The sequence below is a fragment of the Pinus tabuliformis genome, chromosome 1_1, assembly GCF_031772625.1.
Source record: "Pinus tabuliformis cultivar Carrire ecotype Pingquan chromosome 1_1, CPIR1, whole genome shotgun sequence".
NCBI lineage: Eukaryota > Viridiplantae > Streptophyta > Pinopsida > Pinales > Pinaceae > Pinus > Pinus tabuliformis.
In genome coordinates this window covers 486,880,377-487,024,555 of record NC_142297.1, presented here as the reverse complement: position 1 = coordinate 487,024,555, position 144,179 = coordinate 486,880,377, and the positions used below count along the sequence as shown (strand labels likewise).

At 38.8% G+C, this 144,179-nt stretch overlaps 1 protein-coding gene and 1 pseudogene across 2 annotated transcripts; one reads left to right on the top strand and one right to left on the bottom strand.

Annotated features, from left to right (window-relative positions):
* Nucleotides 1-43,049: 43,049 nt before the first annotated feature.
* On the top strand, nucleotides 43,050-111,021 carry LOC149213904 (protein SHOU4-like). Of its 2 annotated transcripts, none has more exons than XM_089392127.1 (4): nucleotides 43,050-44,215; nucleotides 47,199-47,354; nucleotides 109,667-109,852; nucleotides 110,445-110,579. In XM_089392127.1, the coding sequence occupies exons 1-4, from the start codon at nucleotides 43,592-43,594 to the stop codon at nucleotides 110,451-110,453; spliced, it is 975 nt and encodes a 324-aa protein (XP_089248253.1). In that variant the 5' UTR covers nucleotides 43,050-43,591; the 3' UTR covers nucleotides 110,454-110,579. The 2 variants fall into 2 exon arrangements, with proteins under 2 accessions (XP_089248253.1, XP_089248252.1); XM_089392126.1 differs by having other exon boundaries at nucleotides 43,053-44,215; nucleotides 109,667-109,878; nucleotides 110,445-111,021.
* A 5,178-nt stretch (nucleotides 111,022-116,199) lies between these two features.
* Nucleotides 116,200-119,977, bottom strand: LOC149213903 (inositol hexakisphosphate and diphosphoinositol-pentakisphosphate kinase VIP2 pseudogene; annotated as a pseudogene).
* Between the last annotated feature and the right edge of the window lie 24,202 nt (nucleotides 119,978-144,179).

Here is a 144,179-nt window from a genome sequence, read left to right as displayed (position 1 = left end):
AAAACATAACAAGAATAGGAGCAGGACAGAATGATTGGAAACTCAGAGGGTCAAAGGAGGAAATCCACAGATGGATTCAAAACCAAAAGAGTTTCACGCTCTTCTTCGACGGGGCTTCGAAAAATAACCCAGGCAGAGCTGGAGCTGGGGGAATAATAAAAGACCCTCAAGGGAAAACAATAGTTATTTACGAGTGGGGTTTAGGCAGCATGACGAATAATAAGGCTGAGGCCTATAGCCTCCTGTTGGGGACCTCCATCGCCCTGAAGTTAGGCATTCAAAACCTCTTAGTCGTGGGAGACTCAGCGATCATCATAGCAGCAATGAACTCTGGAAAAGACTTCAGTCAAATTGCCTTAAACAGAATCAGAGGCAGAATAATGGATCAACTCAAGGGCATCAGCAAAGTGACTTACAAACATGTTTTAAGAAACAGCAATGGGGAAGCTGACGAGCAGGCAAACAAAGCCACGGGAAGACTCACGGGCCAGGTTAAAGAAAATAATGAAATATATGATAGGGATATTCCATAGTAAAGACGCCCTCCCTTTGCACCGGACAACAGGTCACCTCAGGCATTCGTATCAAAGCCGCTGGATCGAGATCACCCTATCTTCATCATTCCATATCCTCCTCGACTGTCAAAACAGGCGATTTGGGACAATGCATCAGTCATCGAACTCGAGGAAGGCAGGCACGACGGGGATCCTTACAAAAACCAATCCAGACAAGATCTCAGGGAATGATCTCGCCCATGCTGGAGACAGGCCTCAAGGACAGCAAAAAAGCAATCACAAAGATCTCTCGGACTTCAAAAACAGATTCACCACTGCTCGACTCAAGCATGAGCGAGCCCTCCTCGTCCCTATAAAAGACAGCGACTCGTTCAGGACTCTCACAACTCATGGTAAACTGAGACAGAGGCGAAGGGTTTTCTACAGGCGGGTGCTTCAGCTAGAAGGATCACCTCAGGAACAAAAGGGCAGTTCCTTGCTCAAAGACAACACCGAGCTCCTCTCGGTTAGCAATCACGATTTCCAGTTTCTCAGAGATTCCAGCGCTCCTCTAAATCTCAGGAAACGCTTGAAGAAGCTCGACTTGACTTGGAACGCAGCTACTCAACCACTACCCAGGGTAAACGCTTCTTCCCATTACAGTGCTTTTATATATGCTAACAGTCTGGTGTTTGTCTCCAGTTTTGTTCTGAGGCCCTCGGCAAATAATCCAGTGAGCAAGCAGACCAGTGGGATCGCCCTCACGCCCACTGTCATTCCAGAAGTTCCTTGGGATACAGCTGATTTAGATTTCCACTTTAGAATGGCGGACCAGCACAACCAACCTGCTAATCAGCCTCAGGCCAGGAATACAATGGGAAGCATCTTCAACAATAAGGATTGCCACATGTGCAAAGCGCATGTAATCATGATAAATGCACTGAACAAGCAGGTTAAGGAGCTAACCGAGGATTATCATGCTGACAGAAACTCCAAACGAAAGAAATTGGAGAAAAGGAAGAAAGAAATCGAAGATTTAAAGGATCGCTGCATACACATGGAAGCTGCCATAGATCACCTCCGCTCCCTCACCGAAAGCCAGCAGGCTGAAGCCTCAACTAGAGTAAGCAGGAGAGGTCCTCTCCCGGATGACTCTGTTACCCAGCACTCCCCTTGAACCTTATGCATTGTAAATTTCGTTGGTTAGGAGGATCATATGTCAGGCAATATAGCCGTTTATTTTTAGTTTTGTGGTTAATCTATAGAAGCTACGAGGACTATGGGTCTGCGAACCCAATTTTGAACCTCAGCTCCCGAAATCTCCCTCTTTTGTACCAGATCACTGGACTGTTGGTTTTATAATATATGAGTAGACGACATTGTTAAAAAAAAAAAAAAAACACATCTTTTAGTGCCAGTGTGAACATGCGTTGAATCATATGTGACTTTGTTTTGTAAATTAATGCAGTAAAGACCATTAGACAAAATACCATTCCCAACATAATCAGATTTATAGAATAGACTGAAAGATTTTTCTGAAAAGTTTAAGGAATATCCAAAAGGTACAAGCCTTGAAACTGAAATCAAGTTTCTAGAAAAACTTGGAACATAAAAGGTCTTTTCTAACTCCAAAACAAAGCCACTACTTAAAGTTAAATAACATGTTCTTGTAGCTTCCACATGCGAGCCCATCTTGTTTCCTGATAAGATGCTTTGCTCACTTCCCACTAGCTTCCTTAGGTTTTGCAAACCTTTGCAAGGAATTCGAAATGTGAATTGTTGATCCAGAATCAATCCACCATGTGTTAATATTAACATTAACCATATCAGATTCATAACAAACAAACGAGATTACTTCCTCAAGTTCGGGAATGTCAGAACGAATTTCAGAGAAATTTGCAGGTTGTACTACTGCATCAAAATAAAGAATCACATGCTTATGTTGAGGCTTAATAAACTTTCATGTTCTACCAATGTAAAACATGGTAAAAAGAATTGAATCAAATGACATGAAAATTGCCTGTGGGCTAAATTTTCAATTCAAACAGATTCAATAAAACTTTATGAACTTTCATGTTTTACCAATGTAAAACATGCTAAAAAGAATTGAATCAAATGACATGAAAATTGCCTGTGGGCTAAATTTTCAATTCAAGCAGATTCAATAAAACTTTATGAACTTTCACGTTTTACCAATGTAAAACATGCTAAAAAGAATTGAATCAAATGACATGAAAATTGCCTGTGGGCTAAATTTTCAATTCAAGCAGATTCAATAAAACTTTATGATAAAACTTATTAATTCATAACTCTTGTGGGTAGGTTATGAAATTTTATCCTAATTAATCACATAAATATAATAAAAATTCCTGTGGGATAAAATTTATTATATTCAGTGTAATTAATTACAATTTAATGTCTAAATAATCTTTATGTGATCTTGCCAATCAATATATAATTTTATTTAATTAAAGATGCTGTGGCTATTCTCTAATTAATTAAAATCATATGGATCACTAGACATTATTTTGTTGCATAAACAAAACTTAACCAGAGAGAAAAATAATGTTTACTGAAAGGAGTAAGTCAAAATGACATTTTAATAAACTCCATAAAACTGTAATAATTCTCCAGCAAAATCAAAAGCAGTCAGCATTACTGAAAATGACTACAAATTGATTGTTCAATTTATAAACTTAACCCGGAGATTGACTGAATCAGCTTTGATCTACTTTGCATTTGCATAGCAAATGCAGTTCGAAGACTAGCTGGCTTGATTTCAGGCTCCGTCCTTAAGTTTATAAAACAACAAAATAGACCAGCAAACAAGCTATTTTGCTCACAAGATCTGAACCATGATTTATGTCAACAGCAACCTTTATTCACACACAAATATTGTTCCTTCAATCCATAAAAAAGGAAACATATTTACTGATTTGTTGTGATATTATTTAAATGAAAATAATATAAATGAATAAATTATTTTCAATGATCAATTAATGAATTTGCTTGAAAATGAATATAATGTGGTTTAACTTTCCGATTCTAAAATGGATAATGTCCCATTTCATTTTCAAGCATATAACGCTTCATTGTCAAACATCAACTGATGCATTAGACACTAGCAAACATGTGCAACAGTGATTGGAAGATGCACGTCTTGGACAAAATAATGAGAAAGTGCTTAAAGTCAATCAGCAGTGAAATCGCCATGAGCAACGTTGGTTTTCTCTTGTATTTTCTCATGTTTCTAGCTTATATATATATAACCAAAACAAAGAAACATAATTGTTATGGTATATGATATAACCATATTATATGGTTTGTTACCTGCAGCCAAAATTATCAAATAACATAAAATGATAACCTAGAGCCATTAGCCAATGCACAGTCGCAATGCAGCTTTATATTGCAATCAGGGCAGGTATAAAATTAAGCAAACTAGCTTGTAATATGATAACAAAACATGATGAGATAGACCTATTTGCTCATTTTTCAAGAATTTAAACTAATGCAAACGATTTCCTCTGTTCTCAACATAGACGCAGGTTTTAGCAGAGGAATGATGGAATGACGCAAAACCAGCACTCTCAAACCCCGGTTTTAAAAGAAAATATGGTGTAAAGAACGAACATCTACATTCTTTCGTTTTTCTCAACATAAAGGTAGATTCTGAAAGATAAGTGCCGGATAAACGTTGAAGAAATTAAATTAAAATGAAGAAACTCTGCCGCTCTCTTGTTTTTCCAGAGCATAGACTTTCAATATTTAAGAATGCCTTTTAAGAATGCCTTAAGCGCCAATAACGATGCAGCATAATTCAAGTGCCATTAATCTTCACAAAATGCAAGCATACCCTAAGTCAATCACTTAACTTCATGCGATCTAAACTACTGCAGCTATTTAAAGCCATTAAAGCAGTGCTATAATAACTCAAAATACGCCCCAAAATTATAAGATTCCTATCGGCAGTCCCAACAACCATAAGAGGATGCCGAACACTCAATGCAAAACAACGCTCTGGTAATGGCTGTTCTGCTGTAGCAACAGATATTAAGAGATGATGTTCCTTTCTGCAGGGAATCACTCCAAGCTATAATGGGCATTAGAAATATGGGCGCTGCTATCTTTACGTTTGAGGAAGGAAATTCAAAGTTTGATTCCAAATGCTTTTGCCCATATGGATAATGCGCAGAAATGTTTTGGAATTCTGCAAATAAGGATGTGGGTAAATGCATGGCCGATAGATTCATGATTAATTCTGGTAACCACATGATTTGAAGCAAAAAACAAGATTTAAGACTCAAGACAAGGACACGGAAGGTATTTCATTCAAGATTAAACTCTTTGCACGTACAAGCGCTATCGATCGTACCTAATACACCTCCGTCATATAATTGTGCAGGTATTTATGAGATTTGGATTTATGGATCCATAAATATAATCTTAATATGAATCCATAATAATCTTAAACGCACATATATATTCATTGAAACGCACAATATATGAAACGCATAATATGAATCCATAAATATAATCTTAATAGAGAAAGGACATAAGAAAACCATGGACGCAGGTTTCAATGCATTAACCACTATGCTATATCACCAACATAATTAAAATATCAAATTCATCCTCTCAGTGTAGACTTTGCCGTAATAAGTCAAACGGCTTGCTTGCTTGACTTGCCGAAATTTATAGATTGAAATAAGTTCACTTCTAAATCAGAACAAAAAGAAGCAGTAAAGATTATCATAACCAAAACGCAAGCAGGTAAGCCATATAAGCCCTGAAGAGCACCCGCAACTAAAACCCTAAACCCAAATGGTCGTCTTCTCCGAAAAAAAAACTCGCGTATAAATTTAAACTCCAAATGGGTGTTTATGGAATCACGCAGTATGCAGTGAAAATAAAAAAAAATCAAAAACATTGATCAAACAATTAAAGCAAATGAAATGAAAATCTCCCGAGCCAAGGCGATGCCAAAACCCAATCACAATATCCTGAACTATATGCATACAAATAAAATAATACATACAATAACTCTGCAACAGATTGCCTGCCGATACAGGATGCAGCGAAGGAACAACGAATAAACAAGGACATGAAAAAATCCAAATAATGCATTTTGTAATGATATTTCGCTCTAGACATTTATCAAACGCTTTGTATATTGTCTTCCATATAATCATTAATGCGCACAAAAATTACAAATACAAAGCACTTCAAAGTATTCAAACCGCACACCAAGGCAGAGGTAAATTCAGCTCTGATACCAACTGTTAGAAAACTAATAAACTTAAACAGCGATTCTGCATGCGGAAAGAACTGAAAAGAATCACTGAAACTTAATGCCCAGGGATACGAATTACCTCCAGCCATTGGTGAAACTGTTGATGCAATTTCTTTCTGAAACACCATGCTCCAGCTGCGCATACAAAAAGGAAAGAAGACAACTAGTCTGAAGGCACTTCCGAGCTCTGCTATCTCAGCTAGATGGTGTAGAACTGAAGGGGATTGAGATAGGAGCTTGGGGACCAAACAGATGAACATATAGCTAAGCTTCCATCAAGCTTCTAAAAGCTATGTGTTAGAAAAACCACAAATCAAGGTAGAGATCAGATCAAAGTAATGGACCACTTTAGTAGCTCCCAATTATAAATTTAGTAATTGCAGTTGATTTTCTTAACTTAAGGAAACTACTGCAGTTGGTTTCCATAAGTTAAGAAAAGCTGCAATTCCATAAATCAAGGTAGCTTTTGTGTAAAATCAATGGAGCTTAACACCCATATGTAGGTCAGAGCTAAATGCTTTAAATATCAATATGGATCTAGCTTTGGATTTAAAACATTTTTCTCTCCACACACAATTATATTAATGTTTGGAATGCTTATATAGCAATCCCCTTGCCTTTTGGCTCTATTAATCGTAGAATAATGAGAAATTAACTATGTTTGGAAGTGCAACACCTATCCAAACAACAAACTATATACAACTAAATACTTTAGAGTAGTGACTAGAAAGAAATATAGTTAAACCAACATATCCATATCCATAAAGGGAGATTAGAAATGCAATCAACTTACTTCCAGACTTGTTAGTTAAATACTTTCATTCAAATGAACTCCATCTCATTCGCTCAAACTGTGAATCACTCATGTACAAGATATTAGCCAAATTAAACACCATGGTCGGGCTCTGCTCCCATGTCACCACCCTCATCGTCCGTTATCTTTTACCCATACTCCTTCCAACACACAAATCCACCTCCATAACCACATATTGCCACTTAAGCCTCATCTCTGATGTTCTATTAATCTAATAAGATAATACTTCCACAACTCCTCTCAGAAATCTACTATGTCCAAGGAAATTGGAAAACCCTGATGTTAAGGTAAACGAAACTTCGTACCAAATTCAAGAAAGAGATAAAAATGGATTCCTTGAGACGAGATGAGAAGAAATCAAATATATTTAATTACTAAAAATTATAATAGTCACCACATGATTTCATGCCCACATTCATGGTTGAGATTAACACCTGTGTGTGTGTATTTCTATGTCTCTGCAATCTAGCAAATTCCTAAAGGTAACTCTTTCAAAAGATTCTTCTTTAACATGCAGATGGTCATCAAAATATGTGTGCGCACACTTGTCAATTTCCATGATACATGTTCAGTTCTGACATTGAAATGTATACAAGTGTTAGTAAATAGTAAACAATTTGTTAGAACAATTGGTTAACTTTAAACCAAGGTACTCTCTTTTGTTCCATTCGATGAATTTGTGCTAAAACCGTGATCCAATTCTATCAAATTTGTTACTGTGAGAAGGATGGTAAAAAGGGAAACCATGATCCAAGTTTGTTCCATTATATTATTGTGCCAAGGCTAGTAAAAAGGGGAACCATGATCCAATTTTGTTCCATTATATTATTGTGCCAAGGCTGGTAAAAAGGGGGAACCATGGCAACGTCAAGAGACATTTCCTTGCACATGACATGTAATTCACTGCCACTGTACTTAATTCCCACCTAGCCCAAGGATATTGTCAAAACCATCGCCTATAAGACTTTTAATATTGTCAAAGACGTGGCTTCTTCTCCCTTAACCTAAAATCCATCACAAACCACAAACTGAAACAAAAATTTACCCAAAACAAATCTCAACAACATATCGTGGAGCAAAAAGAAACAAAAATTTACCCAAAACAAATCTCAAGAAAAAATATCGTGGAGTTTGATACCAAATATTTCTTGATCGCCATATAATCCGCACAAAGTTATTTATTTAAACCAATCAACTTCAATCACAATCACAACTTCAACTTCTATAACTTCGATGGTTGCGCTTCTCCTTGGGCCCCCGGAGCTCTGCAACTATCCAAATTTTGTGGTGGCTGATCGTGGGTCCGAATTAGATGACCCAAAATCTGCAGTAGGTGGGAATGAAATGACGTTGGAATTGCAATCATAGTACAACCACTCTCAGACATCCTCAATATCTGGAGCTTTCAAACGTTACTTGAAACGGTGCTTCCAAGTTTTGAAACGATTCTTGGAAGCGGCCAGTCCAACTTTGAAACGCTACTTCGAATTACAGGCAGGAAAGGAGAATATGACATTGACTGAGAATTGCTCTCCCACATTCTCAACATCTAGTAATCCATTGCTGGATTTCTTTTTCCATGTTGTGCCCGATACTCCCTCCCATAGAGTCACTGAACTTTTGGAAGCCGCATGGAATGAAGATCCACTAACAGCTTTAAAGCTAGTTTGTCAACTGAGAGGCGTACGAGGAACGGGCAAATCAGATCGAGAGGGCTTTTATGCCGCAGCTTCTTGGATTCATTCACGTCACCCCAAAACTCTAGCTGCCAATGTCGGCAGCATCGCTCAATTTGGTTATTTCAAAGACCTACCTGAGATACTTGTTCGCCTGCTACAGGGATCCCAAGCCACGCAAAAACATAAGGTTGAAAAAAATAGTCACAAGGGAAAAATCCAACGTGAAAAGGAAAATGGGGTTGCAAAATCCAAATATGGAAAAAGACGTGGAATGTGTTGTACTTGTAACCCCAGTGGATGTTGGTCGGTTAATATGCTTGGAAGGGTGCTGTTGTTAGAGAAGCTAAAAAGCTGGGGACGCTAAGGCCAAGAGAAGATCGAATGATGCAAGCGCCGACGTGAAAGAGGTTGTGTCTTCTCACCTTCTCGACTGAAGAGGGGGAAATGCAGAGGATTCAACAAATGCAAAGGCTATCACCGTCAGAGTCAAGATAATCATCGAATCCACTTCTCTGGTGCAGCGCCCAACCATGCTTGCAAATTTTGAATAGATGTTACTTAATGGGAAAAACAACAGACAGACATATGTTAAATGGAGGTGAAAATGATACGTTAAAAGGAGGTGAAAAGGGTAGACGAATGCGTAGCTTGACCAATTTCAAAAAGGACACCTTCGATATAAACATGTTGCATTGAAATATTAAAAATATTTGTAAATTTTTTTATGTAAATTCTACAAAATGACAATAACAATTTTATAAAAATCAATAATATTAAAGGAAGTTTGAGTAATAAAATGTTACAAGCTAGATTTACTTTATTGAATATTTTTTCACATTAGAAAGAGACAAAGAGGAAATCTCAAAGAGGCAGTGAGATACTTTGAAAGGCAGTACAAGGGATCGGAAACCAGTTCGTTTCAGGATATTCTGTGGGGCATTGAAGTTTTTCCTCAGATGTTCGACAAGGACATAAATGATCAAATTTTCAAACCAGTTTCCGAGGAAAAATTGCTGAGAACAATAAAATCTTTTAAAAGGGACAAATGCCCTGGCCCGGACGACTGGACAATAGAGTTTTTCTGTCACTTTTTTGATATCATCAAAAACGACCTGCCAAAAATGGTGGAGGCATCCAGGATGTTAGGTAGCATCAACCAGAAAACATCCTCCACTTATAGCGCTCATTCCAAAAAAAGGAAATACAGTGTCATTCACGGACTTCCGTCCGATCTCTCTGTGTAATATTTCTTACAAAATCATATCAAAAATCATCGCAGAAAGAATCAAAGGAACTTTGTCAACTTTCTTAACAAAGGACCAGCACGCTTTTTTACAGGGGAGAAACATTCTAGATGCGGTTGCAACAACTCAAGAAGGTCTTTTTGCCATCCATGCTAAAAAAAGTGATGCAGTCATCCTAAAAATCGACCTTTGCAAAGCTTATGACTGCATAGATTGGGCATTAATCAGATGTTTGTTAGCAAAGGTTGGATTAAGAACTAACATGATAAACTGGATCATGGCATGCGTAGAAAAGGTGACTTACGCTGTCATTGTAAACGGGATCCCATCTTCTTTTTTTCTTGCGTCAAGAGGTCTTCGTCAAGGCTGTCCCATATCCCCGCTTTTATTCATCTTGGCCATGAATTCGCTCAGCCTCCATACCAACAAGGCGGTCAAGGAATATAGGTGTCTCCCTTTAAAAATTAGCAGGAACATATCAATTTCTCATAATTTGTTCGTGGATGATGTTATAATGTTCGGAATTTTATGCAGATTCACATGCCTGTGCTTCTATGAAATATTAAAAAATTTCCAAAAGGCGGCAGGATTGCAGATAAATAGCTCAAAGTCAATCATATATCACAATGATATAAACCAGGAAGAGGTGGATTGGTTATCTGCTCTTTTCGGTGTTGAGACGCAACCCATCAATCATGGAATCAGGTACCTGGGGTTTCAGTTGAAAGCTAATGGATACTCAAAGGCGGATTGGCAATGGATCCCAGAGAAATACTATAAGAAGATATCAGTCTGGGAGTATAGATGCCTTTCTCTGGCGGGGAGAGTTATTCTGGCACAATCTGTTTTAAATCAACTGGCATTTTATTGGGCTCATCTGTTTTTCCTACCCGCAAGCATAATTCAAGCTATGAACAAGCTTACTGCAAATTTTATCTGGGGAGGTGAGGCAGGAAAAAGGAAATACCATCTCTCGAAACTATCCTATATTTCTTTGCCGAAAAGCATGGGTGGATGGGGTCTATTAGACTTGAGGACTTTCAGAAAGGCCCTTTTGTGCAAGACTATGTGGAGGGGGATTTATGAGGAAGGGCTCTGGAGCAACACAGTACAGAAAAAGTATCTGGGCAGAAAGAATATATCTTATTGGTACAGGAAAGGAAGGATAGGATCCTCTTACGGATCACCAATATGGTTAAGCCTCCGCAAAGTCGAAAGTCTGTTCCTGAAGAATTTAATATGGCGTTTTCAAACTGGAATTAAGATTCTTATAGGGAAAGACAAATTTATGAGTGGCTCAGAGGAGATCATTGTTCTTGAATCATTGTTGACTTTTCTTCACAAGAAAGGTATTTTCTTTTGGAATGGTTTAATTTCAAGTTGGCAGGGTCCAATCCCTATCTGGTGTGAAGCGAAAGTTTGGAGATGCCGAGGGATATCGCTCTGCAATGGGACCATATCAGGACTCGTCTAAGAAATTGTGGCATCTTCCGCTCGACGGAGCATGATTATCTCATTTGGAGAAACTCGAAAGGGATGAATTCCATTCAGGTCAAAGATGTTTATCAAAGCTTGATTAGTTTTAAACAGTCTACATGCAATTCCCTTTTCCCTTGCATTTTTTGGAAATCGGGGTGTCCATCCAAAATGGTTTTCTTTTCATGGTTGTCCTTCCACAATAAGAATCTATCGTGGGAGAATTTAAAAAAGAGGGGATGGCAGGGGCCTAGTATTTGCCCCATATGCAGATTGGTAGAGGAAGATAGATCTCAACAATTATGGCTCTTCTTAGAGAAGTGTTTTGGTATACAACATATGTCTCATGTTTCAATTATTGAAGCCTATCTATGGTGCAACAAGTAAAAAAAATCTTGGAGATCAATTTTCATCATCACTATCTGGTGCATCTGGAAGTGGCGCAATAATTATATTTTTAATGCCAAAAGGACCCCTTTTCTGGAAATCTATTTCAATATTATTGCTCTCTATGATGCAATCCCGCAATCCTCTCCCAAGCAAAAGAAGCAGGTTAGTAAAGATCTCTCACACGAACTCTCTCCTCTGCCAAGAGCGTATTTCGATGGAGCTGAGCAGAATGGTTTATGTGGCTGTGGCTTTCACATTTTAGCAAAAGAAGACAGTCATTTCTCCATTCATTGGAATGGGGGGAAGGGCACAAACAATCTGGCTGAGGTGATGGCTCTCGCAGGTCTCTTGAGTTTCTGTCTTTTTTTAAACCTTCAAGATGTTTCTATCTTTGGAGATTCAAAAGTTTTGGTGGACTATGTCTTTGGGAAAAATTCCATCTCCAGACCGCATCTTGTGGGGTGGCTAGACAGGATCAGATATTTTTGGAACTCTTTAACAGGTGGCTCAGTTCATCACATCAGCAGGAATCAAAATCAACAGGCAGATGCATTATCGAAAAAGGGCCTCCATGTGGCTCCGGGGTGTTGGCATCTTCAGGTTTCCTCTGGTGGAAAAATCTTTCCCATACAGGGCTTCTATCCTCCCGACTTCTAATTCTCAAGTGCAGATCAGCGGATCCCCTTGGGATTTCTTTTTTGGTTCATATTTCTTCATGTCTGTCTTTCTCTTTTTGTTTATATATGATGATGTTTCCATGGTTCTTGTTTTTTCTGCTCCGCAGGTTTCTACTCATACTCTTTCTTGTTATCCTATTTTCTCTTTGGAAGCATGCTGCGGATAACAATCCAGATATTGTATTGTTTTGGCCTTTTCATATGGTTTCATCATGATGTTGGTGTACAACCCTTCTCCGTGGGTTTTATAGGCTCCATTTCGACATTTTTGTCATATGGCTCTTTGTTTCTATGCTGATCTTGATCCCTGGGATATATGCTATGTTCAAATGAATGTACTCTGTGGCTCTTTTATATATCTTTTATAAATACAATTATGCTTTTTATGTCCTGAAAAAACCATATTTGTAAAAAAAAACTATGTAGATTTTACACAATGACACTTTTATAAAAATTAATATATATTTTTTAAAATTGATTAATTCTAAATTCTTGCAACCAAAAGATAATGAACACAATAAACATGTGTATAAACATGCATTATTTGGGAGAAGGCTGCGATGGCGAGGGTTCACGAGAGGGTTTCTGCTAGGGTTCACGCGAGGGTTCACGCGAGGATCTCTGCGGCCAAGCCCTGCGATGGCGCTGGCTCATGGAACAATGGAGGACGCGGAAGGGTCAATCGTAGATCTGGCAAGAGGAATGGAGGAGCTACGAAGTTTTTTGCAAGCTAGAACTCAGATCTGCAGCTCTGTGACGCAGATCAAGCAAACAAAGGGTCCAAGCAACCGTCATCGAGCTGTGATCAGGCTTCGTTTCCCTTGATCCGAGGGTTGATACATAGATCCAGCCTAAGGCACCCTCTTATAGCCATCTGATTAACAGATCGACCTCTGCTATGGTCAGATCTGGAAGTTTTCTTTCGGGGAGACCGAGATCTTGGCGCAGCAGACAGTGCAGCCGAGGGGATCGATGCCGCTGCCCTGAAAACGGATTTCCGAACCCAAAAACGAGCCATAAATCTGATGGATTTTCTTCATAGGAGGCCAGCTCTGGGAAACGGATCATCAGATGGTGCCAAACGTTGTAGATTCGGGGTGGATCTACCAGATCTGGCCAGACCTAGGCAGAAGCAAAAGGAAGTTTCGCCAGATCCAGAATATCAACCCGAAAAATGGGATCTGATCAAGGCAGACACAGCGGATCTGAAACAAATCTTCATCAGATCAACAGAAGGCAGACACGTTTGTGTGCAGATCTGGGAACGGATGAGTGTTTTGGAGCTAAAAGAAGAGATTCAGGACAAACTGGGAATTCCAGTTGCTTTTCAATTTCTAATATTTTCTGGGATATGTTTGCAGGATCAACAAACTCTTCTGCATTACAAGGTTGCAAAAGACTCAACTATTATCCTCAATCACCGATTGCGAGGCGGATCTAAAGGATCTACCTCAAAATCTACAGGCAACTATCGCGATGCAGCCAAAGGGAAAGAACCCCCAAAAGGGGAAGCACCCAAAGCAGTTAATATACCTCCAGGGCAGTATATCGTGGATCAGATGCCAGAGAGCCCCTCCATCTTGCTGGATACTCCAGAGGTAAAATGCATATTCTCAGATCTACAAAATAAAGCTGTTATTTGTAGATTTAACGGTTTCTGGCCTAGAACAGATGCTTTGTACCAATGGATTCACACGGTCTGGACAAAAAACTGCCAGATCCATCTATGCTCAAAGGGTTTCTTCATAGTCATCTTCCTCGGAGAAGGAGAAAGGGAAAAAATTCTCAGTGAAGGACCATGGTTTTGGGGCAGTGCGGGATTGTTTGTTACCCCATGGTTCCCGGAGTTTGACGCCAATACTATGGTAGTATCAAGGATGCCAGTATGGGTAAGGTTGCATAATCTTCCGATACATTTTTGGCACTTCAAGACCTTATCAGCCATAGGGAATACTCTTGGAAGAATGTTAAAGATTGATTCTGAGAGACATTTAAAAGGAATCTTTACCTTTGCTAGGATATGTGTCGAGATAGATCTTAGCCAAGGATTACCGGAAAACATCATCCTGAATTTTAACAATTCTCAGTGGAAACAACCGTTGGACTATGAGAATACAGCATTCAAATGCAGGGGATGTCAACAAACAGGACATCTATTCAACGCATGCAGAAGCCCCAACAAGAGCAAGCCACAACAAAGGAAGCCCAAAGGATGGCAGAACATAGATGATGTCATAAAGAAGAGAGTTGCGGAAAAGAAAGCCTCGTCGGTAACAGAAGAAGAAGGAACAGAAACAGAAGAGGATGATACCACCATAGAGGAATTTGAAATAGAGAACCAGAAGGAAAAAATAGCAGTCAACAAGGATTCACAGTCCCACTCAAATCAGGCAGAGACCCAGCAAAATCAGGCAGAGATGATAAGCGTGGATCAAAGTATGGGAGGCATCAAACGGCAGCATCATTCAGACACTTCAGACTCAGACAAAGAAACAGGGCCGCCGAATGAAACAACACAGATAGTTATTGCCTCGACTGAGCCCACTCTGGGAGAGTGGCGCAAGGTCGAAAAGAAAAAGGGGAGAAAAACTTGAAGCGTGAGTTTTACTCACAACTGGAATTCAGGTTTTCACCCATTTTTTCTTTCTCTCTTCTCTTTTCTTCTCTTATTCTTTGTGCACGTTAGTCCTCTAACGTTGCGAGCCCATGTGGCAATTTACTGAATGCTTCATTGCATCTGCTAGTGTAACTTTTCATTAATTTTTTAATAAAAGGTTACCGTTTTTTTCCTTGGAAAAAAATAAACATGCATTATTTATTTATGTCAATTTTTGCGAATATAACTTTTTTGGGTTACCTTATTTTAATGATGATAAATTATTTGACAACCTATTTACATCTAATAAAAAGAATTAAACCTACCTCATAAGTGAAAATAAAAATTGCTTATAAAAAAATTATAATTTTTTTAATTCATGTATTAATTATGAAGTAAAATAACTATAGTAAAACTTGAAAAGAAGAATCATAATTCAACATTTTTTTCAATCATTCATCACTTTTAAGTCTCAGGTTTTCAATGGAGGAATATGTTCCTCTACTTCTAAATGGACCTTAAATGTTAAATGAGGATATTTAACATTTACTAATTACCTTTAACATTTGATGATGGAAGTCTAGAATCATATTGATTCTTGTTTGCTCTCATTCATTAGTTAGTATAATGTAACCTTCTATGATCTTAAATCCAACATATAGTTCATATGCTCATAAACCTATCATTATATTTGTGTTTTCGTTTTTTGAAGTTTCATTTAATAAAACTTTCTCAAAGAAGTTTTGATAGCTTGTGACCCTTAAATCCCTACTTGAATTTGTTTGTTATAAGCAAAATTATTCTGGTCAATATTAACAGTTTGCATCTCGTTATCATCCATTCTTAATATGTTCAATTACCAAACATTACCATAATTCCATTTCTTTCATTCTCCTTATCTTTCTTTTAAACTGTCAGAAACCCCAAAACAATTAGTTATGACTTATGGGCATAAATTATAATGACATATGCAACTTATTGGAATCCAAAGTAAGAAGATCAACTCTTTTTCTTTGTGTTTACACATTCCATATCTCTGTTGGAAATACTGAGAGGGGGGGTGAATCAATATTTCTTATTTTTTGTTCTAGTGATTATCAAAAGCATATATAGATATGTACATGTATACACAAAACACAAAAATCGACAGCTGGAATAAATGCTTTTATTAAGACTCAATACAGTGCAATGAAATAAATACAATATAAGTATATCTGACTATGAATGGTTGCCAAGCTCCAACTTGGACTTCAGTGAGGCTCCAACCTCTAAAGCACCAACTCTGTTTTGGCAAGACACCAATCTTGGATTTTAGGAGCACCAACTCCCAAGGACTTCAATCTTGTTCAGTTCTGAGGCTCCAACCTCTTGGGTTCCAACCCAACCTTGGTATAAACTGGTTCTGCTGCTTCTGCTGCCTCTACAGTCTCTGCTGCTTCTGTTGCCTCTATACCCTCCGCTGGTTCAGTTGCCTCTGCACCCTCCGCTGGTTCTGTTGCCTCTTCTCTAGTTTTTTTTTTTCACCACAACAACAACAACAACACAGTCCTCTGCGTTTTCTGTTTTTATACATTCCATCCCTCTGTCCATTCATTTCCTCTTACATGCTGGCTCTTTGGCTTCCTCCTCAGTTGCTATCGTTTCCTCTGACTCGCTTAATCTTCTATGTTTGCTTGACACTTCGGCTTCCCATTCCTTTGCTTCTTCTGTCTATATAAGTGTTCCAATATTCGCAGGACGCGTTGTATCAATGGCAAGCACTGAGTCAACGCAGAGGACCATATTCATAAGACTGTAACAGCGCTGCTTTGCCATTGATTGCAGGTATATACAAGTCAAGATAGCTTAACAGACAGCCACGTCCCAATCGCAATAGATTTCGCCATGAATCACCCCATTCAACTGTCGTTCAACCTTCTGAACCATCGAAACAGTGATCGTAAGCCTTTCGGCTTAAAACACCCCGCGCAAGCCATTTTTGAGTTACATAGGAAATATATGAAAAACAGGCGAAAAACACTTAAAGGCGGACTTCAAATTTAATTCACCCGCAACTATAATGTATCGGGTCCACCTTGTAATCGCAATCGGCAGTCGCCAATGGCCGATGGGCCGATCCTCCTATGGACGCGATATTACATTGAATCATGTTGTATATGCCTGTCGGGTCCGCTCCCTTATCGCTATCTGCGCATATATATCATAGCCTATTGCCGATGGCCGATCCGATGGATCGGATGCGATATGGCCATTAACCATGCATATATATATATATATATATATATATATATATATATATATATATATATATATATATATATATATAGATATATTGGGTCCGCTCCTTTCATCGCTATCGGCGATTAGATATGGGAAGCCTTTATAGGATGGGCGATTACCGCGGATGCGATGTTAATATATATTCCCTTTAAAGCTTCCATCGGGTCCGCCACCACTTATCGCAATCGGAGGATTGGGGTGGACGACCCTATATACATTGCGACATACAGCGGATGCGATATTATTATAAACCAGTTTTAATGCCACCATCGGGTCCGCAGAGTTATCGCAATCGGAGGATTTGGGGTGGGCGACCCTTTATGCTGCGGATGCGATATATTATAAACCAAATATGAAATGCCATCGGGTCCATTGTAATCGGGTCCATTGCGATATGCCATCGGGTCACTTAGCCGAAACCCCGATGCGCCGATATGGCGAAATATATATATATATATATATGCCATCGGGTCCATATGTGCCGAAACACATTTAACTTGTGTTGTTTCCGCCAAAAAGGAAAAAGGCCTTTGATTATTGTAAATGCATATATGTAGATTTTGGGCGCTCAAACACTCCTGATAACGTTAATACATGCATATGTGGGTTTTCATTGCCCGAACAACTCCCGATAGTATTAATGAAGGCATATATGGGTTTTGATCGCCCGAACAGCTCCCGATAATGTTGATGCATGCATATATTATTGTATAACGCATATATATGGGTTTTAACCGCCGATAATGTTAAAGCATGCATACACGGGTTTTACAAGCCCGATAACATATCTATATGAGTTCTGCTCCCGATGGCTCCCGATAGGTTCCCGATAGCTGTGTATGCTCCCGATATCTGTTATCTGAGGCATATATGGCTCTGTTTGCTTCATTTGCTCCTCTGATGGCTCCTCTTGCTCCTCTTGCTCCGATAGCTCCTCTTCTTTGGCATATATATGGCATATATATATGTGGCTCCTCCTATAGCTCCTCTTTGCTCCAATGTGGCTCCTCTGGCTTGGTCTGCTCCTCTTGGCTCTGTCTGCTCCTTTGATGGCTCTGTCTCCTCCTCTTGAATATTGCCATATTGACATCAATGACAATCTGTGTCCAACAATCTCCCCCTTTGTTATTGATGGTAATATTCTTCTGCTCTCTCCCCCTTTGACATCAATGGAAAAGGAATGCGTACGAACTCCCCCTGTCAAACTGCTTCCCCTGTCCTGCTGCATCTTTATGAATGAACTTGAGTGATGATAAAGAAATAACCCCCATCTTTTGACGCAGATGTTCGAATGCTTCTCGAGGAAGAGGTTTTGTGAAAATATCAGCTATCTGCTCCTTAGTCCTGATATATTTTAGGACGATGTTTTGTTCAGCTACTTGCTCAAGGAGGAAATGATACTTGATTGGTATGTGTTTGGTTCTTGAGTGCATCACTGGATTTTTGTTGAGACTGATAGCGCTTGTGTTGTCACAATAGACGGTAATCGGTTGATATGTACATATGTCGAGATATTTTAGAGCTTCCTTCATCCATAGTATCTGAGAACAACAGTCTGCTGCAGCAATATACTCGGCTTCGGCTGTGGATAATGATATGGATGACTGTTTTTTGCTGAGCCAGGATACTAAACAGTCTCCTAGGAAGAATGCATTTCCACTAGTACTTTTCCGATCATCTATACTTCCAGCCCAATCAGCATCGGTGTATGCAGTTACCGTTAGTGTTGAGTCCTTTGGGTACCAAAGACCAAAATCAAAAGTTCCCTTCAAATATCTAAGAATTCTTTTTACAGCTAATAAATGAGATTGTTTGGGAGCAGATTGAAATCTTCCCACCATTCCTACTGCTTGCATTATGTCTGGTCGTGTAGCTGTTAAGTATAGAAGGGCTCCAATCATTGACCTGTAATGAGTTGCATCTACTAGAGGGGAGTCATCATCTTTTCTCAATTTGCAGTTTGTGGTCATAGGTGTACTCACGGGTGCACAGTCCTCCATTCCATATTTTTTGAGCATGTCTTTTAGATATTTGGCTTGAGATATACACAATCCTGCTCTAGTTTGAGATACTTGAAGTCCAAGGAAGTGGGACAACTCTCCTATCATTGACATCTCAAACTCTTTTGCCATGCTTTGAGAAAATTCATGGCTCATTTCATCATTATTACTAGCAAAAATCAGATCATCGACATAAACAAGAGCAACTAGTAACTTACCTTGATCTGTCTTTATGTATAGATTGCTTCCAGCCACTCCCTTTTTGAAGCCTTGTTGTTGGAGATAGTTATCCAATCTTGCATACCAAGCTCTAGGAGCTTGTTTCAATCCATACAAAGCCCTTTTCAACTTACAGACTAGGTCCTTTCCTGCTGTCAGATCAAAACCTTCTGGCTGCTCCATGTAGACTTCCTCCTTGAGTTCCCCATTTAGAAATGCTGATTTCACGTCCGTTTGATAGATTTTGAATCCTTTTGAGCAAGCAAATGCCAAGAACATCCTGATAGCTTCCATACGTGCCACGGGTGCAAATGTCTCTTCAAAGTCAACTCCTTCAATTTGTGAATAGCCTTTGCAGACAAGTCTTGCCTTGTTTCTGATAACCTGTCCTTCCTCATTCATTTTATTTTTGAACACCCATTTGGTTCCTATTATGTTTTTGTCCTTTGGATGAGGTACCAGCTCCCATGTCTTGTTCTTCTCAATTTGGGACATTTCTTCTTCCATTGCTTTTACCCAGTGAGGATCCTTACTTGCTTCTACAAATGTTTCTGGTTCTGTCATAGATAGGAGGGCAATGACTTTTCTCTTGGGTGTAATTGATATCCTTCTTCGGGTCTGCACACCTTCATTTTTATCGCCAATGATCTGCTCTTCTAGATGATATCTTTCAATGTACTTCATCTTTGAAGGGGTATGAGGTGGTTCTCTTTTCTCTTCTTCTTCTTCATCATCTATCTTTTCTTCTTTAGGTTCTTCTTCTTCAAGGAGAAAGTCATCTTCATGTTCTTCAATTTCCTTTCCTGGAAGATCTTCATCAACCTTTACATCAATGCTTTCCACTATTTTCTTTAGTCGATAATTGTAGCACTTGTAAGCCTTGCTCCGTGGAGAGTATCCAAGAAATATCCCTTCATCAACCCGAGAATCAAACTTTCCAGGTGATCCATCATTTATATTTATGAAGCACTTGCTTCCAAATATCTTGAAGTACTTCACCGAAGCAGGTCTTCCTTTCCATAGCTCATAAGGAGTTTTGTCACAATTTGGTCTTAATTGAGTCCGATTTAGTGTATAGACAACTTTCCCTACTGCTTCTCTCCAGAATTTAGGCTGTAGGTCTGCTGCTAATAGCATGGTTCTTGCCATCTCTTGAACTGTTCGGTTTCGTCTTTCAACTACCCCATTTTTCTGAGGTGTTCTAGCAGCTGAGAATTCCCTTTTAATTCCATGAATATTACAAAACTCACTAAACTCGTTTGATGTGAATTCTCCTCCTCTGTCTATTCTGAGGCACTTAATTTTTGAATCTTTTTCATTTTCTACAAGGGCTTTTAGATTCTTAAAGCACTCAAAAGTTTCAGATTTATACTTTATGAAATATATCCACATCATTCTAGTATAATCATCAACAAATAACACAAAGTACCTTTCTCCTTGGAGTGCTTGATTTCTAGTTGGCCCACACACATCAGCATGGATGATCTCCAAGGGCTTCGATGTACAGTGTTCCTTTGTCTTGTGGCTGGTTCTGGTCTGCTTTCCATGTTGACATGGACCACACAATGCTTGATTTGGTTTGAACAGCCTTGGGATATCTTGTACAGCTTTGATCTTGCTAATATTGATCAGATTTTCGAAGCTTGTATGTCCAAGTCGCTTGTGCCACAGCCAACTCTCATCTGTCTGACTCAAGTAGCATTTATTTTCCTGAATCTTGTCCAAAATGTAAATGTTGTCTAGTGTTCTCACCCCTTTTGCCACAAGTTTCCCTGAGGTAGAGTTCCTTATTTCACAGTCTTTGGTGCTGAAAACAACCTTATGTCCTTGATCACAGATTTGGCTGACACTCAGAAGGTTGTGTTTGAGTCCATCAACCAGCAGAGCATCTTGAGCTTTTCCTTTTCCATTGATCAGAGTAACTGTTCCTCTTCCTGCAATTTTGCCAGTTCCGCTTCCAAAGGACACATTCCCTTCCTTTTTGCTCAGTGAGATAAATTTCCTTATGTCTCCTGTCATGTGTCTGGAGCACCCACTATCCACAAACCACTGGTTTCCATTATTTTGCGCAAATAGAGCCAGGCCGCATTTGTCCATGTCAGAGTTCTTGCTACTCGTCTTTCTTCCTTTGAGTGGGCAGTCTTGTTCATAGTGTCCATTATTGTAGCAAAAAGAGCAAGTCAGATCAAATTTAGTCAAGGGATCAAATGAATTGAAGGTTTTGATTTGTCCCTGTCTTTTGGGGGCATATGAGTTGATTACTCGGTCCTTTTGCGTTGTCTTTTCACTTCTGCGAGCCATACAGTGTCTAGCTTGGTGACCGAAGTTTTTACAGTGAAAACAGTGTCCAAGAAAGATGGTTTTGAAGCAACCACGGTTTAAGTCGATTTCCTTCCTGGGAATTACTCCTCCCTCGTCCTTTGGATTTTTGATGGGCCCTTGGTGGAGTACAGGTTTGTATTTGCTGTAGTGTCCATGATTCGACTCCACATTCTTCTTTGGAGTAATTCTTTCTTCATTCTTGGAATCTGGGATGCACTTTTGATAACATACTTTTTCATCTTTTGGATTGCAGGAAAGTGCATCGACATAGCTTTTCGCACTTTTCTTAGTGCTTGAGGATTCTCCCTTGAAACCTATTCCAGACTTATCATGTTGAGGTTTTTGATTTTTCAGAATAGTCTCAAGTATTTGAGAGCTTTTACAACCCTTTTTAATTTGCTCCAACTCCTTTCTCAAAGATACTATTTCGGCCTCGCGTTCTTCACAAGTCTCTTCTTTTTCTTTAAGTTTTGCTTCCAAGAGATCTTCTCTCCTTCTTATTTCCTCATTTTCCACTTTGAGAGAAATGATTTTGTTCTGTAGTTTCTCGTTTTCTTCAATGGCGCTTATTAACAGTTCATCTACATTTCCTTCTAGCCCCGAGTCATCATCATCATCTGTGAGTGCCATGAATAATGCTTCTTGGCTTTCATCATGATCACTTTCCTCATCTGATTTTTCTTTGATGACCATAAACTCATCCTCATCAGACTCATCTTGCTTGGAGAAGAAGTTTTTCTTATTGAACCCTTTCTTTTTATGTGCCATTCTTTTAGAATTTCCTTCATCATCACTGTCATGTTTATGAGGACATTTTGCTGCATAATGACCTATTTTACCACATTTGAAACAGATAAGAGGATACTTGCCTTTAAGCTTAGATCCTCTCTTCAGCTTTCGTACATATTGAGCCAATTCGGATTCCACATCTGACTCATCACTACAGTCATTCCTTTCTTTCCCTTTCTTTGACTTTGAGGCCTTGAATGCTGCATCTTTGGAGCTAGGGCCACCTTTCCTCATTTCATAGGCAGTGAGAATTCCATGAAGTTCATCCATTTTGAGGGTATCTAAATCCTTTGCTTCTTCTATAGCACTTATTTTGGAGTCAAATCTGTCTGGAAGAGACCTTAATACCTTTTGAACAATGGTACTTTCTTCCACTTTTTCGTCCAATCCTTTCAGGGAATTTACTACTTCAGCTACTCGAAGGAGGTATGCTGCAATATTTTCTTCATCTTCCATATTCAAACTTTCAAATTGTCTTCTGTGAGTTTGAAGCTTTGCCTTTTTGACTTTTGAGTCTCCATCGTACAAGCCAACTAGCTTCTCCCACATTTCTTTGGCAGAGGTACAATGCATGATTTTTGTAAACTCGGAATCAGTGATTCCACTAGTGATGGAGTTCATGGCCTTTGCATTTGCGATGTAGGCTTTCCTGTCGTCTTGGTCTGCTGGAAGAGTGGAAGTCGTTTGGTATGCAGTTTGACAAAAATGCCAGACTTCAGGTCCAAGGGACATTAAGTAGTAAGTCATTGTTTTCTTCCAGAAACCAAAGTTAGTGCCATCGAACAGAGGAGATTTTCCTGATGCTTCGTGATTTCTCATCATGGCTGCAGATCCTTCTTCAAGCTGTTAGGCTAGAATGAAGAAGTTGGTTCTAATACCAATTGTTGGAAATACTGAGAGGGGGGGTGAATCAGTATTTCTTATTTTTTGTTCTAGTGATTGTCAAAAGCATATATAGATATGTATATGTATACACAGAACACAAAAATCGACAGCTGGAATAAATGCTTTTATTAAGACTCAATACAATGCAACGAAATAAATACAATATAAGTATATCTGACTATGAATGGTTGCCAAGCTCCAACTTGGACTTCAGTGAGGCTCCAACCTCCAGAGCACCAACTCTGTTTTGCCAAGACACCAATCTTGGATTTTAGGAGCACCAACTCCCAAGGACTTCAATCATGTTCAGTTCTGAGGCTCCAACCTCTTGGGCTCCAACCCAACCTTGGTATAAACTGGTTCTGCTGCTTCTGCTGCCTCTACAGTCTCTGCTGCTTCTGTTGCCTCTGTACCCTCCGCTGGTTCAGTTGCCTCTGCACCCTCCGCTGGTTCTGTTGCCTCTTCTCTGGTTTTTTTTTTTTTTCACCACAACAACAACAACAACACAGTCCTCTGTGTTTTCTGTTTTTATACATTCCATGCCTCTGTCCATTCGTTTCCTCTTACATGTTGGCTCTTTGGCTTCCTCCTCAGTCGCTATCATTTCCTCTGACTCGCTTGATCTTCTATGTTCGCTTGACACTTCGGCTTCCCATTCCTTTGCTTCTTCTGTCTATACAAGTGTTCCAATATTCGCAGGACGCATTGTATCAATGGCAAGCACTGAGTCAACGCAGAGGACCATATTCATAAGACTGTAACAACGTTGCTTTGCCATTGATTGCAGGTATATACAAGTCAAGATAGCTTAACAGACAGCGACGTCCCAATCGCAATAGATTTCGCCATGAATCACCCCATTCAACTGTCGTTCAACTTTTTGAACCATCGAAACAGCGATCGTAAGCCTTTCAGCTTAAAACACCCTGCGCAAGCCATTTTTGAGTTACATAGGAAATATATGAAAAACAGGCGAAAAACACTTAAAGGCGGACTTCAAATTTAATTCACCCGCAACTATAATGTATCGGGTCTGCCTTGTAATCGCAATCGGCAGTCGCCAATGGCCGATGGCCGATGGGCCGATCCTCCTATGGACGCGATATTACATTGAATCATGTTGTATATGCCTGTTGGGTCCGCTCCCTTATCTCTATCTGCGCATATATATCATAGCCTATTGTCGATGGCTGATCCGATGGATCGGATGCGATATGGCCATTAACCATGCTTTATATATATATATATATATATATATATATATATATATATATATATATATATATATATATATATATATATATATATATATATATATATATATATATATATATATATATATATGTCGGGTCCGCTCCTTTCATCGCTATCGGCGATTAGATATGGGAAGCCTTTATAGGATGGGTGATTACCGCGGATGCGATGTTAATATATATTCCCTTTAAAGCTTCCATCGGGTCCGCCACCACTTATCGCAATCAGAGGATTGGGGTGGACGGCACTATATACATTGCGACATACAGCGGATGCGATATTATTATAAACCAGTTTTAATGCCACCATCGGGTCCGCGGAGTTATCGCAATCAGAGGATTTGGGGTGGGCGACCCCTTATGTTGCAGATGCGATATATTATAAACCAAATATGAAATGCCATCTGGTCCATTGTAATCGGGTCCATTGCGATATGCCATCGGGTCACTTAGCCGAAACCCCGATGCGCCGATATGGCGAAATATATATATATATATATATATATATATATATATATATATATATATATATATATATATATATATATATATATATATGCCATCGGATATATATGCCATCGGGTCCATATGTGCCGAAACACATTTAACTTGTGTTGTTTCCGCCAAAAAGGAAAAAGGCCTTTGATTATTGTAAATGCATATATGTAGATTTTGGGCGCTCAAACACTCCCGATAACGTTAATACATGCATATGTGGGTTTTCATTGCCCGAACAACTCCCGATAGTATTAATGAAGGCATATATGGGTTTTGATCGCCCGAACAGCTCCCGATAATGTTGATGCATGCATATATTATTGTATAACTCATATATATGGGTTTTAACCGCCGATAATGTTAAAGCATGCATACACGGGTTTTACAAGCCCGATAACATATCTATATGAGTTCTGCTCCCGATGGCTCCCGATAGCTGTGTATGCTCCCGATATCTGTTATCTAAGGCATATGTGGCCTTCATTTGCTCCTCCGATGGCTCCTCTTGCTCTGATATGCTCCGATAGCTCCTCTTCTTTGGCATATATATATGTGGCTCCTCCTATAGCTCATCTTTGCTCCAATGTGGCTCCTCTGGCTTGGTCTGCTCCTATTGGCTCCATTTGCTCCTCTGGGCTCCATCTGCTCCTCTGATGGCTCTGTCTCCTCCTCTTGAATATTGCCATATTGACATCAATGACAATATGTGTCCAACAATCTCTAATAATCTCTAACTTGTTAGATTCATGGTTATTTTTATTGTATTGGTAATGCTATTTTGTTTATTATTTTCTTACCTAATCATAATTTTGTTATCTAAATCAATGATTTAGACTTTAAATAGGTATGGTACTCATCCTATGGTAAAGATAATTCATAGTTTTATCTAATTTCATATAATGGTATATTAATGATTTGGTTTGGTGTAAAAAACTATGTTAAGTTTATGCTGATGATGCTGGAAATCCATCAACCAAGGGGTCTCTTCGATGTGAAGTCCCAATTAGACCTCACATTATTTGGAATAGGAGCCCCATCCAGAGTATCAATCCGGTTTCCATGTATTCTTATAGATTTTCCTTGGCTCTATCTATCATCAAGAGAGAGGAACACGTATGTGCCTTGAAAATCAAGTGTGCCTAATGAGTGTTTGGTTGCAAGTGTGTCAAAGTTCTTTGACTGTGGAGGGAAAGAGTAAAATGAGCCTCTAAGAGAGAGGTAATAGTACCACCCAAGTAGAGACACACACAAACAAGAAGGATCTATCTAACATCTAGCGGAATAGTCCACAAAAGATGTGACTGTCATTACAACCAATCAATGAGAAAAATCTGTCTAGTATCTTGTGGAATATTCCACAAGGATGGGACAAACCGTTACAACACATTCTAAATAAGATAAGTACTAAAATAATTGAAATAGTTCAACTAGCATAGATGAAAGCTAAGATGAAATATAAACATTCGCAAAATAGTCTTACAAATATTCGTAATCCACACACAAGGAACATGTTGGCCTTGAAGGATTTTGTTATTAAGTAAAAGCTCCAAGACACATGTATATAATGAACATCATTAGCTCCAATAGTGGAGCATTGGAGCCACTCCTTGCTCCCAAAAAGAAATAGTTTGTCTATCTAATGCCTTGTGGGAGGAGCCAAGTTGAAAAGTCATTTACTCATATAATGGGGGTGTATATATAACCAAGAGGTGATGCTTCACCTTCCTTGTGACTCTTTGACTACCTTCATCACTGTTTGACTTCCTATGACTTTTCGACTTTACATGACTCTTCATATTCTGAATGTGTCATTTGGACTTCCACTTTACAATACATTTTGAATAGGTAGTTACATAATTCACAATAATGATGTGCCATATGATGACTTTGTGATAGGACATGACATGACACTGATGACATGGACTACATGATGATGTGACAATGCCAATTTGTCCTTCTTGTTGCTTCTTTCTTTGCGTCTTCTTGAAAGATGGTACATGTTCTTCTTCTTCCTCCTCCTTATAACTTGAACATGAGGAGTCTTCCATGTGATCTTGATCTTGATCTTCTGTTATAGTCTGGTGTTCCTTCATCTTCTCGATTGATGATCATCTTATCTCTTCAGCTCCATATGTGTCTTGTATCATGTCCTCCTTCTCCATCTCCTTCTTCATCATCTTTCCATAGCACGATAAAGTGTCTACATCTGCAATCCACTCATGACAAGACGACATCAGTTCAATAAACTCCTAATCTAAGATGGTGCATATTGATCCATTGACTGGGCTGAAACCAGGTGATAGGATGGGAAAGAGGCTTAGTAACTATACAATTGCGCAACTCAGGAACTCAGGGGTTAAGCTTCAGCTTTGAGACTGTGCAATGAGTTTAGGTTGGACTGAAGAAGAAAACTGCACAATCTGGGAGCTCAGTGTGAGAGGCTGAGCGGATGGGAACTAGATCAGCCTATTGCGCAGTTCTGGAGGACAAAGGAGGCTAGGTGATTATGCAATTGTTGGCATTCTGATTCTGGTATGGCTCTATGTTACAGATGTTGTACTTGATGGCAACACCCTCAAGTGGCAATGCTCTGATCAGGCTCTCAAAATGTTGAAAATCAAGAAGTACGCAGGAGAACAGTTCAGCAGATGCGTACACGCAGGCACACCGTGAAGGGACCGCGGCCAGACACGCAGGTCACCCGTTCAGAAAGTGCGTACCCCCAGTTTCACTTACTTCAAGGCAGAGAAGCGCGCTCACGTGGGGTTTCCTATGTTTGGCCCGTGGTATTTAGCCCGCCGCTCTTGATTCTATGGTTTTGGCCCGTGGTATTGATTTATATTATTATTATTATTGAGCCCCATGTTTTTGGGCCCCTGGTATTGGTTATCTATGGTATTGATCCATGATTTTAGGAGGAGCTTGCCTATATAAAGCAAAGGAGATCACTTGGCTAAGTATCTTTTGCAAATTGAATATCTTAAGATCTGAAATATTGGGTTATTGCTTAAAAGCTTGATCTATATGAAAGTGAAGTTGAAAGCGAATCTGAGAAGGGTGATCTCTCGAGCGCATGATCAGATCTGGACATCTGACTAACTGTGGCACACTGGTGAACTGCCAATTCGGCCCTAATCAGAAGTACGCAGGTGATTAACGGTGCAAGTGCGTGGGTACGCAGAGGCGAAACAGGAGAGCTGCGTGGGTACGCAGAGCAGAAGAAGGGGCACTGCGTGGGTACGCAGAGCAGAAGAAGGAGAACTGCGTGGGTACGCAGTGCGACAGAGGTTCAGGTGCGTACGCACAGTAAAGGTACGCGGCGCGATAGTGTCTCTGGGTGCGTACCTGCTGTAACAGTACGCGGCGCGATAGTGTCTCTGGGTGCGTACCTACTGTAACAGTACGCAGCGCGATTGAAGAAGCAGTGCGTGGGTACGCGGTGCAGCAGAAGGCTCTCTGCGGGTATACGCAGGGAAGCAGAAGGTGAAGTGCGTAGCGACGCAGGCCAGAGAAAGAAAAACTGCGTATCTGTCTTAAGATCTTCTGTTGACTGAATTTTTCTATTGATAAGGTGTTCTGGGTTTAGTTCTGTTACTGTTGATCTGGTTACTGCAGTTGACTGTGTAATTTACATGTACTTGATGATCATTTGATGTTTATGGATTCAGTTTGAAAATTTATGAAAAGAAGTAGGGGGTTGTAGCTCCCTTCCAGGAGAGACTGGAAAACGAGAGAGAGAGTTGTAGCTCTCTGCAGGTTGCAGCCTGCGTACTGGTAAAGGACTGCACCAGTACAAAACCATTGTAAAAAGAGTTTCTAATTTGAAAGAAGATAGAGACATATTGCAGCAGGTGGTTTTCACCCACATTGGGTTTCCACCTTACATCTTGTGTTATTTGGTGTGACTATCTGGCTTTCTTGTTCATGCTCATTATTTTATGGTACTAATATGCAAAAATAATTCAAAGTATAAATAAGGAAGATTTGTTAAAAGAAATTGATAATACTGATTCACCCCCCCCCCCCCCTCTCAGTATTATTTCCAACAATTGGTATCAGAGCAGTTCCTTCGGAGAAGCTTGATCACTTGAAGGAAGATCATTCATCATGAGCAACTACGAGAGGGAAGCATCAATCAGGCCACCAATTTTTGATGGGACAAACTTCAATTATTGGAAGGTAAGAGTTACTGCCTATCTTCAATCTCTTGGTACAGAAGTTTGGGATATCATAGATACAGGCTACACTTTTCCTTCAGCTACTCCTACAGATGCGGCCGAAAAGAAGAAATATGAAACAAATGCTAAAGCAGTCAATACTTTATTGGGGTGCTTATCTCAAACAAATTCGTAAAGGTTATGCAATATAAATCCGCAAAAGAAATATGGGACAAGATTGTCTTGAGCTACGAAGGAGATGAACAGGTAAAACGTGCTAAACTTCAAACTCTCAGGATTCAGTATGAGAATCTCAGGATGTATAATGATGAAAGTGTGGCTAACTATTTTCTTCGGGTAGATGAGATTGTTAATTGCATGAAAAACTTGGGTGAAGAAATAAAAGAGGCTATTGTGGTTGAAAAAGTTCTAAGATCATTGTCCCCCAAATTTGAATCTAAAGTGTCTGCAATAGAAGAAAAGGAAAATCTACTAATTCTTACCATGTCTCAGCTACACGGAATTCTAACTGCTTATGAAATGAGAAAGGGAGGTCCATCAGACAGAAGAGAAGTTGCTTTCAAGGCTTCAGGCAAAGGAGATTATTATGGAGCAAGTCACGTGCCAGAAGAAGAAGAAGAAGAATCAAATTTTGTCAGAAATATTCAAAGGGGTTCTGGAAGATTCAGAGGTAAGTTACCTTTTAAATGCTTTGCTTGTGGAAGAGTAGGTCATTATGCTGCAAAATGCCCTTATAAGGATAAAGGAAAGGAACCTGCTAGATGGAACAAGAAACAGAGTGCAAATAAGAAAAGCTACTACACTCATGAAGATAGTGATGGTTTATCAAATAGTGATGAAGATGAACGAGGTAATGACTATAAACTGTTAATGGCATTTGAAGATGATGATTATATGGATGCTATAGATGTGGATAGCCTTTATGAAGAAATTACTAAACTCAAGAGATGTATAGAAGAAAAGAATATGATCATTGATACTCTACAATTTCAAATTGATGAAAAGGAAAAACATCTTGAAAAATTAGAAGGTGAAATTGTTTGTCTTAGAAAAGAGATTGAGAAAACAAAAGCTATTAATCTTAAGTTTGTCAAAGGATCTGAAACTTTGGATGAGATTATCAATGTACAACGTTCTCCACTAAACAAGACAGGTCTGGGCTATAATGGAGAATCCTCTCAAGCATCCACCTCAAAAAGTTATCTTGATGCAGCAAGAAGGAATGAGCAAAAGCACAATGGAGACCATCAGGTAAAGCAGGGACGAATTGCAAAGAGAGACTATCAGGGGTAATCCATCTTAAGGGTGAACAAAAGCTACAACCAGCCACAGGTAAAATCTTCTCAGTTTGGTTCAAGAATGGATGACAATAGAAATTACAATCATTTGGCCGGTAGATTTGATAACCGCAGAAGTTTCTTCAATGGACAATGTTTCTCTTGCCATAACTTTGGTCACAAAGCAGCTCAATGTGTTGCATATAAAACAATCATGACTAGAGAAGCTCAAAAACAAAGAAGTATGACCGGGATTACAAAAAGGACCTATAACAAATTTTCGGCTCTTGAAAATGAAGTTGAATGTTCTATTTGCAATAACTTTGGTCATAAAGATTCTGAATGCAGGAGCAGGTTTCAGCAGACAAAGGAACAAGCCTCAAGCACCAAAACATGGAGAATAAAGGAACCACAAACAGAAAGATGTGGGATAGCATTTTATGCAGAAGGATAGGAAAATCTATGGTACATTGACAGTGGATGTTCGAAGCATATGACAAGTGATAAAGAAAAACTTGAGTCATATTCTGCGCTAGAAAAAGGAAAGAAAGTTTCTTTTGGAAATGATACTCCCGCAACTATAAAAGGAAAAGGCATTGCTCAGTTAAAAGAAAAAGTCAAGGCTGGAAATGTTTTGTATGTTGATGGATTGAAGCATAATCTTCTAAGTGTCAGCCAGATGTGTGACCAAAGAACCGAGGTGATATTCAGATCAAATGGATGTCTTGTTCGTGATCTTGATACAGGTAAAACAATGATCAAAGGTAAAAGAACTCCAAATAATCTATACATATTTGAAGAAGGAAAACAACAATGCTATCTGAGCAAGGATGATGAGCACTGGTTATGGCATCGGAGGTTGGGGCATCTAAGCTTTTCACAAATAAGGAAAGCATGCAAATATCAGGCAGTTCGCGATCTTCCAGATATCAAAATTCCAGACAACACCATATGCAAATCATGTCAGTTTGGAAAGCAAACCAGAACTAACTTTCCAGAGAAGGAAGGATCAGCTAGCATGCCTCTTGAGCTAGTACATACAGATACATGTGGTCCATTCAGTAAAAGAACACCTCGAGGAGAAGAATACCTGATATTATTCATTGACGATTTCTCCAGGTTTGTCTGGTTAGGACTTATGAAGCACAAAGATGAAGCATTCGAAAAATTCAAATCCTTCAAAGCCTTGGTTGAAAACGAATCAGGACACAAAATTAAGTGCCTCAGATTCGACAGAGGTGGGGAGTTTACCTCAAATGAATTTTTCGATTTCTGTGAAGAACATGGGATAAGAAGAGAATTCTCTACAGCTAGAACTCCTCAGCAAAATGGAGTTGTGGAAAGAATGAATAGAACAATCCAACAAATGGCTCGTGCTATGCTTGATGAGTCGGGAACTCCCGCAACTTTCTGGGGTGAAGCTGCACATGCTGCGGTTGTTATTCTCAACAAAAAAAATGTCCGGGTGAACAGCACTCAAACCCCTCATGAGCTCTGGTGTGGTGAGACTCCTTCGGTAAAGCACTTCAAAATCTTTGGGAGAAAATGTTATATTAAGAATACTGATGAGCAACTTGGCAAACTTGAACCTAGAGCAGATGAAGGTATTCTTCTTGGTTATTCTCCACATAGCAAAGCATACAAATGCTACAATAAAAGACTTGGCAGAATCGTTGACAGCATTGATGTAGTGGTTGATGAGAAGGGATACATTCCTAGGCAAGTACATCATGAAGACATCGAAGAAGATGAAGGCTACCCTCAAAGACAGAATGATGAAGAAGAAGAACCTCAAGAAGAACCAGAGGAGCAGACAAGAATAGAAGAGAAGACTCCATCCAGATATGTTCAGAAGAATCATCCAGAATCTCAGATTGTGGGGCAGAAAGAAGCAGGTGTACAAACAAGAAGAACAGTTGCAGAAGCTTCAAGCTATTTGGCATTACTCTCCTCCACTGAACCACAAAATGTGAAAGAGGCATGCAAAGATGAATGTTGGGTGAAATCAATGGATGAAGAACTTGAGCAGATCGAAAAGAACAACACTTGGGAGCTGGTTCCTAGACCAAAGGATAAGAATGTTATCGGAACAAAATGGGTCTTCAAAAATAAATTGAATGAAAATGGAGAAGTAATTATAAACAAGGCCAGACTTGTTTGTAAAGGGTATGCGCAGCAAGAAGGAATAGACTTTGAAGAAACCTTTGCTCCTGTTGCAAGACTTGAGGCCATCCGAATGTTCCTTGCTCTCTCAAGCTTTCAAAACTTCAAAGTATTTCAAATGGACGTGAAATCAGCCTTTCTGAATGGAGACTTGGAAGAAGAAGTATACATTGAGCAGCCAGATGGGTTCATTCTTGGAAATGACCCAAATCTTGTATGCAGATTGAAAAAGGCTCTCTATGGTCTCAAACAAGCTCCAAGGGCTTGGTACTATCGTTTGGACAAATATCTTCATCAACAAGGCTTTTCAAAAGGATCAGAAGATAGCAATCTTTATATAAAAGTTGAAAATGACAAATTGTTAATACTTGTTGTGTATGTAGATGACATTATCTTTGGCAGCAATGAAGAAGCTGTGAGTCAAAACTTTGCCTTGGTGATGCAGAAAGAATTCGAAATGTCCTTGTTGGGAGAACTGACATATTTTCTTGGTTTGCAAATCCAACAAAAAGAAGGAGGGATCTTTTTGTCTCAAACCAAGTATCTCAAACAGATTTTGAAGAAATATGGCATGGAAGATGCAAAACCAGTATGTACACCCATGGTCACAGGATGTAGTCTCAGTGCAAATGATGAATCTTCAGCATTACATCAACCAACCTACAGATCTATGATTGGAAGTTTACTTTATTTGACAGGTACCCGACCAGACATCATGCATGCAGTTGGAATAGTTGGAAGATTTCAGGCAAATCCGAAGGAGACTCATCTTCAGGCAGTGAAGAGAATTTTCAAATATCTTCAAGGGACTCAAAATTATGGCTTATGGTATCCTAGAGATACAGATCTCACACTTCATGCTTATACAGATGCAGATTGGGCCGGAAGCGTGGATGACAGAAAGAGCACAAGTGGTGGTGCATTCTTTATGGGTTCCATACTAGTATCTTGGTTCAGCAAGAAACATAGTTCGATTGCATTGTCTACAGCTGAAGCGGAATATGTTGCTGCTGCATCTTGCTGCACTCAACTCCTTTGGATGATGCAGACCTTGCAGGATTTTCAAATCACTTGCACTCCACCTATTCCCATCTTATGTGATAACACAAGTGCAATCAACATCTCAAAGAACCCAGTCATGCATTCAAAAACCAAGCACATACCAATCAAGTATCATTTTCTCCAGGAACAAGTGCTTGAACAGAAGGTCAAGTTGGAGTATGTTCCTTCTAAGGAACAAGTTGCTGATATACTCACCAAACCATTGCCCAGGGAGACTTTTGAATACCTCAGGCAAAAGCTGGGGGTTGTTGATGCATCATCTTGTTGAATCTCTTCTAATGGTTACATGTGCTGGGTTGCGGATTGGTTGCAGATCGAATGGCACAGGTTCAGGGGGAGCATATAATGCATTGTTGGCATTATGGAGGATGTACAGAAGGAGATCATGGATGCTGATCTGATTATAGCTGCAATATGTCTCTATCTCTTTCATGATCATTTATGGTGTTTGGTGGATTATGGTTCTTCTTTGCAGATCTGGTTCATATTCAGGGGGAGCATGTTCTTAGGGGGAGCATAACCCTTTGCCCTTGATGTCAAAGGGGGAGAATGAAGCTGAAGATTTTGAGGTTGCCATCAAGTCCAAAGGGGGAGATTGTTGGCATTATGATTCTGGTATGGCTCTATGTTACAGATGTTGTACTTGATGGAAACACCCTCAAGTGGCAATGCTCTGATCAGGCTCTCAAAATGTTGAAAATCAAGAAGTACGCAGGAGAACAATTCAGCAGATGCGTACACGTAGGCACACCGTGAAGGGACCGCGGCCAGACACGCAGGTCTCCCGTTCAGAAAGTGCGTACCCCCCAGGTTCACTTACTTCAAGGCAGAGAAGCGCACTCACGTGGGGTTTCCTATGTTTGGCCCGTGGTATTTAGCCCGCCGCTCTTGATTCTATGGTTTTGGCCCGTGGTATTGATTTATATTATTATTATTATTGAGCCCCATGTTTTTGGGCCCCTGGTATTGGTTATCTATGGTATTGATCCATGATTTTAGGAGGAGATTGCCTATATAAAGCAAAGGGGATCACTTGGCTAAGTATCTTTTGCAAATTGAATATCTTAAGATCTGAAATATTGGGTTATTGCTTAAAAGCTTGATCTATATGAAAGTGAAGTTGAAAGCAAATCTGAGAAGGGTGATCTCTCGAGCGCATGATCAGATCTGGACATCTGACTAACTGTGGCACACTGCCAATTCGGCCCTAATCAGAAGTACGCAGGTGATTAACGGTGCAAGTGCACGGGTACGCAGAGGCGAAACAGGAGAGCTGCGTGGGTACGCAGAGCAGAAGAAGGGGCACTGCGTGGGTACGCAGAGCAGAAGAAGGAGAACTGCGTGGGTACGCAGTGCGACAGAGGTTCATGTGCGTACGCACAGTAAAGGTATGCGGCGCGATAGTGTCTCTGGGTGCGTACTTGCTGTAACAGTACGCGGCGCGATAATGTCTCTGGGTGCGTACCTACTGTAACAGTACGCAACACGATTGAAGAAGAAGTGCGTGGGTACGCGGTGCAGCAGAAGGCTCTCTGCGGGTATACGCAGGGAAGCAGAAGGTGAAGTGCGTAGCGACGCAGGCCAGAGAAAGAAAAACTGCGTATCTGTCTTAAGATCTTCTGTTGACTGAATTTTTCTGTTGATAAGGTGTTCTGGGTTTAGTTCTGTTACTGTTGATCTGGTTACTGCAGTTGACTGTGTAATTTACATGTACTTGATTATCATTTGATGTTTATGGATTTAGTTTGAAAATTTATGAAAAGAAGTAGGGGGTTGTAGCTCCCTTCCAGGAGAGACTAGAAAGCGAGAGAGAGAGTTGTAGCTCTCTGCAGGTTGCAGCCTGCGTACTGGTAAAGGACTGCACCAGTACAAAACCATTGTAAAAAGGGTTTCTAATTTGAAAGAAGATAGAGACATATTGCAGCAGGTGGTTTTCACCCACATTGGGTTTCCACCTTACATCTTGTGTTCTTTGGTGTGACTATCTGGCTTTCTTGTTCATGCTCATTATTTTATGGTACTGATATGCAAAAATAATTCAAAGTATAAATAAGGAAGATTTGTTAAAAGAACTTGATAATACTGATTCACCCCCCCTCTCAGTATTATTTCCAACAGCAATTGCATAGTTCAAAGGCTTAGGGATGAGGCTTGAGCCTTGACATTGCGCAATGCGCAGTATTGACTGGGTAGGAGAGAGAAATTACGCAGTTTTGGGAGTCAGTGAGCCAGGTTAAGGGATTTTGCACTATTTTAGCCAAATGCATAATTATGGGAGGCAAAGAAACCCTGATGATTGTGTAGTTCGAGAGCTCAGGGTTTGAGCTTGAGCTCAGAGATTGCGCAGTGCGCAGTTGGGTCTAGGATGGAGGGTTGAATTGCACAATTTTGGAGGCTAAGGCTCAGGTTTGAGTAATGAAACTACGCAGTGCACAGTCTTAGGAGGTAGGAACTGCGCATTTCACAGTTTCAAGAGGCAAGGTTGCAGCTTGACGGTTGGGACTGCTTAATGCGCAGTTCAAGAAGGTCGGATGAGGCTAAGTTGCTGGGAATTTTCAGAAATTTGGCTAAGTGTGGGATCAATGAAACTAATGTGAACAATGAGAGGACTTAACTGTGATGACACACTTAGAAATTTGATGACACAACATAGATCATTTGGAACACATGAACACATACTTCCCTCAATGCGACAACCTTTGTGACAACTTACGATAAGTGCAACACCAAAGATACACTTTGCGACAACCGTGACGACACTCATGTGCCAATACTTAAAACTTTGGAAATGAGTGCGATGGATGTCTACATGGTAAGATAAACTCATTTGCATAAAGATACCCTCTTGAAACTACCAAAACAAGCTTACATACATCGTGCAACACTCAACATACGAAAATACGACAATTGCTACAGTGCAGGATGACACTTGCAATATGTGAACGACAGTGAAAGTAACACATGCCAGAGCAAAGATAACATGAAAACGACACTAATTAGAGTGAAAGAAAGCGAAGGTGACAACCAAAAACATGAAATCGACACTTGTGAAAACAAAGGTGCACAGAATCGACAGTTTGCAAAACTCACCAAAATGGAAGTACAAACGCAACTAGAATGTGAGAAATTGTCATTGTCAATGCGCACTAACCGTCAGCATGGATTAGACATCGCACAGGCACAATCTTGATTGAACGTGCTATGCTTGTCCAATCTTGCATAAACTAATGCGTTCATGCCCTTGTTACAGACTGAACATGTGTGAGAAAGTGACTTCAATACATCTAATCCAAGGAGGGAGCTCAAAAGCATCAATTGACCTAGAAGTGACTATAGAACGACCAATCGCAAGATCCACGGTAGGCTCCAAAGTTCGAGTGTACACAAAATTTTGGAGGGTGTTTGTCACATTGACAATAATTTATTAAAATTTACTGATTAAGTTTAGATATGAATCTACATAATATGAACATCGTGAATATAACTAGCATAACTACATTAGTAAATGTGGTCGATATATGTCCATAGGCATCATTTTCCCCTGCACTGATCCACACAATGTTATTTTTCATTTGATAATTTTGTATGATAATTTCGTAATTTTATTAGGTAAATGTCAAAAGGTAAACATGGATTTACATGATGCCATTTGTTTTCCAAGGACATGATGCCATTTATTATTTGATAATTTGCAGAAATTTCATAATCCTATTAGGTAAATGTGAAAAGGTAAACATGGATTTACATGATGACATTTTTTTAATGATAATTTGCATGGTAATTATATAATTGTATTAGGTAAATGCAAAAAGGTAAACATGAATTTAGAGATGCCAGGTAGTTAGTATTTGAAATTCCATTTGTTGATATGGAGGAGACCATAAGAATATGCTATCATATTTCATTTATGCCCATAAAGATAAAATTTGGATTAAAAAATTAGAATATGCCAACCATAAGATAAATATTTGGAATAAAAAAGCATTAATTTGTGAACTTTCAATAGGGGATGCCTATTGACTTAACAAAACTTAAAGTCTTGATTGCAATGATGAGGACAATATTGATAATTGTGGTTTTATTCATTCATTTCGTGTATCATCAAATGGAATTTATCATATAATACGTTGTTAAATCTTTTGAAAATGTTCCAGGAGCTCTATTTCAAGTACCTTATCCCAAGCCCAAGATCCCAATCTTCTCATTTGCAACCTTGAATTCTTAGAGCAACATTTATAATCCTTGGGTGTGATTCTTAATCAATCTATAATGAAGCTAAAAAAATTGTTGTTATCATTAAATTTATGTGTTGGGGATTTTTCTCCAACATTTGTGTTTTTTTCTCAAATGATAAAGTTGAATAGTCAATATCCTTTAAAAAAATATAGGCTTTGTGGTGAAATAATTTCCTTTAGTTATGTGTTTGCATGGTCTTCAAGATGCTCCAAATCATAGATAAGTGTGCACCTTTCCAATATGAGAATATATTGGATGCAGTGAAATTTGCTTACAACATTCTATTACTCAAACTTCTTCGACTAAGAACCTACGAGTGGGGGTTATTTATTTTGTGAAAGTCGTCCATGACTTGCACTTGACTCTGATTGCTTTTGTTGACATTGGAGTAAACATGAGTGCAAGTACAAATAGAAACATGTCATTAGAGAGACTTGCGCATGGCCTTAATCAATTTTGCTAAAACTTACACAAATACTTGCATGAGCACAAATATAAGCATGCCATTGCAAAGACTTACAACCTACCCAAATCACTTTTACTAACACTATTCGAAACACAAGTGCAAACTCAAACATAAGTAACCTGGAGAGGCTTGAACCCAACTCGAATCACTTTCACTAAAATTAATATAAACACAAACAAAAACAAAAATACATACACATCGTTAGATAAAATTACACCTAACCCTAATTACTTTTATCAACACAAACACAAACTTATTAATAGAAAAAATTAAACTTTGATTAAAAAATATCAATCTTAATTTCACAAATAATATTGAACACCTTCACCAACCACATTAAAATTTTGTCAACAATATTCTCCCAACATTATCATTTAAATTTATTAATTCAAATATACATTATCATTTAAATTTATTACTTCAAATATATATTATCATTTAAATTTTTTATTTAAAATATATTTTCATACATATTAAACAAAAAATGATGATAAAAACACACTTATAACTTTTATTAACCCATATACATCATTACAAATATTTAAATTTTAACCCAAAAAAAATATCAACCCTTTATTAACACTATCACATACACATCATTATAAACACTTAAACTTTTCATAAAGATATATCAACCTCAATTTCAACGAACACACTCAACACCCTTACAAAGTTTTCTCAACTTTGTCTTCCAAATTACGTTATGGTATAAAAAAATATCTTCATTTAAAACCTGTTTTCCATTTAAAATATCACTTTCACCTCTTTATCAATTACCCATTACCCATGTTGACAAAATTGATTAATTCACGTTCCCTTTTCGAGTGAAATTTGGAAAAAGGTGTCCATTGAATGTAACTATCACTTTCACCTCTTCCTGAATAATCCATGTTAGACGAAATCCATTAATTTATATTTTTCCAATTTAAAATTATTATTATTATTTTTTAATTTAATTTTTATTTATATTTTTCCCATTTAAAATTATTATTATTATTTTTCAATTTAATTTTATTTGTATTTGTGTTGAGGGATGATTTTTGAAAAACACACCTGCTATATAAAATGTATTTTTTTAAAATAAAAATAAAAATTTCTTTAGCAAGGAAAAATATATTTTTATTCGATCAAAATTTAATTATATATTTTTAATCTACTATTGTGTTATTAATTTGTAAAGTTATATTTTATAATATTTAAATCATAAAAATATTAAAAATCACAATTAACTTGAAATATACCAATTTTTAATTTGATTAGATTTTGAAAGTCTTTTATCATTCATTACTAAATTTTAAACCTTAATCAACTTATAAAATAAACTCTTCAAAACCAATGTTACAAGTTCGTGGTTTGAAGTTCAATGAGCCTTAATTTTTTTTTCCAGTTTAGGTTAAGTTCAAGTATAGTTTGATTTAGGTTCATTTTTCCCTGTTGAGTTCAATCTTGGGCCTCTTTGCCATGGTTAAATGAGCTCTTCATGACTTATCTTATGTATATTTATCTTCATTTTTCTTGTTCGGTTCAATCTTATGCTTCCTTACAAAGGTCAAATGTGCCTTTTATGACTTTCCCTACACATATGATTACTATTGTAGAGATAGAATGGCTGGCAAGCTAGTGAAGTATCTATAAATTCATTCTATTAGGTCTTTACAACATTCCTTGTTTTCTTTGAAGTTAGATCTCTTAGTCTCATTTAAAAACCAATTCTCAATCTTGCTCAACAACCTGTCAATCTTGCCCCTTGCCCTCACCCCCCAATCGTGCAAAGTAACTAAGCTGCCAAGTGCCCATCGTAATTTTTTGAGATAGAGAGAGAGGAAGGTTAAACACTTTGTATTACATCAAATGAGGATTACATAAACAAAAAAATTTCTATTGTTAGTCTACTTGAAGGGAAACCAAACTAGTAACATAAGTTCAGGGTCTTACGGTTATTAAGAGCTCGTCTAACTAGAGCATCTTGTAAATACAATCTTATAAAAATAGGTTGGCTATGCCATACCTTGACATACATCAACATGAGAAGACAAAAAAGATTACAAGTGTTGCAAGCAAAAAAACCAATGAGTCATAACAATTATTGGGCAAAATCTCTAAGCATCCACGCTAGCTAGTCACGACCCTCATTCAAGAGAAAAAGATGTTAGTTGATCTCCTTGCCATAAAGGTTTGTGTGGGGTGTATACTCAATTTTTTCCTCCAGCTCTACCAATATGATAGAATTATCCTATTGAGTCCTCATATACCTCCCTTTGTGGTTTGAAATATTCAAATGACGTTTAAACCTTTTACTAGCGTTGTGCCATGATCGATGAAGTGACAAAGCACATGCAATGTTCCAAGTATAGTGGGAATTGTGACCCCATTTTGTGTGAGATGACATCATATCAAGGTGGGGGGAGAATGCCCACTCCTGGGTACCCTCCTTGGGGGATAGGGTCCTTCATAGCTAGATCTCGATAGTGAGTTTGAATGGATTATGGAATGTTCTCACTCTAATCCAAGTCAAGGAAATGAGCTGTTATGCTGAGACCGAAATTAGCTCGTTTGTCAACTAGTTTTTTGCCTTCTCTGCAGACGTGAGAGAGAAGGGGAGCTGTGATTTTTGCCAAGAGTTTAACAGTATTTCCTATTTGAGCTTCCAACCTCCAACTCTTACAGACTTTAGAAGGATATGATCCTTATTAAATTTTGTGGAAGATATTGATAATGGTCTTGGAATCTCCTTCAATAACGAAATTGTGAAATTGTTTGCAGATAGGAATTGAGAGACCCTACTATAGTGCCCAAATTTCAATAACATTATTAGTGATGATGCCTATGACACCTACATAAACATGTAGAATTTTCCTACTAGCATTACGAAATACTCCACCATAACTGGCTTGGCATGGATTTCCTTTCGAGGCCCCGTTGAAGTTAAGTTTGATGAAGTTCTCCAGAAGGGGGGGACTAGAAGGAAGGGAAGATATTAGGGATAGAGGGAGTTTGCCATAAAGAATAGGGGAGAGACCCATTTTTATTAGAATTACCTTTTCAAGTTGATTGTATTCCCAATCTTTGGAGGACCAAGGAAGAGAAGAAATTGTTTTCCTCATTTTATTTAGATAGTTTGCCAAATAAAATTTGTATAATTTTTTTTTAATAAATCTATAATTATATATAGTAAGTTTAATATATATAAATTTTATTATATATATATTTTAAAATGAGGTCAGTGTATATAATTAACAATATAATTGAGAGACATTTTACAAACATTATGGAATGTAATGTAATGTTATGTTTACTAGTTAAATTTGTAGAAAAATCTGTAGATTCACAAGCTCATGTAATCTACTACAACAAGAGATAAGAATCTACTTCTACTCTTTACAACAGAAGCCCATAAACATCGAGCAAAAAAAATCAATAGAGGAAGAGAATCAAAGACACATAACACAATAAATATCCGGGGAAAACCACAACTCAAAACCCCATTATTTGTTTTGTATTAATTCGGAAAATCAAGATGAAATTACAATGTTTTTTCTCTCTAGAACAATCCTAACACTCAGCAAATTCAATCTCCAACTCATAAGCAATCTCAAGGCCAAAGCTTAGCATCTTCACAAGCTCTCCAAGTCTCTATTCCAATGTGTAATTCCTATGGAAATAGCTTGTATTTGAAGAGAAATAAAACCTCTAAAAATAGCGCAATCCCTCAAGGATCAGTTCCTGAATGCATGCACTATTAGTGTAACTCAGAAAAATTTAAAACAAATAATACACTATCCCTGCACTCTAGTCTCAACTGGGTCTTTTTCAAAATCAACATGCATGAGTTTCTGATGGTGGAATCTTCAGTTAACTAGAGTAGCACTAATTAAGTCACTAGTGTCCCAACTCATTGTTTACTTACTATTAGTTCCTGAAACTGATTGGAACTAATTTAATTGGACTTAACTCAATAAACTGAGTTAACTAATTACAACTCATTCATAACTCATCCTTAATTCCTATAATTTAGGAAGAACATATACATGTCTTCTAAAAGACTTCCAATTCAATTTTCTAAATTAATTAAGTTAAATAAACTTAATTAATTATTTTCAAATTACTATGAGAAAAAAATTCTATTTTAATGCACAATTTAATTCAAGAATAAATTAAACTGGGATTTATTGTTGTCATTTCTCAACAAAATTATTTAAAATAAAACAAAAACAAAAAATAAATAATTATATATAAGTTTAAGTTAATCATTTGATATGTTTACCTATATTGATTTACAAACCTATAATATTACCTAATGCATACCATTTATTATGATGAAATATATTTAAAATTACTAAAAAAATTTATTATGAAATATAAAAATACCAACTTAGATTTATCTCCATTTTAAAGTTGATCACTTAAACCTTAATAGATTTATTATTATTTTATATTATATATTGTAAAATTAATTTATATTATATATGGTAGTATCTAATCAAAACTAATAAAAAACCTAAAAAAAAATCCAAATGAAAACTAATAAATTTTTTTATAAAAAAAACAGCCAAATTAAAAATAGATATTATCGAACTGAACTCAAACCATGTTGCATACTTCAAAAACATTCGTACTGGAAAGTTAAATTTTTTATAAAAGGAAAAAAGGGCTACCTTTTAAATATTTTTATTCATACATCCTTTATTCAATTTATTCAAAGTCAATGATATGTCATTTTACACGTCGTTGGTTTAAGTCTCAGATTCTGACATGATTATTTACACAAACAGGAATCGAATTATTCACATTTTTTTCCAAAACGCTACTGTATTCGAAAACAAACGGCTAACACAGTGCCGAACACGAAAGCCGCCTCCTACTTCTAAATTTTGCAGGCATTACATTTAGAGCTGGACGTTTTCTTGTCGTAAATTCTTTCACCTTCTCATCACGACCACAGAGAGTGGTCATTTTTTGAATCGTCGCAAAATTTTCCTCCGAAATAGTGGTTCTTCTGAGAAAAACCCAGTACGGATCACTCTGTGGGTTACTGAACATGCAAGTCCCCAAAAATTCGCTTTAAACGCCATAATTTTCGAAGATATACACTATATGTCAGCCTTGATGTACTGAACACTGCATATGCTCAGGGATCAAACAGCTTTTCTCTTAATATGGCTTCTTTTGTTTGTTTAGAAACCCACTGCAGATGTACTCTTTAAATCTTTTGCTTCATGGAATCCAGAAAGGCTGTAAGCAACCATTATTTTGCCATAAAAATGAAGTCGATGTAGAGTTATAACACACATTTGTAAGTTATGCTTGACTATTTTAAGCTGCATTCGAAATCGAAAATCGGCAAAATGCTCCTCAACGATTCCGTGGACTCCCCAGATTTGACAAAATCAAGCCCGAACCGCAACCCTCTTTCAATATCCAGAGAGTCTGGGGGTTTGAACTCAGAACTTCTTCCTTCACAAAGCTCCGCATTTTCCTCCTCTTCGCGGAAAACGAGATCGGCACCTGCGGATTTTTCAAAGAAGAACTCCAGTTCTCTTTTCACTTCAGTGCCTTCAACAGGGCCGTTGAAACCCTTGGACTCTGCAGCTGACAAGGCTGACAGTGCAAACAATAAGTCCATGACTCATTTAAAATATGAAGATCACCAGAACTATTCGTTGAGTAAGACAAGTGGTTTTAGGGTTTTAATTTGTGTGGTGGTTCCTCTGTTTGTCATTGGGTTCACAGCCGGGGGCTTTATTCTAATATCTGTTCACAATGCCATTTTGCTTCTTGTTGTCATTTCCATTTTTGGATTTGTGGTGGGGGTTCTGGTCTGGAATGTTTGTTGGGGAAAAGATGCAGTTGTTCGGGTTTTGCTCGGTTATACGGATGCGGAGCTTGGGAGAGCCAAGGAAGGGCAGTATGTCAAGGTCACTGGGGTAAGCATTTTAACTTATACATTATTAATTATTGCAGATGGGAATATGTTTTTAGATGGACAGTATGCCAAGGTCACTGTGTTAAAAGTTTTTAAATTATACTGTATTTATATCACAGATGGGACTATGTTTTCATATAAATGTGTAGGCATGTCCTTGATATATAATTTTCCAATATCTTAATAAAACCAGCACAGACCCATCTAAACCTGGGACTGATATGGTCCGCAAGGTTTGGAAGCTTGAGTTACAATATTTAATACCCCATTCCCTTTACGTGAATCTGAGATACGGACTCTCAAGTTTTGCAAATTTGAGGTGCATTTCAGACCTGGTTTTGGATGAGATTGTGCTAATGTCCATATTCTATGTGTTCAATGAACTGAATCTACTATGCTCAACCAAAATTGTCTTGGTCTTGGTCAGGTCAAAGAGTAAAAGTTGATTAGAAGAATCTCCAAAGTTGGAAAAGAAAGCATACAATATTCTAGGAAAAATGAAAGATAACTGATTCTATCTACCACGAAATTGAGTAGAAGTTGATTGGAAAAATATCAGAAGTTGGAGAAAAACCACCAAATTTAAAAGAAAAAGGAAAAAATAGCTGATTCTACATACAACAAAATTCTATGGATTCTGGATAGGTGACAAGTCTGTTGGTTATTTACTGTCAAATTGGGTCACAAAAAGGCAAAATGCGTGTTTTTTTTTCCTTATCTTTGTAGACGGACAACCAGATTTGGATTTCTGAGTCAAACCGACTTGTGTTTGACTTCTTTGTCGGAGTCATTCTCACGAAACAAAATTACGGGTATGACTCAAAGCCGAGAGCCGACTCAAGTTGATTTCCTCAAAGAGCAGAGTCAAATTTGGGAGTCAACTAATCTTAGGAAGAGCTTTGTAACACTGGATTCGATGCATCACTGCACAAGCAGTGGCACACGAAGAGTTAATGGATCACCCCTACTTTACCTAATTTGTAGAATGGAACTTGCTTCTCTTGATACAGATATTTTTCCTTTCCTTCAAAAAAGAAACTATGTTTTTATATAACCAGGTGAAAAGACGTTTTATTTTTATGGTATTTTTGAACTGCTTGAACATGAAATTTCAGATTGGTGGGGGGATCTACTAAGTGAACAGTGCACGATTTTAGATGGGGGCGAAATTATTTTGAAATATTTTACAGGACACCCACGCTAGGCGGTGCTTTGCATGTGTCATGTCTGCGATTATCTGTTTAAATTTCTTTTTCTTCTTTTTCTGATTATTGATAAGAATATTTTTCAAACATCAGTTGAATTTTGACATTAGTATTTTGAAGGTCGTGAAAAGCTTTTCCCTCCCAAATTGAAACTTATACCTAAAAAGCTCATATTTTACATCACTTATCACAGGAAATCTTCTTTCCTCCATCGATTTCAAACCTGTGACTGACCACGGTTGCTTAAGATTGACCAATAATTGAAGCTACACTGCTACAGTAGTCTTTTTAGTTCAATGATAAGTTCGTTGGGCAGCTTCACTCTTTCAGAAGTCAAAGATTGTTTCCAAGTGTTTTAGATGCAAACAATATGTGAACCTTCGGATATATGGTGGCTATTTGTGGCCATGTTCTTTTTTTCCTTTGCTCACATTGATCAGAATACAATCAAGACTTTTTAGGCCCCAATATTAATATAGGGCTGAAAAATGTTTCTGACTAAATTTGGAGAATATGCCGACAAAATATATTTTACATCACCAAGCAGATAGATATCTTTATGCTTTCATGAATTTTAAACATGCGGCTACAGCGGTAAGTCCAAGTTGGCAGACAGTTGAAGATGAATGGATACTAATTTCTTTTGCCTTCCTGAGACATTTTTGTTGAACATCTGTGGAGTCTGAATTTTAATGGGAATCTGAAAAGGGGATTTATTTTCCCAACAAATAATTAACGCGAATACTAATTTTTTCACTGTATTCTTGTTACGCTAAGCAATTTTTTTGGTGTGCTTGATCAAACTGTAGAATCAATATTAATTAATCCTACAAGGCTACACGTGGTCAAGCAATGGGGCAGATTAAATATGTGAAGACAACAATTCTTGTAGGCAAGTCTGGACAACTACTTCAAGGCCAGCCCTGCTCAATAAGCGTAACATATTCATCTGCTCAACTTTTACTGCATTTGGCAGGGTTTCAATTGGGCCCTTTTATCTAGAACTTATGACGGATATCTTTTAGGGCAGGCTGCTGTAGAGAGCTTGTATCATGTCCGTAACTAGAGAGATAATTAAGAGGAATAATTCCTTCTGGTCTCTAAGTAGTTTGTTAATATATGATTGTCTTCAATGGGCAACTCTTCTTAGTAAGAATTTCATATTTATTTGTTCAATTTTTATTGCATTTGGTGGGATTTGTACTGGGATTTTTTAATCTAGAATTCCCAGGGTTTATCCATGAACAAAAAAATATATTCCTGTTGCAAAGTTGGTTTAAGCAATTTTAAGAGTAGTAGTCTGTCGTACTTTATGAATAATGATGAGCAATTAGATGCATGAAATGGTTCTCGCAGAGTAATCTTGTTTTGTTTTAGGCAATACTTCCGTTCTTATCTGTGTCGAAAATATCATAAAATTTTAAGCATTTTAAAGTTTAACCTACAGGATTTTTTGAGGAAATATTTTTAGTTTCTTTATCGTATTTTTCTAATGGAACTTCTGCCAAGTATTGAGATACAATTTTTTTTTTGAAATTTTCCATTATTTTATATGAGTGTTGGTGTGGTCAATTTGGCCAGTTGCTGAAAAAAAAAAGTGAACATAACCTTTGTAGTTTAAGGCTGGTCGTATGGTAATTATCTTTTGTAGTCTAAGGCAAGTCTTATCGTAAATGTTATGATTTTTCCAAGCAAGGTATTCGTTCTTGGTTGAACCTATGATATAAAAGGTGTTCGACTTAAACATGGACTTACGGTTCCCTCTTTATTCTGGCTCAGGTGGTCACTTGTGGAAGCGTTTCGCTTGAATCATCATATGAAAAGGTCTCTAAATGTGTATATACATCCACAAGTCTCTATGAGTACAGGGGATTGAATGAAAACCCAGCAAATTCTAAGCAAAGGCGCTTCACTTGGGGTTTGAGATATTTAGAGGTCAGTATAGTTACCGCTCTATAGTTTGAATTAAAATGCATTATCTGATGCATGGAATTTCTCTCTTCTAATATTAGGCAGAGACAACTTATTTATGATTGCAGACGTCCTTATGCAATGTGCATGGTACATTTTTTCTCTAAAGGATGGGAAACTTCAGATATGGAGTGAACCTTCCAGCCCATTAAATGTTGCTAATCATTTGACATATTCACTCATATCGCATCTGGTTATGTTATGATATTGAGAATGTTGTTACTTTGCCTGAATGTGCCAAAGATTCAGACTCTGTCCATAATTACCTTGAAGCAAAACATGTTTGACAGTGGGTGATAGTTCTAATCCCTGCTTTTGGCGATAATTATCTGCCTTGAAATATGATCAGCCTAGATCCATTTTAACTCCGGATCTACCGAGCGTTGAGAGGGATCAAATCTCTTTTCACTCTAAAAGAGGTTTGCATTTCAAGAGATTTGATCCCTCTTGGCGCTTGGTAGATCCGGATTTAAGATGGATCTAGGCTGGTTTAATTATTTATTATAATTAATTATAAATATAATAATACTAATAATAATTATTGTTATTATTTTATGTATTTTGACCGAGTTAAAATGTTAAACATGACATTACATTACATCATCTCTACCATACTGGGCTGGAGAGTGCCTGTCAGTGCAATGATGTCCCTGGCCAGAGAACTTCACCTCCAATAGTAATCGCAAATTGGGAACTTTACCTTGTTATGTTTGCAATGGAAGAACATATCCGTTTACCTTCTTCTCATTTAGTAAAAAATGTCATCTAATATCCATTCTCAAAGGACTAATGGGAAGAGTCTTTTCATAGGAATTTTGCTATTAATGTCTTTCTCTAGAAAATAGCTGTAAGGAAAAGGAATGGCAAAAATGCATGAACTAGTAACATCATTTGATTTCCTGGACTTTCCATGCAATTCGTCCAACAACCCAAATGTTTGAGGAAACTATGTTGGAATGGAGCAAGATCATTCATTTGACTTTGTTTCTACGTCAAATGGTCAATATTTTGACGAGTTCACACATGGTTAATACTATGTAGATAAAAAGAGATAAGATAATATCATTTTATTAATGTTTGACTAATGGCCACAAAAGTAGGTCAATGGGACCGCTGAGTAGATAAGAGCAGGGAAAATTTTAAGAACCCCCCCTAAATTTATAAATATAATAAATGGGCGAATCTCCATGGTATATAGGAAAAATGAAAGGCGATTTTATCAATAATATAATATGTATATATAATTTTTTGGCGAATCTCTCACCAGGCATGGCGAATATTTTACTCAATTATAAAATCTTGTAAGATCTTGGCGAGTCTTTCACTAAATAATAAAACTTTGTAAAGTCCTAGTGAATCTTAGCATAGGCTACATGCTGGTTTAATTCCCCCATTTAAATAGGCTACATTCCAGGTGAATACCATGGGTCAATACCATGTGCCATTTTGGTGAATACCATGGGTCAATACCATGTGCCATTTTTATTTTTATTAATTCTAATATTAGGGTTAATAATGGTTTTTTGCATGGTATTAATAACAATCTAGTCCATGGTATTTGTCCCATAGTATTTTGGCCATAGGTTTCACCTAAATATAACCCATTTTTTGAGTGTTCGTAAATATAAGGTGACTTATGGAGTAAATATAAAAAAATGTTTTATTTGTTTACCATACCTCTAGTTTATTTATATTTTTATTAATTTACCATACCTCTTTTACAAATATGGTATTTGACCCATAGGATTCACTTAAATAAAACCTCTTTCTTGAGCCTTCATAAATAGAACGAGGGTTATGGACTAAATATAAAAAGAGGTTTTATTTATTTACGATAAGTCTAGTTTATTTATATTTTTATTTATTTACCATACCTTTTGAGTAAGTATAAAAAGACGTTTTATTTATTTACCATACCTCCACTTTACTTATATTTTTATTTGTTTACACCCTTACATGTATATAAGGTGACTTATGGAGTAAATATAAAAAATGTTTTATTTATTTACCATACCTCTCATTTATTTATATTTTTATTAATTTACCATTCCTCTTTTATAAATATGGTATTTGGCCCATAGGATTCACTTAAATAAAACCTATTCTTGAAAATGGCGAATGGATTCACTTAAATAAAACCTATTCTTGAAAATGGGCGAATGGAAGGTTGTAAGTCCTAATTTCAAGGGCTAAATTTACCTTTTTTACCCTCTCCCTTAAAATAAGGTGGGCTATTTGAGGTGATTTGTAAAAATGTACTATGATACAAAATATTCGCCCACTAAAAATTTAAAACCCTTAATTTCGCCAAAGGGCGAACATTCGCCCCTAAAATTATCCTTGGATAAGAGTCGATACAATGCGGGAGTGCAAATGTGATTCCCACATAAAGCAATATATCAAAGTAGATCTAAAAATGATAGTTGATATCTACAAGCTAAGAGTAAAAAACCAAAGCACCATGAACATTGAAAATGAATCTAGGAAGTAAATATGAGGACATATATGTGCAAGGATTTAATAATACCAGGGTTAGGGTTTGCTAGAAGCTCTGTTAATGTCGTAGGCTAAGGCGAGAAGACTTTGAACACCTTATGAACATCTGCAACACAACAATAGACTTTTGAAAAGTTGGACTTTTCCTTGTTAATAATGTCTTGAGGGAAAAAACGTGTGACTTATGGTTTGATGAGTTGTTTGAGTAGCTAAATGGAGTCTCCTCTCGAGCTCATTCGGGAGCTTCAAATGGAGGGTGATAGCATAAATCTTAGAGAATTTGTGACTAGCCATTATTGTCCTATAGTTGTTTCGAAAGGCGCATAGAGCTTAGAGAACGTGTGACCAACCATAATTGTCGTATAGTTGTTTGAATTGACATTATGCCCTGATTTTGTGAATTGAGTGGATGGTGTGTTGTGACCCATGTCTTTGGGAACCTTGCACATATTGCATGATTCAATGACTCCTCAATATGAAAATCAAGAGGCCATGTTTGTAGAACTTTGCACAAAATCCTCCTTATCTATTGCTTTGCTTGTAGTTATCACTTTCACGATTTCCTTTGTTGGTTTTTATAGGAGAATAGATGGCATGAAGATAGGGAAATGTGACTGAATTTGGGGCCACCCAGGGACATCATAAAGGTTGAAGGAATGCGAGAATAATAATTATGGGTTAAGGTTTGGGGGAGGAGTGGAGTTGTAAGGAAGGAGGATGTGCATAAATATTTGGGAGAGTGGTTAAGAGACACATAGTTCATTGCTTCTCATTGAAATAAAGAAACATTTCTTGTGGTGGAGGAGGTGATGATATAATTCCCTGATATTGGGATAGGAGTAGCATGGCTAAAGGAATACCAAAGTCTGGCCATGGATGGGTTTACATTCCTTGACACACCACTGGTTCATCGGGCATGTGCCAAATGAAAGGGGGAGGATGGGGGGGGGGAAATGAGGGTAGGATCTTTAGTTCACTTCTCAAATGGTTGAGCAGATGCACTCACATGTGTCAGAAGCCAACTAGAAAGGGGAGAATTGGGAAGTGGGGGGAAGGTGCAATTGGAGGAGATGGGATGAGCAAACCTCTTAATCTCCCTGTTAAAAAAAATGTGGTTTGACGTGGACTTGAGAGAGATGGCAAGGGAAGGGGGGCTAAGATTAGTGGGAAAGGAAAAGTAAGGCATGGTCAACCAGAGTGATAGGCATGACCAATAATTGGCAAGTAAGGGAGAGAAGGTCTTAGTTAGACATGATATAGTTGAGCACACTAGTACCCTTGCCACATGGAAAGCATGTGAAGTGGCTAGAACTTAGGAAGCAAGATAGGTTGTTTAGGATTACGAGCTCATGTTGTAACAAGTGTTGCTAAGTTGTAGTAGGCACTTGCTTCTAACAACGTTTCTTCCTAGGAGTGTTCTACATGCCTTAACAATCTTCTTCAAAAACTTCAAGCAAACAACTCAAATTCAATCTAATCAATCTTGAAATCAGCAAGGGTAGCTACCTAAGAATATTATTAATCTACTAATAAAGAGTACTAACATGGTTATAGAAAAAACAAGTCATCAATAGTAATTGTAATAGTGGGAATAACTCATAAGTTACTTGTAGTCCCTTCCTTTGACAATGACCAATGACTTGTCTAGACTAGTCTTTGAATCATACTTGTAAATCAACGAGGAAATCACAACTAAGGGTTGATTTTTGTTGAAAATGTAGCGAGTAAAGGTCTCCTGGCTTGTGTCTTAGCCAGTAAAGACCTCAAGTTGTCTTTCTCTCATTATGAGTGCGAGCTCATGAGTTAGACTTTAATTAGGATGAGTTTATTTCCAGTTTACTAGAATAATCATCAAGTTTACATGCATAGAGTTGGAGCTTCATTTTAGTGGAGTCTTCATCAATTTGACTTCAAAACGAGGTGGCACTTACAAGTTTAGTTAGAGCGAGTAGTCTTTAGTGTTGATTGAAGGGAGAATGAGCTAATACTCCAAGTATTGACTGGAGAGAGAATCAATTGGACTCTTAGTTAACTTGTCAATTAGAATTGGAGTTCTAAATTTGAACTGGGGCTCCTTGCATGTTCGAATTGTTGAGAAATGTAACTAGTATCGGTCTTCATAATTGTTGTCTAGCTCATGACATGATGTAATTCTTATGTACTAGTCAAAAGAAAGAAAAAGAAAAATTATTGTAAAAGAAAAGAAAATTATTATTTTATAAGCATATGTTTCATGCTCAATTTATTATATTTCTAGGTCAAAGCACCCATTGTGTGCTTCTAGGGTTTGTGTTAAAATTGGCAACTAGGGCCAAATTCCACCTTGGGACAGCTCATTTGATGGAGATGATGATTGCATTAAATTCCTCTTTTCGAGAGGACCAAAATTGATATAAAGATCATCCAATTTGGACAAGCAGAAGTGTGTTTTTGAATTTATGCCCACACATGTGCAAATTGTTCAGGTCGGCCACATCATCATGTAGGCTCATGAAGCCCAATGGACATGACTCTTCACCCTCAATGACTTGTATAAATACAAGTGCCCTCTCACCTCATTTGGCATCATCATCACTCACACATTCTTCTCTCTCCTCTCATTGGTTCGTACAACATTGGGCATTCTCTCTCTCTCACATGTGTGGCACAAGGAGGACGAATTTCTAGACAGAATTATAGGGCTGAAAATTTCAGACTTTTCTGCAGTTTGACCAACGCTGACCAATGTTGACTTTGACTTTCTTGGCATCCTTTGACTTCGATTTTCAAGGTATTTTTTGTCTCAGCAGGCAACATTTTTGGGCACAGAAACCGAGGCAAAAGGAAGACTCTGACCTACGTTGACCTCAGGCCTGTTTGATCACAGGGTTGACAAACTTGGATTGCAGTTTTGTTGATTGTTATGGGCCAAATTGGAATAACAAGGAATCCCGAATTTGACTAAGGTTGACCAAGCTCAAGGAGGCAAGTTTGATTATTGCGTTGACCATCTTTGACTTTCTGGTTAGGGCTGAGTTTGACTGCAGAATTGACAAGGTTGTTTTGACTGTGATTTGCAAGTCATTTTGCTTTTGTACTCTCTCTCTTTGCTGAACATTTGATATAATATTAAGAAGATTTGATCAAAGGGTTTTCCCCACATTGTGGTTTTTTCCCTGACATCCGCCAAATCTGGTGTCCTCTTGTCTTGGCTTGTCTTCTGCATTTTGTTTCATGTTATATCTACTTTTACTATCAATGTGATTAATGGTTAATGTGATTGCTATCGGAAAAATAAATTGAAATTGTCATTGGGCTGTTAAGGAACATTGAAGTAATTGTGCTAAGCATAGAACATACCATTGTTAACTAAAATTAACAGTTTGTGTCATGAGTCATTGTCTTTGTCATCTTGTATTAGACACTTCTTGGGCTTATTGTATCAAAGAAGAATTTTATTTTTGTGTCAAAAATGTAATTTGTGCCTCCTCCACAAAGTCGGCCTCAAGAACAGTCAAGTCGACGACATCATAAAGGAGCTTCGACCACTATATATAAGCAGTGAGTTTGACCTATTGTGGCATCTAATTCAAGAAGAGTTTGATCTGCAATCTTCAGCAAAGAAAGAAGCGTGAAGGTAGCTAAGGAGGAAGGTCTTACCATTGCAAGAAGGAAGGAGTCCAAGTGAAGAAGAGAGGAACCAGAACATGCTCATTTTATGTCACACGTGCGAAGAAATCTGAGGTAGAAGTGCAAAGGTGCAGGCCAAATTGTAGGAGTTGTAGTGAGGGCCGAGACTCTTGTTGACTTGTTTTGGGAAGACTGACTTGTGTTGACTCTTGGGAGAAATTGAATAGAGTTTGATTAATTTTCTTGGGAGGCTGATTTGGTGGATTGGAGGAGGTCTAAACTTTGGTCTAAAGGTCTTGGTTATCTCATTTGATTTGGTTCTTGAAGAAGAGAAGAGAATTTTTGGGTTTTCCCCTAGAAGAGGGGTTTTGCCTTCGTTGGGAGCCTATGTACAATGTCCTTTATTATTTTGATCTTCATGCTTTTATGTTTTGGCAGTTGCTTGATGATAAGAAGATAAAAGAAGACAAAAAAGAAGATAATAAGAATACTAAGAAATCACAAGTAATTATCAAAATAAGGAAATCTTTTCGCCTTTCAGATTTCCTAACATGGTATCAGAGCTAAGGTGAAGAGGAAAAAGGCAGCTTGAGAATCAATAACCCTTATCATCTTAAGCAAGGTTCACGAAAGTTAGAGAGCAACAAAGAGGAATCAATTCGAAGTGTGAGGGACACATCCAAGCTTTTTGTAATGTCAAGAAGACAATACTACAGGAGGACAAAGTTGAAGAGCAAGTCCGAAGTTCTGTTGAAAGGTGGCCAAAACCAAGGTTCATCCATATAAAGGAAATGTTGATCAAATTCTTGATGCTACTTCAGAGAAAGTCACAAAACATAGATTGATTGACAAACAAGAATGTTGAAGTATTAAAGAAAATGACCAAACCCCAGATTACATGGCATGAAGAAGATGAATATAGTCCAAATCTCTGCATCATAGCAAGCTCTGAATCAAAATGTGACTTGAGGCGTATTATCCTAAGTCTTCCATCCTATAACTCAATCTCAAGTCCGCCCTCATATGAGCTTCAAAGGATTACAAGCCCTGAAGACAATTCGAAAGAACTGTTACATAATTCCGTAATAATGAAAAATTGTCTCTACATTTGGAGAAGTATTTGAGATCTCTGAGCTAGTGGTTTTGTCTGAATTTATGATCTAAGTATTAAGAGGCATTTGAAGTGTGTCACCTAAGAATGAAAAATGATATCAGTAAAGCAATGAATTCAAATGGAGGATGGTCTGACCTAATCCATATCTGCATCCTTGTGTTTGAAAACATGAAGTCTATGGAAATCTATCTTCTTTGGGTACCTTCCTATTCCAAGTTTCTACATCTTTGTTATGTGAAGAGAATATTACTTAAAAGATTAAGCAAGATATATGAGGCAACACAAAAGGATGATGTGCATCTATGGAATAGTACTATCTAATACACTGAAGCTTTCAAGTTCTGAAACATCTATGTTGAAGAAAGATGACACACATTAACTGAAGAAAAAGGTCAAAGGATCAATTCTTTGCAAGGATAAGGTAAGATTGGAGAAGGTACGTATAAACCTTGTTTATTTGTAATGCATATAAATAATAATCTAATGATCTCTTGTAAATATAGTAGTGCATCATAAGGACCTATATATAGCTCATTGGCATGTTAACATTTAAAATATCTCCTTGCATATGAAGGCTAGAAAATGTAATCTCATGCATAGAAGGCTTATCAATAATATCATTAGGATTTTGCTACTAACCCACTTGTATGCATTTTGGTATCTAGGGTTTGAAAACCCTAGCAAGCTTGGATTAAAAGGAAACTCTAAGAACACAACCTTATCTAATCATTTCCATTGTAAGAAGTAGATCTAACCCTTGATGTTAATGTAAACAAGATTGGTGAGCAGGTTCTAGATCAAGAGGGAGCTTCTACTTTTCCCAAAAGATAAGTATTCCTTATTTCTATCTTGTTGATTCCCTCTATATATTTAGGTTTATTTTTGTTACTTGTTCATAATCCTTTCTGTGTTTTCTTTGAAAGAAGGTTTACAAGAATATTCTAAAGAAAGGATTGTGGCCAGATTCAGAGAGAGCCTCCAAAAGGAAGACTTGAGTTATAAGCTTTGTTGCAAAGAAAGCCTTCAAGGTTTGTAAAGAAAGAAACTCAAGGTATTTTAAGATTATAAGATTTGTAGCAAGTCTTCATCATGAAAGGAGGTACAATCATTTTGTCTTTAAATTTGCTTTATATTAATAACTCTCTTATGTTTGAAGTTTTGCTATAGAATCATAAAGATTCTTATCTTGTTAGGGTGTTTGATCTCTAGATTAAATCAACCCTCATAATAACTATCTTTTGCTATTTGTTCTCTTCGATAAAACCCTAGCAATTTAGGGTTTGATAACTGTATCTCGGGTTTATGACAAAACCCTAGCAAAGGTTGATGTAAAAGTCTAGGGCATGAAAGTGTAACCCTAGGTGTAAATGCTTCCTCTATGGTTGATACTCTTACATGGTTTAATTGTTGGATATCTATGGTTTAATTTCTTGTTTAAAGTTTTGATAACCCTAGATACTGTCTTTGTGATGACATGATAATCCTAGATTGAAGTTAATTTCATGCTCTTGTACATATATATTTGTGCTTGGTTGTACTTGTTAAATTTGTAGGTACATAGTTTTCAAGAGGTTGCCTACCTCATACTTGATGATGACTTTATGATGATGTTGAGCATGATGGAAAGAGGGAGCTGTAAGAATCTTGATGACATTGAAGTTTACATTGGTGATTAAAAGATGACCTTGTTTCCATATGAAGATAAAAGGAATGATGTTTTGGAAGATCGAAGTTCTCTAATGATATGATGATGCAAAAGAAAGAGCCTGTGTAGCTGGAAGAATAAAGTTGTTGATGATGGACTTATCCTTAGTTGAGAGGGAGCTTGGATGAAGGAAAGTGTATATCCTCCATAGTTGAAAAGGACATTATGGATAATAAAGACTATGAAGAAAAAATAAGATTGGAGAATGGCTAAAGCACTGCTGATGGTTACTCTTGTTTGATGAAGTTGTGAATAAAGACTCGGATGTTTTGAGAAGTGCTGAGGCTGAGTTTGGTGCTGCTTGAGAGGTTGGAAAAAGGAAGCTTTCGTCGAGATTTGTTTGGATATTATGATGAATTAGGTAGCATCAAAATGGTTGAGGACCCCAAATTTTATGCTAGCATATTGATAACAAGAACCAACATATTGGAAGTTTGATACTGGTTGGGGTCATGAGGCTACAATATGTTCTAATGGATTAACAAGTAACTGGTGTGTTGATCTCTCCCTGAGAAGTTTTGAATATTTGATAAGCATGTTTGGATTGATTTTGTTGATAGGAAGAGATGAGTACCTTAGATTGCGTGCCAGTATGATTGTACTTGGGAGGACAACTTGGCCTGGTTGGTATTGAGATCTCAGTTATTGTTTAGCCTTGATGATGTCTAGATCCTGGTGTGGAAGGGTATCTTGGTCTTATGGAGCTTCGTTTTAGTGTTTGACCTTGATGATACCTAGATCCTTGTGAGGTTTGGTGTCTTGGGATAAAGGCTTAAATGGTATCTATATCTAGTTGGATTGATACCAGGGCTGTAGCTTGATGGTACCTCTAGTGGCAAGTTGCATTGATGACACCTTAGTCCTTGTTGGATTGATACCTTGGCAGTTTTTGGCCTTGATGGTATCTAACATTGTGTATGCTATTGTACTCTTCTTGGAACATTTCAAATTGAGGTCAACCTTGTATTGGTTGAACAATTATGAATACCTCCCTAGTTAAGAGGGAGTGTTGAGAAATGTAACTAGTATCGGTCTTCATAATTGTTGTCTAGCTCATGACATGATGTAATTCTTATGTATTTGTCAAAAGAAAGAAAAAGAAAAATTATTGTAAAAGAAAAGAAAATTATTATTTTATAAGCATGGGTTTCATGCTCAATTTATTATATTTCTAGGTCAAAGCACCCATTGTGTGCTTCTAGGGTTTTTATCATGAGCCATTTTCCTTGTGATCTTGTATTAGACCCTTCTTGGGATTATTGTATCAAAGAAGAATTTTTTTTTTTGTGTCAAAAATGTAATTTGTGCCTCCTCTGCCAAGTCAACCTCATAAAGGAGCTTCAACCACTATATATAAACAATGAGTTTGACCTATTGTAGCATCTAATTCAAGAAGACTTTGATATGCAATCTTAAGTGAAGAAAGAAGTGCGAAGGTAGGTAAGGAGGAAGGTCTTAACATTACAAGAAGTAAGGAGTCCAAGCGAAGAAGAGAGGAACCAAAACCTGCTCATTTTCTGTTATGTGCGAAGAAATATGAGGTAGAAGTGCGAGGTGCAGGCTGAATTGCGGGAGTTGCAGAGAGGGTCGAGACCCTTGTTGAATTGTTTTGGGAAGACTGGCTTGTGTTGACTTTTGGGATAAATTGACTAGAGTTTGACTAATCTTCTTGGCAGGCTGATTTTGTGGATTGGACGAGGTCTTAACATTGGTCTAAAGGGCTTGGTTGTCTCATTTGATTTGGTTCTTGAAGAAGAGAAGAGAAGTTTTTGGGTTTCCCTAGAAGAGGGGTTTTGCCCTGGTTGAGAGCCTACATACTGTGTCCTTTCTTATTTTTGATCTTCTTGCTTTTATGATTTGGTAGTTGCTTAATGATAAGAAGATAAAAGAAGACAAAAAGGAAGATAATAAGAATACAAAGAATGAAAAATTAATTCTCAAAATAAGAAAATCTTTCTGCCTTTCTGATTCCTTAACAAGAATTGGGTCTATAAAGAGGAGGAAGAAGGCACAAGGAATGATATAGTTTTGTGTACAAGGTTGTATAATAAGATAGCTCACGAGTTTGTGAAAAGATCCTTGATTGTGGAGAGTATAGGAATTGTGTCCTAAGGAATACGAGGAACAAGTGTGCAAAGATTTAGGAGGTGATTGTGCACAGTGAATAGGAGCTGGGGTCCTAAAGAATAGGAGGCAGGAAGTGGGCAAGGAAATAAGGAATTTCCCTATAAAATAGGCCCTGATTTGCGCTAGAGAATAGGGGCTCATGCGTCCTAGGAAATAGGGACCTAGTGCGCAACAATTAAGGAGCCTCTAGTGCGCAAAGATCAAGCAAAAGCAAGTAGGTTTTGCAGAACAAGTCAAGGAGGCAGCAGGGGAACAATTGTGTGCTAGAGGGTTGAGATCAACGAGGGTCAAGGCAAGGCAAGATCAATTGTGTTAATTGAGATTTCTAAGAGAAGCATAATGCTTTCTCAAAGAGACAAATTGCTTTGTAATAGATCCAAGTGCTCAAGAATAATCAATAAAATAGCCACATCAAGGACGCAGGTTTTCCCTGTTGGGTTTCCTGAGAAAACAAGTGTGTCAATTTGTGTATGTGTTTTTATCTGTGTTTTATTTCGTTGCTTATAAATTGTTAAGAGACTTTGTATCTTGGTGAAAGTAAACTGGATTTCAATTTTCATATATTTATCTAAGTAGTTGTAGAGTTTCATGGAAATTTAATAATTTTCCACTTAACTAATGCCGTCAATTGAACTAGGTGCCCCCCAAGAAGGGTTCAAGCTAAGTGATGCGAGGGATAGAACACAAAACACACAACAAATGGTTCACTCTAGTCACCAAATAACCTAAGGATTAGGCATCCAATTGATCAACCATAGCATGGCAAAGACTTTTGAACTTCTAGGATCAACACTTCTAGCCCTTCGTGAATACCCTTGGTTAGGCCAATTTCATACAAGGTGGTGATGAACCTTTGCAAGGATCTTACTACCACTCTTACCCCTGATGCAGACTTGTTAATTTTAGGTATGTTCTATGCTTAGAGCAATTTATTTCAATTTTCACAGTTAGCTCAATATCTTTTCCAGATTAGCAATCACATCAGCATTAAAGTAAACTGCATATAGATCATAGAACATAAACATAAATCGCAGAAGACAAGCCAAGACAAGAGGACACAAGATGTGGCACTAGCTAGGGACAAACCCCAATCTAGGGAAACCCTTGATCAATTCTTCATATATGTTCTTCAATAGTTCAACAGAGAGAGAGAGAGATAGTACATTTACAACCGAAGTCAACGCTTAGACTTTCTAGATAGAGAATAGATCATCTCTACATGAGATCAGTGGAAGACATGTTGCTTCAACTGATTCTCCAAGGCGATCCTTCACCTATCATTGAGCTGCATCTCGTCATCATGCTGCACCTCACCGTGCTGCTCCATGCTGCACCCATCATCACATTGCTGGACCTCATGACCATGCTGTACACATCATCACATTGCTGGACCTCTGACCATGGTGTACACATCATACTGCTGCACCTTATGATGCCACTGTTGTCCCATGTACCATATTGCTGTCCCACTGTTAGTGACATTTCCATTCCATGTTTGCCATACTGCTGTCCCATTTGCTTGCTCCATCAATCTTCATTGCTGTCCCAAGTACCATTGCTGTACTTCGCTGCACCATGTACTAGCTGTCCCATTTAGACATGTTGTACCTTGCTACTCCATGTACTAGCTGTCCCATCTAGACATTTTGTACCTTGCTGCTCCATGTACTAGCTGTCCCATCTAGACGTGTTGTACTGCTCCATGTACTAGTTGTCCCATCTAGACGTGTTGTACTTTGTTGCTCCATGTACTAGCTGTCCCATCTAGACATGTTGTACCTTGCTGCTCCATGCACTAACTGTCCCATCTAGACATGTTGTACCTCGTTGCTCCATGCACTAGCTGCCCCATCTAGACATGCTATACCTTGTTGCTCCATGTACTAGTTGTCCCATCTAGACATGTTGTACCTCGCTGCTCCATGCACTAGCTGTCCCAGCTAGACATGTTGTACCTTGTTGCTCCATGCACTGTTTCATGTACTTGCTGTCCATGTATTGCATCATGTACAACTATACTGCTGTCCCACTGTAACACCTACAACACACATAGATTTCCATGCTGTCACCTACAACACACATAGGGTCCTTCTTATGTGGCTAGGTCTCCTTTTCTAGCTGTGTATAGGTCTCCTCAATTGCTATGAATCTGGCCTCTCTTTACTGTGGACTTAGGCCTCCTATATAGGTCTCCTTTAACTGCGGATTTAGGCCTTCTTTGACTGCGTCCAAATCTCTACCTTAACTGCTGCTAGAGCTCTCCTCCATTTGCGGCCGAGTCTCCTTTCCACCTGCAGCTAGGGCTTTTATCATGACTGCAACTAGGGCTAGTTTGTGGCTCCATTTAGATTTGCGACTAGGGCTAGGTCTCTTCTTTAAGACAATGGCTTAGGTCTCTTCTAGATCAACGTTGAGGGCAGTTTAGAACTTCGCCTTGCTGCGCTATAGTAGTCTCCTCCGTGACCGCATTAAGGCTAATTAGGGCTTCTTCATTAGGGCAGCGTAGAGCCTAAGGCACTCCCTCTAGATAGCGTAGAACCCTCTAGATAGCGTAGAACCTTTCTCCATTAGGGCAACGTTATCCCTTAGGATCTCTCCTCCTACTAAAACCCAAAGACAAGTAGAGAGGAAGAGATCCCAAGTTTGTGTGTCCAAATGACTTTCAAGGCACCTCTATTTATACTAAAACGTTGAGCACATGTGGGGTTTATTTGGTTGTTGGCCAACCTTGACGAATTGTCCCATAACATAAATAAATTCATATCTCTATGAATACTTATCGGAATCGGATGATCTTTGGATCAATCCTACACCTCTCGATGAGAGGGATCCAAGAAAAATATCAGCTGCCATTAATAAGATGACCCACAGGGAGTTTGGCCCTAGTTGCCAATTTTAACACTCCCTTTCAATTAGGGAGAACTCCATCCGCTGATCCATATGTCCGACTATACTATTTTCTCCATCAGTGCCCTGCTGAGCTTGTTCTGCTGAACCACGAAGAAGAAGAATTGATTGAGAATGTCTCATACCATTCTCCACTGAGTCGAAGTTAGTTTTATTGATCCCAGATCAATATCACAAGAGAGTGTCTCAAACCACTCATACTGATCCCAGATCAATATCAAACCACTCATACTTATACCAGATCAATGGAGGTCATCCTAGCATAGGGAGTACGGTAGATACAACGATACGTCCATCGATAGTACTGCTATGGTCCCTAACCCCATTTCCCTACTCATTGATCAGATGAGAGGTACTTCCCACGAGTCCCAGACTGCATGGGTAGGATACCTCGACAGGAGAACTAATCATCCTGTCCCTAAGTCGCCTCGGGGTATCACAGGAGAAGGCTGAGCCATTCACCCTATACACAACGCACCATTAGGGGAGGGTGAGTTGCCTTATGGTCGTGTGTTGCTCCAATAAGTACCCCAAGCCCCCTCCAAAGCTCCCAGAGCTCAATGCATGCAATACCCTTATAAGAAGGTCTCTCAACGACTCCAAGTCGTTCGGGAAAGTCACAGATTTGACCTTTCCATGGGGCTTAGACAGAATGTCTGCAACTTGTACATCAGTCTCAATGCGATGGAGCCTCCTCGCTCATTGACTTACCATATCCCTGATAAGGTAGTATCTGATGTCTATCTGCTGGAGCAATCATAGAATATGGGATTCCTCAACAATCGAATTTCTCCCTGGTTGACACAGAGGATCACAGTGGTATCCATCATGTGTACAAACAGCTCACTCGAGAGCTTCCACAACCAGGCAACTTCACACGAGATCATACTCGTAGCTATGTATTCGGTCTCAGCAGTGCTTATAGCAACCGACTTCTGCTTCCTGCTCATCCTGGATATCGAAATAGAACCCAAAGAGAACCAACACTTAGAAGTGCTCTTGCGATCCTCCACACTGCCTGCCCAGTCAACATTCAAATAATCATGCAGCTTCACATTTCCGGCAGTGTATCTCAATCCATGAGAGATTGTGCCCTGAAGATTTCTCAGAAGATCCTTGGCACCAATCTAGTGAGGCTCAACCATATATGAGCTCATCATGCTAACTGCAAAACATATGTCCGGACGGAAGTTCACCAAGAACATCAACGTGAATGAGTTTATGAAACTCAAAGGCATTTCCCAAATCAGGTCCAACATCACTACCATATAACTTCTGAAAGTTAAGATCCTTGAGGTAGTCACGGGCTTGTAGTTTATCATTCCACATTCAGAATCCAACTCTCTCTTACTTCTGAGAGTGTCTGCACCTGTCAGAAATAGGTCGTCCTCAGAAGGTGCTGGTATGAGAGGTCTATCATCCACAACCTTCAAGTAATGGTTTGGATCAGTTTCACTTCTAGTGAATCTTAGCTTTATCAGACATCAAACCTCTCATACTATGCCCGGGGTGTTTTGCTTCAAGCCATAGAGGGCTTTCTTCCACCTGCATACATGAGATTCCCGATGAATCTCAAACCCCTCGGGTTGTTCCAAGCTTGTGGACTTGCTACATGAGGGGAATGGTTCCCTTGTAAGATTTTCCTTCAGTACATCTCTGACATGTACCTTCATGCTCCTTTTGAATTCAGGCATCCCAGTCACCATCTGATTCACTTCGGGTAGGGCCCCATTATAGACCTCCGATGCTATAGATGAGATGTGTCAATTGACATAGTCCCTAATGGACGATCATGCAACTCGATACAAATTGCCAACCCTGAACCCATGAGTAAAAGCATCTTTGAAAATTCTATTTTCAAACACGTACCTTTCCATCGGTGAATGCCACCTTAAAACCTTTGACTTCCATTGCTGAAATGGACACTAGGTTCTTCTTGCTATCAGGTACATAAAAGAGATTCTGTAAATGAATCAAGTTACCCTCATTCAATTGAGGGGTAACATTTCCTACACCCTTTTCGAGATAGGTGGCATCGGCTCCAAGCATAATCCCACGATTGTTTCCATCTCTTACCAAATTCGAGAGAGCACCCTTCTATCCAATGAAGTGCCTTGAAGCACTATAATCAATAAGCCAGATTCCCATAGAATCTGAAGGAGAGGGCCAATACAAGATAACGCTTCTTTATCTTATCAGAAACAACATTTGATTCTTCATACCTGGGGTTCCTTGCTTTCCTTGAAGAGTCAGCCGTTTCCTTGATGACCTGCATTATTTGTCATTCCTCTGATCATTGAAGATGTCCCTGGAATGATTTTTATCTTCATCAAGAGATGTGTCCCTGCCATTTGGACACTCCTTCGCATAATGGTCGAACTTATTGTAAGCAAGGCATCTACCTTTCATTTCACCCTAAGATCCGGACTTCCCATTGAAGTGATCTATAGGTAGGCCATCAGAAGCTTCCGCTGTGCCATTCTAATAATATACTCTGCTTTGACTTCACCCTTGGTGAATTTGAAGAGGGATGAGGAATCCATTGATTCTTTTGTCCTTTCCCAACTGTCTTCAGTGATTGCTCTTTCACTCTTGCTTTGGCTTTGTCTTCACCTTAGCTCTGATTCCATGTTAATTTTAGGTATGTTCTATGCTTAGAGTAATTTATTTCAATTTTCACAGTTAGCGCAATATATTTTCCAGATTAGCAATCACATCAGCATTAAAGTAAATTGCAGATAGAACATAAACATAAATCGTAGAAGACAAGCCAAGACAAGAGGACACAAGATGTGGCGCTAGCCAGGGACAAACCCCAATCTGGGGAAACCCTTGATCAATTCTTCTTATATGTTCTTCAATAATTCAACAGAGAGAGAGAGAGAGATAGTACATTTACAACTTAAGTCAACACTTAGACTTTCTAGATAAGAGAATAGATCATCTCTACATGAGATCAGTTGAAGACATGCTGCTTCAACTGATTCTCCAAGGTGACTCCTTCACCTATCATTGTGCCGCATCTCGTCATCATGCTGCACCTCACCGTGCTGCACCATCCTGCACCCATCATCACATTGCTGACCTCATGACCATGCTGTACACATCATCACCTCATGACCATGCTGTACACATCATCACATTGTTGGACCTCATGACCATGCTGTACACATCATACTGCTGCACCTTATGCTGCCACTGCTGTCCCATGTACCATACTGTTGTCCCACTGTTAGTGACATTGCCATTCCATGTTTGCCATACTGCTGTCCCATTTGCTTGCTCCATCAAGCTTCATTGCTGTCCCAAGTACCATTGCTACACTTTGTTGCACCTTGTGCTAGCTGTCCCATTTAGACATGCTGTACCTTGCTACTCTATGTACTAGCTGTCTCATCTAGACATGCTGTACCTTGTTGCTCCATGTACTAGCTGTCCCATCTAGACATGTTGTACCTTGTTGCTCCATGTACTAGCTATCCCATCTAGACATGTTGTACCTTGCTGCTCCATGCACTAGCTGCCCCATTTAGACATGTTTTACCTTGCTGCTCCATGTACTCGCTGCCCCATCTAGACATGTTGTACCTTGCTGCTCCATGGACTAGTTGTCCCATCTAGACATGTTGTACCTTGCTGCTCCATGCACTAGCTGTCCCATCTAGACATGTTGTACCTTGTTGCTCCATGCACTGTTTCATGTACTTGCTGTCCATGTATTGCATCATGTACAACTATACTGCTGTCCCACTGTAACACCTACAACACAAATAGATTTCCATGCTGTCACCTACATCACACATAGATTTCCATGCTGTTACCTACATCACACATAGGGTCCTTACGTGGCTAGGTCTCCTTTTCTAGCTGCGTATAGGTCTCCTCAATTGCTATGAATCTGGCCTCTCTTTACTGTGGACTTAGGCCTCCTTTAACTACGGATTTAGGCTTTCTTTGACTGCGGCCAGACCTCTACCTTAACTGCTGCTAGAGCTCTCCTCCATCTGCGACTGAGTCTCCTTTCCACCTGTAGCTAGGGCTTTTATCATCACTTTGTCTAGGGCTAGTTTGTGGTTCCATTTAGATCTGCGGCTAGGGCTAGGTCTCTTCTTTAAGACAACGGCTTAGGTCTCTTCTAGACCAGCGTTGAGGGCAGTTTAGAACTTCTCCTTGCTGCGCTATAGTAGTCTCCTCCATGACTACGTTAAGGCTGATTAGGGCTTCTTCATTAGGGTAGCGTAGAGCCTAGGGCACTCCCTCTAGATAGCGTAGAACCTTTCTCCATTAAGGCAGCATTATCCCTTAGGATCTCTCCTCTTACTAAAACCCAAAGACAAGTAGAGAGGAAGAGATCCCAAGTGTGTGTGTCCAAATGACTTTCAAGGCACCTCTATTTATTCTAAAACGTTGAGCACATGTGGGGCTTATTTGGTTGCTAGCCGACCTTGACGAATTGTCCCATAACACAAATAAATTCATATCTTTATGAATACTTATCAGAATCGAATGATCTTTAGATCAATCCTACACCTCTCAATGAGAGGGATCCAAGAAAAATATTAGTTTCCATTAATAAGATGACCCACATGGAGTTTGGCCCTAGTTGCCAATTTTAACAATACTCCTGGTTAGGCAAGTACCATACTCGACAATCACATTCCAAGGGTCCAAAATGTTAGAAAACTAGAAAGGTAGAAAGATTTTCTTATTCTTGATAATTACTTGTGATGTTTCTTACTATTATGATTCTTTATATCTTCTTTTTTTTAGTTCATCAACCAATTACCAAAGCCGCAACACATAAAACAATAGACACTAGATGTAGGCACTATGCCAGGGAAAAATCCCCTCGAGGGGAAAACTCAGTCAAGAAACTCCTCCTTTCAGTAGTATTCTTTGAGACTCTTCACCCTAGACAAAGATCAAACTTTCCCTTCACACCAAGTTAGCCTCCTAGATCTTCGACCTCTTTCCAGCAACTTCAACTAGGTAGCAACTTCCGGCGTCAAGCAACTTCCGACAACAGTGAAACTTGGAAGACTTCGATCTCCTAATCTAGGGCATGAAACAAAGAGAGAGAGGCACCAAAAATTTGATTTTTCCTTTCTCCTTAGACTTCCTCAAACTCACACTTACTTTGGCTTCCCGACAACAGACTTAGCACTTTTCTCAGCTACAATAGATATCAAATTTCTTGTGAGAAAGTATGCTTCAAATGAATTCGATGTGCTTGTATTTAAAGGCTCCATGTGAGGTCGAATTAGTGTCCTTTATGTTGACTTGATCTCTTCTTGGCCAACTTGGTGTGGAGGATACATAAATTATATTTGACTCAATACTTAACCTTTCTACATGACTCAAAAGCCCAATATTGGTCTCTTTAAAAGTACAATGACTCTATTGACTCAAAATAAATCCTAGAAGTCATGTTAATTTTAGGATAACAATGGTATGTTCTATGCTTAGAGCAATTTTACTCCAATTTCTTTATTAGCCCAATATCAATATCAAGTTTAGCAATCACATCAACATGATAGCAAAATGTAGATAGAACATAAACAATAACAATAAAAGACTAGCCAAGACAAGAGGACACAAGATATGACACCAGTCAGGGACAAACCCCAATGTGGGGAAACCCTTGATCAATTCTTCTTATAATTCTTCAAAAGTTTAGCAGAGAGAGTACAATGTATAATATTCACTTGTCCAATTACAGTGAAAATCTGATTAGTCAAACAACAAAAACATAAAGCCCTAACTAGAAAGTCAATGTTGGTCAACCAGGCAGAATTCTTACTCAATTAAGCTTGGTCAAACCTAGTCAACTTCGGCTCCAACAACAAGTCTAATCATGCCAAAATAGTCCAAAAAAGTCCAGTCAAACCTGGTCAACAAAGGTCAATGCTACAACTAGCCCTAGCATAGTTAACGCTAGTCAAATAGGAGGTTAGATTGCCTTGGATTTTGTGCCCAAAACTGCGGCTTGCTTAAACATAATATCTCCACCCAAAACCGCACCTAAAACAGGTCAACACTTGGTCAACGCAGTCAAAAACAACGTCTACCATTTCAGTAAACTCTGGTCAACAGCTGGAACAAAAAACCCTTCCTTCCCTTCGCACGTGTGGAGAGCAGCGTCTGATTTTCGTACCCAATCAATGAAGGAGAGAGAAGATGTGAATGAGTGAAGTGTCCAAAATGAGGAGGCATCATGTATTTATATGCAAACGTTGAAGATGAATAGACGTGATTGTTCGGCTTCTGAGCCTACATGATTTTGTTGGCCGACCTTAACAATTTGTCCATAATCAAAATAAATTCATAATTTCATTTGTACATGTTAGAATGGGATGATCTTTAGATCAATCCTACACCTCTCGGAGAGAGGAATCCAATAAAAATATGAGCTGTCCAATGTGAAGTTTTGCCCTAGTTTCCAAATTTAACACTCCCTCTCAACTAGGGAGAACTTCACCTGCCAAACTGTTTGACAATCTGTACCATCGCTGTCTCTGCTATGCTCTGATGAACTATGAAGAAAAAAAATGATTGAGAATGTATCATACCATTCTCCACTGACCCGAAGTCTCTAATAATAGAGAGTGTGTCATACCACTCTTAACCAACCCGAAGTCAGTTTCCATTAATCCAGATCAATATCAACATCCTAGCATAGAGAGTATGGTAGTACACAATGCGTCCATTGGTAGTACTATGGTCCCTATTCTCATTTCCCTACTCGTTGGCCATATGAGAGGTACTTCCCATGAGTCCCGGATTGTATGGGTAGGATGTGCCGACAAGAGAAGGTGAACCACTCATCTTGCTCATATGCCATAGGAGAAGGTGAACCACTCATCCTATGCATATGCCACCATGGGGTATCACAGGGGAAGGTGAACCACTGAACCTGTACATTGCACACCATTAGGGGAAGGTGAACCACTCACCGTATGGTCGTTCATTGCTCCAAGAAGTACCCCAAGCCCCCCAGAGCTCCCAGAGCTCAACATCCTCATACAGGACCCTCATAAGAGGGTCTCTCCACGACTTTAAGTCATTCACAAAAGCTTAAGAATTTGACCTTCCCCAGGGGCTTCGTAAGAGTATCGGCGACCTGATCATTAGTCCCAATGTGTTGGAGCCTCATTGCTCCTCGTTGTACCATATCCCGGATAAAGTGGTACCTGATATCAATATGCTTGGAGCGGTCATGAAACACGGGATTCTTCGAAAGACGAATCCCACTCTGGTTGTCGCAAAAGATCACGGTGGTATCCAACACATGTCCAAACAACTCACTAAAGAGCTTCCTCAACGAAACAACTTCACAGGAGGCCAAACTAGCAACACTGTATTCGGCCTCAGCGGTGCTCAAGGCAATCGATTTTTGCTTCTTGCTCATCCATGATATCGAAGCAAAACCTAGAGAGAAGCAACATCCAGATGTGCTTTTATGATCCGCCACACTGCCAACCCAATCTGCATCAGAGTAACCATGGAGCCTCACATTCCCGGCATTGTATCTCAGTCCATAAGTGATTATGCCCCGAAGATATCTCAAGAAATTCTTGGTAGCAATCCAATGTATGTGATGAGGCTCGACCATAAACTGGCTCAATGTATTCATTGCAAAACATATGTCCGGACGAGAGTTCACCAAGAACATTAGGGCCTTAATGAGTTGACGATACTCAAAAGGATTTCCCAAATTGGGCCCAACAACACTTCCACATTTCTTGAAGTTAAGTTCCATCGTAGTAGTCACGGACTTGCAGTCCACCATCCCAATCTTTCAAGTATCTTCACAATATATTTTCCTTGAGAAAGGAAAATCTCACCTGGACTTTGCCAGACCTCCAACTCTAGGAAGTAATGCATCAATCCTAGGTCCTTCATCTTGAATTCGGAAGCCAACTCACTCTTACATTGATGATAAGATGGTCTGCACCTGTCAGAAAGAGATCGTCCACATAGAGTACCAAGATGAGAGGTCTATCATTCTCAACCTTAAAGTAAAGGTTCGGATCAACTTCACTTCTTGTAAATCCCATCTTCATTAGATAGCTATCGATCCTTTCATACCAAGCCCAGGGTGCTTGCTTCAACCCATAGAGGGCTTTCTTCAACCTGCATACATGTGTCTGACGATCTTGAACTTCGAACCCCTTAGATTGTTCTACATAGACTTCCTCCTTAAGTGAACCATGCAAGAAGGCAGTTTTGACATCTATCTGATGGAGATTCCATCCTTGTGAGGCAACAAGGGCTATAATTGAACAGATGGTGGTGTAGCAGGCAACAGATGCAAATATCTCATCATAATCTACAACTTCCTTTTGAGAGAAGCCTCGAGCAACAAATCTAGCCTTGAACTTTTCAGCACTTCCATCGGCTCCATGCTTGATCTTGATGAGCCATTTCAAGGTGATAACGAATTTGTCCTTGGGTCTAGGACCACATCCTAGACATCATTCTTCATAATCGATTCATACTCTTTGTTCATTATCCTTCCAAACTTGGTGTTTGGTAGCTTCTTCAAATGTGCAAGGCTCAGATTGAACAATGGTGCTCATAGCAGTTAAGTACCCTTGGTACCTATTCGGCTTTTTGCTTTCATGAAATGTCCCCCTAGGTGCAAAATGTCTCTCAACATCTTCGAGAGTCTCCCTAAGCCATGAGGGTTTCCTTTTCGAGGAGGAGGGCTTATGAGGGGGTGGATCAATGGGATCCATTGGTCCTTCAACGTCGGGCATCTGCTCATCATGCGGTTCTCCCCGCTTTCCTGAATCTACTTCTTTGTCCCGTTAGTGTCGGTATCTTCATCCCTCCATCAGTGATCAAAATTCTCTTGTTGCATGCATTTTTAGGTGTCTCATCCGATCAGCTGCATTCCATTAGGTCATGGATCATCTGATGGTAGTGGCATATTCAATTTTCCCTCATGATCTTTACCTGCTGGCCTATTTTCACAAATTCAGGTCATTTACAGTCATTTTCTGTCTTTACACTTGCAAAAGCCATTTTTAGGGTTTTAGGTCTCATTAGGTCTAGGGTTTGTCATCATAGTCTTGTAAAAGCTCAATAATGGTCAGCAGGCACATGAGGAGGTCAAATAAAGTCTTAGCATCAAAAATTTCAATAATCACATGCTTAGTGATTGGAAAAACAGAGTTTTTATGTTTTATGTATAAAATTTCATGTAATTTTAATTTTCCTATATGTAATAAGTCTGGAAATGCAGAGCTCTAGTCACCTTGCCAAACTCTTGCACTCCAGCGCTTGCAAAAGAGACAAGAAATTCAAAGCATTAGTCCATCAAAAGTCATAAAGAGAGCCAAACTGCAAAATAGAGTTTTTAAAGATAAAGGGAAAGGCAAACATTAGAAAGTGGGTTTTCTAAATGCAAAAATTAAAGTCAAAAGGGTATATAAAGTGTTTCTTATGTTAAAGACATCATTTGTGTGCTAAAGAAAGAGAAAACAAGGCGAAATCGCGATTTGATGCGAAGGAGAGAAAAATTGCAGCAAAAGTTTAAAGTCTTCCTGGTCAGCGCGGCGCATAGAGCGCAGAAAAAACATTGAAGGTTGAACTGGCACGGCGCATAGAGCGCAGAAAATACATTGAAGGTTGAACTGGCGCAGCGCACCAGCTAGGCGCGGCGCACATGAGTCTCGGCGCGGTGCACCAGTCCTCCAAGCCTAAAATTCGCCCAAACGATCTTGCCAAGCTTCAAAATCTTGCAATCTTCATTCCTCCAAGTAAGTAAGGCTTCCTAAGTGCCTTTGCAAGAGATTTGATCATCTTTCATGGTGTTTCAATAGGTGAAAATTCAAACCCTAGTTTACTGCATAGTGCATTGAAAAAACTGTCTAGGGTTTGCAATTTTGTCATTGTTGTTGTTTGCTCCCCTGCATCATTTTCACATTTCCCTTCACTGAAATTTCACTCATTTCATTTCCCCTTCCCTCTCTCATTCACACATCCTACCTCCCTATCCCCAAAACCCTAAAACCCTATCAAATTCCCACTATTCCCCAAAACCCTAATTTGCATCCCGAAACCATATCACTCCCTAAAAAACCCTACATCCAGCATTAGATCCCACATTCATCTGTCCCACTCATCAGTCCCATTCATCAAACAGCAGTCACCTATTCTTAATTTAAAATCTCTTCATACTCATCATTTTACACCAAACAGTGGCAAAACATGGAAACAAAGTCATGTATGAAAGAGATGAGGAAACTGTGAGTGATTCCTCTCAAGAGATTCATGCACCAAGAAAACCACACAAGGGAGGAAAACACATCCGGGAGGAGCCCACTACACTCACAGAGCTGTTGGCTTGTCCTCTTGCAGTAGCATGTTTCAAACATCAGTCTTGCTACCAGTTTTGTAAGATGGTGGAAATGGTGAAATGCCACCATGAGCTTGCTAGACTATTTTTCCTTCATCTTCACACTGGTCAGGTCAATTTAGCAGGTGTTACCTTCACTTTGACACCTGAAACTATCGCTGAAGCAACAAGTATTCCCAATGTGGGTGAACAGTGGAACAAAGGACAACTGGTGGACAAAGAGCATTATGAGCCTTATATCAACTCTAGCTATCAGAAGCAAATCAGTAGGGTCTTTCCTTTCAGATATCTATAGGACACATATTCTCCACTCATGAAGCTCATTATCAAATACTTTCGCTGTGAAGGGAGATTTTCTCGCTTGTACACCTATCATGTTAGACTATTGATGCATTTCACTAGAGTGAGGATGATGAACCTTCCTTATTTCATATGCAGAAATATTGAGAAAATGACCACATTGGTGCAAAGAAAACCTCCTCATCAATAGTACAACAATATTTATCACTTTGCATTGATCAAGATTGTGGTTTTGCATCAGCTGAGTTTGCTGAATGTTTCATGGGATGATTTCATTTCACATGAGGTTTTCAAAAGCCCTCAAGTGATCCCATCAGTATTTCATGAGGCAGGAGGGCCTTCAAATCAGCAAGAAGTGCATGAGACTCAAATTACCAGTGTGCTAGTATTTGTCACTTATCAAAAGGGCACAAGGAGATTATTTGCAGCTGCCAAACGAGTACTATCTCCACTTGGGGTGGAAGGGGTCTCGTTTCCTTCATCAGATCATAGGCAAATGCTATCTTCACTCGGGGTGAAAGGGGCTTTGCCTTCTTCTTCAACAACGCAGGTACATGACAAAGGGAAACAACCATTGCATGATGAAGGACCTTCTAAAGGTCAGAGAAAGATTTCATTTTGATTCAGGATGAGGACACTGATTTGGGTTCCCAAAGATCAAAACTCAAGGAGATCATCAAAGAACAAGAAGTTGACATTCATGACTTATCTCTTAACCTTGAAAGAGCTAAGTGGATCATAAACTACCTTGAGCAACGGAACAAGCAGTTGGAGGACAAGCAGACAATAATGGAGCTGCAAAACATAAGGGAAAATAGGGAAGCAGCAAAGAGAAGGAAAGTCAAGTTGACATCGCTTGAGCAAGAGGTTGATGCTGACCGGGAATCTTGGCTAGAGAGGGCAAATATGCACTTAGAGAAGCTGCTTAAGAAAGCCAACAAGGAGAAAAAGATGTTGAGGCACATGGCTTTTCATTATTTGGCAAGGAACAAGATTTGCAAAGCGAGAATAACTTTGAGGAAAACTTTGAGGAGCAAGAAAGAGCAAGATAAGCTCAAGATCTTAGCTGAAGCTTCCTTAGCTCAACATAGTACTTCATGCAGGTCACTCATGCCAAATTTCAAGAAGTTTGGCACATTTTTTGACAATTTTGAAATTTTGAAGGAAAAAACAGGTTTTTCTCCCTGGTGCGTAGCGCCACTCGGCACTCACTTTTGCTAGGGACCTCCTCTGGAAGAAAACTCTACATTTTTGGATTTTTTGTGAAAAATCATGCATACCCAGAAATTACTAGAAATTTTTGACAAGTTTTGAGCTTCCAAAAGGGTCAAAAATACCACAAAAATGCACTCTCTGCCACTTTTTGGTCACACAGGAAGCAGTGTTGGAAGAACTGATTTTTGGAGGGGCAAATGGACACCAAATTCAGAAATTTCACTTGTCCTAGAAAGTAGACAGACAGACCTTTCCAACAAGCTCACTTGGAGCAAATTTGGTGAAGGGGAAGGCCTCCAAATGCAGCTGGGAAAAAACGCTACGCATAGGATGGAAAAGTGCAAATTTTGCCAAAAAACTTTGTTTTTCGCCTAGGTTTTTCTTAGTTTGACTTTTTCTCTTTCATGGTCAAACGCTTGATGTAATTTGATGTAAAAATGATGAAATTTCACTCATGGAGGTAGATACATCATGTATAGGTGGTTTTGAACTGAATGAATCAGTTTTCTAGGTTTTAGAGGCAAGTTGTTCCACTGCGTATTTTTCAGTTCCTAGTTTAGATATTGTTGAAACAGCTTTTAAACTCATGTATTCGACCCTTAAAGGCTAGCATGAGTTGTTTGTTGCCTATATTTGGTATTTTTTCAATCATTTGTAAAGGTTGGACTTTTGTGAATGCTTTGAGCATTATTGTACATTCATCTCTGCAGTTTGTCAAGGAAATAGACCAGGGTTTGCAGCGTTTTGTGGGATTCTTCTGGCAAAGTGATTTAGTATTGTTTTTTCTTCTGTGATTCAAGTTATCATGTGTTTATGTGTGCCATCATCTCTCTCTTTTCAACTTAACTAAATGAATCAAGTATAAAGGTGGAATTCATTGATGTTGCAGTGCTCTACCTCAGGGTTTATTTGGTTTTACATGTTTTCAACTGTTTGAAGAGGACTCATGACACTTTCATGCCCTCTCCAACTCCTCACCAGTCTTAAGACTCTCCATTTCACTTAATTCAAAGTACTAAAGCATTTGCCTACCTCGCCCCACTGAAACATCTGCAAGACTGAGTCCATTCCCTGGACCCAAAACTGCCTTTCACTTTTGATCCAGCAAACCAACATAAAACTCAATCAAATTCCTCTGAGCATATACTTAGCCTAAAATTAGTCTTTACATCAGTCATCTCAAGCCTCATTTGTTATACTTTCTTGAGATTGACAAGGAGAGAGCCCTCTCCCAAGCTGGTAGGGCTAGTTACCAGGTTAAGCATGGTTTGATGTTACCCTAGACCTGCCTTTCTTAGCCTGAGGTAGATTTAGGCAATAACATGTCCTTCCTGGGAAGAGGAAGGTTACTAATCTTCCCAAGGGCAACATGCTCATCGAAAGTGACATCACGCCTTATCTCCACTTCTCTTTGACTAGACACATAGATTGTATATGCCTTAGAAGTTTCACTATAGCCCACAAATGTTCCTTTCTTCCCAAAAGCATCCAATTTTCTTCTCTTTTCTTTTGGCACATGAAAATATACAGGACTACCAAAAATTATAAAGTGAGAAACATCAGGTTTCTTACCAGTGAAAACTTCTTCGGGAGTTTTGGAGTCCAATGCTCGATGAGGGCATCTATTTTGAACATACACAACGGCGTTTGCAGCTTTGGCCCATAAGAACTTTGGAAGGCTTTGATCATGAAGCATGGCACGAGTGGCATCTACGATAGAACAATTTTTCCTTTCAGCAATACCTTTTTGCTCAGGAGTACATGCGGTAGTAGTCTCCCTCTTAATGCCAGCTTCTCTACAATAATCTTTGAACTCATTTGATTCGTATTCGGTTCCATTATCGATCCTCAATATTTTGATCTTCTTCCTGGTTTGATTTTCGACCAAAGCTTTGAAAGAACGGAACCATGAGAATACTTCGTCCTTCTTCTTCAAGAAATATATCCAAGCCTTGCGAGAGAAATCATCCATAAAGATAGCATAATATAAATATCCTCCCAATGAGTTCACGGGCATTGCACCAGATAGATCAAAATGAATCAATTGCAATATGTTAGTAGTCTTGTTATCACTTGAGGGGATTGATCCACTTGTATGCTTTCCTTTGGCACACCCCTGACAAAGACCTTCATATTCTACTTTAAATTCGGGCATACCTGTCACCATCTTCCTCGCATCGGGTAGAGCCTTATAATGTAGATGAGCAAACCTCCGGTGCCATTATTTAGATTGAAGTGATGTGTCGCAAGGCATAGCTCCCAATGGGATTCCTCCAACTTGATATAGGCTATCAACCCTGAAGCTAAGTATAAATGCATCTTTGAAATTTTTATTCCACACATACTTTTCCATCGATGAATGCCACCTTGAATCCTTTGTCCTCCATTGCCGAGATAGATACCAGGTTCTTTTTTAGATTGGGTACATATAGTACTTCTTGTAGATTAATGGTGTTACCCTGATTCAATTGAAGAGTAACATTCCCAAATCCTTTCACGGGTATGTGGCATTGTCTCCAAGGATAATTTCTAAATTTGTATCCCTTTCAATTAGATTTGAAAGAGCTTTCCTTATACTCGGTGAAGTGCCTTGAGGCACCACTATCAATCAACCAATTTCCCAAAGTGTCCGGAGGAGATGCAGTGGAAAGGACAGATATAAGATAGAATTCTTTTTGCTTGTTATCAACAACATTAGATTCATCATACTTGGTATTTCTTGATCTCTTGGGAGGGCGATCATTTCCTTGATGAGAAGCGGGAGCATTCCTTTTTCCTTGGTTGTTGAATCTGCCATTCCTTTGATTGTTGTTGCCCCTAAAATTTTTGTTGTTGTGGTTGTCATCATCATGAGGTGTATCCCTTCTATTAGGACACTCTCTAGCATGGTGACCAAACTTGTTGCAAATGAAGCATCTTCCCCTCCCATTTTTGAAACCCAACCTTCCTTGACATTTCTTCTTTGAACCTGCATTGTTCTTCCTTTTAGCATGAGCGGAGAATGCAGTAGGATCATTCCTATTTGAAGGCATATCTAGTTCCATCATCCTTGTTTCTTCTTGAGAGCATCTAGTCAACAATTCTCCAAAACCTAGAATCCTGTTGTTGTTAAGAATAATAGTGTTGAACACGTGCCATTCACAAGGGAGTCCTCCAAGGGCAATGAGGGTAAGCTCCCTATCAACAATAGCTTCTCTAATCGAAAGAAGATCATTTTTGATCTCTGTAATCCTTAGGAAGTAGGATTTAATATCTTCATTTCTTCCTTTCTTTATATCATTTAGCTTGTTCTTGAAGAAAAGAATTTGATTTGCATTGCTAGATTTGAACATGCCAACCAACCTGTCACATATCTCCTTTGAAGTGTTCAAATCGGAAATGTAAACAACTAAATGTTATTGAATAGAATCCCTGATGATCTTCTTGGCTTTGACTTCACCCTTCTTGTACTTGGTCTTAGCAGCGTTCGGTGCATTAGAAGGAGGTTCTGAAATCTTTCCTTGCACATAATCCATCACATCTTGCTCTTCTAATGTCAAATCAAGAGACATCTTCCATGCATGTTAATTAGACTTATCATGAAGCTTTATAATCAGACTTGAAGTAGGATGTGGAAGCCATTGAATCTTGTCTTTGATCAGTGATTGCTCCTCTTGGTGATTGCTCTTCTCACTCTTGCTTGGGCTTTGTCTTCACCTCAGCTCCGATACCATGTTAATTTTAGGATAACAATGGTATGTTCTATGCTTAGAGCAATTTTACTTCAATTTCTTTCTTAGCCCAATATCAATATCCAGTTTAGCAATCACATCAACATGATAGTAAAATGTAGATAGAATATAAACAATAACAGTATAAGACTCGCAAAGACAAGAGGACACAAGATATGGCACCATCCAGGGACAAACTCCAATGTGGGGAAACCCTTGATCAATTCTTCTTGTAATTCTTCAAAAGTTCAGCAGAGAGAGAGTGCAATGTATAATATTCACTTGTCCAATTATAGTGAAAATCTGACTAGTCAAATAGTAGAAATAGAAAGCCCTAACCAGAAAGTCAACGCTGGTCAACCGGGCATAATTCTTCCTCAATTCAGCTTGGTCAAACCTTGTCAACTTCGGCCTCCAATAGCAAGTCTAATCAACCCAAAAACAGTGCAAAAAGTCCAGTCAAACCTGGTCAACAAAGGTCAATGCTGCAGCCACCCTAGCATAGTCAACGCTGGTCAAACATGAGGTCAGATTGCCTCGGATTTTGTGCCTAGAACTGCGGCCTACTCAAACAGAATTCCTCCACCCAAAACTGCACCTAAAATAGGTCAACGCTTGGTCAACACAGTAAAAAACAACCTTTGCAATTTTGGTCAACTTTGGTCAACGATTGGAACAAAAAAACCCTTCCTTCCCTTCGCACGTGTGGAGAGCAACTTCTGATTTTCGTACCCAATCAATGAAGGAGAGAGAAGATGTGAGTGAGTGAAGTGTCCAAAATGAGGAGGAGGCATCATGTATTTATATGCAAACGTTGAGGATGAATAGACGTGACTGTTGGGCTTCTGAGCCTACATGAGTTTGCTGGCCGACCTTGACAATTTGTTCATAATCAAAATAAATTCATAATTTCATTTGTACATGTCAGAATGGGATGATCTTTAGATCAATCCTACACCTCTCGGAGAGAGGAATCCAATAAAAATATGAGCTACCTCATATTAGCTGTCTGATGTGAAGTTTGGCCCTAGTTGCCAAATTTAACAAGTCCTCAATGGGGACTTTGACCTAAAACATGGTGACCCAAGCATGAAACCCATGCTTTAATAAGTCACAACAATAATAATAATAATTCTTTTCTTTATTCTTTTGACAAGTACATTACAAGATGACTCAAATACATTAATGAAAACTGAACCTAGTTACATTTTCCAACACTCCCTCTTAACTAGTGAGGTATTCATCATATACAAGTACAATGGAAAATCTCAAACTATATGAAAAATGAAGAACTTTAGGCACCACAATGCCATGGATTAGATTCCTGACCAAGGCAATCTATCCATTGTGGGAATAAGGTGGACTCAAGCTTTCAGCCTCTCTAGGTACCATCGAGCTTACTTGCTAACCACTGACCTAAAGATCCAGGCGTGTATCCAAAAACATAGCTCTTTAATCAACACCACCTTTCCAACTTCGGGACCTAGACATAAACACAAAGTGTCGGCTAGATGTCTTCCCAGGCAATGCTTCACTCATAAAGCCTCAACTCTCCTAGATCTAGCAGATCAAGAATAACCAATCTCTCCCAATCAAACAGATTGGTAACCAACATGCTATCAACATCTTCGAGAGATTCGCCTATACAATCACAACCCCAATTATTAATATACTTTCACATGTACATAATCAAATGCAAACCTCTAGGGTCTTCCAGACAATTTGATGTTGCTTCTCAACTTTTCATTGTAGGACTATCAACCGAATCTTTGACAAAAGATTCCTCAATCATACACTTTCCTTTCCTACTTTCCATGTAGCAACATATCCTCTGAAATTCATTCTTTAGTGAAAACCAAGCTATGCCCTCCCTTTCAACCAAGGAGCATCTTTATGCAAACTCCCTCTTAATCTTAGGGAGATCTCTTCTATTCAGGCTTCCTCAAGGAGATCAACTTCTTCTTTTCGACATCGGAAAATCTTGCGTGGCTTCCAACCATTTCATCAGAGTTATTATGATCCTCATCATGCTTATCACATCGAGCATCTTCACCAAATTGAAGATTGTGTACCTACACAACTTAGATAGCAAATACAACTAAATTTATAGAAGCATGAATTTAGCTGTATCAGAATCATGGAAGCATTTCAACTTTATGCATATCAGATACCCAAACTTAATTACAAACAAGAGACATATACTCTTCAACATTTTGTTAGGGACTTTATCATAAACCCTAGACCATTGATTTCTAGTAGCATCGGATGTGATCTAAGTCTCAAATTTTGCAGGGAGGCTTGGACACATGTATTCCACAATACCCAGAAATCGTTTTGGGAAATTCCACTTGGAAACAATTTTATTAAAAGAATTAATTATTTTTAATGGGACTCTAAGTCTAAACTTAGGAAATTAAAATAATTAAAGGGTATTAATCTAACTGTGGGTGAAACTTCTAGAAGAAGATGAAAATTGAGTCCAAATGATTTGAGCCATTGATTAGAATCTAATCTGGGCCATTGGTTCTCAACTGGAGGATTATAAGAAGGACTTCGATGGGCATTTGGAAAATACACCAAGCAGATACTTAGTTATCCGAGTAAAATCGATATTCTCACTGGTCGAAGTTTGACAAGAGGAAATCGATTCAAAGGGAGAGTTGCAGATGAAGAGGAGAGAGAGGGTAGCAACATCAGTCAGGAGTGCAAGAGAAGAAGACGCAGGGTAGAGAAGGGACAACGCAGAGGCTGTGATGTAGAGGGACAGTGTAGAGGCCGATGCTGGGACTGTGCAGTCCTCACATAGAAGCTGACGTAGTGAGCAGAGGGGGCAACAGGTCCTCTCCTGGATCATAATCTCACCAGGAAGTATGAGAGAATTGTCAGTAAATTTCTCACAAAGATTCCTCTTTTATTCTGCTAGTTGTATCTTGTACATGAGATTTTTGTTGAAGATTAATAAAAAAACCCTCATCTGCTACACCGGTTTTCCCACATTTGGTTTTTTCGGGGACAATTGTCCAAAAATAACTGTCATTGTGATTATACTTGTGCTAGTATTTTTCCTTGCATTTACTTTCCGCAGTATTTTAATTGTGAAGGTTGCAGTAGAATTTATTTCGATATTTGTCGTAGAAACACAATAAATAACTTATTTCTGAATTAATAAGTAGAAGAAATAATATCAGTCGCTGTAGTTGGATTTCTATCTAGAAATTTTCACATGGTGTCAGAGCATAGATTGTAAGCAGAGGAGCTCAGAAGTAGAGAGGAAAAGGATTTCGAAATTACTGTAGAGGCAATAATTCTAAATCCCAGAGGCAGTGCAGTTCGAAAGCCAAGGAGGACAAAGTCTTGAGGTGTAAATTTTAGATATGTTCTATGCTTAGAGCAATTTACTTCAATTTTTCATATTAGCTCAATGACAATATTTAGATTTGCAATCACATCAACATGATAGTAAAGTGCAAATAGAACGTAAACATAAACAATAGAAGACAAGCCAAGACACGAGGACACAAGATATGGCACCAACGAGGGACAAACCCCAATGTGGGGAAACCCCTGATCAATTCTTCTTATATTCTTCAATAGTTTAGCAGAGAGAGAGAGAGATTACAAATACATAAATCCGAGATTTTATGACAGTAGAAGGTACTTCATTATGACAAACTTCAAACATGCTGAAGCATATCCTGCTGCAGCATTCCTCAGATTGCTAGCTGCTCCAACAATTCTGGTTGTGGCCTCAAACTTCCTTGACTGTGATGAATGGCTAATCTGAACAATCTCCAAACAATCCTAAGACAACAGCCCCAGGGAAACCCTTGCTATGGTGCTATGGCTTGTGGCCTAGTACAAAGCAACACTAAAGAGAATGTCTTCAAAACATCACCAATGCAACAACACTAGCAATCATCTTAACTGTGTAAGAATACTGATCTATGGAGCAGACTGTGATACTGCTCCCTCTCATTGCACCGAGATTGTGATGGTCAATGAGATTAGGACTGCGACTTTACTTTCATCAATATTGTAACCAGGAAGGAACACAAATACACACACACACACACACACACACACACACACACACACACACACACACATATATATATATATATATATATACTGAGACTATTAGCAGAGCTGTTGTGATATCACTGATTTACATATCAAGATTGCAAGGAGGTAGATCCGTATACTGTGAGACTAATTGCGCCAAGATGGTATGACTCCATTCACAGAAATGCCGAGATTGAGATCACAAGAATCATGACTATGCCATGAATGAATCTAGCCCAGAATTCATATTTTAATACAACGTCCTCATCCGAAGTCTTTTCTACTCCATCCATTTGAGATCTATCTTGACTGCACCTTTAATTTACAGGTATGCTGAGAATGATACTAGCACAAAATTCCTTGCGTCCTCTTGTCATGCGTTCCTTAGATCTGAGACATACGTATTGCCATGAGACTAGCTCAGGTTCTTCTGCTCCTTATACCCATTCGAGGTAGCAATCAAACCCTAAATAGATGCCTCTCTGTGGTGCGGATCCGGGTCTCCTTTTTGCTGCGTTTGAGGGTCTCTTGTGGCAGCGATTGAAGTTTCTAATTTTCCTTAGTTAGAAACCCTTCATGAACTTTTTCTCATTTATTTGTACCTACTTGTTATTTTTTCTTTAACAAGTTATTTACAAAGTAAATACTAAAAATAAACACTAGTGCATGCTCAACATATTACAGATCAACAACTAAAAGAAACAAGAACAAACACACCACATGACACCATTATTTTTGGATCAATGTCCCCGGAAAAACCCAATGCAGGAAAACCGGTGCAACTATCTAAGGGTTTTCTTATTAAGCAATATCAGAGTACAATCTAGGTGCCGAAACTGGCCTACCCAACAAATAATTTCCTTAGCAGCTATACCTCACAGTTTGAGAGAAATCTCCTAGATGAAACCCCGGAAAATCCTTCCGACAGTTCCTCAGCACAAAATTGCTCTTGCAACCCCAGCGTCTGCCCAATCTGGACTGCGTCAACCCCTCTCTGTCCCATGTGGCCCTGCGTCAGCTCTGGGAGCCTCTGCATCAGCTGCGCTGGCCCCTCTAGTGCTCTGCGCAACACTTGGTTGCCTCTGCGTGGCCTTGCGTGAGTCCTTGCTGGTTCTGCGTCACCCTCCTTAGCTGCTGCGCTGCTCTCCTGGCACAATCTCTGCCTTCTCTGTTTCTCTGTACTCAATGCCCCTCAGCTGCTCTCCTGACACAATCTTTGCCTTCTTTGTTTTTCTGTGCTCAATGCCCCTCAACTGCTCTCCCGATCACTGATTCTATCTCTCTTAGCAAACCTCGCTCTAGAGAATAGAATGATTAATCATCTGGTGTAATCTCTAAGTGGCCCTCAAGCCTCCTCTTATACTTTTCCTATTAACGATTCAATGGCAGAGATTAAGTCCCTAATCAACGGCTAAGATTAGATCTGGCTTGATCTATGTCTTTTGGACCACTCTAACACAGATTCATATTAATACTCGTTAATATTTTATTTTCCTTAATTTTAAATTTAGGGACTCTAATAAAAATATTAATTATTTTAATATCTCCTGATTTGTTTAGAATCTGCCCAAACCCTTTTTGGGTATTGGAGATCTCATGTGCCCCAACTTGTCCACCGAATTTCGTGGCTAGAGCACATTCGATGCTACCCCAAATCAACACTCCCTTTTAGCGAGGACTGTGTTCTAGCAATACTCCTCATTGAGTATTACTCTGATCATCCGGCATTGGTACCTGTGTTGATGCTAGGCCTTCCTGCCCAACATCCTTTGCACTACTGCCTCCTGTACTGCTGCCCATGGTTCTGCCATTGCCACTGCTGCATCTGTACCACAACTCCCTCTGCAACTGTGCTGTTGCTGGTCCTTTCTCTCAACACTCTATCCACAGTGCACCTCCTCTCATCATGCTGCATCGTGTTGCCCACTGCTGCACTGCAACTCAATTACTGAGAAGTAAGTAACTGATCTCCCAATTGACCTCCCTGTTGGGCTAGAAACACCCACTGATGCTGAAGCTCCCTCTGCCACTGACAAGTGCTCCCTCTCTCTAACCTCTGCGCTGCTGCAACAACTCCCTGCATCTCGCACCGTTGCACACCTCGCTGTGCCTTCCTGCACTGGTGCAACACTCCTGTGCCTCTCGCACTGCTGCAGCCTGCTAGCTCTGCGCTGTCTTGGGACTCCTGCACTGTAGCTCTCTCTGCCGCTCCATCCGCATCCGTCTCTACCCACTCAGCCAGTCCTGCTACACCTCGTCGGGGCTCCCGTAGCAAGGTCTAATCCAAGAGGCTAGGTACCTCGAGGATCCTGCCCCTCATCGCCTGTAGTCCACCTGACTACAGCTCGATGTCTCCCCACTTTCGCTCAAGTGGCGTGTGTTCACTCATATCATCGTCTGTCAAAACTTCCTTCTCTGCCCGTGCTGGTGCTGCCTTAGTCTCGGAAGACTCTCCCTTACTCTTCTTCCTTGGGCACTGGGTCGCATAATGACCCATCTCCCCAAGTGGAAGCACTTTATCTTGGAGAGATCTTCTTTCGCTTCTCCTGCTTTCCCTTAGATGCTAGGACCACATCCTCCTCCTCTTGCTTGACCTTGATCCCTTTGTTGCTGCTACCTGACTTTGACTACCGTTTGATCTCTTCCTGGCGAAGAGCTGCCCACATCTCGTCCCAAGGTAGGAGAGTCCCTCTACCTAGGATGCTATGGACAAACACTTCCCACTCTTCTGAGACAGCATTCAGGGTTGTCCTCACCGTAAGCTCCGATCCTGTGTCGCTCCTATAGCAGTCAACTGATCTCGGATCTCATTCAGTCCTCCGAGGAAGGATTCAATCGTTTGACCTTTCTTCATCTGATACGACCTCATCTGGTTCTCGAGCAACATTCTTCTCTGCACAGAAGTATGTTGGTACAGGTTCTTGAGAGCCTCCCACATCTCAACTGTCGTTTCCTTCTAGGCTATATGTGGTACCACATGATCCTTGACCCTGTCAAGGATAATGCACTTGGCCCTCGCCATCGCCTCCTCGTACTTGTCATTATCATTGGGGTCGACGGGATAGCTATAACCTTCGAGGCGAAGTTCTTGACACGATTCCTGTCAAGCACTGATAAGATTCTGGCCTTCCAAACTACGAAGTTCGATGCTCCGTCTAGTCTATCCTGGTCTCTTACCCCGTGAAGTGCCATGACGCTCCTCTACTTCCCTTCTGGAAGTTCTCTATTCGACTCTTCTAAGTCTCTACTTCTCGTCTGGAAGTTTTCTTCCGGACTCCCTGAGTCCTGATTTCCCTCCTGGAAATCCTTTTGCCACTTGTCGAGATGGCCCCTACTCTGATCGTCTTGTGCAACTGCACTGCTGATTCAGGTTCCTTGGCTAGAAACCCTCGGTAACAACTCCTCTGGCCCTGCTCTGTTAGGTACTGTTCTGACTACAGTACCTCACCAACTCCACTCTACAATATTCCTGCAGCCTTCTAGACACCAACAACTGCCTCTCTGTGAACTACGTCAGCTCTTCTCTGCCTCACGTTGGCTCTGTGTCACCCTGGATGGGTCTGCGTTAGCCCTGGGATGCCCTGCGTTAGCCCTCTGGTCCTCTGCATTGGCAATGCTGGCCTCTTTGAGACTCTGCGCAGTTCTCGGCTTCTTCTGCGTGGCTCTGGCTAGCTTCGCGTCACACTTCTTGGCTTCTGTGCTGCTAGAAACAACTTCTGTCACCTTGGGACAATTGTTTTCTGCTGTTATTGCTCCGCTCGGCTGATGTCTTTTAGTCCTCCTATGATCTACAATCACGCTCTGATGCCATGTTGAAGTTTCTAATTTTTCTTAGTTTGAAACCCTTCATGCACTTTTTCTGATTTATTCCTACCTACTTGTTATTTTTTCTTTAACAAGTTATTTACAAAGTAAACACTGAAAATAAACACCAGTGCATGCTCAACATATTACAAATCAGCAACTAAAAGAAACAAAAACAACACACCACATGACACCATTATTTTTGGACCAATGTCCCTGGAAAAACCCAATGCGGGAAAACTGGTTCAACTATCTGAGGGTTTTCTTATTAAGCAATATCAGAGTACAATCTGGGTGCCGAAACTGACCTACCCAACAGAGAATTTCCTTAGCAGCGATACCTCACAGTTTGAGAGAAAGCTCCTGGCTGAAACCCCGGAAAATCCTTTCGGCAATTCCTCAACACAAAACTGCTCCTGCAACCCTAGCGTCTGCCCAATCTGGACTGCGTCAGCCCTCTCTGTCCCACGCTGGCCCTGGGTCAGCCCTAGGAGGCCCTGCGTCAGCTCTGGGAGCCTCTGCGTCAGCTACACTAGCCCCTCTTGTGCTCTGCGCAACACTTGGCTGCCTCTGTGTGGCCCTGCGTGAGCCCTTGCTGGCTCTGCGTCACCCTCTTTGGCTGCTGCGCTGCTCTCTCGACACAATCTCTGCCTTCTCTGTTTCTCTGTACTCAAAGCCCCTCAGCGGCTCTCCCGATCACTGATTCTATCTCTCTTAGCAAACCCTGCTATAGAGAATAGAATGACTGATCATCTGATGTAATCTCCAAGTGACCCTCAAGCCTCCTCTTATACTTTTTCTGTTGACGATTCAACGGCCGAGATTAAGTCCCTAATCAACGGCTAAGATTAGATCTGGCTTGATCCATGTCTTTTGGACCACTTTAACATAGATTCATATTAATACTCATTAATATAAATATTAATTAATATCTCTTGATTTGTTTAGAATCTGCCCAAACCCTTTCTGGGTATTGGAGATCTCATGTGCCCCAACCTCTCCATCGAATTTCGTGGCTAGAGCACATCCGATGCTACCCCAAATCAACAACAGTGAGTTAAGGTCCCTTCATGACCTGCGGCTAGGGTATTTAGGACAGCATAAGGGAGCTTCTCCTTCAACTATGAATAGGCCTCCTTTACTGCGGCTAAGTCTCCCTCTAGGATAGAGAATTAGGGCCTCCTTTGATCTGCGTTGAAGGTCCCTTAGACAACGTATAGAAAGCCTTCTCTTGACAGCGTTTAGGGCTTGCACTTCAATGCTAATTAGGCCTCCTCCTTGACTATGGCTAGGGCACGTTTAACTGCAGCTAGGGCACCTCCAAGACTGCGGCTATGTCTCCTCTTTTAGGACTGCGTATAGGGCTATCCTTTAGACCTCACCTTTCACCAAAACCCAAATGAGTGGAGAGTGAGATCACAAGAGATGGCTGTCAAAATGACTTGAAGACCTCTTCTATTTATAATAAAACGTTGAGGATAGGGTGGGGTAATTTGGTTGCTGACCGACCTTGACGAATTGTCACATAACACAAATAAATTCTTATCTCCATGAATACATGTCAGAATTGGATGATATTTAGATCAATCCTACACCTCTCGACGAGAGGAATCCAAGAAAAATATCAGCTGCCATAAATAAGAAGACCCACATGGAGTTTGGCCCTAGTTGCCAATTTTAACGCTCCCTCTCAACTAGGGAGAACTCCATATGCTAATCCATCTGTCAGACCGTACTATTTCTGCCATCACTGCAATGCCCTGCATTGCTCTGCTCTGCTGGACTATGAAGAAGAAGAAGTGATCGAGAATGTATCATACCATTCCGCGGAGGGGATACATGGAGTGAGTATCATACCATTCTTACTGATCTGAAATCAGTTCCAAAGAAAGAGAGTGTCTCATACCGCTCTTACTGATCCGAAATCAATTCCAAAGAAAGAGTGTCTCATACCACTCTTACTGACCCGAAGTTAGTTCCAATTGATCCTAGATCAATATCATCCTAGCATAGGGAGTACGGTAGTAGACGATGCGTCCATTGGTAGTACTATGGTCCCCATCCTCATTTCCCTGCTCATTGGCCAGATGAGAGGTACTTCCCATGAGTCACAGACTGCATGGGTAGGATGTCTCAGCAGGAGAAGGATGAACCACTCATCCTGCCTATATGTTGCCATGGGGTATCCCAAGGGAAGGCTGAACCACTCAGCATATGATTTTGTTTCAGCAGGAGAAGGATGAACCACTCATTCTGCCTACGTAGCAAACCACTAGGGGAAGGCTGAACCACTCACCCTATGGTTGCTCATCGCTCCAAGAAGTACCCCCAAGCCCCCCGGAGCTCCCAGAGTTCAATGTCCATATCATACAGGACCCTCAGGAGAGAGTCCCTCCACAACTCTGAGTCGTTCTAGGAAAGTCAAGAATTTGACCTTTCCCAGGGGCTTCATCTGAATATCGGTGATCTGCACATTGGTCCCAATGTGATGGAGCCCTATTGCTCCTTGTTGTACCATATCCTAGATAAAGTGGTACCTGATGTCTATATGCTTGGAGCGATCATAGAACACGCGATTCCTCAACAAACGAAGCCCCCTCTAGTTGTCACAGAAGATCATGATGTTATCCAGCACGTGTTCAAACAGCTCACAGAAGAGCTTCCACAACCAGACAGCTTCACAGGAGGCCATACTCTCAGTTATGTATTCGGCCTCAGTGGTGCTCAAAGCAACCAACTTTTGCTTCCTTCTCATCCAGGATATCGAAACAGAACCCAAAGAGAAACAACACACAGAAGTGCTTTTGCGATTCTCCACACTGCTTGCCCAATTAGTATCGGAATAACCATCTAGCTTCACATTTCCAACGGTGTATCTTAGACTTCAGTCCATGAGTGATTGTGCCTCGAAGATATCTCAGAAGATTCTTGGCACGAATCCAATGTAAGTGATGAGGCTCAGCGATATGTTGGCTCAACATGCTAACTGCAAAACATATATCCGGACTGGAGTTCACCAAGAACATCAATGCTACTATGAGTTGACAAAACTCAGATCGGGGTAGTCACAGGCTTGCAGTCCGCCATTCCAAATTCAGAATCCAACTCCCTCTTACTTTTGCAAATGAGAGGGTCTGTACCTGTCAGAAAGAGGTCGTCCTCATAAGGTACTAGTATGAGAGGTCTATCATCCACAACCTTAAAGCAATGGTTTGGATCGACTTCACTCTTAGTGAATCTCAACTTCATCAGATAGCTATCAATCCTCTCATACCAAGCTCGGGGTGCTTGCTTCAAACTATAGAGAGCTTTCTTCAACCTGCATACATGAGATTCCCGATCATGAATCTCAAACCCCTCGGGTTGTTCCACATCTGTGGTCTTGCTATTACATGAGGGGAATGGTCCCCTTGTAAGTTTTCCTTCGGTACATCTTGGACATGTACCTTCATGCTCTTCTTTGAATTCAGGCATCCTTGTCACCATCTGTCTTACATCGGGTAGGGCCTTACAATGAAGATGGGCAGACCTCCAGTGCCATTGAAGAGATGTGTCACATGACATGGTCCCCGTTGGACTTCCTGCTACTTGATACAAATTGCCAACCCTGACCCCAAGAGTAAAAGCATCTTTAAAATTCCTTTTCCAAGCAAGTACCTTTCCATCGATGAATGCCACCTTGTAACCTGTGTCTTCCATTGCCGAAATGGACACCAGGTTCTTCTTGAGATTAGGTACATATAGAACTTCTTGTAAATGAATCGAGTTACCCTGATCCAATTGAAGAGTAACATTCCCTACACCCTTTACGGGATAGGTGGCATCGTCTCCAAGAATAATCTCCAAGTTTGTTTCATTTTTTATCAGATTATAGAGAGCTTCCATGTATTTGGTGAAGTGCCTTGAGGCACTACTATCAGTAAGCCAATTTCCCAAAGAGTCCGGAGGAGTGGTAGTGGAGAGGGCAGATATAAGATAATACTCCTTTTGCAGAAACAACATTTGATTCTTCATACTTGGAGTTCCTGGCTTTCTTGGAGGGTCGACCATTTCCTTGTTGTCCTACATTCCTTTTTCCTTTGCCATTGTACCTGTCATTCATTCGATCATTGAAGTAGCCCCTGGAATGATTGTGATCATCATCATGTGATGTGTCCCTTCTATTTGAATACTCCTTCACAAAATGGCCATACTTATTGCAAGCAAGGCATCTGCCCTTCCTTCCACCCTTAGATCCAGACTTTCCATTGAAGTGACTTTTCGGTAGGCCACCAGACGCTTGTTGACGGATTCTCTGATAATCTTCTTCGCTTCGACTTCACCCTTGGTGTACTTGTTCTTTGGAGTAGCCGATGCATTTGATGGAGGCTTAAGGATTTTACCCTTCACGTAATTCGACACTTCTTTCTCTTCCAATGTCAGATCCAGAGACATCTTCCATCCGTGATAGTTAGACTTTTCACGGAGTTTGTCTTCAGTCGGGAAGTGGGATGAGGAACCCATTGAGCCTTTGACCTTTCCAATTGTTTTCGTTGATTGCTCTTTCACTCTAGCTTGGGCTTTGTCTTCACCTCACCTCTGATACCATGTTAATTTTAGGTACTATGCTTAGAGCAATTTACTTCAATTTTTCATATTAGCTCAATGATAATATTCAGATTAGCAATCACTTTAGCATGATAGTAAAGTGCAGATAGAACATAAACATAAATAGTAGAAGACAAGCCAAGACACGAGGACACAAGATGTGGCACCTTCCAGGGACAAACCCCAATGTGGGGAAATCCTTGATTAATTCTTCTTATGTTCTTCAATAGTTCAGTAGAGAGAGATAGTACAAATACATAAATCTGAGATTTTATGACAGTAGAACGTACTTCATTATGACAGACTTCAATCATGCTGAAGCATATCTTGATGCAACATTCCTCAAATTGCTAGCTGCTCCAGCAATTTTGGTTGCAACCTCAAACTCCCTTCACTGTGATGAATGGATGATCTGAACAATCTCCAAATAGTCCTAAGACAACAACCCCAAGGAAACCCTTGCTATGGTGCTCTGGCTTGTGGCCTAGTACATAGCAACACTAAAGATAATGTCTTCAAAACATCACCAACACAGCAACACTAACAATCATCTTAATTGTGTAGGAACATTGATCTATGGAGTAGACTCTGATATTGCTCGCTCTCATTGCACCGAGATTGTGATGGTCAATGAGATTAGGACAACGAATTTACTTTCATCAATATTGTAACCAGGAAGGAGCATATATATATATATATATATATATAGATATATACTAAGACTATTAGCAGAGTTGTTTTGATATCACTGATATACATATCAAGATTGCAAGGAGGCAAATCTGTATACTGTGAGACTAACTGTGCCAAGACAGTAAGACTCCATTCACAGAAATGCCGAGATTGACATCACAAGAATCATGACTAAGCCGAGAATAAATCTAGCCCAGAATTCATATTAATACAACGTCCTCATCCGAAGTCTTTTCTACTCCATCCATCCAAGATCTATCTTGACTGCACCTTTAATTTACAGGTATGCCGAGAATGATACTAGCACAAAATTCCTTGCGTCCTCTTGTCATGTGTTCCTTAGATCTGAGATCATACGTATTGCCATGAGACTAGCCCAGGTTCTTCTGCTCCTTATACCCATTCGAGGTAGCAGTCAAACCCTAAATAGATGCCTCTCTGTGGTGCAGATATGGGTCTCCTTTTTGCTGCGTTTGAGGGTCTCTTGTGACAGCGAGTTAAGGTCCTTTCATGACCTGCGGCTAGGGCATTTAGGACAGCGTAAGAGAGCTTCTCCTTCAGCTGTGAATAGGCCTCCTTTACTGCAGCTAGGTCTCCCTCTAGGATAGAGAATTAGGGCCTCCTTTGATCTGCGTTGAAGCTCCCTTAGACAACGTATAGAAAGCCTTCTCTTGATAGCGTTTAGGTCTTGCACTTCACTGCTAATTAGGTCTCCTCCTTGACTACGGCTAGGGCACGTTTAACGCAACTAGGGCACCTCCAAAACTGCGACTATGTCTCCTCATTTAGGACTGCGTATAGGGCTATCCTTTAGAGCTCACCTTCCACCAAAACCCAAATGAGTGGAGAGTGAGATCACAAGAGATGATTGTCAAAATGACTTGAAGACCTCTTTTATTTATAATAAAACGTTGGGGATAGGTTGGGGTAATTTGGTTGCTGGACGACCTTGACGAATTGTCACATAACACAAGTAAATTCGTATCTCCATGAATACATGTCGGAATCAGATGATGTTTAGATCAATCCTACACCTCTCTACAAGAGGAATCCAAGAAAAATATTAGCTGCCAGAAATAAGAAGACCCTCTTGGAGTTTGGCCCTAGTTGCCAATTTTAACATGAGGAGAAATCGATTTCTCTGAGTGAGCTAATAGAGAAATTCGATCTCCAGATCAAAGCTTACTAGAGGCAAAAGGGAACAACACATTTTTCCTTGCAGAGCAGATCTTTAGCTGGGACGCTGTTAATTTTAGGCAACAATGGTATGTTCTATGCTTTAGAGCAATTTTACTTCAATTTCTTTATGAGCTCAATATCAATTTCAGTTTAGCAATCACATAAACATGTAAGTAAAATGATGATAGAACATAAACATAAACAGTAGAAGACAAGCCAAGACTAGAGGACACAAGATGTGGCACCATCCAGGGACAAACCCCAATGTGGGGAAACCCTCGCTCATTGACTTACCATATCCCTGATAAGGTAGTATCTGATGTCTATCTGCTGGAGCAATCATAGAATATGGGATTCCTCAACAATCGAATTTCTTCCTGGTTGACACAGAGGATCACAGTGGTATCCATCATGTGTACAAACAGCTCACTCGAGAGCTTCCACAACCAGGCAACTTCACACGAGATCATACTCGTAGCTATGTATTCGGTCTCAGCAGTGCTTATAGCAACCGACTTCTGCTTCCTGTTCATTCTGGATATCGAAATAGAATCCAAAGAGAACCAGCACTTAGAAGTGCTCTTGCGATCCTCCACACTGCCTGCCCAGTCCACATTCAAATAATCATGTAGCTTCACATTTCCGACAGTGTATCTCAATCCATGAGAGATTGTGCCCTGAAGATTTCTCAGAAGATCCTTGGCACCAATCTAGTGAGGCTCAACCATATATGAGCTCATCATGCTAACTGCAAAACATATGTCCGGACGGAAGTTCACTAAGAACATCAACGTGAATGAGTTTATGAAACTCAAAGGCATTTCCCAAATCAGGTTCAACATCACTACCATATAACTTCTGAAAGTTAAGATCCTTGAGGTAGTCACGGGCTTGTAGTTTATCATTCCACATCCAGAATCCAACTCCCTCTTACTTCTGAGAGGGTCTGCACCTGTCAGAAATAGGTCGTCCTCAGAAGGTGCCGGTATGAGAGGTCTATCATCCACAACCTTCAAGTAATGGTTTGGATCAGTTTCACTCCTAGTGAATCTCAGCTTTATCAGACAGCTATCAAACCTCTCATACTATGCCCGGGGTGTTTTGCTTCAAGCCATAGAGGGCTTTCTTCCACCTGCATACATGAGATTCCCGATGAATCTCAAACCCCTCGGGTTGTTCCAAGCCTGTGGACTTGCTACATGAGGGGAATGGTCCCCTTGTAAGATTTTCCTTCAGTACATCTCAGACATGTACCTTCATGCTCCTTTTGAATTCAGGCATCCCAGTCACCATCTGATTCACATCGGGTAGGGCCCCATAATAGACCTCCGATGCTATAGATGAGATGTGTCAATTGACATAGTCCCCAATGGACGATCATGCAACTCGATACAAATTGCCAACCCTGAACCCATGAGTAAAAGCATCTTTGAAAATTCTATTTTCAAACACGTACCTTTCCATCGATGAATGCCACCTTAAAACCTTTGACTTCCATTGCTGAAATGGACACTAGGTTCTTCTTGCGATCAGGTACATAAAAGAGATTCTGTAAATGAATCAAGTTACCCTCATTCAATTGAGGGGTAACATTTCCTACACCCTTTTCGAGATAGGTGGCATCGGCTCCAAGCATAATCCCACGATTGTTTCCATCTCTTACCAAATTCGAGAGAGCACCCTTCTATCCAATGAAGTGCCTTGAAGCACTATAATCAATAAGCCAGATTCCCACAGAATCTGAAGGAGAGGGCCAATACAAGATAACGCTTCTTTATCTTATCAGAAACAACATTTGATTCTTCATACCTGGGGTTCCTTGCTTTCCTTGAAGAGTCAGCCGTTTCCTTGATGACCTGCATTATTTGTCATTCCTCTGATCATTGAAGATGTCCCTGGAATGATTTTTATCTTCATCAAGAGATGTGTCCCTGCCATTTGGACACTCCTTCGCATAATGGTCGAACTTATTGTAAGCAAGGCATCTACCTTTCCTTTCACCCTAAGATCCGGACTTCCCATTGAAGTGATCTATAGGTAGGCCATCAGAAGCTTCCGCTGTGCCATTCTAATAATATACTCTGCTTTGACTTCACCCTTGGTGAATTTGAAGAGGGATGAGGAATCCATTGATTCTTTTGTCCTTTCCCAACTGTCTTCAGTGATTGCTCTTTCACTCTTGCTTTGGCTTTGTCTTCACCTTAGCTCTGATTCCATGTTAATTTTAGGTATGTTCTATGCTTAGAGTAATTTATTTCAATTTTCACAGTTAGCACAATATATTTTCCAGATTAGCAATCACATCAACATTAAAGTAAATTGCAGATAGAACATAAACATAAATCGTAGAAGACAAGCCAAGACAAGAGGACACAAGATGTGGCGCTAGCCAGGGACAAACCCCAATTTGGGGAAACCCTTGATCAATTCTTCTTATATGTTCTTCAATAATTCAACAGAGAGAGAGAGAGAGATAGTACATTTACAACTTAAGTCAACACTTAGACTTTCTAGATAAGAGAATAGATCATCTCTACATGAGACCAGTTGAAGACATGCTGCTTCAACTGATTCTCCAAGGTGACTCCTTCACCTATCATTGTGCCGCATCTCGTCATCATGCTGCACCTCACCGTGCTGCACCATCCTGCACCCATCATCACATTGCTAGACCTCATGACCATGCTGTACACATCATCACATTGCTGGACCTCATGACCATGCTGTACACATCATACTGCTGCACCTTATGCTGCCATTGCTGTCCCATGTACCATACTGTTGCCCCACTGTTAGTGACACTGCCATTCCATGTTTGCCATACTGCTGTCCCATTTGCTTGCTCCATCAAGCTTCATTGCTGTCCCAAGTACCATTGCTACACTTTGTTGCACCTTGTGCTAGCTGTCCCATTTAGACATGCTGTACCTTGCTACTCTATGTACTAGCTGTCTCATCTAGACATGCTGTACCTTGTTGCTCCATGTACTAGCTGTCCCATCTAGACATGTTGTACCTTGTTGCTCCATGTACTAGCTATCCCATCTAGACATGTTGTACCTTGCTGCTCCATGCACTAGCTGCCCCATTTAGACATGTTTTACCTTGCTGCTCCATGTACTCGCTGCCCCATCTAGACATGTTGTACCTTGCTGCTCCATGGACTAGTTGTCCCATCTAGACATGTTGTACCTTGCTGTTCCATGCACTAGCTGTCCCATCTAGACATGTTGTACCTTGTTGCTCCATGCACTGTTTCATGTACTTGCTGTCCATGTATTGCATCATGTACAACTATACTGCTGTCCCACTGTAACACCTACAACACAAATAGATTTCCATGCTGTCACCTACATCACACATAGATTTCCATGCTGTTACCTACATCACACATAGGGTCCTTACGTGGCTAGGTCTCCTTTTCTAGCTGCGTATAGGTCTCTTCAATTGCTATGAATCTGGCCTCTCTTTACTGTGGACTTAGGCCTCCTTTAACTACGGATTTAGGCTTTCTTTGACTGCGGCCAGACCTCTACCTTAACCGCTGCTAGAGCTCTCCTCCATCTGCGACTGAGTCTCCTTTCCACCTGTAGCTAGGGCTTTTATCATCACTTTGTCTAGGGCTAGTTTGTGGTTCCATTTAGATCTGCGGCTAGGGCTAGGTCTCTTCTTTAAGACAACGGCTTAGGTCTCTTCTAGACCAGCGTTGAGGGCAGTTTAGAACTTCTCCTTGCTGCGCTATAGTAGTCTCCTCCATGACTACGTTAATGCTGATTAGGGCTTCTTCATTAGGGTAGCGTAGAGCCTAGGGCACTCCCTCTAGATAGCGTAGAACCTTTCTCCATTAAGGCAGCATTATCCCTTAGGATCTCTCCTCTTACTAAAACCCAAAGACAAGTAGAGAGGAAGAGATCCCAAGTGTGTGTGTCCAAATGACTTTCAAGGCACCTCTATTTATTCTAAAGCGTTGAGCACATGTGGGGTTTATTTGGTTGCTAGCCGACCTTGACGAATTGTCCCATAACACAAATAAATTCATATATTTATGAATACTTATCGGAATCGAATGATATTTAGATCAATCCTACACCTCTCAATGAGAGGGATCCAAGAAAAATATTAGTTTCCATTAATAAGATGACCCACATGGAGTTTGGCCCTAGTTGCCAATTTTAACAATACTCCTGGTTAGGCAAGTACCATACTCGACAATCACATTCCAAGGGTCCAAAATGTTAGAAAACTAGAAAGGTAGAAAGATTTTCTTATTCTTGATAATTACTTGTGATGTTTCTTACTATTATGATTCTTTATATCTTCTTTTTTTTAGTTCATCAACCAATTACCAAAGCCGCAACACATAAAACAATAGACACTAGATGTAGGCACTATGCCAGGGAAAAGTCCCCTCGAGGGGAAAACTCAGTCAAGAAACTCCTCCTTTCAGTAGTATTCTTTGAGACTCTTCACCCTAGACAAAGATCAAACTTTCCCTTCACACCAAGTTAGCCTCCTAGATCTTCGACCTCTTTCCAGCAACTTCAACTAGGTAGCAACTTCCGGCGTCAAGCAACTTCCGACAACAGTGAAACTTGGAAGACTTCGATCTCCTAATCTAGGGCATGAAACAAAGAGAGAGAGGCACCAAAAATTTGATTTTTCCTTCCTCCTTAGACTTCCTCAAACTCACACTTACTTTGGCTTCCCGACAACAGACTTAGCACTTTTCTCAGCTACAATAGATATCAAATTTCTTGTGAGAAAGTATGCTTCAAATGAATTCGATGTGCTTGTATTTAAAGGCTCCATGTGAGGTCGAATTAGTGTCCTTTATGTTGACTTGATCTCTTCTTGGCCAACTTGGTGTGGAGGATACATAAATTATATTTGACTCAATACTTAACCTTTCTACATGACTCAAAAGCCCAATATTGGTCTCTTTAAAAGTACAATGACTCTATTGACTCAAAATAAATCCTAGAAGTCATGTTAATTTTAGGATAACAATGGTATGTTCTATGCTTAGAGCAATTTTACTCCAATTTCTTTATTAGCCCAATATCAATATCAAGTTTAGCAATCACATGAACATGATAGCAAAATGTAGATAGAACATAAACAATAACAATAAAAGACTAGCCAAGACAAGAGGACACAAGATATGACACCAGTCAGGGACAAACCCCAATGTGGGGAAACCCTTGATCAATTCTTCTTATAATTCTTCAAAAGTTTAGCAGAGAGAGTACAATGTATAATATTCACTTGTCCAATTACAGTGAAAATCTGATTAGTCAAACAACAAAAACATAAAGCCCTAACTAGAAAGTCAATGTTGGTCAACCAGGCAGAATTCTTACTCAATTAAGCTTGGTCAAACCTAGTCAACTTCGGCTCCAACAACAAGTCTAATCATGCCAAAATAGTCCAAAAAAGTCCAGTCAAACCTGGTCAACAAAGGTCAATGCTACAACTAGCCCTAGCATAGTTAACGCTAGTCAAATAGGAGGTTAGATTGCCTTGGATTTTGTGCCCAAAACTGCGGTTTGCTTAAACATAATATCTCCACCCAAAACCGCACCTAAAACAGGTCAACACTTGGTCAACGCAGTCAAAAACAACGTCTACCATTTCAGTAAACTCTGGTCAACAGCTGGAACAAAAAACCCTTCCTTCCCTTCGCACGTGTGGAGAGCAGCGTCTGATTTTCGTACCCAATCAATGAAGGAGAGAGAAGATGTGAATGAGTGAAGTGTCCAAAATGAGGAGGCATCATGTATTTATATGCAAACGTTGAAGATGAATAGACGTGATTGTTCGGCTTCTGAGCCTACATGATTTTGTTGGCCGACCTTAACAATTTGTCCATAATCAAAATAAATTCATAATTTCATTTGTACATGTTAGAATGGGATGATCTTTAGATCAATCCTACACCTCTCGGAGAGAGGAATCCAATAAAAATATGAGCTGTCCAATGTGAAGTTTTGCCCTAGTTTCCAAATTTAACACTCCCTCTCAACTAGGGAGAACTTCACCTGCCAAACTGTCTGACAATCTGTACCATCACTGTCTCTGCTATGCTCTGATGAACTATGAAGAAAAAAAATGATTGAGAATGTATCATACCATTCTCCACTGACCCGAAGTCAGTCTCTAATAATAGAGAGTGTGTCATACCACTCTTAACCAACCCGAAGTCAGTTTCCATTAATCCAGATCAATATCAACATCCTAGCATAGAGAGTATGGTAGTACACAATGCGTCCATTGGTAGTACTATGGTCCCTATTCTCATTTCCCTACTCGTTGGCCATATGAGAGGTACTTCCCATGAGTCCCGGATTGTATGGGTAGGATGTGCCGACAAGAGAAGGTGAACCACTCATCTTGCTCATATGCCATAGGAGAAGGTGAACCACTCATCCTATGCACCAAAATCCACTCAAAATCGCACCAAAAACAGGTCAACGCTTGGTCAACGCAGTCAAAACAACCTCTGAAATTTTCGGTCAAATTTGGTCAACACTGAAACAAAAAAATCCTTCCTTCCCTTTGCACATGTGGAGAGCAGCGTTATATTTTTGTACCCAATCAAAGTAGGAGAGAGAAGATGAGTGAGTGAATTGTGTCCAAATGAGGATGAGGCATCATGTATTTATAGGCGAGCGTTGAGGATGAATAGACGTAACTGTTGGGCTTCTGAGCCTACATGAGTTCGCTGGCCGACCTTGACAATTTGTCCATAATATAAATAAATTCATATCTTCATTTGTACATGTTAGAATCAGATGATCTTTAGATCAATCCTACACCTCTCCGAGAGAGGAATCTAGTAAAAATATCAGTTGTCATAAATTAGATGACCCATGTGGAGTGTTGCCCTAGTTTCCAATTTTAACAGAGGCATATATTTTACAGCAGTTGCTGGGGTAGAAAAACATCAAAAATCAATAGGAAAATAGCACAAAGAAGGATGGAAAATCAAGATGTCTCTGGATTATCTTCTAGATTAGAAGAAGAATTTGCATGCTTGGCAAGTTCAACATCAACCGATGTTTGGTACATTGATATCGGGGCTTCAGCCCATATGACTGGACTACGAGAATATTTCTCGAGCTATCAAGAAGAGAAAATAGACTTCTAGATTACGATGGGAAACAAAACAAAGTTTTCTCCAGTAGGGAGAGGCACCATAGCATTTCAGACGGAAGTAGGAACCAACATCCGAGCCACTAATGTTTTGCATGTGCCCGGGTTAGGAATGAATCTAATTTCAATGTCCCAGTTACAGGACAAGGGATACAATGTATACTTCATTGGAAAGAAAGTATATGTCAAACATCTAAGCTGGAAGAAGAAGAGACAAATTGGAGCTCGAAGCAACAGATTGTATAGGTTGCAACTCGAGTCTCCAATGGCACTAATAGGTAACAATATTAATGGTGAAAAGGAACTGATTGAGTTATGGCACAGGTGAATGGGATACCTACACCATGGAGCATTGAGGATGCTGAGAGACTCTGTTACAGGAGTTCCAATTCTTAGTACTGAGCATGATGATATATGTAGAGGATGCGTACTAGGAAGTACAATAAAACAACTTTTTCCAGGAGTAAAAACAGAGTAGAGGGTGTATTGGGATTGATACACTCAGATATCTGTGGTCCAATGTCCACAAGAGCTCTTAGTGGTGGCGAATACTTCGTCACCTTTATTGATGATCACTCTAGAAAAACCTGGATCTATTTCTTAAAGACCAAGGATGAGGTCTTTGATCGGTTCAGAGAGTTTAAGGCTCTCGTTGAGAACATGACAGGGAAAAAGATAAAGGTATTGTGTTCAGATAATGGTGGAGAATATACAGACAAAGACTTCACAGATTTTTGCGCAAAAGAGGGCATCAAAAGAGAATGGACAACTCCATATAATCTGGAGCAAAATGGAGTAGCAGAGCGTAAGAATAGAACTATTGTTGGGGCGACAAAGGCTATGTTGTATGATCAGGATTTGCCTAGATTCTTATGGGCAGAAGCTTGCAACACAACAATGTATATCTAGAATAGAACTCCTTAGAGCTTTAGGGAAGAAAACACCCGAAAGTCTCTTCTCAGGGAAGAAGTCGGAAGTTAGTGATCTCAAAATATTTGGAAGTGTGACATATTGTCACATTCTAGACGAGAAGCATAGTAAACTGGATCAGACTGCAAAAAAGGGTTACCTCGTAGGATATAGAGAGACCTCGAAGGCATGCAAAATCTACATTCCTAGCAATAGGAAGATTGTAGTAAGACGGGATGCGAAGTTCATGGAGGATAGAGCTTTCAGGAAATCCCGAGAGATTCCAGTAGAAGATCAGTCAGTAGATATTCCTTTAGTCTAGCAGTAGCAGGGGCAGCAAGGAGGACAAGCAGGAAGACAAACGCTTGGAAGTAGGACAGTGACCAATACTAGTATTTCCTCAGAAGAAGGAAACCCGAGTAGTTCTCTGTAGGTGGAACGACAGGAACAGGAGGGGGATTTGATTGAGCCTCCCACAACTAGTGGCAAAATCAGTAGAGAAGTACGATAGACATTAGGGGATGCAAAGGAGTTTGTCGGAGCTCCTAGAATCGAGAAGAGGTTGTGTAGACAGCCTGACAGGTACCAAGCCTTGGTAGCACAGGTTGAAGAACCCTCTAGCTTTTAGGAAGCTATTCAACACCAAGTATGGGTGGATGCATGGTAGAAGAGTATAGTTCTATCATGACGAATGATGTCTGGGAAGTGGTACCTAGGCTAGAGGATAGATCAGTTGTAGGATCAAGATGGATCTACAAGATCAAGTATGCTGCAGATGGTAGTATAGAGAAGTACAAGGCTAGGTTCGTAGCAAAGGGGTACGCACAAAAAGAAGGAATAGACTATGAAGAGACCTTCGCCCCAGTAGCTAGATATACCAGATCCGTTATATCCCTAGCAGCTCAAATGAGATGGGAGATTCACCAGATGGATGTCAAGACAACATTCTTGAATGGGTTGTGATACAAGAAGAGGTGTATATAGAACAACCCAAAGGCTTTCATGAGAAGATAACTCATGTATTTAGGTTAAAGAAAGCCATGTATGGGCTCAAGCAGACACCCAGAGCATGGTATGGTCAGATTAATAGTTACTTACAGCAGTTGGGATTCGTCAAGAGTGATGTTGATCCCAATCTCTACTATCTAATGGTGGAGAATGAGCCACTTATTCTGCTATTATATGTGGATGACTTGTTTCTAATAGGGTCATCTAGGCTCATAAAGGACTGTAAGAAGAATCTTGAAGCAAAATTCGACATGAAGGATATGGGGTTGATGCATTATTTTCTAGGGTTGGAAGTGTGGCAAAAGGATGGGGAGATTTTCCTTGGACAAGGAAGATATGCTACAAAGATTCTGAAGAGATTCATAATGCAGGATTGTCGGCCCATGGCTATGCCCATGATCACCAATTGGAAGAAAATAGATGCATTAGGAGACAAGGAGGTGGACCCCATCTTGTACAGACAACTCATTGGATCGCTCATGTATCTGGTCAACACTAGGCAAGACATTTGCTTTGCTGTCAACACCCTTAGTCAGTTCATGGTGGAATAGAAAAGGGTGCATTGGGTAACAACTAGGCACATTCTTAGATATATGTGCGTGGAACAGTCGGATATGGGTTGAAGTACACCCAAGAAGATGATGTCAAATTGAATGGATTCACAGATGCAGATTGGGCAGGTAGATCAGTAGACCGGAAAAGTACCTCCAGGTATTGCTTCAGTGTTCGATCAGGAATGATCTCTTGGTGCAGCAGGAAGCAGAAGTTGGTAGTTCTAAGCTCAGTAGAAGCAGAATATATGGCGACCAACACAACTACGTGCGAAGCTATATGGCTTAGAAAACTGTTTGAGTTTGTTCAGGAAAAGGATGGAGGTGACCAATATTTTATGCAATAATCAGAGTTGTATTCAACTCTCTGAGTATCCAGTATTTGATGATCGGTCGAAACACATTGATATAAGATGTCACTTTATCAGAGATTGTGTTCAGTGTGGGGCAGTGCAGTTGGAACATGTCTCCACAAGAAATCAGGTAGCAGACGTATTCACAAAAGCTCTAGGAAGAGCTAAGTTCATCCAGTTCAGGGAGCATATGGGTATGGTAGAGAATCCGTTTCAGTAGCAGAAATAGATGGTTTCTCAGTTGTAGTACAGATGCAGTGTTGGCACTGGCAGGGTCAACAACAGTACAGACGCAGCATTTGCGCAGTAGTTGGTGGGCAGTAATGTTAGACATCAACATCGTAGAGGGAGATGTTACAGAACAAGGTGGTGCTTCAGTAGGGTGCATTGCTAGAGCACATTCCTCGCTAAGACGGAGTGTTGATTTTTGGTAGCATCGGATTTGCTCTAAGTCTCAAATTTTGCAAAGAGGCTTGGACACATGTATTCTACAATACCCAGAAATCGTTTTGGGAAATTCCACCCGGAGAGAGTTTTATTAAAATAATTAATTATTTTTAATGGGACCCTAAGTTTAAACTTAGGAAATTAAAATAATTAAAGGGTATTAATCTAACTGTGGATGAAACTTCTAGAAGAAGATGAAGATCAAGTCCAAATGATCTAAGCCATTGATTAGAATCTAATATGGGCTGTTGGTTCTCAACTAGAGGATTATAAGAAGGACTTCGATGGGCATTTGGAAAATACACCAGGAAGATACTCAATTACCTGAGTAAAATCGATTGTCTCACTGGTCAAAGTTCGGCAAGAGGAAATCGATTCAGAGGGAGAGTTGCAGGTGAGGAGGAGAGAGAGGGTAGCAACATCAGTTGGGAGTGCAAGAGCAGAAGACATAGAGCAACGAAGGGACACCGCAGAGGCTGTGACGCAAAGGGACAATGCAGAGGCCAACGCTGGGACTGTGCAGTCCTCACGCAGAAGTTGACGCAGTAAGACACAAAGGGGGCAATAGGTCCTCTCTTGGATCATAATCTCGCCGAGAAGTGTGAGAAAACTATTAGTAAATTTCTCAGAGAGATTCGTCTTCTATTCTGCTAGTTGTATCTTGTACATGAGATTTTTGCTGAAGATTAATAAAGAAACCCTCAACTGCTACACCGGTTTTCCTTCATTGGGTTTTTCTGGGCACAATTGTCCAAAAATAACTGTGTCATTGTGATTATACTTGTGCTAGTATTTTTCCTTGCATTTACTTTCCGCAGTATTTTAATTGTGAAGGCTACAGTAGAATTTATTTCGATATTTGCCGTAGAAACACTATGAATAACTTATTTCTGAATTAATAAGTAGAAGAAATAATATTAGTCACTGTAGTTGGATTTCTATCTAGAAATTTTCACATGGTATTAGAGCACAGATTGTAAGCAGAAGAGCTCAGAAGCAGAGAGGAAAAGGATTTCGAAATTACTGCAGAGGCAACAATTTGAAACCCTAGAGGCAACACAGTTCGAAGGCCAAGGAGGACAAAGTTTTGAGGAGAAATCGATTTATTTGAGTGAGTCGACAGAGAAATTCGATCTCTAGATCGAAGCTTACCAGAGGCAAAAGGGAGCAACATATTTTTCCTTGCAGAGCAGATCTTCAGCTGGGACACAGATATTTTGCAGCAGTTGCTGGGGCAGAAAAGCATCAAAAATCAATAGGAAAATAACACAAAGAAGGATGGAAAATCAAGATGTCTCTAGATTATCTTCTAGATTAGAAGAAGAATTCGCATGCTTGGCAAGTTCAACATCAACAGATGTTTGGTACATTGATAGTGGGGCTTCAACCCATATGACTGGAGTACGAGAATATTTCTCGAGCTATCAAGAAGAGCAAATGGACTTCCAGATTACTATGGGAAACAAAACAAAGTGTACTCTAGTAGGGAGAGGCACCATAGCATTTCAGACGGAAGCAGGAACCAACATCCGAGCCACTAATGTTTTGCATGTGCTCGGGTTAGGAATGAATCTGATTTCAGTGTCCCAATTACAGGACAAGGGATACGATGTATACTTCATTGGAAAGAAAGTATATGTCAAACATCCAAGCTGGAAGAAGAAGAGACAAATTGGAGCTCAAAGCAACAGATTGTATAGGTTGCAGCTCGAGTCTCCAATGGCACTAATAGGCAGCAATCTTAATGGTGAAAAGGAACTGAATGAGCTATGGCACAGGCGAATGGGATACCTACACCATGGAGCCTTGAGGATGCTAAGAGAGTTGTTACAAGAGTTCTAGTTCTCTGTACTGAGCATGATGATATATTAGAGGATGCGTACTAGGGAAGTATGCTAAAGCAACTTTTTGTAGGAGTAAAAATAGAACGGAGGGTGTATTGGGATTGATACACTCCAATATCTGTGGTCCAATGTCCACAAGAGCTCTTAGTGGTGGCGAATACTTCATCACCTTTATTGATGATCATTCTAGAAAACCATGGATCTATCTCTTAAAGACCAAGGATGAGGTCTTTGATCGGTTTAGAGAGTTTAAGGCTCTTATTGAGAACATGACAGGGAAAAAGATAAAGATATTGCATTCAGATAATGGTGGAGAATATATAGACAAAGACTTCACAGATTTCTGCGCAAAAGAGGGCATCAAAAGAGAATGGACAACTCCGTATAATCCAGAGCAGAATGGAGTGGCAGAGCATAAGAATAGAACTATTGTTGGGGTGACAAAGACTATGTTGTATGATCAAGATTTGCCTAGATTCTTATGGGCAGAAGCTTGCAACACAACAATGTATATCCAGAATAGAACTCTTCATAGAGATTTGGGGAAGAAAATGTCTGAAGGTGTCTTCATAGGGGAGAAGTCGGAAGTCAGTCATCTCAGAATATTCGGAAGTGTGGCATATTGTCACATTCCAGACGAGAAGCGCAGTAAAATGGATCAAACTACAGAAAAGGGGTACCTCGTAGGATATAACATACATATTATAGGACCTCATCCACAATGAAAGAATAATTGATCATGATTAAAATCTTAGAAGGCCTCTATCATCAAAAGGAAGAAACATTTGCAGGATAAGGGTCTTCAAGATCCTCTGATAGAATCTTCAAAAGAAGGTTCATAAATAAGAGCAGATGTTTCATTGGGAGTCCCATTCATGGGATTCAAGAAAGAATGATATGCAGGCAAGAAAAGATGAAGCAAGAAAGGCTACACCAATCAAGAAGAACCATCAAATGAAGCCAAGATGATCAAAGCAGAATCAAGATGAGGTATGTATACATCAAAGTTTAAGTCATGTCATCATATATATTATTGAGTCATGGGAATAGTTCTAAAGCATGATCAAGCATAAAAGGATCTCTTTCACCAATGACATGCTCAAAAGCATGTACTACAATACAAAGAAGGTCAACATGAAGAAGTGCTCCCATAAGGAGTATAAGGTGGTTGACTAATCAATCCAAGAAGAAGCAAATGAAGAAAGAGATCAAGCATGTGAAGAACACCATGGTCACAAAGAATCACTATCTGGCAAGATCCATTAAAGACATCCCTCGAAAGAAGGCATGACAACTCTGACAAAGGAAGAAAAGATCAAAGGACCCTTGACACCTATGAAGGCCTTGGAGATATTAAGGTGCAGATAATTGATTCAACTCTACAAAGATGTCATGATGAAGAAGCCATCCAAGCACTATGTGATGTTGAAGCAATATCAGAATGAAGTCATGAAGGGATACTAAATCGAAGTATGGGAACAAGCAAGTACAAATAAGCATCTATGTGATAAATATTCCGAAGCATAGTCAGATGACAAAGGAGTAGCCAGATGACGGAAGAACCTGACATATATCAAGAAGGCCACTTTCCAGAAAGGAAGCACTGACATGACAAGTCAGGAAGGAAAGTGATCGATGGCGGTGCCCTACCAAGAAGAAGTTCAAACAAAGACTTCATGACATCAAAAGAAAGAAGGAGATCAAGCAGCTGAAGGACCCACAAAGAAGAAGTTGTTGATGAATGGACAAGTCCCTAGCGAAGAGGGAGTTCTAACAAGTTCCCAATTACAAAGGAGCTTGAGCAAGTTCCTTGACAGAGGAAACTTGGGCATGTCTTCCTCAATTAAGAGGAAGAGATAGACACAACATTCTTGTCTTCACTTGGGAAGAAATAATGTAAGGATTGGGTAATCATCTGGCATCCGATACTTTTTGAGGATGTGTAGGGCATCCAAGACAAGAGTAGGCAAGAGGATTGATATTCTTTGAGGGCTAGGAACCCAAGACAAGAATAGTCCTAGAAGGTCATACTCAGTGAACACCCGGGGGGGTATGTATCTTGAGAGACAATGACTAAGGTGTCTATAAGTCATTGGTCTTGCCAACATTGTGCTCTGATCTTATTAGAGATAGAGCTGCTAGTCAAGGCCTTGCTATGAACAATGTTGGTAGATAGAGCTGTTAGTCAAGGCCTTGCTATGAACAATCTTGGTTACTATGATGCTATAACAGATGGAATGCCAATCCGGTTTCTCTTATGTGAATTCTTCAAGATTGAAAAATAGCCAAACACCTTGTAATGATCTATGAATACCTCCCTAGTTAAGATGGAGTGTTGAAGAAAGTGTAACTAGGTTCGGTCTTCATAAATGTACTTTGATATTTGTATTTATACAAGAAAAGAAATATTATTTTTGTTATATTTATCAATGAGTTTCTTGCTCATTGAAATAGGTCTAGCACATGTCAAAGTGCTATAGGTAAGTCAAAGAGTCAAAAGAAAATGTTGAAGACCCTTAAGGGCATGTTACACTATGTATACATTTGTATAAGAGTCAAAGATATCCCTCCAAGCAAAGTCACAAGTCCTCCATGCAATGACTTCACCAAAAGAAGCTAATCGAAAGAAGAAAAATGAAGTCGGCCTAAAGAAGGGACAAACCTCTATATATAGAGGCTGTCCACTCCTCCAACGACAAGCATACAAGCCTCTGAGATCAGCGAGATAAGAAGTCGAGAAAAGGGTGAAGAAAGACGAGCATAAGGAGCCTCTAGTGCAGCGAAGAAGGAGGAGACAAAACCAAAGTGTAAAGGGCTGTTCTAAGGGTAGATTACAGTCACACGTGCGAGGAAAGGAGGGCTGTCTGCGGTCACTACAACAACAATATCACAGTTGCATATTTATCTTTGTTTGGGCTAGAAACTTAGGCCTATAAGGCCTCCCACTAGAGCAAAGAAGAGGCTCTCCCAAGTGAAGGAAAAAGGAGTCAAATATACAAGGAAACCTCCCACACGTGCGAGAAACTAGGGCTGCAGTGCTGTCATATCAAGTCTGCAACTACACATCAAGAAGAAGCTCGGTTGGACAAGAGAAGGAAGGTATCTTCATAGGTGAAGGATCTCACTAAGTATCAAAGATAAGTATCTCTTCTAGAGCTCACATAAACAAGGTCTATCACCAGTTGCCAAAGGAAGGAGGACGAAGTGCCGGAAGGATGAGGATGAAGTGCCGGAAGAAGGAAGGACTTGACTTGTGCTTGGAGGATATTCTTGTCAAGGGTCTAGGGTTTGGCATTGATCAATAAGAAGCTTCAATAAGAGAAATTTATGAAAGGGTTTTCCTCTCTAAGAGAGAGAGGTTTTGCCCTGACAGAGAGCCAATATCTTGTGTTCTTGTTTCTTGTGTTTTGGTAGCAGTTTGATGAAGTAAACATACATACAATAGTAATAAGAGAAGAAGATCAAGCTAACAAGTTAAATTGAAAAAGTGCTTCACAAATTGCTATCAAGTAAAGAATCCTACTAATCTAATTGCCCTAGATTCTTCAACAATTTTGACAATACTCATTTTGTTTTTTAAGTGAATAATTTTGGATTTTTTTATTATTATTAGTTAAGTTAGGATTTGTAAATCCTTTGTAGCATATCAAGTTTCTCTTATTAATGGTTTCTTTGTTGTTCAAAATCTTATCTTTAAACTTCATAGGGATGTAAGCTTTAGTATTATTGATATTGTTAATTTAATTGTCTTTTTTTATGTTCCAATAGCTAAGCAAGCATTTGAATCTCTAGTCCAACCTCTTTTAAGCCTGTAGTGGTAGCTACTTCTCATAAAATTAATCTCGAACAGTGGAGGTAAGCATAATTTAGAGATGTTTGATATATCAAACACGGATAGGATTCAAGGTGACATAAACATAATGCTAGTCATGATCACAATTTCCAATGGGACAAGTACTTGAGCAAATTATTCAAGGTGACATAAACATAATGCTAGTCATGATCACAATGTCCAACGGGACAAGTACTTGAGCAAATGACAAAGTCTTAAGACTACAAACACACACCACTGATAGAGGTAATCATTATCTTTTATCCCCAAACACCACCCTTTTGCAGATTAATAGATCTTTTTTGTGTATTTAGTGCAGATGAATAACTATTAGTGCATTAACATTAGTTAGAATTTTTCAAAGTTGCCGGAAACGGCTACCCTAACCCCCAAAACGGCGTTTTCCCATTTCAGATCCGGATTCTGGAACGAAATGCCGGAAAAACGCCAGAAAAACGTTTTGGTGCCATTTTTTGTTTTTGGATACGGGACATTTTTTTCAAACAGCGTTTTTGTAGGAAAAACGTGCCGTTTTAGAAATTTGAAAATGTTTTCTGAAATTCTGAAACGTATTTGGAAAAATTTGAAACGTTTTACAGCAAAAAAAGGGTTTTGAAGTCTGCCCGCCGGGAACAACAAACTTAAAATTGAAAATTGGCTGCACGACTAACTTATATAATATACGCATTACGACAACCCCCGTACTCATGAATTTTTTAAAGCTCTCCTGGCATATATTGTGAAAGCAATTGCAATACCAACAGCCACACAAAAGGAAATTGCATTGTAGATAAATTATAATCTCTACAGGTGTTAGATGGAGATTTCTGTATTTTACATCTACCAATGTTTTTAGTAGACGGCCACTGCACAACACAAAAACATAAACTGATGAGTCTTGTATGGAAAAATGCTTCTATTTTTTTCAGTAAAAAAAACTTGCTTCTATTCCTATCAACTCAGCCAAAAAATACCAAGATGATAAAACAAACTCCATCAGAGTCAATTTCAAGGCAGCTTATACACCACATGTCAGTATATACTTTAAACGTTTAGTGAATGGTTATTTAATATTTTATGTACTTAGATTATGTTAATGATAGTGCATTAAGTTATTAATTAAGTACTTCAGTAATAATTAAGAATAAATAAAAAATAAGTTATACAACCTCTCTCATCTCTCACGTGTAAAAGAAGTTTTTGAATTATCTTCTCTCTCTTCTAGGTTTTTCCTGTCCATTTCCTGTGTGTGTAAATCTGATGTGAGAATGCAGGCCTGTTGCCCTCTAAGTTCTAACTTGGACCATAAATCAGATCTGAAATTTCTTGCAGATCACTGTGATATTGCTGAGAAATTAGCTTTTATGAATAGGACAGCCAAGCATGAGGTAAAATGAACCTCTGCAAGTGATTTCCAAGAAGGTTTAGGTCATATTGCCACTGAAATTAGTCCATATCAGTGCTGTTTTGAAGAATCAGGAAGGCAAGATAAGACCATCTTGGTTTTAGCCAAGATATTTGATGATGCTCACTTGGATGAGATTCCTTAGCCAAGGCCTGATAACAAAATTTCAAATTTTCATCATTTCAAATTTTCAAAACATGAACAAAGAAATGAAATCTGCTCATTGCTATGATATTTGGACAGGGTTTCGTTGGCTCTTCTAAAGCATGAAACAAATATTTTTCAAGATATTCACCACTGGGATGTGTCATGCAACTGAATTTGTCCTATCCTCTGTCATTTAGCTATTTCAGAAGACAGAAACTAAGAATCACGGAGCACTACAAAATAAATTAACTTGTTAACTGGCATTCGACTGCTGAAAAAGAATCAAGCATAGGCCACCTAGTTAGAGAAGTATAACAAATAACATTGGACTTGAATGTTTATGGCATATGTTGAATTGATGATGATGAATCATGATAGATCATAGATGATAATCTAGATTTTGAAATATGAATGGTAATATGAAATTTTTATTTTTAAAATATATATATATATATATGTGCCGTTTCCTGCCGTATCGTATCCAGATTTTTTGAAAATTTTCCGTATCCGTTTCAAACTCCGTACCCGTATCCGTTCCCGTATCCGTTCCCTTATCCGTTTTCTGGTAACTTAGGAATTTTGCACACAAGTTGTAGGGTTTTAGGATCTTTCAGTATCTCCACCGACTAAAGCTCTATGGTCTGTGCTAAGAGCCTCCTTGAAATGAAATTAATTTTTAGTTGGTGTTTAACTCTTTGTCAAGTAGTCATAATAAATTCATTTTCTTTGACTTTCCAGTGCATATTGGTTATGGCAGAGAAACACAACAGATTTTTATATATCAGAATTGGAATCTGGTTTGAGAGCATTGGTCAAAGCTGGTCACTGTTCAAAAGTTACTCCATACGTTGACGAAACTACTATCATTGATATTGCCAGTAAGAGAAAGGAGTTGTCCTCTACCTTCATAAATTGGCTGCGGGAAAGAAATCTTCCTAGCAATGTACGTAAGATGCGTCTTAAGGAGGGGTAAGCAACCACTCTTAGATCAGCACGCTATGTTTCTTTGTTTTCCTATCCTGGATTGTGCATCTCTTGTGTAATTACTAGTAAGCAAATTTGCCTCATGTAGTTCAAGGTTTGGTGGGAAACTTATATAGAATGAAAACCTAATATACAGAAAAGTAGCATCGATCTGTTGTCTCTTACGATTGATAGGTAGAGTTTGCTTAGAAAATTTCCTGACCAAATTTTAGGTAATGGCATTTCGACAAATCAAAATCATTGTCATCCATAAAAGCCGGTCTGGTACTTGATTTAGACAATGGCAGCCCTTGGCATCTTTAGACTTGTTCACTTAAACTTGTATACAATGCTCTCATAGGTAGACTTCCAAAAAATGCTGGAGATGAACAGGTGGAACAACTTAGTTGAATGTTATGGATACTTGATGAGAAAATTAGCTCTCCCATGTACAAGTCAGGAGATAAACCTTATTTCTTTTGAATATAATCCACTCTGTGGAAACAGTGTTTGGCATATTTGAAATTATACCTTTTTGACTTAGTTGGAATATGATTTTGTCTATTTGGCAGATACATTAAAGAAGGAAGTACGATCAGTGTAATGGGCATAGTTCAACGAAATGATAATGAGCTTATGATTGTTCCTCCATTAGAACCAATTTCTACCGGATGCGAGTGGAGAAGGTTTCTTCTGCCTGTAAAAATTGAAGGAATTGTTTTGAGATGTGAGGATAATACAGCATAAAATGTTTTACTTGTGTGGATAGATGTCATTTGCTATACAGTTGAAACTTCACTAGCCTGATTTAACACTCCCTAGTTTATCTCCTTCAGTAAGATACAGCTCGTTTAAATGAGGATTGAAATGTTGGCTTTGTAAATAGTAAAGTTACGGAACACCACCTCAACAGTCTCAACTTAATTAGGATTCCTAGTAGCAGTATGGAATTTTGGTTTGCTTTTAAGGGAGGGAGGAAGTGAATTCACATGCTCTTAAGAATATGAAAACTGGACACCTTTTAATGTTGTTTTCAGCCATAAGGCTTCTTAATCTCATTAGTGATAACTGATCATTCATAATAGGCGGATGGCTGTTTGGTTAACGCTGAAGACAAATGAAATACAATACTTCTTGACATTGTGAGAAGTATGACCTCCAACTTTATTAGTGTTAGCTATATATGCATAAGGCATTACTCCAAACACACACGACCACATCAAAGATGCAGAGAATGCTACACTGGAATCAGAGAGTAAATATTGCTTGTACCCTTCTTTTGTGAAATACTTCGTAATGATTCGTGAGAGACTTTCAGCATGTGGTGTTCTGTAAGGAAATCTGTTGTACTATTAATGAGTGCTGTGTACAAATATAACACGTTGATACTAAATTCTGTGGCGAACAGAGCTATCCGTCCATTTATGGGCGGGGAAGTATATGCCACCCCTTCCATTACTGCCACCCCTCCCATTACTGGAATGGTGCGAGATTCATTATGAATGTTCTTTCTCGTAAGATAGTGTTATTGGAAAGCTCAATGCAATGGTTATATTGAAAGCAGTCTCATTACATGGATATAGTAACACTATTTATAATTATGGGTTAATAAAAGGGAGTTCACAAGACATGCTGAAGTTTTTAGCCATCTACATATTGGGAGATTCATTAGGAATGTCTTTTCTCATAGGATAGTGTGAATGTTTTTTTTCGTAAGATATAATGTTATTTGAAAGTTCAATGCACTGGTAATTTTGAATGCAATCTCATTATAGGGATAGGGATATTCCATTATAGTAACATTGTTTACAATTATGGATATTATATAAATAACAAAAGAGGGCTTACAAGACCTACAAACGCTTTTAGCCATTTACATATTGCAGTGACAATGGGAGTTATTACTTCCACATGTGGACTTGCACCTCAAATTGAGCGTTGGGGTTGGACGAACTTTTGATGTGGATAATCTTCAGCAATCCACTTTTATCTCATTTATCAATATATTATAAAATAGTGTTACTTGAAAGCTCAATGCAGTGGTGGGGTTGGACAAAATTTTGATGTCGGTAATCTTCCACAAATTACTTTTATCTCATTTATTGATATATTATAAGATAGTGTTACTTGAAAGCTCAATGTAGTGGTAATGTTGAATGCAATCTTATTATTGGGATATTCCATTATAGTAATACTATTTACAATTATGGTTATCACTTAAATAATAAAAGACGGCTTCTAAGACATATTGAAGATTTTAGCTGTGTACATATTATAGTGATAGAGGAAGTTATTACTTCTACGTGGAGACTTGCACTGTAAGTTGAGCTTTGAGGTTGGACAAACTTTTGGTGTTGGTAAATTTTCAAAAGCTATTTTTTTCTCATTGATTGACGTATTATTATTCACATACAATGAGAGAACAGTTCACAAAATTGTTATTATGTAGGATTATCCACAACACACAATTTGAGGGGGAGATATACAACTGTAGTGTAATAACGAATCCAACTAACCAAACTTTTAACCAAGATTTTGTTTACTTATTTAATGAATCTTAACATTCTCAAATATATCGGCTTGGTTAAGAAATATGTGTTGGAAATGGATTGATGTGTTGTGGCAGTTAAAATACAACACGAGTTTGCACATGTTAGGATCTAGCTTCCAAGAAATTGACATTTCCTTCTCTTGATATTACATACCAAGTTGTACTTTAGTTCTATAGATATTACAAATTTATGAACTTAAATTGCATTATTTTTAACTCAAAAAAAAGGCAATAGTATGATTTTTTGTTTGTTTGTAGTGGCATATATAGACAATGAGTATAGTTATCAAAGTGTTCCTATATATTGTGATTTTTTATAGATAAAATTTTGTGACTTGAAAAAATTGATATTCGTATGACATTGACACATAAATTGTCAACATGCATAAGGTGAATTGATATCGATGAAAGAAATTAATTGTGGATGATATCTATATTGTCAAAGTTGCACACAAATCCAACATTAGCACACACAACCCACAACTTGGATGAGGGCATTAAAATTACCTCACTTTCAAATTCCCATTAACATGAAAGACATGCTTAGGTGACCAATGTTGAAATTTCAGATCTATGAAAATGAAAATCTCAACCTGATTAATTTAAGATTTATGAAAATTACTCTATGTGAACTTCTAGTGTTAGGGGTGAATTGAAATAATTATTTTACGACAATGAACAATAGAAAACATTTCATTTCATTTCAACCCAACACACTATGTCGTGCAAAAAAAAATATACCAAACAAATGCCAACGAGTTTAGCTCTCAGGGCACACTTTTCCAAGCATATATTAGATTTGAAAACCCCTTCGTGACAATAGATTTAACAATAAAATATCTGTTCTTTTATCTTCTATAACATCCCTCTACATTACCTTAACATTTATAGCAGATTTATTTGAATTAAAAAAAGGAAAATACATATGCTTGAGGTCTATATATATGTCATTATGATTTACTTTAACTTATAAAAGAACATAAATTCTCTTATTACCGTTCTCATTTTTTTAATGCCAAAACTTTCTTTTCCATAACAGAAATTTCCTTTTCAGGACTGTTGTCTACCCTAAGCTAAGGCATATCTCTTTTCTTTTCTCTCTCTTTTTTAATTATCTTTACAACACTTACTAAAATACCTATTGCCCTTGAAGTGTTAGTTCACTCCAAAACCTTCAATGCATATAACTTTATGGAAGACTCTCTCTCTCTCTCTCTCTCTCTCTCTCTCTCTATATATATATATATATATATATATATATGCACTATAAAACATGATTTCCTAGGTCGGCATTGTAGAAATTCAATTGCAATGTTGAATTTCTAATTGTGATAATTACTTGTGACAATTATATATGTTTTCCTTCTAGCATTCACTTTATTCAATTAGGTCATCATGCAATTATATATTTAATTATGCATGTATAAGACAATAGAGATCACAATGCACAAAAAGACAAGAGACACAAGAAATTAAGCCAATGGCTAGGGAAAAACCCACAAGTAGAAAACTCAACAATCATTTCCTTATAGAATCTTTGTCAACAAGAGAAGTCCAAGTCAAAACAAACTAACTAGTATGGCTTCCAAAGTGCCAAGTTAGCTGTCCATAATGAGCAATAGTCTTCATGAATTCTTTCATAAGGTTATCCTCAAGCTTCCACATGGTTTTTCCCACGAAGCTGTTCATAAATCAAAGATAAGTTGTCTTAAGAGCTTGCATCACCACATAGATCCACTGCTTCAGAAACTCACATCAACATAGAAATAAACTACCTTAGAAGCTCGCATCAACATAGAGATAAGTGTCTTAGAATTTCGTATGAGCTGGCTCCATCAGAGTTTGTATCACAGTGATTGGCCTCAGGTTCCCATTACATAAAGTAGCTTCAGATTCACATATGACTTTGCCTTTGAACAAATCTGAATTCATCTTTTGGAGAGCGAATATGCTCTATTTGGGGTTTGACCAAAAAGACGCTTAAAATTTGTGTTTTTTTTGTTCTTTTTCAAATATACATTTTTTGTTCTTTTCTTTGAGCATGAACCCATGCTACAAATACAATTATTTTTATGACACAAGCATATTAAATATGCTTTAATAAGGTTTACAAATGACAAAAACACATTACGAAGACCAATACTAGTTACACAATTCAACATGTATCACTTATGCTTTTACTCATGGTGTAATATAACTACTCAAGCTTCACTAACATTTTAACTCATATGTAAGGGGCAACATATATCGATATTATTGGTCATATCATTATTGGTAATTTGGTTTATGTAAACGTCCTCGAAGCTTCTAGTGCTTTGATGGTATACACTTTGGAGTCTCGTGCCTTTGTGGCTATACTCTTAGTCCACGTGACTATACATGCGGAGGGAGGTATGGCCACTTGTCGCATCGCTAGGTGATGTGTAAACGTATTAATGGTTTGGATGCCATAGGGTTAGATCAACAAAGTAGGTTTTTGGGGTTAGTTTTGGAGTAAGTACCCCCATGACCCTCTTTGTCATTTCAATTTCATTCGTGCGTTTGTTACTGGAGGAAAAAGCTCTGCAAGTAAATTCCTACCATAGCAAACATGGCTTATTCATTAGATTGAGGGTCTCCTCTATAACCTGTGAAAATTTGGGAATCCAAATCCTATTGTAGCAACTGGAAATAATTCTCCTAATTATTAAATTGATTCTTAACAATTTATTTACTGTTTGCTACAACAAATATCGAATCAATCACATTGCAACCTACACAAATAAACTGCGGAAGAAATAATAGCTAGAAGAAATACTAGCACACACATAAAATGACAATTATTTTTGGACCAATGTCCCCAGAAAAACCCAACTTGGGAAAATCAGTGCAACAACTGAGGGTTTTATTAGTATGCAACAGTGAAATAATCTGAGTACAACTGGATGCCGAAACTGGCAATCCTACAGAGAAACGCTGATAAGAAAAATCTAGTGACGAATTTCCTCACTCCATAGGCAGATCCAAGCTTCTGACCTCAACTCAAATCGAGCCGTCCAAATTGGCTCTGCGCAGTCACTTCTGCACTCAGCTCGGAACAACTTCTCCTCAAGTCGTCTGTTTTGCTGCTGTCTGAGAAAATGTCTCTCCCGGCCTCTGAAACCTCTGCCCTGCTTTCAACATTTAAACTCTGATTCTCCCCAACAATTTTGAAATTGCCTCTAGAGGCTATTGCACTGCTCTGCGTCAGCCTCACTGTGGCTCTTATGCCTCTTTGCAAATGCACTCACAGGAACTGGAATCCTTCCTGCGGCTTCACTGTCCTTGTCCCTCTCTGACTGCTTCGATTTCTCTGGCTCTCTCTCCGACAACCGAATGTTGCTACTTAGGAAATTGATTTGCTCAAGTGATTTCTCAAAGCCCCGTTCACTTCTTATAATTCTCTGTTGAGACTTCGACGACCAAGATTAGATTTTAATTGATGTCTAGGATTAACTTGAAGTTGATCCGTGTGAGTTTCTAGAATATTCACACCTTCACTCAATTAATTCAAATTAATTAGTCATATTCCTTAAGTTTAGACTTAAGAAATATTTTAAAATTGACCTATAATCTAATTATGTCATTTTTAGGCGGAATTTCTAGAAACGCTTTCTAGGTTTTGGAGATCTCATGCATTTTAGCCTCTCCACAAAATTTCAAGGTTAGAACACATTCGATGCTACAAAAACTAACACTCCTTAGCGAGGAATGTGTTCTAGTGTTGCTGCCCTCTGTAGCAACATCCTATTTCTACATCATCTCCTATCACGCTGCTGATGTCTGGCTGCTGTTGCCCACCAACCTCTGCGCAACTTTGATATGTGTTGCATCTGTGCTGCTGCTGATTCTGTTGCACTGTTGCCAACATTGCATCTGCACTGCAACTCCCTCTCCATATGTTGCCGCTGCAAGTGCAACATCTGCAACTGAAAAACATCCTAAACACTGAATCAACTGTAATTAGTATGATGCATATGTCTCCTAAGTCTCTCGTTGCTACTAGTATCTGCGCTGTCACTGAGGTATTTGCGCTGCTGTTGACTCTGCACTGCAGCCCCCAACATCTCACTGCAACTAGACTATACATCTATCACTCTGGCATCTGACTGCATCTACTGCCACTGATCCATCCTACTAGAAAATACTGTGGGCCCCCGTAGCAAGGTATTGATTCAAGAGGTGGACCTCCTCAAGAATCTTGCCCAATTGTAGCACTCTGGGGCTACCACACCAAGTCACCCCACATCAGTCTTGGGGGTATGTCAGCAAACATGGCGAAGTCTTCCTCCAGCCTGGAGGAAATCCTATCAATTTCTACTGATGCTACCTGTTGATCTCGCTTCTCCTCCTTGCCCTTCTTCCTGCGAGGAGATTGGGTGATGTAGTGACCAAGCTCACCACATCTGAAGCATTTGACCTTCGACATGTCCTTCTTTCGTTGCTCCCCCTGTCCCTGACTGAGACCCTTCGATGCGAGGGCCACTGATTAGATGCTCAGAATTATGCTCAAAAATCAAAGTGTCAAAGTCTTGTCAAACTCAGCTTCAGATTTAAGAGCTCGTCATTCTGAATCCAACGGTGCAAACGAAACTCAAATTTGAGTTCGTATGTGTTGGGTCTCAAAATAGTCCCTATTTTCACTCCATTATTCACCAATATTTTCACATTTTACCTTCATGTTACCTCCATTCCACCTCCACATCATTCCATTTACCTCATTATTGGATTATAACTATGCTTTTCCAAAGTTTATTAATTCTTAACATTTTTAAGTGAATTTATGGCTAAACTTTAGAAAATAAAATGCTTATACTTATACCTAACAATTAGAATGAGTTTGTTGACATGTGTAGGCACAAAGGAAGCTTCCAAGACACCTTTATGTGGCCTTGAATGATCAAATTCGAATTTGATAAGATAAACCTCATGGAAAAGATCATGGAGAAGATCATGGACCTCATGGAGGAAATCATGGAGGATAGGGTTATGTGTCTAGATGGTTGAGAAATGTATGGAACTAAAAGAGAGATTAATGGATCATCATTATGAGTTTGTTATCTCCTCTCATTGTATAAATAGGAGTACCTCCTCCATTCCAATGAGAGGACTCTTAGAGCATTGTATCCAATTGATGATGGAATAGAATAAGGCTTCATTTTTCATATATTTCCATTATGTAGATAGGAATTTATGTAGTTTTTAGATATGTTTTCTTAATGTAGTATATGGAATAATTTGTCTTGTTCTTAGGAGAATTGAGCTCACTCTAAAAGGATGAGAGAAACATGTTATTTCATATTAGATCTTATTTCTTTTAGTTGCTTAGATGTTTGAAGTTGATGAATGAGTTTTAAATTAGAATCTAATCAGCATATGAGAAGACAACTAAGGGTCTAAGTTAGGCTCTCTCTCTCCATTTGATTTGCATGATAATTAAAATTCATTCTTTTGCTTTTATGTTTCAAGTATCATATGAGGAGATACCAAGAGTCTAAGTTAGGCTCTCTCTCCAATGATTTATATGGTAAATGAAATTCATTCTTTTGCGCTTTTATTTCATTTCTTATGCTTATGGATGAATCTTAGTTTAGTTTGGGTTAGTACATGAGAGGACAATCAAGAGACTAAGTTAGTCTCTCTCTCTACATGAATCTGAACAACAATTAAGTTCATTCTCTTGTCTTTATTTCAAGTTTCTAGTTTTTGATTTCTCTATGATACTGTAGGGAAGGACAACCAGGACCTCCTTAGTTAGGAGCCTCTTCCCTTGCATATTGTATTGAATCTTAAATAATTTCATTAGACATAGAATTAGTTGCCTACTCTTGCATATATATTGCTGGCACCATCACAAGCTTACGAGTTTCCCTGGTCGATAATTTATGCAGCAATTTAAGTCCAATAAATTGCCCAACATTTTGGCGCCGTTGCCGGGGATGGTGCTAAGGGATTAGGCATTAGGAATTTAATTCAGTATTAGTATTTTTCTTTAGACAAAATAACTTGTGAGACCTGGTGACAGCAGGATCTTCACAAAGAAGTTTAAGTTTGAGTTTTCTGATAGTTTAGTGTTTAGCTAGTTTTAAATTTCGTCTTTTCAAGAACACCCCCCCTGCATGAATAAAAACAAATCAAGCGATGAGTATGCTCTCTTCCTGCGCTTCGTGCGATCAGGAAGATCAGAAAGTCAATTGATTTGGTTCGAATAAAACTACTCTTGCTGAGAACTAATGTGCAACATGACAATAAAGAATTTTGTGAATAAAAAAATCTAGATGAAATTTAGTTTTTTTTAGATTTAAAAAAAATAAAAATTTTAATAATATATGTATCATATATACATATTATTATTAAAAAAAAAAATTAACCATTTCTTTTGTTGTTTTTTTTAGATATTTAAAACAAAACAAAAAAAATTAGATTTAGTTATTGTTTAATTTTAGACTATTTCTTTATTAGGTTTTAATAAAAAATTATTGTTGATTTTTTAAAAAAAAATCTCAATTTAAATAACAAATTAAAATTTTTTTGTTTTTTAATTTGTTGTTTAAAACAAAATAAAATCAACATAAAAAATAAAAAATATGTTTTCTCAAACATCCGCAATACAATGTAGGCCATATAGTCCAGCTCTCTAGTTTTATACAAGCGGTGAAGAGCATCATCACAAACAAGGCTGCGTTCTCCTTGCAGTGAATCATCCAAGTTACAATACCGAAGGACATTCATTAAAGAATGGATATGAGATTCTGATGTAAAGTATAGACGAGTTCGGACATGTCGTTCAGGAGTCTTGACATTTGCATACTTTGGATCCAGACGATACTGTGTCTCTTTACCATCATGATCTTCTGGATCCAATGCCTGTTCACTTGATTTTCTTGAATCATCAGACATTCTCCTACATCTCTTCGCAGAATCACATTCATCATCACCAAAATTAGAAGATATGTCAGAGCATTCTTGAGAATACTTCAGTTCTGCAACATTAATGGCTTCTTGGCGAGTGTTTCGAAGATCAATCAATATCTTTCCAAGCAATCGGCGTGCAATCTTTGACCCAATTTTGAGTTTATGTTTAGGATTAATGCCATATTCATTAGGAATAACTCCATCTGCAAGCAACTGAGTCACTTTGAAGAGCTCATCCAAGCCATCAAGATGCAGATGTGCATTGTGTATGAGGTCATACTTGCACGAATCATAAACATCTGGAATCTGTGTGATATCAAACCGGTCCTTTCTTTCATTGTACAAGTCTCGCTCCAGCTTTTTCCAGCGCGCAAACATTAAGAGGAATCCTTCACTGCCACATGGTAATCCAGCAGCAATTCTATCAACATCCATATTCGTCTTCCCAAGAGCTTTAGCCTGATCATATGGAGGAAGGGCTTCATCCGAAGTTGTCTCAGCAAGACCTTCTTCTTCATCTTTTGCTAGTTGTTTGACTTGTGCTGTTACTTTCTTTGTAAGCGCAGCCATCCTTGGAAGAAGTTCACGCGCATTACTTGGCAAGCCAGCAGCATCAACCATCCATGGAGATTCTTCATTAACTGGAGCGTTTGATTTTTTTACCTCCTGAAGTTATTATCTCATACAATCTGGCCTTGGCTTCTTCCATTTCTATGCTGGCGTTAGATGTGATTCCGGTTCTCCGCGCAACAAAATGAACAAAAAGTTTCACTGCATGCTGGAAGTAATGAACAAAAGGTTTGAGTGCAGTTTTGAAAATATGAAGTTCGCTGAGCCTAAACTACACCTGTACATGCATTTCTATGATCAAACAGTCAAGTTTCAGCTTCAATGCGTGTCCATTGTACTGTCGTTGGCATGCCTTCATATAGCGCAATCCAGGCACTTGTTTTTCTTGGAGCAATTTTCGACTGAAATCTTGCTGATATTCAGAGATTTTCCAACAGAAAAAAATCATTTTACCAGCTCTCCAGGAGCTCCAGAACGCTGCCATCAATGAGGTATACAATGCTCAACAAAAAAATCTTCAAGAGCGCTGCCATCCGTTTCTTTTTGCATTTCTTTTGGTTTGTTTTGTATTTTTAGGTTTATTTTGTTTTTATTTATTTTGTTTTGATTTGGTTTGTTTTGTATTTTTATAATATGTTATGTTTGTTATTATAATTTGTTTTTAATATTTGTTATATTGTTAGGTTAATATAATTGTAATTAAGATTTGTTGTACATATTTATTAGTTATGTTATTTAATTATTAATTAATGATTGTTATAAAAATTGTATTAATATATTAATATGTTTTATAATTGCATTAATTAATCGAATTATAATTTCTTGTTATTTTGATTGATTTGTTTTTGTATATATTTAGTTATAATTTCTTAATGATTGATTTATATATTTAGTTTGTATTAATATATATTATGATTGTATTAGTATATTAATTATATTAATATATTAATATGTTATAATTATATTAATATGGTTAAAAAAAAAACATTTTTATTTTATATTTATTTTTAGTTAAAAAATTGGATTTTCTTAAAAAAAAAAAAGAATGCTAACTTCATTTTAAGGATTTCCTAAATAAATTTTGTTGATTTTACAATTTTAAAAGAAAATTCAACTTAAATAATAAATTAAAAAATTTTAATTTATTGTTAAAAGTAAAATCAACATAAACAAACACATTCTTTTCACAAAATTCACATAGGTTTGAAAACAAATAATCGAACTTTTGGAAGCAAAATTTAAAAGACCATTTGGTGGATTTGCTGATTAACTTGCATAGAATGCACAATGTAATATTGTTGTATGCTTTTACAATGTACTAATCCGCAGGACACAGCAAATGTCAAACTTTTCGCCATGCACAAAGTCAACTAACAAAAACAGGGAGTATAACATTTCCATGGTTATTTTAAGAATAGAATGATTTTAATATCATGATTAAGTCAAATTCAAAACTTTGATTGTCCTTAATTTGATTTATTTGGTATAAAATTTTTGCGTAAGAAACATGAAGCAAATGGCCATTTCTTCATGAGCACACTTATGTTTTCTTTGTACCAAGTTTTTTTTACAGGTTACAGGATAATCAAGTGATCATAAGGAGATTACATTATGTGCACAATTAGTCTTCCAAAGACTAAGTCATGACATATTCCAAAGACAAATCCAACTCTACAACCACCCCTTTGCAAATCCCTTTTTGCAAAACATTTTCCACCAATTGTCAATCCATAAAAGCATCCCATTTCCATATCCATTTTTCACAGCAAGAGTTCTTATTCATCCAACATGCATTTCCTTACATTCATTTCTTACAAGCTTATTGCCATTTCCATTATCTTCACCATTCCCCTTCATTTCCACCAATAAAACTCTACTTGAGTCAAAGTCCTAGAGTCTATGTATCATTGAAAAAAACACCTAGAGGCTTGCATGCCTTAATGCAAGTACTCTTGCCAATGAACAATGGGAGTACATTAATATCCCTTGTTCGTTGGATCTTGTAGGTGACTCGACCACGACAAATTTGTTCGTACCTACAAAGATGTGTTAGGCATCCTGACTCCCATTGGAATCAATGGTGGGAGCTCTTGTGTTGGCTAGGGGCATTCATTAACGGCCACTAAGTCAACAACTTCTTGCTATGTTCGACATCGACACATTTAATCACATAGTAAGATTTGTGCCATCGAGCGTTGAAGACTTGAAGACCCATATTTTGTAGCAGATGAAGCCAATTTCCATTCATTGTATTTCCATCCATTGTATACATTGTATTTCACTTGAGGACAAGTGAAAAAAATAAGGCTGGGAGGAAAATGTAACTTCTATATTTTGTATACCTTCCAAGCCTTATATATTTTCAACCATATTCAGCAAGACTCATCAGATTCATCATCCAGCAGCAGATACAACTTTCAGCCATATTCAGCAGACTCCTCATATTTTTCATCCAGCAGCAGAGGATCCAACAGCCAATACAATAACACAGATTCATCTTTCATCCACAGCTTGAAGAAGCAGATTTAGAGCAGAATTGTGGCAGTTGCACATGCATGATTCATGCATGATTTTTCCAACCAAGTAAAGAAGACCATGAACAAAAGTTCTTGCAGCCACACGTGCACAACTCTCATCCATTTTGGAAGGGTAAGTTAAGGTATGATATTTTCTAACTTTTAACCATTAAATTCCTTGAAAAGTTAGAATAATAATTTTTGGAAAAACTTCACTTCCTTTTCCCTTCTTTTCCCCATTTCACATAACTGCCCAAACCATCCGTTTAAGGGGAAGGATACACTTACATACATGCTTTGTTACATTCATATCCACATTCATATATCACAACCCCACTTAACCCCACTTACCTTCAAAGTATATTCACTATTACATGAGCATACAAATGACTTTGTCGGAAGTATTTAGAAGTTAATTGGATGCGAAAACAATCATGGTTGTTACACAAGAACCAACCATGACGCATTCCAACAAAAATACTCTGCCATTATTACATGAGCTTACAAGTGGCTTTGATAAAAGTATTTAAAAGTTAATTGGATGCCAACAAATCATGGTTGTTACACAAGAACCAACCATGATGCATTCCTACAAAAATAATCTGCAACAAAAATCACATTATCAATATGCAAAGATCATACATTGAATGCAACAAACAAAATATGGTTGAAACACAAGAACCAACCAAGTTGTAATTCATCAAAATAATGCTTTGCAAAAGTTATGTAAATGATATCATACAGAGTTTAAGCCAAAGCTCAAAAAGTATTGTAATAGATTGCATGAGGACATGCAATACCATTGATTGCATGAGGACATGCAATATCTTGAGTTTGGGGGAGATGTTGGGCCTCAAAATAGTCCCTATTTTCACTCCATTATTCACCAATATTTTCACATTTTACCTTCATGTTACTTCCATTCCACCTCCACATCATTCCATTTACCTCATTATTGGATTATAACTATGCTTTTCCAAAGTTTATTAATTCTTAACATTTTTAAGTGAATTTATGGCTAAAATTTAGAAAATAAAATGCTTATACTTATACCTAACAATTAGAATGAGTTTGTTGACATGTGTAGGCACAAAGGAAGCTTCCAAGACACCTTTATGTGGCCTTGAATGATCAAATTCGAATTTGATAAGATAAACCTCATGGAAAAGATCATGGAGAAGATCATGGACCTCATGGAGGAAATCATGGAGGATAGGGTTATGTGTTTAGATGGTTGAGAAATGTATGGAACTAAAAGAGAGATTAATGGATCATCATTATGAGTTTGTTATCTCCCCTCATTGTATAAATAGGAGTACCTCCTCCATTCCAATGAGAGGACTCTTAGAGCATTGTATCCAATTGATGATGGAATAGAATAAGGCTTCATTTTTCATATATTTCCATTATGTAGATAGGAATTTATGTAGTTTTTAGATATGTTTTCTTAATGTAGTATATGGAATAATTTGTCTTGTTCTTAGGAGAATTGAGCTCACTCTAAAAGGATGAGAGAAACATGTTATTTCATATTAGATCTTATTTCATTTAGTTTCTTAGATGTTTGAAGTTGATGAATGAGTTTTAAATTAGAATCTAATCAGCATATGAGAGGACAACTAAGGGTCTAAGTTAGGCTCTCTCTCTCCATTTGATTTGCATGATAATTAAAATTCATTCTTTTGCTTTTATGTTTCAAGTATCATATGAGGAGATACCAAGAGTCTAAGTTAGGCTCTCTCTCCAATGATTTATATGGTAAATGAAATTCATTCTTTTGCGCTTTTATTTCATTTCTTATGCTTATGGATGAATCTTAGTTTAGTTTGGGTTAGTACATGAGAGAACAATCAAGAGACTAAGTTAGTCTCTCTCTCTACATGAATCTGAACAACAATTAAGTTCATTCTCTTGTCTTTATTTCAAGTTTCTAGTTTTTGATTTCTCTATGATACTGTAGGGAAGGACAACCAGGACCTCCTTAGTTAGGAGCCTCTTCCCTTGCATATTGTATTGAATCTTAAATAATTTCATTAGACATAGAATTAGTTGCCTAATCTTGCATATATATTGCTGGCACCATCACAAGCTTACGAGTTTCCCTGGTCGATAATTTATGCAACAATTCAAGTCCAATAAATTGCCCAACAGTATGCAGAAGTTAGAGCAAGTCAAAGTTCAAGTTTGACTTTAGATGGTAGGATTTGGATGATGTGGCAAGGTATTTAGGTGGATAATGACGCGGGTGGATCGGGTTAAGAATCGACCCCCAGGCAATATCGATTGCAATTTGCGATATCACAATTGTAGGAAAGAATCGGTGAATAGAATCGGCCCTGACGCAGTTTGAGTTCCGATAGCGATAAGACCTGGATGCGATATTTTATAGGTCACTATTTAAATTCCCGTTGGGTTCGCCGATATCGCATTGCACAACATTCCTTCATTAACAAGATCCTCAGTTTGCCAAACTTCACCGATTACGAAATGCAATAGTTCCCGGATGCGATGTTGTGATAGGATGCGATTTAATATCCCGTTGGGTCCGCAAATGTTGGGTCCCAATAATACTAGTAATTACCCCATTACTATTGTAGTTGCATCCCTTATTAATATTGTTGTGCCCCTATTATCCCCATATTGTTATTACTGTGCCCCATAGAATCCCTCTATTGTTATTTTTGTGGCTTTATATTATTATTTTTAGGTCGGCTGGGTTATATTGTGACTCCGTAGGCTCCTATATATAGAAAGGAGGTTTTTTCATTTGAATCATCCAAGAATTATTCATATATGTAATGTAATGGAGGTTGCCCCCTCGAAGAGGCTGAATTCTAAGGCGTTGATATATCTTTTTTATCTTTTCTTGAGCTGGTTTCATAACATTTGGTATCAGAGCTTTGGATTCTAGGGTTTCGCTGCTCCAAATAGGTCATCGTGGCATCACGATGAACCTCGGGTCCGAATTTCAGAGCTTTTAGCGCTATATTTACCGAGATATGATCTGAGGAAGTTGGTCTTTTTGCAGACTCCTGAATTACTTTCCAAACCGGTAACCTGGGGAAAATCGTCATAACTTTCTCTCTGAGCATCGGATTTAGATTTCGTAAGAAGTTACAGAAAGAGGACGGACTGTGTTTCTTGTAGATATTTTTCAGAGCCAAAGGTCGAAACAGTGACTCGTGGCACGTTGTACAAGTTCGCTCTACTGAACTAGTCTATAATCAAGTCACTGTGGGAGATTTCGCATAACTCTTCCTTGGAGAATCCAATTTGGATCAGACTGGTGGCATTGGAAAGAGGACACAGAGGGCTACTGCAAGTCACAATTTCAGAACTGGATGATCAAAAAGTACAGAGATACATCAGAGGCAATATCGAGTTCTTACAAAGTGAAAAAAGGTGTGTAGATTTTTTTAAATTTTTGCTTAAGCTTGGTTTGAAAATTTATTTTAAAGGAATTCAAAGGGCATAGTAGAGCATTATTATCGGTAACTGATGCCCCGAGGAAAGAAAATGCAAACACCTAGTAAGCAATCTGAAAGCTCTAGCATGACTCAAAAAGAAGAGGAAGAAATGCTATATGATATATCAAAATTACAAGAACAAGTGCAACAAATGTCACTCTCACAAAAGCTAACAGAAGCTAAGATAAATGGTGTGGAATCTAAGATAAAAGACATGGAAGCTAAGATGGATGATTTGAAGATAGATTTGAAGACAGACTTGAAGAGAGACATGGCAGATTTGAAGACACATTTGAAGACAGACATGGCAGATTTGAAGACAGATTTGACAAATTTTCTACAAGAAATACTTACTAATGGGGAAAAGGTAGTAAAAGAAACTCATGATGCGAACAAAAGAAATGTTAATCATGATTTCTTAGACTCTAATGTGGGATCGAAGATCCACCATATTCCAAAAATCGATATGAGGAAGTTTGATGGCAAGGATCCCGCAACATGGATATTACAGATGGAACAATTTTTCGATCTCAATAATGTGCAAAACACACAAAAGGTACGTATTGCAACTTTATATTTGGAAAAAAATCAGTTTGTATGGTATTAATGGCTTTGCTCTCGTAAACAAATTATCACTTGGGCAATTTTTACGGAAGAACTGACAGCACATTATGAGGATACAAAAAACAACACTTTTTTTAGCCAATTGATAAGTCTCAAACAAAAGGGTTCAATAATGGAGCACATTGAGGAGTTCCAAAAATTGAACATAAGGGTAAAAAATATTCCAGAGGAGCATAGGATTGATGTGTTCATAGGGACTTTAAAGGATAATATCCAACATGATGTTCGCCTTTGGGAACCTGATTCATTAGAGAAGGCATTCAGGTTAGCAAGAAAAATGGAAAGCAAAATTATGGCAACAAGGAAGCATACCACTCACAACTATAAAGATGGAAGTTTTGTTGCCCCTAATCTTCCACAACCTATAAGGTTGATACCATAAAAATTGGAAGAAAAAAGAGCAAAAGGGTGTTACAGTTGTGATAGAAAATACACTAAAGGTCATAAGTGTGCTGAGAAGAAATTTATCTACATAGATTGCGAAGAGGAAGAAGAAAATGAGCAAGAAAGGTCAAAAGAGGAGGATCTACTCTAGGAGCAAAGCCTAGATAAAGAAGAAATGAATCTTACCATATCTTGTAATGCATTGGCGGGAATTGCCACTCCTCAAACCATCAAGATAGAAGGACAAATCAAGAAGAAAAAGGTAATAGTGTTGATTGATTCAGAAAGCACCCACAATTTTATTCATTGTAAGGTAGCAAAAAAATTGAATTGCTTCTTATATCCAGCACCAGAGTGTCAAGTGATGGTTGCAAATGGAGGAACAATAAATTGCTCTGGAAAGTGCCATAATATCAAACTATCGATGGGAGAATATGTATTGACTAGCTCAATGCTTTCCATTCCAATGGGAGGTGCTGATGTTGTACTAGGAGTCCAATGGCCACAATCCTTGGGTACAATAGCTTTTAATTTTCAAGCACTTTTCATGAAATTTTCTGTGGAAGGAAAGGAAGTTGAATTAAGGGGTATTGCAGGGAAACCGAGAAAGATAATTAGCTCTAACGGTATGACAAAGCTTCTAAAAAAGGAACAAAGGGGTGTAATTGCACAATTATGTTACCTTGAGGTTTCCACATTGCAATCATCTATTTCTCCAGATCTCCAAAAAGTCTTGAACAATCATTCCAAGGTATTTGAGAATCCCAAAGGTCTTCCACCTGTTCGTGATCACGATCATGCCATTCATCTGATTCCAGGAAGTGTTCCTCCAAACATCAGGACGTACAGATATACCTATGCCCAAAAGAGTGAAATTGAACGTATGGTTGCAAAAATGCTAGAGGCTGGTATAATTCAACTGAGTCAAAGTTCTTTCTATGCTCCAGTAGTATTAGTGCACAAGAAGGATGGATCATGGCGCATGTGTCCGGATTATAGGGAGCTCAACAAGCTCACTATTAAAGATAAGTTTCCCATTCCCGTCATTGATGAATTACTGGATGAATTGCATGGATCAATTTACTTCACCAAGTTGGATCTTCGATCATGATATCATCAAATCAGAATGAACACTGAAGACATTCCGAAAACATCATTTAGAACTCGTGAGGGTCATTATGAATTTTTGGTCATGCCTTTTGGCCTTACCAATGCACCTTCAACATTTCAAGGTTTGATGAATTCCATTTTCAAACCATTCCTTAGAAAATTTGTGTTAGTATTTTTTGATGATATACTAATCTACAACAAGTCTTGGAAGGATCATGTTGAACATGTTGACAAGGTGCTACAACTATTGGAGGAGAAACAATTATATGCAAAAAGATCCAAATGTTTCTTTGGAGTACAAGAGGTGGAATATCTGGGTCATATTGTATCTCATGAAGGAGTTAAGGTAGACCCTAGCAAAATTAAAGCCATTAAGGAATGGAAAATCCCCACATCCATAAAGCATCTGCGAGGATTTCTCGGGTTGACAAGGTATTATCGCAAGTTTGTTAAGAATTATGGGAGAATAACAACACCTCTAACAACATTATTGAAGAAAGATTAATTTTCATGGACTCCAGAAGCAACAAAGGCCTTCGAACATCTTAAAGAGGCAATGTGCCAAGCATCGGTTTTAGCTACATTGGACTTCACAAAAACCTTTATTGTGGAATGTGATGCTTCAGGAAATGGAATTGGTGTTGTTTTAATGCAAGATGAAAGACCCATTGCTTTTGAAAGTCGTTCAATCAAGAGAAAGTTTTTACACAAAGCTATTTATGATAAGGAAATGTTGGCAGTACTCCATGCGCTTAAGAAATGGCGACCCTACCTAATGAGAAGACACTTCAAGGTAAAAACAGATCATGATAGCCTTAAATACTTTTTAGAACAAAGATTATCCTCTGAAGAGCAACAAAAGTGGGTCACAAAGATGTTGGGTTATGACTTTGAAATCATCTACAAAAAAGGGAAGCAAAATGTGGTGGCAGATGCACTTTCAAGAAAGGATGAGGATGTGGAAGCATTATTGTGCGCCATTTTTATTATCCAACCAGATTGGATAAACGAAGAAGGGAGGAATGGAAGAATGATGAAGAAGTGTGGGCACTTATTTGAAAGTTACAACAAGATTCCAGTACGTCTGATACATTTAGCTGGCAAAATGATTCTTTATGGTACAAATATCGCTTATACCTCTGTAAGAATTCCCAACTAAAACAAAATATTCTTATGGAATTGCACACTTCTCCCTTAGGAGGGCACTCAGGATCTTTAAAAACTTACCATAGGGTTAAGAAGGAATTTTTTTGGGATGGCCTTAAATCGGATATTCAAAAATTTGTGGCGGAATGTTTGGTTTGCCAACAAAATAAATTTGAAACAATTAAGACACCGGGTCTATTACAACCTTTATCCATTCCAAGCCAACGTTGGGAGGAGGTTTCAATGGATTTTATCACAGGTTTACCCAAGTCTGAGGGAAAGAGTGTCATCATGGTGGTAGTTGACAGACTTACCAAGTATGCACACTTTTGTGCATTATCACATCCATTTAAAGCCAGTACAGTTTTTACTACATTTATGGAAACAATTCAAAAGCTACATGGAAACCCAAAGATTATTGTAAGTGACAGAGATCCCATTTTCACTGGAAATTTTTGGACAGAATTATTTTCTTGTCTTGGTACTCAGTTAGCTCATAGCTCATCTTATCATCCTCAATCTGATGGGAAAATTGAGATAGTAAACAAATGTTTGGAAGGATATCTTCGTTGCTTTGTATCTGATAAACAGACACAATGGGTCAAATGGTTTCCTCTGGCTGAATGGTGGTATAACAATTCCTTCCATACAACAACAAAAATGACCCCATTTATGGCACTTTATGGATATCAGCCACCATCCATCACATCATATTTAAGAGAAAATTCTAAGGTTCAAGCAGTGGAACATCACATCGAACATCAACAACAAGTCCTCCAACTCTTAAAGGATAACCTCGTGTTGGCATATAATAGAATGAAACAACAGGCATATCAACATCATAGTGAAAGAAGTTTTGATGTAGGTGATTGGGTATTCCTACGGCTACAACCATATAAGCAAATGTCCCTCAAGCAAGCTAAGAAGGATAATAAATTATCACCAAAGTATTATGGTCCGTACAAGGTGTTGCAAAAGATTGGTACAATGGCATACAAATTGGAGTTTCCTGCAGCTTCTCGATTGCACCTAGTTTTCCATGTTTTATGTTTAAAGAAGGTTATAGGCGACAAGCTCCTAGTTCAAACAATATTGCCAGAACTTGACGAGGAAGGAAAAATTATATTGGAACCGGAAGCAATCAAAGAAACAAGAACTCGATAGCTACGAAATCGATCAATTTCGGAGTATCTTATTAAGTGGAAGAACTTATCCGCTGACGATTCCACATGCGAGGATGAGAATTTTATACAGAAGCATCCAGAACTACTCAAGCGTTGAGGACAACACTTTTTTGAAGGAGAGGGGCATGTTGGGTCCCTATAATACTAGTATTTACCCCATTACTATTGTAGTTGCATCCCTTATTAATATTGTTGTGCCGCTATTATCCCCATATTGTTATTATTGCGCCCCATAGAATCCCTCTATTGTTATTTTTGTGGCTTTATATTATTATTGTTAGGTCGGCTGGGTTATATTGTGACTCCGTAGACTCCTATATATAGAAAGGAGGTTTTGTCATTTGAATCATCCAAGAATTGTTCATTTATGTAATGTAAAGGAGGTTGCCCCCTCGAAGAGGCTGAATTATAAGGCGTTGATCTATCTTTTCTATATTTTCTTGCGCTGGTTTCATAACAGCAAATATCGCAATTGTAGTGTTCCACCGTGTTAATAGGACCTTCCGCCCGCTAATACTTGCTGATTGCGATTTGCGATATAGCCGACAGGTCATGGCCCGCGTCGCGGTGAAATTCTTGCCCAATTAGCGGATTTTGAGGCTAATTTGTAGAATTATGCTGGTTTTGGAACATTTTGTGGAACGAATAGTGGGAGAACCGAGAGAATTCATAACTTCTTCAGTTCTTATCTAAATGAGGTGCAGAAAAAGTCAATTCTAACATTTTTGGCAATTCTGAACTCATTGAGACAGGTTTCAGAGGCATCTGAACATTGTAAACACACTTTTGATGTAATCTAAGCATAATAGAGAGGCCCAAGCCATTGGAAGCTGGACCAAGGAGATGTAGCCCAAGAGGTGTGAAATCCTTTATCATGTGCTTGCTGTGTGTTGTATTTTGATGTTCTTTGCTGATATTTTTCTATTGTTCAACATATGTTTTTATGTTAAATTGTTTATAACATTTACATAAGAAACTCTCATGGGAATCAGTTAATTAAGAAAAAACATTGAATCCTTAAGCACTTTATAAGAAAATGATAAACATCTTGGGTTTTATTCTGAATGGGGAATTAGCACAACATTAATAATTTGCTCCATTTCAGATCAAGTTGGTAGCAAAACATTGGTTTTTGCTTACTAGATTTGCTTTGTGAAAGAAGGATTTAATTGTTTGCAAGTTTATGTCATGCTTACAAGGTTAAAGCTCAAAAGAGGTGAAGGAAAACTGGTTGAAAGCCCTAAAGTTGGGTCAAGTGGAAGAACAAGGTTGCCATAGTATTCTACACCAGTACATTTTCAAGTTGTAGTTGAGACTCCAGAGATCATGTCTCATAAAGGAGAACCTTTTTACATGACAGAAGATGAGAAAACCTTCATAACGACTTTCTTTGATATGACAAAGATGGTTAAGGTTCTCTATGAAGAGAGGAATAACAGATTGTAAGGAGAAAGTTCCAAGCCTCCCAATGGAGAAGGCTCTTCAGGAGGATGTAATGGAAAATGAGATAATGGGAAAGGAGGTAATGGTAATGGAGACAAACCTCCACCATCTCCACCATCTTCTTCATATTCTTCTTTGAAAGCATTTTCACACTCTTCCACTAATACCACCGCTACTCACACTCATCATCATTCTTCAAAAAGGATTGGTAAATCACCTTTTCTAAAGCTTGATGTTAAATTCTAGTTGCCTATGTACAATGGTGAAGTGAATGCAGAAGTTGGATAACTGGATTCGTCAGTTGGAGGTGTATTGTAGAATTCAGAACCTTCAAGAAGATGATATCAAAATTCAGTTGGCTTCATTGAGAATGGAGGGCGCAACACTCATTTGGTGGGAATCAAGGACTCAAGACGAGATAAAAAAACATGGTAAGATCTCTATTACTTGGTTTGATTTCATTGTTGCTATAAAAGGATAGTTCTACCCTTGAGCTCATATGTAAAAAGCTATCATGAATTGGAAAAATTTCAGACAGTTAAAAGGCTAAAATGTGTAAGAGTATACTCAAGAGTTTAGGAGAAGAGCTCTTATGCTAGGAGTAGACTTACAATCACAAGATACCTTGTTGAAATATAGAGGAGGGTTTTATAGCTATCTTTGACATACCATTCTTATGTTTAGTCCCACGAATCTTGATGATGTTTTTATTCAAGCTACACACCTCAAAGCAAAAGGGAAATATGTACAAGAAGAAGGTAAGAAAAATCCATTTAAGGATAAAGAGAAAGGAAAGGGTTTCAAGGGAAAGAAAAATGCATCCATTAAAAAGGAAGGAGAGAAACCAATCTGTAAACATTGTTCCAGAGAGGGTCACGATGAAGCTCACCGTTGGAAGCTTCATCCCAAAATGAAACCAAAGAAATTCAACAACAAAGGAAAAGAAAAGACAACTGCAATCATTCAAGAAGAGGATTTGGGATCCGAATCGGGTGATGAAACAAAAATCACAGCCATGGGGTTCCAAGGAAAGGAATCCATTGCCAGCACTAGTTCTCCAGGCTCAAAAAATGAAACTCCAAATGAAAAGAGGAGAATAGAACTATTTCACATAAGGGTAATATCGAAACACCACAAGATTGATACGCTGTTTGATAGCGGCTCTCAAGCCAATCTTATCTCAGAAAACATTGTCAAGAGTTTAAATCTGGAAACTGTTCCACATCATAGACCGTATCCGCTTGGATGGGTATGTGACAATGCGCAATTGCAAGTTACGAGGAAGTGTAAACTGAGATTCACAATCACTGCAAAAATTCATAGATGAAGTGGAGCTTGACGTTGTGCTGTTAGATATTTGTGGCATTGTTCTGGGTAGCCCATATCTTTATGATAGTAAAAACTATTTTCCATTGGCATGAAAACAAATATCACATATTCAAAAATGGAGTAGAGTATATTGTGAGAGCCAGCAAGAAACAAATATTTCGCTTATTAATTCAGGGTAGATGAAAAGATTGGTGAATTCGAGCAAGGATCTTGTGATCCTCATGATCAAACCCGAGAAGGATATTGATTATGAAGCGTTTGATGGTTGTAATTCGATTTTGAAAACTGATTTGGTTGATGCTATTAACCAATCTGATGAACCATTTCAGGAATCAAAGGGATTACTTCCCAAGAGAGAATTCAACCTGAGTTACTGTTGACACCTAATCCTTGGGTGAATTTATGTAAATAGATAAATAGGAAATATGAACAGTAATCGGGAGATGAATTGAACAGTCTCTCCCTCATGTATATAATGAAGACCTACCTAATGGAATAGCATATACAAATCATTTTTTTCCTTATGGAGTTACTGCCTGGCCTGACATGGTATCAGAGCCAACTCCTTTTTTTAGCCCTTATGTCCCTTGTAACTCCCTTGTCTGCTCATATACCTGCGCTGCTCCTCAATACAATTAGCTGCGCCCTCTGTCTGCCATATTCCATATATATAGACCTGCCCCCTCCACAGTCACTACCAGGTCTAAATGCTGCATTATATGCTCTCTCTCGCTCTCTGGACTGTCCATAAACGTTTCATACAAAGCGCTGCTTCATAACCGTTGGTGTCAGTGGCCTGATTTTTTATTGGACTGAACGCTGAGTAGCATCATCATTTTGGAATTTCATTTTTCCGTGCGCTTTTGATTTCTCACTATGTCTGACATGGTACACGTTCCGGTATCCATTAGCAGTGGCTTCCGTCAAATGCAATGGTTGAAATTCCGTCTTCATATTACTGTTTAAAATGCTTTGGATATAAATTTTTGGATCGGAGCCTGTATAAAACCGTTTTCTAAGATCCTTGCCACGAGTCAGTTCCCATACTCCATATGACCTCAAACATTTTGTTTCCCTGGTATCCGTTTGGTGTTCAAAATCTTTTTGATCGAAATTTTCTTTGCTCGTAGCTCTCTAATTTATGAACCCCACGTCCCCTCCATTTTCGAAAAAATACTCTCGTTACACTGCACACTAAATATTCTCATTCCACCGCACAAAGGTTTCACTGGAGGCTTCGCCATATCCAGGAGAGGGTTGTGTGGGGAATCCCTTGAGCTTCCGGACCTGTGTTGCGAAGCGCGAGTGCCAAAAGCTGCAGAAGGGCCTGCGATTCTGTTTCGAAACTGCGCACGTTGGTAAGACTTTGTATTGGTACAAACGAGGTCTTGCGTTCAAACCGTTGGCCTCCATACACAGGTGAACACTGTTACACTGTTACGTTGGCTTTCTTGGTATTCACATTGCGCAGCAAATGTTGTTCCTCCACCACATTGCGCAGCAAATGTTGAGCACTGCTCTCCGTCCATAGTGTAATATGTTGAAATAACACTGCGTTGAACTATTTTTTTCATGTAAAATAATTCAATTTCTCGTCTGAGCGTTTACGACAATCGTGGATGTCAGCAACATTATTGAAATCCAGTACAACCACAACATTTCCATGTTCTTACAACACTTCAAAAAAAAAGGAAAAACTAAACCTATTTTTAAATATTTCTTCTTCTTCCAAATTTGATGATCGTGTGGTGGTGGCAGATTTTTATAACTTATGAAACATGTATCTGATTATGTTTGCATGAATGTGCTGTTGGGTGTTCTCCAAAAGGCAGTGTGGAATAAGTTTGTGGTTTTTAATGTCGAATGCTGCTGCAATAACCATATGGGTTGAGCTTTTGTTAAAATAAAAAAAATCAAAAGCACGTTTTTTTTTTACATAAAAAGCACTTTTTTCCAGCAGAAGTATTTTTCTATCAGCAGAAGTATTTTTTACAGTATGCATTCAATCATATCCATGTTGGGAATAGTTCTCACTGGAAAGGAGAACTACCCTGAATGGTCCCGGATGATAAAACACACCCTAATTTTCAATGAGTTGTAGAAAGGAGTGTGTGTCGGAGACGGAGACAATGAACTAGTACAACCTACCTCAGACAAAGAGCTCGTCATTTGGGAAAACAAGAACAACAAAGCTTATGCATTAATCACAGCATCTGTAAATGAAGAGGTGAGTTGCCATATTTCATCATATTCAACTGCCTTTGAAGCCTTACAAAAGCTGAAAGAACTCTATGACTCACATTCTGCACTTGAAGTTGTTCAACTCATGATTAAACTCTTCACTCTTGAACTGCAAAATAATGATCCTCTTGCTCTTGCATTTGAAGTAAAGTCTATAGTGCATGATATCAAATCCACTAAGGTTGAATTGGATATTCCTCTTATCGCTTTTCTCAAGGCACTTTATCCTACTTACTCCAATTATCTTGAGTCATTGCAAGCAAATGGAAATCTCAAAGATATAACCTTTGACTCTTGTGAAAAGTTTGCTGAAAGAGAGAAAGCTTTTGGAAAGAAGACAACCCTTGAATCTTCTGAAGAGGCTGTGTGCCTTGCTCATAAAGAAAAGGATCCTGCTCAAGATTCTACAAGAGGAAGGGGTGGTCGAAGAGGAAGAGGAAGATATTTCAGAGGCAGGGGGGCAGACATTATCAAGGAGAAAAGGTAGATTTGCACTGCATTCGTTGCAAAAGAAATGTATCACATGATGCCTCTACATGCAAGCTGCCATGGGGCAAAATTGAGCTTAAAAGAAACCAACAGAAAGGTAAAACTAATGATACAAACAAAGGTAAAGCACCTGAATCCGCTCACTATGTTGTGGCGCAATGTAACATTGGAGTAAATGAAGATTTATTTAATGCTTCACTTGCTTCTTGGAAAAATGATTGGTTGCTTGATTCATGAGCAACCTGCCACATGACTCATAGCAAAGATTTTTTTGAAGATTTCACTGACAATGTTGATGGAGCAATATACTTTGCAGATCAATCAAAAATCAAGCCATCAGGGCTTGGTACAATCAGGCTTAAACTGCCTGGTCTTCCAGACTTTCTTTTGCATCATATTCTATATCTCCCACAGCTCAAGAGAAACTTGCTGTCCTTGGTCCACATTCGTCAGCAAGGTCACTCCATTCATATGTTTGATGGCAAGCTTGAGGTAAGAAAAGCATCTGACCACTCACTTGTCATGAGGGGAATAGAAGAAGAAATGCTTCTCAAGCTGCAAGGAACCTCTGCTCGTGCACAACATTTCTCATACAATTCTCATCATGAAGAAGGTAACTTCCATCAAGTTTATTATGGCATGCTAGATTTGGACATTTGAACTATGACAGTCTTCGCTTGTTGAAGAAAAATGGTGTTGCTGGTTTGCCTACAATTCCTAGAAAACTTAAGCAATGTGATGCTTGCATTCTAGGAAAGCATAGCAAACAATATTTTCATGATTCAGATTCAAGAGCACATAGAAAACTTGAACTCATTCATTCAGATTTATGTGGTCCAATGCCTGTTCCTTCTGCAAATGGAAATGAATATATCACGACATTTATTGATGACTACACCAGAATGTGTTGGGTTTATTTATTGAAGAACAAATTTGATGCTTTTCAAACATTCAAGAATTTTCATAAATGGATTGAAAATGATGCACAATCTCATATTGGGTCTATTCGCACTGATAATGGAAAAGAATACACATCAAATGAATTTGAAAACTATCTTCGCCAACATGGGATCAAACATCAAACAACTGTACCTTATAATCCCCAAAAGAATGGTGTGGCTGAAAGAATGAATAGGACAATCTTAAATATGGTATGATCCATGCTCTTCTTCAAAAATGTAAAGATAATGTTTTGGGCTAATGCTGTTCTATGTGTTGCATATATAAAGAATATATGTCCATCTAATTCTATTAGAAACAAGACTCCATATGAAATGTGGTATGGACATGTTCCTTCAGTAAAACATCTTAGGGTCTTTGGTTCCACCTGTTATGCCTTGATACCAAAGGTACATAGAAACAAACTTGGTGCTAGAAGTCGTAAGTGTATCTTCCTGGGGTATTCAAACACCTCCAAAGCATATCGTCTCTATGATTAAATAAATAAAAAGTTTGTTGTATCTAAAGATGTAATTTTTCTTGAATCATCTAAAACTGACAATGTTGTTGAACGACAACTTGATCGCTTGGATAGATTCGCAAAAGCAAAATCATTTCAATAATTTGATAATCAGATTCCACATCTTGAAGGAGGATTCCTATACTAGATCAACATGTGGAATCTTCTTCTGAAGAACACTCTCCCCGCATGAAACTCCAACAATAGATGATGCTTTAAGTGATGTGATTGATAGAATTGGGAGACTCAATCTTGATTCAGTCCCAACTCAATCAATGGAGCAGCTTGGACCATTTGAGAAAGGTCCCCCAAAGTGGCTAACAAAGACACTTGAAAGTGTTCATCCTGATGAGGTTGGAAAGAAAGGAATTAGAAATTCAAACTGGCAAAATGGAGGTGATGTGGATGACTCTAATTCACCTGTTGATATGGATGTTTCTTATGATTGTGAATTGAACTTGTGTACAGATTTTGAACCAACTTCCTTCAAAGAAGCTGCTTCTCATGATGAATGGAAAGAAGCAATGCAAAAGGAGTATGATGCCCTCATAAAGAACGACACTTGGAAGTTGGTTGATCCTCTATCAGGAACCAAACCAATTTGCTGCAAGTGGGTCTACAAGAACAAGTATAAAGCTGATGGCTCACTTGATAAGCACAAAGCTAGGCTTGTGGCAAAAGGTTTTGCACAGAAGGTAGGGGTCGAATATGAGGAGACTTTTGCCCCCACAGCAAAATGGGCTACCATCCGGACACTCTTTGCACTAGTAGCTCAGAACAGTTGGAAAGTCCACCAAATGGACGTAAAAACTGCTTTCTTAAATGGAGATATAAAAGAGAATGTTTTTATGTCCTAGCCTGAAGGATTTGCCGTGGAAGGACATGAACATAAAGTATGCAAACTGGTGAAGTCCTTGTATGGCCTCAAACAAGCACCACGAGCCTGGTATGAAAAACTAACTGAGCATCTTCTGAAACTCAATTTCAAACATTATGATCTTGATGATGCAACTTTATTTGTTAAGAAAGTTGGCAAAACAATTGTATATCTTGTGGTATATGTAGATGATCTTTTGATGATAGGGAACAATGAAAGCTACATTGCATCCATAAAGAAGGAATTGGGGAAAAGTTTTGAAATGACTGATTTGGGCTATGTTCATTACTATCTTGGCATTGAAGTAACCCAATGTCCGTTGTCCATATTTCTTTCTCAAAAGAAATACATTGGAGATTTGTTGAATAGGTTTGGCATGACAGAGTGCAATCCTCTTACTACTCCAATGGAACAAAACTTAAAGCTCACATCTATTGAAGGAAAAGAATTTGAGGATGCAACAAAGTATAGACAGCTTATAGGAAGTCTCAACTACCTAACTACTGCCAGACCAGACATTTCATTTGTTGTTGGAATCCTCTCCAGGTTTATGCAAAAGCCTTGTGAGGGACATTGGTCTACTGCAAAAAGAGTTCTAAGGTACTTGAAGGGAACTTAAGGCTTTGGAATTAAGTATACACAGGTATCTAGAGATGAACTGAACAGTCCCTCCCTCATGTATATAATGAAGACATACCTGATGGAATAGCATATACGAATCATTTTTTTCCTTATGGAGTTACTGCCTGGCCTGACAGTTATAGTTGCGGCAAAAGTGTCTTTTTCCTAACATTGGCATGTACAGGATGTCAGTGATGGACAACAATAAATTAAGACGCAATTCCAAGGATTGTTGAATAAAAGGTTCATTCAGCCTACTCCTTTACCATGTGGCGTATCTCTTGTTTTGGCGCCCAAGAAGAATGGTAAGCATTTCCTTGAAAGGGATTTATGAAGTGGTTTTCATCAAAGTAGAGTTGTTAAATGAGATATAGGGAAGACGACATTCAAAACCAGGTAAGGTTTGTTTGAATGGCTTGTTATGCTTTTCGATCTTTTCCATGCTCCTACTACTTTTACGCATATGAAGAAAGATGTGTTGAAGCCATTTCTAGACAGGATAGCCTATTTGGATGACATTTTCATTTTTAGAAAATTTCATTATGAACCTTTCATGTTGGATAAAACTTCTTTGATGTACTTGAGTTGTGAAGTTGGTTCTTCCAAGCATGTTCAGGTTCCCAAAGGATTTTTGGCAGTCTCTGTGGGACGTGGAGAAGGTGAGCTGAAGCCAGACCTCTCCAAGATTGATGCCATAATTCCAACAAGCGAGATCTATGGAAGCTGCAGATCTATCACCCTGTGCTCTGTTCCAGTAGTCCGCTTGACCATAATAGTCTATGGTGGTATTGATTCAATTCCTGTAGACATAGGTAAAGGAATTATACATCCCTGTGAAGCTGCAGATGCCTTTCTTTGCTCGTAATTTACGCAGGCAGGCTCAAGACAGTGATTTGGATAAGAGTTTTTTTGGGAGCAACCCAATGTTCGAGGATAAATTTTGTTTATTTTTCTTCTATTGTATTTCATTTGCTTTCATTGACAGTTGTGCAAAAGGTCTTCCAGTGGGGAGGCAAACAACGAGAGGCATTTGATGGTTTAAAAAAAAAGATCAGTGACACTCCAGTACTTGCTTTTCCAGACTTGAGATAGTCTTTTAAGTTTCAGGTTACTGTATGTGACTATGCCATAGGCACAATCTTTTTGCAATGTGGTAAGCCCATTTCTTTTCATTCATAAATTTTCAATGATAAAGTATCTAAGTTGCAGCGACAAAGACACTTCCATTGGATGGGTTTACTTCTATTCCACTCAGTCAAAAGGGATAAGAAACTAGCTTATTGATGTACTTTCTAGGCCTATAGTTTGTAAAACTACTTTCCTTAAGCATCATTTTGTTTTATATGAAAGTTATGTTTAGAAAAATACATACTTTCAAGATGTATATTCAAGCTTGAGTGAAAAGAATCAAGTGGGGGAATTTGTTTACCATTTGCATCGTAACGTATTGAATCATTTTGGTAAGAAGGATGTTTCTACTGATAGTAACATGGACAAGGCCAAAGAGTTCATTGAACGACTCCAAATGGTACATCAAACAATGCAAGAACAACTTGAAAAAGTAAAAGGCAAGTATCGTGGAGATCAAAAGTTCCAATTTAGTGATCAATGGATCGATATTGGAAAGGTGAGGGAACTGTACCCTCACCTGTTGGTCAATTGAATATAAATCTTTTGGGGTCTAAAAGGCTTCCGGTGGGGAGGAGTGATCAGGTGCTCAAAATTATGCTTAAAAATCAAAGTGTCAGAATCTTGTCAAACTCAATTTTAGATTGAAGAGCTCGTCATTCTGAATCCAACAATGTGAATGACACTCAAATCTGAGTTCGTATGCAGAGGTTAGAGCAAGTCAAAGTTCAAGTTTGACTTGTTTACATGGCAGGATTGGGATGATGTGGCAAGGTCTTCAACGAATGAGGAGGCGCCAAGTGGCAAGCTACCATTGGTCCCTGCATTTTGCAAATTGCAGACGCAGGTGGATCGGGTTAAAAATCGGCCCCCAGGCAGTACCGATTGCGATTTGTGATATTGCATATCACAATCGCAGGAAAGAATCAACGAATATAATCGACCCCGCGCAGTTTGAGTTTTGATAGCGATAAGACCCAGATGTGATATTTTATAGGTCACAATTTAAGTTCCCGTTGGGTCTGCCGAGATCGCATCGCACAATATTCTGCTGTTAACAAGATCCTTAGCCTGCCAAACTTCACTGATTTCAAAATGCGTAGTTCCCAGATGCAATGCTGCTATAGGTTTCGATTTTGATATCTCGTTGGGTTTGCAGATATCGCAATTGCAGTGTTCTGCAGTGTTAGAAAGACCTTCCGCCTACCAATACTCGCCGATTGTGATTTGCGATATGACCGACATGTTATGTCTCACGGCACGGAGAAATTCTGGCCCAGTTAGTGGATTTTGGGGCTAATTTGTAGAATTACATTGGTTTTGGAACATTTTGTGGAACGAATAGTGGGAGAACTGGGAAAGTCATAAATTCTTCAGTCCTTATCCAAATGAGGTGCAAAAAGAGTCAATTCTAGCAGTTTTGGCAATTATGAACTCATTGAGATAGGTTTCAGAGGCATCTGAGCATTGTAAACATACTTTTGATGTAATTTGAGCATAATAGAGAGGCCTAAGCCATTGGAAGCTGGACCAAGGAGACGTAGCCCAGGAGGGGTGAAATCCTTTATCATGAGTTTGCTGTGTGTTGTATTTTGATGTTCTTTGCTGTTATTTTGCTGCTGTTCAACATATGTTTTTATGTTAAATTGTTTATAACATTTACATAAGAAACTCTCATGGGAATTAGTTAATTAAGCAAAAGTATTGAATCTTTAAGCACTTGATAAGAAAATGATAAGCATATTGGGTTTTATTCTGAATGGGGAATTAAGAAAACATTATTAATCTGCTCCATTGCAGATCAGTGACATTCTCCTCCTCCTTCATCTGTTTTGATCTACTGCTACTGCCACTGATGGAGCTCTTCACTAGATCCCGTCTCAACTCCTCCTGCTGCAAATCGGCTCACATCCTGTACCACTTTGGCAAGGTGTCCCTGCCCAAGATACTTTGGACAAATGCCTGCCACTCCTCTGAGACAATGTTTAGTGCCAATCACACTAGCTCTGTGGGTTGAGACGCTGCCCCAACAATTGGTCCTAGATCTTCTGAATCCTGGTGAGAAAGGGGTCTATGCGTTCCCCTTTTTTCATCTTGGTTCATCTCAGCTTCTCCTCTAAGTACATCTTCCACTGCTCGAAAGTGCCTTGGTACAACATGGTGAGAGTCTCCTACATCTCTCTAGCAGTCCCTTTGCCAGCTATGTGAGAAACTATGTGATCCCAAACACTATCAATGATCAATATCTTCGCCCATGCCATCTCCTTTCTGTACTCCTTCAATTGATCTGCGTCCATGGGGATTACCACCATTGCGTCTATGAATGGTTTTAGACCGTATTCATATAGAAGGAAGGACATCTTTGCCTTCTAGATGACATAGTTGGAAGAACCATCCAACCTCTCCTGATCTCGTAGTTCGACAATGGCCATCTCAAATAATGTTTAAAATATCCTCTTCCCTTCTGCTCAGCTGCTGCTTAGTTATTCACACTCCCTTATGGAGTGAGAAACTATGCACACAACGACTCCTGATCTGCAAGGGAAATCAAACTTCTTGATACTAAAAGTTCCCTGAAGAAAAATTTCCCTCAAGTGTGTGCTCTTCTTCCACCCGACGCTAGTTCTTCTCTAGAAAACTGCTACAAAACTACGACTTCCAGCTAGAGATCTGCTCTGTAAAAATACTAGTTGCTCCCTCTGCCTCTAGAATCCCTTGATATGGAGAGATTGAATTTTTCTACCCCACAAAGAAAAATCGAATCTCCTTATGAAACTCAGTCTCTCACCAAAGTGATTGCGCTGCCTCTAGGGTTTCAATCTGCTGTCCTCACTGAACAATGAAACTCCCTCTGTCTTCGCTATTGAGCTCTTTGGTTGATCATCTGCACTTTGATACCATGTGAAAATTTGGGAACCCAAATCCTATTACAACAACTAGAAATAATTGTCTTGATTGTTAAATTAATTATTAACAATTTATTTACTGTTTGCTACAAAAAATACCGAATCAATCACACTGCAACCTACACGTAAACTGCGGAATAAATAAACGTTGGAAGAAATACTAGCACACACATATAAAATGACAGTTATTTTTGGACCAATGTCCTCGAAAAAAACCCAACTTGGGAAAACTTGTGCAACAACTGAGGGTTTTATTTTACGTAACAATGAAATAACTTGAGTACAACTGGATGTCGAAATTGGAAATCCTACATAGAAAATTGACAAGAAAAATCTAGTGAGGAATTTCCTCACTCCACATGCAAATTCAGGCTTCTGACCTCAACTCAAATTGAGTCGTCCAAACTGGCTCTGCACAGTCACTGCGTCACCCTAGCATAATGAATTCTGCAATCAACTTGGAACAACTTCTTCTCAAGCCATCTGTTCTGCTGCTGTCTGGGAAAATATCTTTCCTGGCCTTTGGAACCTCTGCCCAACTTCTAGCGCTGAAACTCTGCTTCTCCCCAACAATTTCGAAATTGCTGCTAGAGGCTACTATGCTGTAGAATGCACTCACCAGAACTGGAATCCTTCCTTTGACTTCACTGTCCCCGCCCCTCTCTCACTACTTCGATTTCTTTGGCTCTCTCTCCTGCAACTAAATGTTGTTACTCAAGAAATCAATCTGCTCAAGTGATTTCTCCAAGCCCCATTGACTTCTTATAATCCTCTGTTGAGACTTCAATGACCAATATTAGATATTAATCAATGAATAGGATTAACTTGAAGTCCATCTGTGTGAATTTCTAGAATATTCACACATTAACTTAATTAATTTTGAATAATTAGTCATATTCCCTAAGTTTAGACTTAGGAAATATTTAAAAACTGACTAATAATCTAATTAAGTCATTTCTAGGCAGAATTTCCAGAAACGATTTTTGGGTTTTGGAGATATCATGCATTCTATCCTCTCCACAAAATTTCAAGGCTAGAACACATCCGATGCTACAAAAACTAACATAACCTTCACTATCTTAGACTCGTATGGCTTTGTTAGTCTCCGTTGATGACATATACAAGATATATATTCTTAGGTCAACATTTAACCCTAAACGCCTCCTTTGGTTGGCTTCCTTGTAGGATTTATTTCAGTAATCCCTTTAGCTCATTTATAGGTTCTCTCATTGGTAATTTATTTTGATTTGACATTAGTTTAGATAACATTTTTCTTTCTTTCTTTTGGTTTCATTTATGAAACCCTAAGTCTAAGGTGGCCTTCCGACC

What these genes read in the sequence shown, in the direction of transcription:
- LOC149213904 (XM_089392126.1), top strand. Translation starts at nt 43,592, where the DNA reads ATGCTTGACTATTTTAAGCTGCATTCGAAATCGAAAATCGGCAAAATG. An exon ending in AGTATGTCAAGGTCACTGGG is followed by an intron (nt 44,216 to 47,198) that starts GTAAGCATTTTA and finishes ATTCTGGCTCAG; the next exon opens with GTGGTCACTTGTGGAAGCGT. An exon ending in AAGATGCGTCTTAAGGAGGG is followed by an intron (nt 109,879 to 110,444) that starts GTAAGCAACCAC and finishes TCTATTTGGCAG; the next exon opens with ATACATTAAAGAAGGAAGTA.